Genomic DNA, 144,179 nt, shown 5'->3' on the forward strand with positions numbered 1-144,179 from the left:
TAGACTTCTTACTCAGTATAGTATTCAAGTTCCTAAAACTTAGAAATACTTTTGGAGTCTCCTTTCAGTGACATTTTACTCCAAAATAAAATATTTTACCATTGAACAAATGGAAACATATATTTACTTCTAGTCCCTGAGGAAAACCAGCTTATATTGTGTGGTACTTGAACTTGTTAAATGTGCACAGGATGCTTCATGTGACACTTGTACTAGGATCACTTGATTTGCTCCCACAGCTGCCCCATGTGGTCTTATGTGACATAACCAGGGTCAGGTTGACCTGCTAGATGACTAACATTGCCGAGTGCCAGCCAGAAAGGGCAAACTGAATTATTTGGTACTGCCATCCCTCATTGCAACATTGCAAGGGCCACCACCTTAATGTTTATTAATCCAATGAGATGCTCACTTTATAATTAGCCTGGGAGCTACATCAAAGGTCTAATTGTATCTCTGACAGCAAGAGAGTAAGCCTTGCTGAGCCTTGAAACTCTCTTAACACATCCTTAGGAGCTACAGCTTTGTAGCTATCGGTTGGTGGCTGTGAGAGTTAAAAAAAAAAAAAAAAAAAAAAAAAAAAAAAGCAGTCATGCTATTGCAACAGTGATTGCCTCAGCCTCTCCTTTCAGTTAATGAAGTGTTGAAAGTTCAAGACCTAAGTTATTTGCGGAACTAACAAGACCCAACAGAATACTTGCTAGAATGAAGGCTTTAGGATTTAAAGCTTATGCACAATATGCCATCAGGACTGCTTTTTGGATGCATTTACTAGTTCACTATAATTTATTTATTCTTGCATATTTTTGGATCACATAAAGTGCAGGCTACTTGCAAGCAAAGATAGTGCCTCCTGTTTCTCCACTGTGCTGATATACAGCCTTGTTCGTTATAAGTGACCAGAACTGCTTGGTGAGTAATAGCAGGATGCAATCTGCATACTTATCTTCTTCTATTATTTATGTATTTTATTAGCATCAAAATTTCTGCTCTTCCAAAGAGAAATTCTTGGCCCCCTTCTCGCCTTCTTAATGGCTGGAGTAGACAATTAAAGCAGTCCCTCAAAGAAGTTTGGATGAATTCCCATGATTCCATAATTGACTTTTCTAGAAAAACAAAGGGGTGAAGATTATCTAAAATGTTCCATTCTCTTCCAGGATATTTCAGTGCTGGATGTGGGTACTGTGACAATAGAAAGAGGCACTAAGGGACTGAACTCTTTTCAGCACTGGTTTCAGGAGAAAAGTTTACTCTTCATTTTCCCCTGAATCATACATATTCTATGGGACTCAAGAAGTAATATATCTGGGAGTTCCCATTATGGCACAGTGGAAACGAATCTGACTAGGAACCATGAGGTTTCAGGTTCGATCCCTGGCCCCCCTCAGTGGGTAAAGGGTCCGGCGTTGCCGTGAGCTGTGGTATAGTTTACAGTCGTGGCTTGAATCTGCCGTTGCTGTCACTGTGGTGTAGGCGGGCAGCTGTAGGTCCGATTAGACCCCTAGCCTGGGAATCTCCTTATGCCGTGGGTGTGGCCTTAAAAAAGACAAAAGACAAAAATAAATAAATAAATAATATATCTGGATATAACTTTGTAAAGTTTTTCCTGTAAAAACTCCATCATTTCATGTACCTTATACGATGATAGAACTAGGATGGTAAAGCAGTCTTTAAGGAATATTACCCATTGACTATCCTGGCTATAGTGTAAATGAGTGTGAATATAGAACCAAGCCTACAGTATTACAAGATGTGTTTTATTCTGACCACCCCTGGACACGACTGCTTGTTGTATAAACATGGCAGGTTAAAAAGAGCAAGAGCAATCCCCGGTGTTCACAGAGCATCACTGGAGGCCAGCTACTGTGCCAACAGCTTTACATGCAGTGACTCATTTAATCTTCAAGATAATGCTATAAAGTTGGTATCATTTTTTACCCACTTTACAGATGGGGAAACAAAGATGCAGAAAGGTGTTAACACATATTACCAAAGATTTTCAACTAGTACACATAAAAATGGACTCAAGCCCAGACTTACCTGACTCTAGAGCCCTTCTTCTAACCCCCCATATACTGCGTGACCCTTCTAAACTAAGCTTCCTCTAAGTGACAAATAGAAATAAAAGTGTTGCCTGTACCAGAATCACACTGTAAAGGTGAAAACCAAAAAATAAATGCTCTCATCAACTTGGCATATACAGTTTTTCTAATCTTGTAAATATTATTTTCACATCTTAAGGGGTTTTTTAATACCAGAATAGGCTGAGGAGTAACACGGATTTAACACAGTTTCATAGGGACAGTCTACAGCAGAGGTGAAGGGAGAATTTATATTTATTGTGACCCCCAAAGTTACATTCAATTTAGTAGACTTTGCTGCATGCATGCCTTAAATTATTTAGAGAGCAATTAAATACAAGTCTCTTCTCCCATCAATAGCCATGGGGATTTTGAAGGGATAAACCCTACTCCCATCCTGGTTATAATCCAACTTCTCCTTGTGCTTCATGACTTTACATAGTTGAATCAAAATGTAGATACAATTGTTAATTCTATATACTTGGCACTGTAAGCATCTCTCCTTCTTCCTGCAGAGGCTTATGATTTGCAGAGAATTTTATGTACTTAATGCTGATGTGCATCAGGCAAACGTGTCATCATTGTTGAACATTTTCTTTTCCCTCTCTCTCTCTGTTAGTGTATCTGAAATGACCATCTTGTTATATATAACTCATTTTTCTTCCTTCCTTTCTTCTTCCTTTCTTTCCCTCTTTCCCTTCCTCCCTCCTTCCCTTTTCCCCTTCTCCCTTATTTCTCTCTCTTTCATTAAGATAAATTTTGAAAAGTGATCAAAGGAAAAGAATATTTCTGCAGTTCTTGAAACCACTTGCCAAATTAGTTACCCAGAATGCTGTACCAATTTATGCTGAAATCAGCAACATATAGGAGCTCCATTTCATTTTATCCTTACCAGAACTGTTCATTGTAAATTTTTTTTTTTTTTTTTTTTTGTCTTTTGTCTTTTTAGGACTGCACCTGTGGCATATGGAGGCTCCCAGGCTATGGGTCAAATAGGAGCTGTAGCTGCCGGCCTATGCCACAATTACAGCATCTTGGGATCTGAGCTGCATCTGCGACTCATACCACAGCTCACAGCAATGCTGGAACCTCAACCCACCGAGCAAGGCCAGGGGTTGAACTTGTGTCCTCATGGTTACCAATCAGGTTTGCCAACCACTGAGCCACAATGGGAACTCCTGTTCATTACAATTTTAAACTTAAAGTAGTGATAGAGGGCTTCCTCATTAGGAAAGACAGTCCACCTTTTGGAGGGTTCCTTTTATACCATTAGAGCAGTTAATTTTTTTTTTTTTCTTTTTGCCTTTTCTAGGGCCTCTCCCTCGGCATATGGAGGTTTCCACACTAGGGGTCTAATCGGAGCTGTAGCCACCAGCAACAGCCACAGCAACGCAGGATCCGAGCTGCTTCTGCGACCTACACCACAGCTCATGGCAATGCCAGATCCTTAACCCACTGAGCAAGGCCAGGGTTCGAACCCTCAACCTCATGGTTCCTAATCAGATTCGTTAACCACTGCACCATGACAGGAACTCTGTTAATTTTTTGATAATTTAAAAAAATGCTCAATAGACCAGCAAAATCAGTTTATTCTCCACCAACCTTATCTGTCTAAGAGAGCTGAATCATACAGTTCTATATGTCAAATTATTCCTCCTTGTTTGTCCACTCAAGACTTTACACTGCTACCTCAGTGTAGGAGAAGAAATTCCCTTGATAGCTTTTTTAACACCACAGGCTGAACTTGCACTTAGAGGTTCCCATTTTCTTTCTCTCGATGTTACCCAATAGATACCACAAAATAACTGGCTGTAGAGAATTCTTGTGACTCTAATTACAAGAAGGGGACTAACCTCCAAAGAACCTGGTATTCTCGTGTATGAGTTAATTATCAACTAATACTGATTCAGTTTCACACGTTTCCCCTTTGATAAAGTTCTAGGCGAGGAGGAGGATGGATAAGAGTTAAACATGACTGAAAACTCATTTTTTGTAAACAGTGTTAAACAGCTATTTATTCAAAGGTTATATGGGAGTAAGGTTTTGTTTCAATTTTGAGAAACTTTTTTTCTTTGGCCACACTCATGGCATATGGAAGTTCCCGGGCCAGGGACCAAACCTGTGCCACAGTAGTGACCCGAGCCACAGCAGTGACAATGCTGGATCCTCAATGCCCTGCACCATAAAGGAGCTTTAGGAAATTTTTGTATTTTGAAAAAATGTTGAACCTACAGTCAGATGGCAAGAATAATACCACGAGCAACTGAAGATTCTGTATCTATGTTCACTGTCAGTATTTTGCCACATTTACTCTTTCTCCTTTTCTTTCTTTTTCTGCCGATCTGCCTGTCTGCCTGTCTGCCTTCCTTCCTTCCTCCCTTCCTCCCTCCCTCCCTCCCTCCCTTCCTTTTCTTTTTTTCCTTTTAGAGCTGCACCTACAGTGTATGGAAGTTCCGATCTGCATCTGTGACCCACACTGTGATTGTGGCAATGCCAGATCCTTAATCCACTGAGCAAGGCCAGGGATGGAACCCACATCCTCATGGATGCTATGTTGGGTTCTTAACCCACTGAGCCACACGGGAACTCTTGTCTCTTTTTCTTTATGTACCATTTTTTTTTTTTTCCCGTCTTGAACCAGGAGAGAATAAGTTGTGTCTTGTCACTTTACCAACCTCCAAATACTTTAGCATGTATCTCCTAATAATAGGACATTCTTCTACCAACCACAAAATTATCACCATTCAGAAAATTTATCATTGACATAATATTGTTGTCTAATATATAATTCATACCCAGGGGGCTCAGTCTTTAAGGCATTAGACTGCTGTGTACCCCTCTGCCTGGCAAAGTGATAAAGCTATCTTTTTCTCCTTTAAAAAATAATAATATATAACTCATACCCAAATTATTTCATTATTGTCCCAGTTGCTTTATACTTAAAAAAATTCTAGGATTTTCCCAAGAATCATATATTTTCTTTACTTTTAATCTAGAACATTTTCTCAGTCTTTTTTTTTTTTTAATTCTTTCATGACATAGAATTTTTAAAGTTTCCAGGTCGCTTTTCACTCTATCTTTTGGAATATAGAAGCAGTCTATTTGACTGTCATATCAATCTACTTTTTTAAAAAAAAATTGCTATATATTGGAGTAAAGTAGATTTTCAATGTGTTAGTTTCAGCTGTACAGCAATGTGGTTCAGTTATACATGTACATAATCCATTCTTTTTCAGATTCTTTTCCCATATAGGTTATTAGAGAATATTGAGTAGAGTTCCCTGTGCTATAAGCAGGTCCTGTTGATTATCTATTTGATACATAGTAGTGTGGATATGTTAATCCCAACCTCCCAATATATCCATCTACTTTTGACATCATTTCTGTGTACCTTTCTTTAGTGTCTTCCCCTGGACCCCTATGTCTCTGTATTGTCCACTCCTTTATCTCGAAAGTCCCTTTCTTGTCTTTCATCAATTTGGAGGCCTTTTTATTTGTTTGTTTTACACTTATTTTGCCCCATCCTTTTCTTTTTTTTTTATAATTTATTTTATTTTATTTTTTTTATTTTTGCTATTTCTTTGGGCCACTCCTGCGGCATATGGAGGTTCCCAGGCTAGGGGTTTAATTGGAGCTGTAGCTGCCGGCCTACACCAGAGCCACAGCAACGCGGGATCCGAGCCGAGTCTGCAACCTACACCACAGCTCATGGCGATGCTGGATCGTTAACCCACTGAGCAAGGGCAGGGACCGAACCCTCAATCTCATGGTTCCTAGTTGGATTCGTTAACCACTGCGCCACAACGGGAACTCCCCCATCCTTTTCTTAACCAACTTTTCCCCTTCTCTGTAGGCACTTGTCTGTTTCCTTGAGATAATACTATTTTTAAACCCTGTAATTGGTTTGGTATTATTTGTCTTCTGACTCTCTGGCATCTCCCTTTAAGACTATGTGCTCCTGGAAAAGACAACTCTTTGTTTTATAAATACTTTCTAAAAGATTTTAATTTAGATCCTCCTTTAAGAACTGCACTTGCTCTCTCTCTTCTCTGCGCTCTCTTTCCTTCATGTGGCTCTTAATCAAAGTCCTCAAAGAACTAGACGTTTACTTTCATTTAAATAGAGTATCATACACCATCCTTAACTCTTTGGTAGAAAAAAATCATTTTGTCATATTTCGGGTTCAAAATTCATGAGATTCTATTTTTGTTAACACGAACCTTGATTTAAAGTTTAAAAGAAGGAAAACCAGCTTAACATACCTAAGCACACATACCTTTTGAAAAATGGCTGTTAAAAAATTGCATCCTGGAGTCCCACTGTGGCACAATGGGATCAGGGGTGTCTTGGGAGCACTGGGATGTAGGTTCAATCTCTTGCCCAGCACAGTGGGTTAAGGATCCGGTGTCGCCAAAGCCACATCATACATCGCAAATGCGGCTCGGATCTCATTCTGGCCTGGGAATTCCATATGTCACGGAGCAGCCAAAAAGGGGGAAAAATTGCATTCTGATAAGTTCAAGGTAGTTAAATACAGTCTCATTTGTCAGACCTAGAGGGGCCTCAGAGATAATTAATCTACTCCCCTCAGTCTTCAGACAAGGAAATTGAGAGAGCCCAAATCATTTAAGGTCATGATCAGTCAGTAGCAGAGACAGCCACCATAACATGATTCTCAGTTCGAAATGATGCCTTTTGCTCTCATTGTGTTCAATTTAATGTTTTCCTAGAAACAGCATTCAGTTATATAACAGAAATCATTGCAGAACATTTGGAAATGTTTGACAATGAAAGGTTAAGAGGGCCAGTCACAACCTCATTAGCTGTATCCTTTGACTGCTTTAAAAATACAGTCTTGCTTTCATGGCTATAGCTACAGATTTAAACTTTATTGAATTGTTGCTTTGTACCAGGCACTGCTCTCTAAGTATTTACGTATATCCATTCACTTAATATTTAAAAGATCCCTTAAAATTGGCTTATTATTATCACCCCCAATTTACAAATGCAAAAACTGAGGCACAGAGAGTTTCACTAACTTGTCAAAGGTTATTTACTGATTGTGTCAAAGGTTACTTGGTGATTGTGATGGGTTGCGAACTCATTCAGTATGTTTCCAGGATTATGCATTTAACTGCTACGATATACTGCCTTTCTTTGTCTTAAGGCATACATGTGTTTGATGATTTATTACTGTCACCCAGTCAGTGAAGGAAATGGCAAGAGCTATCCCAAACTATCTTTGCCTCAAATTGGGATTTCCTCAATATCACAAATGTACAGTATTTGCCATTCTAAGAGGATTGCTGGTGAAATTCCTGGTGAGGTAAGACAGGGATTTGTCTATAGTCACACTGATTTGTCATACTGCTCTTCTTGCCCATGTGAATTAGCAGTATTGCTGTCTATATTTTGTGTTCTATCATCCCTGATTATGGAATTGCTTTATTCCTTACGCAGTACCAACTCACTTGACTGTGCTAGAGACCAGATATTTATAACTACTTAATACTCTCCTTTTATTTATTCATTTTTTGTCTTTTTGTCTTTTTAGGGGCTCACTTGTGGCATATGGAGATTCCCAAGTTAGGGGTCAAATCGAAGCTATAGCTGCTGGCCTATGCCACAGACATAGCAACACAGGGTCTGGGCCGCATATGCAATCTACACCACAGCTCAAGGCAACGCCAGACCCTTAACCCCCTGAGCAAGGCCAGGGATAGAACCCGAGTCCTCATGGATAGTAGTTGGGTTCGTTAACCACTGAGCCACAATAGGAATTCCAACACTTTCCTTTTAAAAATGGAAAATAACACTAAACTCTGCATGTATGGATAATTCAATCATTTTCATCAAAGTAGTAACAATGTCAGTATGGCTATTACCATAAAAATTTATTTTAAAGGTTATTAAGACTAGAAATAACTTAAAGCCAATGACTATGTAGACAACAGAAAATAGAGTTTTCGGTCAAGAGTATGATGTCTGAACTAAATTATCAGTTGGGCTTGACCTAACAACAGAATACATTTGGAGCTGATGGCTTAAGTCCTGAATGTTTCAGACATCTCTGGAAAGATGAACTCTAGTCTATTATACTTGTTGAATAATGTATTTCACCACAGTGATCCTTTGTTAAATTTAAGGCAAGCAGGAAATGATACTTAAAAAGTTGGAAGAACTGGGCTGAATTTCACAAGGTCGTGCTTCTGTCTGCCTCCTTAGCTACGTGCTAACTCACAGATGAAGGATACCTCAAGATGAGAAGAGACACGGGGCCTCCTGAGACTGGCTAGGAACCTGAAGCCTCACCTTGAGCTAGGTTTGACACTAACACATAATTTTTCCCAGCAATCTGGGGAATGAGAATGGTCACTAACAGCTTGGAATGACTACTAATACAAAAGCCACTGGCATCTCTAATAAAATTCCCCCTGCTGTTTTGGGGGATGGCCTACACAGCAGGTAATTACAGCTGCTAGGCCAGAATGTAAGTCAGCCAAGACTTTATCTCAATAGCATGTCTTGCGTGAAAAATGAAGTGTAAGAGTCAAGCTCAGGAAGAGTTCATGGCTGAGCAAGTTTCTGGAAAAAAAGACTTGAATAGAAAGAGGAAAAAAGAGTAATAGCAGAGGAGAATGCCAGATGTAACCTTCTGTTTTGGTCTGGACATGATTAAAATTCCAAAATCTTATACCCCATATCCATCATAAATTCAGGAGGGAATCTTATATACCATTCTAAACATGTAAGGTAGTGCCACATTTTGTCGAGAGGACTTACTGTCAAAGAGCATCAAAGTGCGTGTTTGTTATCTGTGGCAAAGCCCAGGGATAGAGTCTAATACAAATATTAAGCAGTTCACTAAATTCCAGTGAGCAGTGGTTTCAAGTCAGCAGGAACTGCTTTTCAAGGGACAGGTGATAAAGAAGATAGCAATATTGGGACCTAATAAAACTGACAAAATTTCACGCAGCAAAGGAAACCATTAAAAAAAACAAACACAAAAACAAAAACAAAAGACAACTTACAGAATGGGAGAAAACAGTTTCAAATGATGCAACTGACAAGGGCTTAATCTCTAAAATATACAAACAACTTATACAAATCAACAGTAAAAAAGCAAACAACCCAGTGGAAAAAATGGGCAAAAGACCTGAATAGGCATTTCTTCAAAGAAGATAAACAGATGGCCAACAAGCACATGAAAAAATGCTCAACATCACTGATTATTAGAGAAATGCAAATCAAAACTACTATGAGGTACTACCTCTCACCAGTCAAAATGGCCATCATTAATAAGTCCACAAATAACAAATGCTGGAGGGGGTGTGGGGAAAAGGGAACCTTCCTGCACTGTTGGGGGGGATGTAAGCTGGTATAGTCACTATGGAAAACAGTATGGAGGTACCTTAGAAAACTTTACATAGAACTACCATATGATCCAGCAATCCCATTCTTGGGCATACATCCAGACAAAACTTTCCTTGAAAAAGACACATGCACCCATATGTTCATTGCATCATTATTCACAATAGCCAAGCCATGGAAACAACCTAAATGTCCGTTGACAGATGAATGGATTGGGAAGATGTAGTATATATAGACAATGGAATACTACTCAGCCATAAAAAAGAACAAAATGATGCCGTTTGCGGCAATAGGGATGGAACTAGAGACTCTCATTCTGAGTGAAGTAAGTCAGAAAGAGAAGGACAAATACCATATGATATAACTTATATACGGCACAAATGAACCTTTCCACAGAAAAGAAAAGTATGGACATGGAGAACAGACTTGTTGCCAAGGATGAGGGGGAGGGAGTGGGATGGAGTGGGAATTTGGGGTTAGTATATGCAAACTATTGCCTTTGGAATGGATTAGCAATGAGATCCTGCTGTGTAGGACTGAGAACTATGTCTAGTCACTTATGATGGAGCATGATAATGTGAGAAAAATGCGAGAATGTGTCTATGTATGTGTAACTGGGTCACCTTGCTGTATGTAGAAAACTGACAGAACACTGTAAACCAGCTATAATGGAAAAAATAAAAGTCATTATAAATGAAAAAAAAAAAAAGAGGACAGCAATAAAATCCTTTCCGAGGAAGAGGTAGGCAAAGGCTAAAATTTAAAGGGTGATATGTGTTTAAAGGGTGATAAGTGTTATGTTAGGGGTCTGATCAGGGGGTCTTGGGAACATAGGGGGAAATTACCACCAGAATAAAAACTCTATATATTAGTTATAGAAAGGAAAATATAGATTGAGATAGAAAAAGTGAATATAAAGTATACGTGAAGCAGTTTTATTTAAAATGGGATGAAAGGAGTTCCCATCATTGCTCAGTAGTAACAAACCTGACTAATAATCATGAGAATGAAGGTTTGAGGATTAGTTGGCCTTCCTCAGTGGGTTAAGGATATGGCATTGCCATGAGCTGTGGTGTAGGTTGCAGACCCAGCTCAGATATGGTGTTGGCCTGCAGCTGCAGCTCTGATTTGACTCCAAGCCTGGGAATGTCCATATGCTGCACATGCAGCCCTAAAAAGCAAAATAAGATAAGATAAAATAAAATGAAATAAAATGAAATAAAATAAAACAAAGTGGCAGGAAAACCATTTTTTTAAATTTGTAAATTAAATTGCAAGAACTTAGGTTGATGTATGTCAACGTGGAATTTGGATAGTGTGAATACTAGGCTGTCCATTGTGATGCTTCTTGACTTATGAATGGCACATATATAAATATGTTTGTTGCTACTCTGGAAGCTGCTCTTCCTCTGGTGCCTACATTTGCTGTTCACTGTATCTCAGGACTCAAAGAACTTGGGGTGATAGTACTCAATATTGAGACAGTCCAGATTTTCAACTGCATGATTTTAAGTAGAATTTTTTGGATTTATCTGAGAACCTAAACTATGGGTTTAATGTAACAGAGATGTTTTTACTCCAATCAACTGATTTACAAATGCATTTCAGAACACATTTTGTTTCTGATCTGAGTGTTTGTAAAACTCTTCTATGTGTGCTTACGAGAGACAGGTGCTATGTTGTTCTTTATCAAGTGTGGATGTTTAGGGACTGCAGATGCTGTGTCCGTTTGAGCCTGTGGAGAGTGTTTATGTAAAAGCAGAAGGCTTCCTCCCCTTATTCTTGGCTCATGCCTAAGGAATTACATATCTCACTCTTGGCTTTTGACTTAATATCTCCCTTTGGATCAAGTGAGACAATTTTCATATTTATGGATTTGCATAGATTTTCCAACTACTTACAATTTAATGGAGAGATTTATGACTTTAATTTTTGAAAAATTCCCAGAGAAAGTTCCAAAACTCTCTTAGCCATCCAGACTTCCCTAGCCACTTCTTAACCTGTCACTACTGCCCAACCCTACTGGGGCCAGCATTGATTTCCCTGCTGTGCTTCCAGGGAAAAGAGTCTATATTCTGCCGGCATCCTGATAGTGAGATGGCATAGGATTTAGTCTCTGGCATTGGTGACTTCAATTAATTTCTTGGTGTACCTCGATTTTTTAAGATTTAGCAGGTTTCTGTCCTTGTCTCTTCCTTCATTTTATTCATTAGCTCATTAGCACCAGGTATCATATCAGTTTCCCAGGCGCCAGCCCATAAAGAGAAGGAGGTAGCCGTCAGCCTCTGGCTTGGTTTCACACAGCATTAAGACGTCTGTTTTCAACATCAATCATTCTTACCTTGTTTGGTGTCTCGAGTGGGAACAAAGCTTACGGAGCACAGATTACATATATTTCCTTATAGGACAGAGGCCTCAGGCAGAAAATAAGTCCTTATTCTTCATATTCTATAAGATACTTTTGTAACATTTCTACCATTTCATTGATTATATAAGCTCACCTACTAGGACAAGTGAAGGATAGATATGCCATTTTGAGTACTCTGAAAATAAGTTCCAGCTTATGCTCGAAACATGCTTCTTGGACAACTACATAAGGCACACAGAAGATTGTTGTCCTGAGAACTATCTTCCTGGACTTTGTTTTTTTTTTTTCATTTTTATTTTATTTTTTTGTCTTTTTGCCATTTTTGGGCCACTCCTGTGGCATATGTACATTCCCACGCTAGGGGTCGAATCAGAGCTGTAGCCACCAGCCCACTGGAGCCACAGCAACGCGGCATTCGAGCTGCGTCTGCAACCTACACCACAGCTCATGGCAATGCTGGATCCTTAAACCCACTGAGCAAGGCCAGGGATCGAACCTGCAACCTCATGGTTCCTAGTCAGATTCGTTAACCACTGAGTCACGATGGGAATTCCATATCTTCCTGGACTTTAAAAGCTGTTCTTCCTCTGGTTTCCCACCTTCAGAAGTCTCAGTAACTTAAGATTCAAATATACCTGGTATTTAAAAATCAGCTCTCAGAAGGTAGGTTTTTAGAATCCTGGGTTGATTAGAGTTCTTGTGAAGCACAGAACCTAACCATAGATATTGTGAAGACATATATGCCAAGCTCCAAAGAGTTGTTTCCACAGATTTGGCCATAGGAACTGGGCCTGGTTTGGTGGTTCCAGGGCTAGTGATGGTTCATAGAGATGCTCATGTTTCAAATTCAAGGATGTTAGAAATAGAATTGGGTTTGTAATTAGGACTTGGTTGATGAGGCACAACCAGGAGAAACAAAAGGAATAGAAGGACCAAAGTAGAAGCTGGTATGGGAAGAGACTGTGGCAAAAATGCAAGCGGGACAATTTATAAAGATATGCAGCAAAGAAGATGTGATGAGGTCCTGGAACACTCAAGTCAAAAGTGAAGTCAGATCAAATTCCAATAAATAAGGAAAGAAAGAGGGAATATGAGGAACTGTATTAAAAAGGACAAGCCATAGAGATGTGTCCTCAGGAAGTGACTAATTGAACCGAAAGCATCTGACTGCAGCCATCTGGTCTTAGAAGAAGCTCTTTGGATAGAAGGGACGTGTGAGAACTTCAGCAATGTTCACGTAGCCTCAAAAAATCAAGTGTTGTCACTGTGTCTCCTTTATTACAGTTCATGAAAAAATACAATGTCAATCTATGCTTAGTAGTGATTTCTGTACTCTTCACAGAGTTTTGTAGCATAGACTTGGATGCAGGGTAACAGACTCCTTTATCTTATTAAAGACTCAAGAATCTGGCTATAAGCCAAATTATCATCTTCTCACATTTATTAAATATCATTGTACTTACTGTTCATTATTCATAACGTGATGAAACTAGACAGGAACCTTTAAACTCTGGAACTTAAAGTTTGAGTCAGAATATTAAAGCATTCTAGGTCTGTTGAAGATACATAGTAAGCAAACACACACGCACACATGCAATGCAGTCCTGCAACATAGGCTTAAGATGTTTTTTTCATGAAGATAGTATTAGAGAAAATTCTTATAAACTAAAATATTTATTTTAATTTGTATTAAAGCTTTACTGAAGGACAGTTGATTTACAGTGTTGTGATAATTTCTGCTGTATAACAAAATGATTGAGTTATAATGTACATACATCCATTCTCTTTCAGATTCTTTTCCCACATAGATTATCACACAATACTCTTTAGAGTTCTCTGTGTTATACAACAGGTCCCTGTTGGTCAATCATTCCACACACCTCAGTGTGCATGTGCCAATCCCACACCCCCAGTCCATCCCTCCCCTCCCCCAACCTGTCCCCTTTGGTAACCATAAGTTTTTCAAAGTCTGTGAGTCTGTTTCTGTTCTGCAAATAAGTTCATTTGTATCCTTCTTTCAGATTACACATATAAATGATATCATATGATGCTTGTCTTTTCACTGTCTAACTTCCCTTAATATGATAATCTCTAGGTCCATCCATGCTGCTGCAAATGGCATTCTTTCATTCAACAGAAAATTTTAGAAGCTTATCAAAAGGTGAGTATTCCAAGAGGATAGTGACAGTATAAAACCCTAAATACAAAGGTAGTGGGATGAGATAAATGACAGGAATGAAAGGTGACAATACTTGATTCATTTTCTTATTCATACATTCAGAAATTATGAAGTGCTACAGTGGATTGTTTCGTTTTCAGAGATGGCTGTAACAGTGCTCCCTCCTTAACGTGCTCTTTTTTGGGGGGGGTGTCCTGCAGGTGAGGTGTATGGAAGTGAAAGTTCCCAGGCTAGGGGTCAAATCAGACCCCTACAGCAGCTAGCTTACATCACAGCCACAGCAATGCCAGATCTAAGCCAGATATATGATATCATTTATATAATGATGACGATGATTTTTGGCCAGGTTTGGGACATGTGGATGCTACTATTTAGAATAGAAGCCAAGACACAGAAGCAACCTAAATTCTACCAACAAATGAATGGACAAAGACGATGTGGGATGTATGTGTGTGTGTGTGTGTGTGTGTATGTGTATGTATATATATATATAAATAGCTATATAAATACATATGTATTTATATATGTGTATCTACAATAGAATATTTCTCAGCCATAAAAAGAATGAAATATTGCCATTTGCAGCAACATGGATGGACACAGAGATTAGCATACTAAATGAAGTAAACCAGGCAGAGAAAGACAAATATCATATGTTACCACTTATATGTGGAATCTAAAACAAATACAAATTGAGTTATTTATAAAACAGAAACAGACTCACAGACATAAAAAAAAAAAAACATATGGAGATGGGGAAGGGAAGGGAGAGGGATAACTTAGGTGTATGGAATTAATGGATACACACCACTATATATAAAATAGATAAACAACAAGGATTTACTGCATAGTACTTGGAAATATACCCAATATATTGTAATAACCTATAGTGGAAAAGAATCTGAAACTGTACACCCGAAACTAACACAACATTGTAAATCAACTATAGTTTCATAAATACAATTAAAATGTCTTTTGCTGCAGCTTTTGTTGCTTGGAACCCAGCCACCATGCTGTACGGAAGCCCAAGCAGCCCCATGGAGAGGCCCATGTGAAGGACAACGAAGTGCCCTGACTGACAACCCCAGCAGAGCTCCTGGTTGTAATCTGATGGTCATGTGAGTGAAGCCATTTGGTATCTTCTACTTGTCCTTATGCCCCAGATGATACTACATGAAGCAGAAGAACTATTCAGTAAGACCACAGAATAAAGAGAAATTATAAACCTTTGTTGCTTTGAGCCACTGGTTTGGGGAAGATTTGCTATCTGTATAATCTATATAATTCCAAGTGTTTGCTATGTGCCTGTCATTGGGCTAGTTGAAAAAAAAAAAAAAAAAGACAAAACATTCTCTTTCAAGAAACAAATAGAATTAATAGTTCAGCGGGAGAGACCTGCACATTAATTATGCATATGCTGCATATGGACACATTCAATAGCAGCATATTCATGTATGGAAAGATCACGGTGAATGAGATGACGAACACATCCTGGGTAGTTAGGAGAGGCTTCCAAAAGAAGGTAATAAGGTGTTTAAATAAGACATTATAGGTTAGGGAAGTTACATGCACAAGTATATAGACACACGAAAAAGTAAATAAGTACAATGAGGACACATTTGATGGCCAATAACAGAAAACTCTGAATCAAATAAAGCTAAAAATGGAAGGCCCTGGTTCCTCTCCATGAACAGCCTGGAGTAGATCTGGCTTCTGTTTTGGCTGTACACAAGCTTTCAGATGAGGTAATCAGTATCCAATTCTTTTTCTCTCCTTCATTCACTTTGCTTCCTCTGTGTTGGCTTTATTCTTAGGGCTATCCCCTGTAGTCTCCAGATGGCTGCTGGCTGCTGGCAGATCCAGAGGTTACATAATTGCTGGGTTTGTATCTAATAGGAAAGCTGGAGAGTTTCTCCCAGGATTTCTGAAAAAACAATCTCATCATGATTCACCAGCTCTGACTGGGTAGTGCCCATTCCTGGGACAAAAACTATGACTAATTGTAAGCACTTAGTCTAGGAAAGGGGGAGAGGGTGGTCCCCCAGAGGTAATAGAGAAGATGGTGTCTAGAACCTTCTTCGGGATATTTTGAACTTTAAGCTTCTTGATATTTCTGGAGAGTGAAGTGGCTTCGAGGTGAACAATGACGGGAAATAAGGCTAGAGAAATAGGCAGAGAAAGACCAACTGGAGTCTTATCTACCCACTAGGGAACTTAGTCCTTAACTTGCAGGTGATAGGAAGCTGTTAAAAGATTTAAAGAAGAGCAGGGACATAATTTGCTTTTTTTTCTTCTTTTCAGGGCCGCACCTATGGCATATGGATGTTCCCAGGCTAGGGATCAGAGCTGCAGCAGCCGGCCTACTCCACAGCCACGGCAACGAGGAATCCCAACTATGTCTGTGACTTATACCACAGTTCATGGTAATGCTGGATCCTTAGCCCACGGAGCAAGGCTAGGGATTGCCCGTTTCCTCATGGATACCAGTTGAATTCATTACTGCTAAGCCATGATGAGAACTCATATTTTGCTTTTGAAAAGCCTGTCCTGGAATTAAAGAAAGTTTGGAATTAGTAAGACTTCAGTTAGGGGAACCAAATGAGATTCAGTTCAAATGATAGATTCAACAGACTCGTGGCAAGTAGAGTCAACTGGATGTAGGAATTGCTGGGATACATGGAAATGAAGGAAACCTCCAGAAGCGTGAGCTGCTCTGCACTTCTGTCCATCCTGGGACTTCCTGCTGTGTTAGAGAAGGCGCTGGAATGGAAGGCAGGTAGACTGGCTCAGGTGAACTAGTACTACACTTGTAAGGCTGTGTTTGCTCCAGTCGCCAGTTAGCTGTTACCATCACCAAGCAGGAAAGCACTACACTATACTATGGGGAACACTCCAAGTTGCAGATACAGTCCTCTTTTATCTCTATTTTGTATCACCTTTAACTCCTCAAAGGAATCAGGTTCTTCTTAGAGTATCTTTTTTACCAGCTGGTTCATTGACATGAAAAACTATAGTTTCAGCTTTAGCAGAATATTTGTAACATTTTGTGTTAGTAGAATTCCCTGATATCAACACCCCTTTCAGAGTTAGGACCCCTAATCCAGCCAAGCCTAATACCACAGGGTCCGAGAGCACAACTTTTGCAAACGTATTAATACAGTGATGGTAAGGGGTCAATCTTACTATTACTTCTTGGTAATAGTAATCTACTGCCAATCCTACCATCACATCTAGGTAATAGCAATCCATTGCATGGAGGTCTCTCTATACCCCTTTAAAGGTCTCTTGTCCCTCTGTAAAAAGTGGGCAACTGAATACACTGGTCAGAGCTCTGCCAAACAGCATTTCCCTTCCTTATTGTCCTCTAGGACAACCTTGCCCATGAGTGGAGCTGGAGTGTAGTGCAGACCTTTTGTCTCACATCCACATATGAAGCTGACTGTGAACAGGGACAGTATTTCTCTTTGTCTATAATGAGGAGGACTCAGTCAGGACACCGTTGTGTGTTGAAGGGCTATCATTGATTCACTGGCCCAATCGGGTAACTGATAAGGGGTCATGGCTTCACATTTGTGTGATACTTGTATCCTCTAGACCTGTTGAGGCATGACTCTCAATGTACTCTATCCAACATGATTGATTAGAACTGTGCAGTAGACAGCCACCTTACAAAATTTGGTGTCTCTTGCAATATCCAAGACCAGGTAGGAAGATCTGGTTGCAGAGCAATTGATGTGCCATGGTGAGTGATTCAGTCTTTGTTATGGAAAGTGTGGCCACGAACCAAAGGGCTCTGTGCTGCAAGTCTTCTCTTGAGGCTTGTCAGAGACCCCACAAAACATCCTTTTCTTCCATAGTATGGAGCTTCCGCATTATTAAGTCTTCTGGGTCTTGTGGGCTGAGTGGTGGGGAGGCTTGCTTCATAGAACGGTTCTATCACTAAGTCCCCTCTTGGTCTGAACCCACTCAAGGCTTTCAGCCTTTTTTGGCACTCCTATATGGGTCAGAGTAGTATTCTCAAGTGTGGTATATATGTGGCCTCCAAATTTCAAGGAGGCCTACTATCACTGTAATTTTCCTAGAACATATACAGTGAAAAAAAAGATTCACAGACAAGTTGTTGGTTTTGGAGATGATCAGAGGAAATCATGGACAGAGAATGGAAGAATGAAATGAGAAAAGAAGGAAGATGGAGTTCCCATTGTGGTGCAGTAGAAACGAATCCAACTAGGAACCATAAGGTTACAGGTTCAATCCCTGGCCTCCCTCAGGGGGTTAAAGGACCCAGCTGTGGTGTAGGTCACAGACAGGGCTCGGATCTGGCATTACTGTGGCTGTGGTATAGGGGTGGTTCGACCCCTAGCCTGGGAACCTCCATATGCCACGAGTACAGCCCTAAAAAAAAGGCGGTGGGGGGTGGGGGTGGGAAGCAAAGAAAGAAGCCAATAAAGGATATATTCTCTTTTCTTTTTTTTTAAACAGCTTGATTGAGATCTAACTTACATACCACAGTTTTGACCCATTTAAGTGTATAAGTCAAAGTTATTTTTTAAAAAGTATATTTACAGAGTTGTGCTATCATCCCTACAAACTAATTTTAGAATGTTTTCATCACCACCCAAGAAACCTGATCCCCATCAGAAGTCATTCCCCATTCCTGGCATGCCTCTTACCACTGTTCAACAGTCTTGGACAACTACTCATTGACTCTCTGTCTTTACAGAATTGACGGTTTGGACATTTTACATAAATGGAATCATACAATATTTCGTCTGTTACTGGCTTTTTTTTTTTTTTTTTTTTTAATGGCTGCACCTGCAGCATATGGAGATTCCTGGGCTAGGGGTCAAATTGGAGCTGCACCTGAGACCTATGCCTCACTGTATCCTAGCCACATCTGAAGAATATGCCACAGCTTGTGGCAATGTTGGACGCTTAACCCACTGAGCAAGGCCAGGGATTGAACTTGTGTCCTCACAGAGACAACATCCCTTTTAGTAATTCCTTTGGAATCTAGCTAACATTTTGTTGATTTCATTAATCTTCCAAGAACCAATTTTTGGTTTTGTTGATTTTCTCTATTGTTTTGTATTCTTTATTTTTTGTTTTCTAATTTTTATTATTTCCTTCCTTTTGCTTGCTTTGGCTTTAGTTTGCTCTTCTTTTCCTAGTTTTTCTTTTTTTGACTGTGTCTGTGGCATGTGGAAGTTCCCTGGCTAGGAAATGAACCTACACCACAGGGGTGACTTGAGCTGCAGCAGTGACAACACCAGATCCTTACCCTGCTGTGCCACAAGGGAATTCCCTTTTCCTAGTTTCTTTTGGTGAAAGTTTAGGTTATTGATTTGAGGTCATGCTCCTTTTTAAAAATACAGGTGTTTACAGTTAAAAATATCTCTCCATGAACTGTTGGAATTGCATCTCATAAATATTTACTTCTCAAACAAGGTATCATTGAGGGCGACTGGAATTAATCCCACTGGGAAACTTTTGGAGACTTTGAAACGCAGTACTTAGAATTTGTGTCACTTAAGGGCTGAGGGGGTGCTCACCAACTCTCATTAGCCACTGGTTGAGGGTTGCTCTTGGGAGACACCTGGTACTTCTTGACCTTTCTCACACTCTGGTGTCCATAAGGAGAGTTCTCAAGGGTAAGTCTTCACTACTGACAATTAGAAGTCAGGACCATGAGCACAGAAATGGAAAAGAAGAAGGTTCACTGTGTTAGGCACCTAGAGCAGCTGATTACCTAACAAATGTTGTAACTCTTTGTTGATGGCAGGGTTGCAGTGTGCAATGGTTTATCCTTTATCATCGAGCACATAAGGACAGGACCCAATATATTCCATATCTTTGGCTCCCTAAATAAGTTCAAAATATGTGGTAGGCCCTGAATCTCTGTAGCTTTTATCTCTGACTCTCTGCAAGGAGGAACTTACTATGGAAATCCACTACTTACAACTTTCTGTTCATCATAACATCATCGCTATAGTAAAGCAGCAAAAAGTTCTGCAGACTGTCAATATGACCCACTTCCACTTTGACAGAGAACAGGAGAGGTAATATATACAGGCAGCGAATGTATACTCTTGCCCTTTCCAGATAAGTGAGAATTGCTTTGATCTTCATTATTGATGAGAATTGAAAAGAATATGCTCCCCAGATTAATAGCTATATACCAAACACCACCACTTAATCAACGTATGGTGGAGATAAGTTCAGTAAAGAGACTACATCTCATATAAACATGCATTCTACAGGTGGCTCTTGTTTGGTAGTTTCACAGTAATCACTCATAATCTACAATGATGTTAGCCAGATAGGATACAAGGACCATAATACCTGTGTCCTATACATTTGGATTGTACCATTAATCTTGCATTTTTGTATGGAATGTAGTATTACTTCTGATTTCTTACCTTAGCTGGGTGGGGATAGTGTCAAAGTCTTATTCTTGGCCTTTCATACAATAATGGCTCTTATTGCACAGTTCAGGGAACCATGTGAATGTTTGTTAGCTGTTGAGTATATCCATCCCAATCATACCCTCAAGGAAAGGGAAGTAACAACAGAATGAGTCTATGTACCAACTGTGAAGTAATGTTTGATCAGGATTCATCTGATTTTCAAAAGCCCCACTCTAACTGGGATAGCAGGGAATGAGGGCATTTCATGCCTCCTGGTATTTTTGTCAATCTAGAAGTGTATCTAATAGTCCTTGAAAGGATAGAATGCTCCTCTTTCTCTGGTGCACAGGTCCTTTCGGTAATGAACTGGGGAGAGGGGAGGTTATTGAAGATTCTTGTACTGATATTCTTCCCTTGAGATCTCTAAGGATCTTTCTTTAAGGAGGGCCATTCTTCCCTTCAACGACTGGCTCTTTGAGAACAGGCTCTGATGTTAAACCTGGTGGAATAATTGTAATTTTCTACTGTGGAGGCTGACATTGGTTTTCTGCCCACCAGCCTTGATTTTTGTCTGTAGTCAGATGGTGATCTGGGTCACTCCCAGGAACACCAAGGTCAAGGCACTCTGATTGCCATTCTGGATTTGATGCTCATTATGGTAATCACTTTGATCTTGTCTCTGCCTGTTAAATGCAAAAACCTGGTCTCTCACTGTGTTGGAATCCTACCTTCTTCACTGGTACAACAGAAATGAATTCCACTGTGACATCAATTCCTCATATCTACCTTGGCTTACAGAGAAGCGCTACCACTGAAATTCTCAAAGATATAACAGAATCTCACCCCAAAAGTTTATTCTTTGTTGGTTTAGGAAAGGGAGTGTCCTCTGGGCCTTCCTGCAGAAAATGGTTAGGGTGTATTCTTTCCCTTTTTCCTGAGCCTTCCAAATCCTTTTTCAATACTCTGCCAAGGCAGTTCCATTATCTCTACCTTTATAAGCCATAATTGTGACTAAGATTTAAGAAGGCATTCCGGCTCTGTGTTAGGACTGGGTTCTGTTATTCTTGCCAAGACATTAAATCCTGAGTTATGAAAGAGTATTTCAATGTCAATAAGTCTTCCCTGTTCAGTTCATAGACTGCCTCCCCATACTTTTTTTTTTTTTCCTTCTTCTTTCTTCTTCTTCTCAGAACTACACCTGCGGCCTGTAGAAATTCCCAGGCTAGGGGTCGAATTGGATCTGCAGCTGCTGGCCTGCAACACCACAGCAACACCAGATCCCAGCTGCATTTATGACCTATGCCACAGCTTGTGGCAACACTGGATCCTTAACCCAGTGAGCGAGGCCAGGGATTGAACCTTTATCCTCATGGAGACCACATCACGTCCTTAACATGATAAGCCATAATGGGAACTCCTCCCTCCCCATCTTAACCCTCAAAATCCACTCCTGCACATATTCTTCCCAGTCCTGCCAATGTATATAAGCTAGTACTAGATTTTTTTTTTTTTTTTGTAAAAAAGCTATTTTCTTCTGGAACAGGGACTGTATTTCTCTACTCAGTGAATAGTGGGTCATGGCCATAGTTACTGGTTTGTGCATTATAAGGGGAGACTTGGTGGGTTCTGAGGAGGCCGCATCATCTTTCTAGGCATCTGCCTCAGGTGAGATCTTTACAAGATTGTCAGGTAAGAGACATCCTTCTCCTCCAGCTGGAGGAGGGGCCTGCTTCAGGAGACAAATTAGCCATGGAATTTCATTTTGAGGGTCTGCTTTCCAGGACCATTCCTGGTACCAAATGCCTTTGGGTTTCCTTAAAAGCAATGCCTGAGATAAGAGCTTGGGTACAGGTGGTCTATTTGGGAAGTGACCCTACAAACCATGAGTGGCCAAGTAAGAAGAATGAGATGGTGACAATAGAGTGCCTTATTCAACCCAACCTTATATGGGCAACAAGGGACTTTTGAGAAGAACGAAGAATGCCTCCAAAAATTAGCCATCTGAGGGATGGAAGTCTGGAACGTTTATCTACTGACTCTCCCGCTGTGGCCTGACCTGGCTCATGTGGGCAAGCCAGCTCCTGTGGCTCCTAGGAGCAGAACCCAGGAAGACATGCAGTGGTGGGCACTTGAGGTAGGAGGTTGGCTGCAGGAGCAGAGAGAGAACTCTTGACAATAATCATAGCTACAGTCAAGATGGGGAGGTAAAGACATACAGACTTAGGAAGGAAGTCTAAGCTAGAGATACAGATGTGAAAATTGGGCAGAGGTGATATTGAAAATGTAAGAACAAATGAGATCATCAAAGAGGAGGAAGAGAACACAAAAGAACACCTATTTTTAAGAGGATGGGAAGAGGATTCAGGAATGAAGACTAAGACTTGATGGGAGTTACGAATGAAAAAAGTGTTTCCTTAACTCTTTCTCTCCTCTTGAAGAATATTACATGATTTTATAACTGCTGCCTTGAAAAAAAAAAGTGATCTGAGATGTGAGAGAATCAGGAGAGTGCAGTATCATGGAAAACAAAAGAAGAGAAATTTCTCAAAGGAGTAGGTGGTTGGCATCTTCAAATACCATAGAGAAATCTACCAAAATAAATACTTGAAAACATTCCCTGTATTTATCAATAAGCAGGTCATTTTCACCACTGTCTTTGTAAGTTCCAGTAAGGTAGTAAAGGCAGAAGCCAGCTTACAGTGGGTTTGTAAATCAGATGAGAGGGAGTAGAGACAATCAGTATGGCAACACTTTAAGGTGATTCACTAAGAGGTAAAGAAGAGATTCAGTATTCAGGATTTAACAGGAAAGGGAGAGGTTCTTTCTTAGCTGGGTATTCAGGTTTCAAAGTTGTAAATTAGTCACTTCAAAGATTTTTTTTTTTCTTCTTTTTTAAACTAGTTCAGTGGACTAATTTTTGTTGAGGAGTTAGTTCTTAAGCAGTTAATAGGCGATTCAGATGCTCTAGGAAATGCCATCCTTTTATTTATCTCACCACTTCCTCTTACAAAAGGAAAGACTTGGGTTACAACTTGGTTGTGTTCTGTTCTAAGCACCAGAATTCAAGTGGGGTTGCCCAGAGCCCGGAAACAGGAGGAAAAAGTCATTAAAATAAACACAAAGCTTGTTTACATATTCGCAGGAAACTTCCCACGACCTATTAAAATGGAAACAAAGAGCTCACATTCAAGAAAGGGATGCAAATGTTGAATTTCTCTTAACCCACGGAGGCCAATTTCTTTACAGCAAAAAGCCCACAAAAGAAAATTAGTCAAATGCACTACTGTTTTCTCTGGCTGCCAGCTTTTCTGCATCTGGTCACAACGTTGCACTGATTTCCCCCCTTCTTAGAGGCAGGCGGGAGCTTGAAATTCCCTGCTGAAGCAGAGGGCATCCGTGCAGGGGCACATCATGGGCAACTGCAGTGTGACTCACACTGTGACGCTGGGAATCTTGGGAGTTGAGCTGAGGACAAAATGGGAGGGATTTCTCTGCCCCCGGACTGGACTCTCAGTGTGTTCACACACCCCATTCTTCATGAGAGCTTACTGCTTGGCTAAAAGTGCCTCATGGAAAAAGATTATGAAGCCTATAGGCAAGTTAGTGCTTATTGTCTTCTTTCTATCCTAACTTCCTTTCTTGGCGTTGGGCTTTACTGTTTTTTTGGTTTGTTTTGTTTTTGTTTTTTCTGAAGTTCCCCAACTTTATATATGAGTTTATGAGAAATTTTCTAGCTAAGCTTGGCAATGATGATATTAGAATTTGTAGAGCAATCACAATTGGGCAGTCCAAAGAACTATGTGGAACTTAATCTCCGGAACACTTGTTAGGAGATATTATTAGGTTTAAGACTGATATTCAATTGCGGGAAGATCTGAAAGGCAGTTTCCCCCCTCTTCCTTTCCCTTCCTTCTTTCTCCCCTTCTTTTCTGTTCTATTTTTCCTCTTCTTAACATTACCATGTCTGCCCTGATGGTCTGCTTTTCTCACAGGGCTATTATGGGATTAAATAACACATAGGAGGCTATTTTAATTTTGTTTGTTTGTTTGTTTTTGGCCATGCCCACAGCATGTGGAAGTTCCCAGACCAGGGAATGAACAGGAGTGACAACGCTGGATCCTTAACCCGAAGTGCCACCAGGGAATTCTGGAAGCTGTGTTATTTTGCTTTTTAGGGCTGCACCCTATGGCATGTGGAAGTTCCCAGGCTAGGGGTCAAATTGGAGCTGCAACTCCCAGCCTGCACCACAGCCACAGCAAAGTGGGATTCCAGCCTCATCTGCAAAGTACACCACAGCTCATGGCAATGCTGGATCCCCAACCCACTGAACGAGGCCAGGAATTGAATCCACATCCTCATGGATACTAGTTGTATTTGTTTCTGCTATATCACAGAGGGAAATCCCAGGAAGCTATTTTAAATTCTGTGAAGCCCTATGGTATTTTTTTGTGATTATGATGATCACTCCTGTGCTATTTTGGAAGGAAGATCAAAGACGATACCACCGATAGAAACACAACAAATGACACAGATATTTCTTTTACCCTGCATATGAGCTGAGATAGTACTGGTAGTGGAAGTGTCATGTTGTTTTAAAACAATAGTTTTTTTCTTTTTTAGGGCCACACCTGTGGCATATGTCAGTTCCCATGCTAGGGGTCAAATTGGAGCTGCAGCTGCGGCCTATGCCACAGCCACAGCAATACAGGATCTGAGCTGCCTCTACAACCCATACCACAGCTCGCAGCAATGCTGGATCCTTAACCCACTGAGCAAGGCCAGGGATTCAACCCGTATCCTTGTGGATACTAGTTGGATTTGTTACTGCTAAGCCACGATGGGAACTCCAAAACTAATTATTGATAACAGTAGTCATATTTTTGTCTCAGTTCTACCTGCATCAGGCCTTGTGGTGTGTGCATATATCTACCCATACCTATGTTTATAGCAATTACAGATTTGTAGGATTATGAGTCATAAACTACAGTGGGTTCCTCAAACTGTTTACTGATCTGTGGATACTGTTAGGTGGGATAAGATAGGGAATCAGACGCAGGTGATTCAGAATAGGCCGTTTCTCGTTACCCAAAACAGGAGGCCTGTGATCACACAATAAGGACACAGGCAGATACCAGAGGCATCCTCTTTGGAGCACTTCCCTATACAAATGAGACATGCTCTTGGGTGAGCCTTCCTATAACCTATACCCCACAGAGATAAGGCATCCTGCCCAAAACCAATCAGAGGATCAAAAACATGCCCCCATACAGAGATCAATCAACACCCAACCCTTATACATGGTGCAGGGGGGCTGGAACAGGAAAAATTAGTGTGCCTGGGGCAGGAGAATTTGGATCCCCAACACATGTCCAATGTACGGGGATATAAGGAAAGACCCAGTTGTAAGAGGGCAGTCTCTATGCCAGGTGGCCTGCTCTCTGAGGGCTTAAATAAAATTTGCTGTACACTGCTACAAACTTGACGCAAGCCTGATTGGATCTCTGATGCAACCTGTGGCAGGAATGTTTTTCCCTCTGGGAGCTGGACTGGGAACAGTTCACTACAAGTGCCCCAGAAAGACCTGTAACTTTCTACCTGAGGCATTGTCGGTTTAGGGGAAATGACTTGGACTCAGCGCTGCTCCCACCCTGAACTGAACGATCCTGCCTAGAGAGCCTGCTGCTGCACCCTGTGCTGCAAGACCACTGGCTCTATCCAAGACCGCTGCAGCACTAAGCAGACAGAAAGTCCTCGGCCAGCCTGCCCACACCTCTAAATCCTTACTGCATGTGGGCAAGAATTGAGAGAAATAATTCAGAGACGTGACAATACCACAACAATTTGTAGAGTGGTTGTGACTTCTTCTTGGTCTCATCTTCCTTCCTTAACAACTTTCAGACTACTTACAAAAAAAAAAAAAAAAAAAAATTTCCCGTTCAGTTTCTGATGGAATGAATGGGCTGGTTTATTTCTCTCACCTCAGAACTCTGAGGGCATCCCAGAAGCTTTCCCCAGTTTCTGAGATCGTAGTAGCCACTTCTCATCTATTTCTGAGCATTCAGTGAGGAAAGCATTAGTGCTTCCGTATATGATAATAACATACTTTCAGGATATTAGGTGCCACCAGATATTAGACACAAAGCAGATCTAGTTAATAGTCAGTAGGGCTTCTGGAAGTTGCTGGAATTGCTCATGGGGGCATCTGGGTCACCTAGAGTAGCTCACCTCTCAGGATCATGTAAAAGACTGGCACACATTAGTCAGATGAACCTTGATTGTCAGCCTATTGTTCTTGGCTCCAGGTCTACCCTGAGCTGAGATGCTTGCTTCTTGCTTCCAGGATATTAGTGAGTTGGCTAAATCTTTCTATGTGGGAAGGAAAAATAAAAATGAAGGTGAACCTTCTTCTGATGAGGCATTTTTAACTCCTCTAGGTATTTCTGTCTTCCCTAGGCTACAGGATGGGATTTTTCTCCCACAATATCCCCTTTTAGTCTCTCCCACCCCTCAAGAGCATAATGACACACCAAATCATCATACTCTAGGTGCTCAATCTTAGCTAATCTCAATTGCAGGATGTTCGGTCTTCTTCGGGGAGCCCTGTTGGCTTTCCAATGGGAACAATGCCTGTAAACTGATATGGAAAATAAAGTCTGTATGATTTCTGGGGCTTAGCAGATTTGTGATTGTCTAATAACAAGATTACTCCTCTCAACCATACCCTTCCATTGCATGGCCAACTGTAGCTGCAAGTACTGTTAGATGTCACAGGTGTAACAAAGTTAATTTGTTAACCTCAGACATCACTATGGATTGCTCCCTAGCATATATGCTTCTGGCTCTGTGATCTCACTGGCTACTGAACTTTTTGTCAGTGGAATCTGTTTTCTTTGGGATAGAGAGTTAAGAACTATTTGGGGACAGAAGAGTTACTTCCTGTTTGATGTTAGAGAAGAAAAGAAAAAAGAGATCTCTCTCTCCCCCAACTGGAGCAAGACCATGACACGTCCCATGGGACTCTGTTGCTTACCCTTCCCCTACAAATCAGCTCAAGATTTTATTGTTAATCACTTTATGCTCAGTGTCACATAGACCTATACAATAACATCACCTGAAAAAAAGGCCTAAAGGCATTTAAAGTTACAAATGCTAGATATAATTTTATTAAGCTGGAACCTAACCATGGTACTCTTGGCTATACAGCAGAATTTTGTTCAGGGGGTTTCAGTTTCACTGCTGAAGTGATGTTAAGTGATGATTATCAACCTTTAAATACTCCATTCATGATTTAAATTTAGTTCGTGACCAGTGGGTGTTCAAAATGGGGCATAGAGCTAAAGTCTTTATTTCTAGGAGAGTGGCTGCAGATGCTAATTTAAATTTATGGAGAAAGACAATGGCCCATGGCAAACTAAGCAGAGCATTTGGGAGACCATTGGTATTCTGGGAGGACTCTTCCTAATTAAGCTGTATGCCTCCCTCTCCAATTCTCAAGAGCCAGTGTTGTTTATGACAGAAAACTTACCATTTGTTATTGTGTTCATTTTCCTCCAAGTTTCCAGATTTTCATTTCTGCTAGCATATTTTGAAAATTATCTAATTCACTGGACAGCTTTTCCCCTAAGGGGAGCATAAACTTGAATTAAAAATTAACTTTTGCTTCTGAGCCCTGGAAGTGTAGAAGTTTTTTCCTTTTGTGGAATATGACACAAGAAGCTTGCTGTAATTTTCTTTTTGTGCACTTGCCCAGATTACTCTCAGGGATACACCAAGAACTGTTCGGGAGGGAGGACAGAGCAGCAAACACAGGCACTGTGTTTTCATTTCAAAGCACCAAGAGAACCCTATTAATATAGTAGAAACTTAGCTCTTAGAGAACTCACAACCTCAAAAGTGATTAATAGATTAAGAGACCAGTACTGAGTATTTTGCCTTACAAAATTCTGGCTTAAGACCAGTAATGTGCAAGAGAGAAGGAGGTCAAGATGCCAGAGTAAGAGGATGTGGAGCTCACCTCCTCCCACTATCACATCAAAAATATATCTACACATGGAACAATTCTCAGAGAAAACCAGCTGGAAACGGGGAAAAGGACTTCTGTGCAACCAAAGCTGTATGAAAGATATGCACATAATCAGATAGGATGGGAAGAAAAACAATGGGTTGAGACCTATGCTCTTGGGAGGGACTGAGAGGAAAAGGGAGATCCCATATGTGGACACCTGCCCTGGGGAATGAGTGGGTCAAGTCACAAACTGGTTGTCCCAGTTTTGAGGTCCTTTGGGTAGGAGACAAGTTCCCTTGGCTGCTTGGAGAACCATTTAGAGAAATAGAAAGGCTGGAGAAGCCTAGGCTCTATTTGTGAGGAGTACCTGGGGGCTGATATGACCCCAGGCAGGGCATCGAGAGGTCTGGCCTAGCTATTGCCACCTTGCTACTTCACTGCATTTCCCAGTTCAAGCTGAGTGAACACCCTGGTGATGCTCTTTCTGCACCGCAGTGAGGCACTGGATTTAGAGATCCTTGATCTGGAAAAGACATGATGCAGAGGTAACCCAAAGTGCCAGGGTATAGCTTAGGTGAAGCAGCAGTGGCCACTGTTGGTCCTTACTCAAGTGGCACTCCAGAAGCAGTTCTGATGGCAGTGCAGCTGCCAGAATTCCCATAACAGCCTCACTGTGGGTCCTAGCCTAAGCTGAGTGAACACTTAGGCCCTGCTCACTCCACACCACAGCCTAGTACTAGACTTGAGGCAGCCATACTAGAGGAAAGACGCAACCATGGGCTGTATCTGAATGCAGCCACAGATGCCTACACAGGCAGGGCATTGGACCTTTGTAAGTATATGAGCCCCATTTGCTTCCATGCTCCCCTCCTTTGGGGCAACCGAGCTATCTTGAGCCCGACCCTCAGGACTTCTGATCCAGCAACTTGGGAGCAGACCTCATCCCTGCTCACCAAAGGCATTGGGCACATGCAGTCTACATAAGGACATTCCCACATAAGAATACCTCTTTAAGATGACAATAGGAAAGTGTTTCACCTAAATTCAGAGAAAGTTGAGTAAAATGAAAAGGCAGACAAGCTACTTTCCACTGAAAGAGCAAAACTCCTGAAAAGGCAAATAATGAAACAAAAATAAACAATTTACCAAAGAATTCAAAATATTGGCAATAAAAATGCCACTTGAATTAGGGAAGAGCATTGCTCTAAACATAATTCATTTAAAAAAGGAACTAGAGGAGTTCCCATCATGGCTCAGTGGTTAACGAATCCGACTAGGAACCATGAGGTTGCGGGTTCAATCCTTGGCCTTGCTCAGTGGGTTAAGGATCCAGCATTGCCGTGAGCTGTGGTGTAGGTTACAGACACAGCTCAGATCCCATGTTGCTGTCGCCCTGGTGTAGGCTGGCCGCTACAGCTCCGTTTTGACCCCTAGCCTGGGAACCTCCATATGCTGCAGGTATAGCCCTAGAAAAGGCAAAAAGACACACACACACAAAAAGGAACTAGAAAATATAAGGAAGATTCAATCCAAACAAAGTAATTTAATGTCTAAAATAAAAAATACTCTAGAAACAGTGGATAGCAAAATAAATGACACAGGAAAACACATAAGTGACCTGGAAGATAGAATAATGGAAATCACCCAATCAAAACAATAGACAAAAATGAAAAAACAAAAAGCCCAAAAAACCTTAAGTACAACATATGAGGTCTCTGGGATAACATCAAAAATGCTAACATTAGTATTATAGGGTTTCTAGAAAGAGAAGAGAGAGACAAAGTGGTCAAAAATTTATTTGAATAAATTATGCCTAAAAATTTCCCAAACCTAAAGAAGGAATCAGCTATCCAGGTACAGGAAGCACAGAGTCTCAAACAAGATGAACCAAAACAGACTCACACCAAGACATATCATACATAATTAAAATGGCAAAAGTTAAAGAGAAAACTCTAGGGAGTTCTTCCTGTGGTTCAGCAGGTTATGAACCCTACTAGCACCCATGAGGATAAGGGTTCAATCCCTGGCCTTGCTCAGTGGGTTAAGGATCCAGAGTTGCTCTGAGCTGTTTTGTAGGTTGCTACAGCTCCAGTTCGACCCCCAAGCTGGGCACTTCCATATCCCGCAGGTGAGGCTCTAGAGGAAAAAAAAAAAAAAAAAAGAAAGAAAGAAAGAAAAAAAAGAGAGAGACAATTTTAAAGTCAGCAAGAGAAAAACAGAGTCATATACAAGGGAATGCCCAGAATCCTGTCAGCTAAATACTCTGCAGAAATTTTGCTGGGCAGAAGGGAGTGGCATGATATATTCAAAGTACTGAATGGAAACAGTGCTGCAACCCAGGATGTTCTACCCTGTAAGACTTTCATTAGGAATAAAAGGATAAAGAACTCAGACAAGCAAAAACTAAGAGTTCATCAATACTAAATCTACTCTTAAATAAATGTTAAAGCATACTTTCCAAGTGGAAAACAAGTAAGAATCTATAGGAGAGGGAAATGCCAAATAGGAAAGGCATATATATAGTAAGGATTGAAGATTATTCAAGTAAGCCAGTAGGAAGATTAAAAGACAAAAAAATTTTAAAGCAATTATAAATACAATAAAGAGTAAAGAGATAAGATTGAGGATGTAATCAAAACATCAAAAACACAAACTATGGGAAAGGAGATCAAAAAATGTAAATGTTTCAGAATGTATTTTAATTTTAATGACTATCAGTTTAAATCAAGTAAATACAATTATGGGTCAACATATATGAACCCAAGGTAGCAGCAAATCAAAAACCCACAATAGATACACAAAAACAAAAAAGAAAGGAGCTCAAGAATACTGTTAAAGGAAATCATTAAACCACAAAGGGAGAAACAAAAAGAAAAAGAAATGAACAGACAAAACTTCAAACACAACCTGCAAACAAGTAATAAATTGACAATAAGTACATACCTATCAATAATTACTTTAAATATCAATGAACTAAATGCTCAGATGAAAAGACATATGGTGGTTGATTAGATTTAAAAAACAAGACCTTCAATATACTGTTTGTGAGAAACTCACTTCTGGGCTAAAGACACATACAGATTGAAAGTAATACGGTGGAAGAAGATACTTCATACAAATGGAAATGACAAGAGAGTAGGAGTAGCAATAGTCATTTCAACAAAATATAATTTTTAAAGAAGGCTATAACACATGACCAAGGAGGGTATTATATAATGATAAAGCAACCAATATAAGAAGAGGATATTACATTCATTCCCACTGACATCAATGGACAGATCATCCAGACAGAAAATCAATAAGGCAAGAGTGGTCTTAAATAGCACAATAGGCCAGTTGGATTTAATAGGTATCTCCTTAAAAGCAGAAGAATACACATGCTTTTCAAACATACATGGAAGGTTCTTTAGGATAGAACACATACTAGGCTACCAAAAAAACCTCAGCAAGGAGGGTGAACATTATGTCAAGAACTTTTTTCTGACCTTAGCTGTAGGAAACTAGAAATTGACTACAGAAAGAAAAAGGCAAAGGAACAAACATGCAGAGACTAGAAAACATGGTACTAAAAAACAGATGAATCAATGATGAAATCAAAGAGGAAATCAGAAACTTCAAGACAAAGGAAAATGGAAATACAACTTTCCAAAATCTATGGGATGTAGCAAAAGTAGTTCTATGGGGAAGTTCATAGTGATACAGGCTTTCCTCAAGACACAAGAACAATTTCAAATGAACAACCTATCCTACCACCTAAAAGAATCAGAGAAAGAAGAACAAAGCTCAGAGTCAGTAAAAGGAAGGAAGTAAGAAAGATCAGAGAGGAAATAAATAAAACAGAGATAAAAAAAAACAATAGAAAAGATCAATGAAACCAAGTGTTGGTCTTTTTGAAAAGATAAACAAAACTGATAAACCTTTAGCCAGGCTCATCAGGAAGAAAAGAGAGAGGACCCAAATAAACAAAATAGGAAGTTAAAAAGGGGTATAACAATTGATACCACAGACATACAAAAAAAAAATCATAAGAGAATACTGTAAAGAGTTCTATGACAACAAATTAGGCAACCTAGAAGAAATGGATAAATTTCTAGAAACATACAGCATGCCAAGGCTGAGTCAAGAAGAAACAGACAATTTGAACAGACTGATCATTAGAAGTTAAGCTGAATTTGTAATTAAAAAAAATCCCAGGAAATAAAAGTTCAAGACTAGATGGCTTCACGCAAGAAGTCTACAAAATATACATACAAAGAAGAATTTAAAACTACCCTTCTCAAATTATTTCAAAAAATTGAAGGGAAGGGAGCACTCTCAAATTCATTCTATAAGGTCACCATTACCCTGATAACAAAACCAGACAAAAAACCACACACACAAAAATTACAGCCAACATATTTAATGAATGTTGACACAAAAATTCTAAACAAAATATTAGCCAAACCAAATTCAACATGTATAAAAAGGATCATATACCATGAACAATTTGGATTTATTCCAGGGTCACAAGGATGGTTTAACATTCACAAATCAATCAATGTGATGTACCACACTAAGAAAAGGAAGGATAAAAATCACATGAGCACCTTAACAGACTCAGAAAAAGCATTTCAATTCATGATACTCATAAAGGTGGGTATAGAGGGAATATATCCCAACATAATATAGGCCATTTATGGCAAACTCATAGTCAACATAATACTCAACCTGTAAAAAGCTGAAAGCCTTTCTGCTAAATTCAGGAACAAGCCAAGGATGCCCACTCTTGCTGCTTCTATTTAAGATAGTATTGGGAGTCCTAGTCACAGCAAAAAAAGAATTTGGTGTCCAAATTGGAAGGGAAGAGGTAAAATGTCACTGTTTGCAGATGACATGATACTTTACATGGGGTACCCTAAGGTCTCCTCCCTAAAACTGTTAGAACAAAAAACCTCAGCAAGGTTTCAGGATATACGATTAATATAGAGAAATACATTGTATCTCTATATGTTAACAATGAAATAGCAGAAAGAGAAAGTAAAAAAAAAAAAAAAAACAAAACTATTTAAAATCACATCAAAAGAACAAAATACCCAAGAATAAACCTAACCAAGGATGTGAAGGACCTATATTCAGAAAATTATGAAACACAAATGAAGGAAATTGAAAATGACACAAACAAATGGAAATATATCCCATGCTCTTGGATTGGAAAGATTTATATTGTTTAAAATAGTGATATTACTCAAAGCAATCTACAAAATTGAATGCACTCCCTATCAAAATACCATGACATTTTTCACGTAATTAGAAAAGATTAGCCTAAAATTTATATGGGGCCACGAAAGACCCAGAATTGCCAAAGTAATCTTGAGACAAAAGATCAAAACTGGAGGTATCACATTCTCAGACTTCAGACTATATTAGAAAGCTATAGTCATCAAAGTAGTGTGGTATTGGCACAAAAAAGAGACACATAGATCAGTGGAACAGAATAGAGAGTCCAGAAATACACCTACACACCTATGGTCAGTTAAATTATAACAAAGAAGTAAGAATATAAAATGGAGAAAGACTTTTCAATAAGTGGTGCTGGAAAAACTGGACAGTCACATGTAAAACAATGAGGTAGAACATTCCCTTACACCATATAAAAAGATAAACTCAAAATGGTTTAAAGAATTAAATGTAAGAATGGACACCATAAAACTCCTAGAGGAGAACATAGGCAGAACAGTCTTTGACATAAATCATAGCAACATTTTTAAAAAATCTTTCTCCTGATGCAAAAGAAATAAAAGCAAAAATAAATCAGATGGGGAGTTCCCGTCGTGGCGCAGTGGTTAACGAATCCGACTAGGAACCATGAGGTTGAGGGTTCGGTCCCTGCCCTTGCTCAGTGGGTTAACGATCCGGCGTTGCCGTGAGCTGTGGTGTAGGTTGCAGACGCGGCTCGGATCCCGAGTTGCTGTGGCTCTGGTGTAGGCCCGTGGCTACAGCTCCGATTGGACCCCTAGCCTGGGAACCTCCATATGCCGCGGGAGCGGCCCAAGAAATAGCAAAAAGACAATAAATAAATAAATAAATAAATAAACAGATGGAACATAATTAAATCTTAGACATTTTACACAACAAAAGACAAAAGAACAACAAAAATACAACCTATGGAATGGGAGAAAATCTTTGCAAATGGTGCTACCAACAAGGGATTAATATTCAAAATATATAAATAGTTCAAACAACTCAGTATCAAAAACAGGAACAACTTAATCAAAACATGGGCAGAAGACCTGAATAAACATTTTCTCCCCAAAGGAGACATTCAGATGGCTAACAGGCCCATGAAAATATACTTACCATGACTATTTACTAGAGGAATGTAAATCAAATCTACAACGAGATATCATCTCATAACCTGTCAGAATGGCTATTATTAAAAAGTTTACGAATAATAAATGGTGGAGAGGATGCAGAGAAAAGAGAACCCTTGTACACTGTTGTTACCAATGTAAATTGGTGCAGCCACTATGGAAACAGAATGGAGGTTCTCAATAACTAAAAACAGGAGTTCATGTTACGGCTCAGCAGTAATGAACCCGACCATTATTCATGAGGATGTGGGTTCGATCTCCGCCCTTGCTTGGTGGGTTAAGGACGTTACTGTGAGCTGTGATATATATGGGTCACAGATGCAGCTTGGATCCCGCACTGTTGTGGCTGTGGCTGTGGCATAGACTGGTAGCTGCAGCTCCAATTTGACCACTAGCCGGGGAAATTCCATCACTGCAGATGGCCATTAAAAGTAAAAAAAAAATGGAAAAATTAAAAAAAAAATTAAAAAATTAAAATAGAGCTACCATATGATTCAGCAATTCCACTCTTGGAAAAACCAAAAGCACTAATTCGAAAAGATGCATGCACTCCAGTGTTCATAACAGCACCACTTATAATAGCCAAGACATGGACGTAACCCAAATGCTGTACACCCGAAATTAATATACAATATAACATTGTATTGTCTCTCTTTCCCTTTTTTCATGAATGTATGCAATCCACGCATCTAGTAGTATGCTGGAAAACTCTTTTAAAAAGTCTTGATTCATATCATTTGCCGATTTCCATGTAAGTATTTACACAATGACTGATTTCAAGCTACCAAGGAGCTAACACTTGGACTGTGAAATTCCTAACCATATAATCATCTGCCCTCTCAAGCTTTTAAGAAATTGACCCAGCACACCAATATTTTAAAGAATTAATTTCCAAGGATGTCTGTTATAGCCTCAGAATTTTGTTCACAAACATTGAAAGGAGAAATTTGTCATTTCCAGATTCTGTATAAGTGAACTATTTTGAGTAATACTCTATGAATCAATGTTTTCTATTTTTCCCAACTCCTTTTTTTTTTTTTTTTTGTCTCTTGTCCTTTTAGGGCCGCACCCACGGCATATGGAGGTTCCCAGGCTAGGGGTCTAACGGGAGCTACAGCTGCCGGCCTATGCCACAGCCACAGCAACGTCAGATCCAAGCCACGTCTGCGACCTACACCATAGTTCATGGCAACACCGGATCCCCAATCCACTGAGTGAGGCCAGGGATCAAACCCGCAACCTCATGGTTCCTAGTTGGATTTGTTTCTGCTGCACCATGACGGGAACTCCCCAACTCTTTCTGCTATTTGAATAATTCTACCTTCCAGTTTACAAAAAAATGAAGAATGCATTTTTATGTTACCCAATTCATCTATTTCCTAGAAAGCCTTATTAGAGTCTTGGACTTATAACTTAATGTTTAGAAACTGTTGTTCTGGCTCTTAATAGTTACTAGCTTGGTAGTTGTGGGCAAGTCACTAATCAAGGAAAATCAATATCTCAAAGGACAACTAACTGTAAGGTATGTCAAAGGATGTTACAAATTGTGCATAGTTAAACACATGGCATGTTCTTACTGTCTCAAGAATCAATATTGTGACTAATTCCATATCCTCTTGTATATGGGGTGGTGGTAGATGGATGGTAATGGATTTTTACTGTCATAGCATTTAAATGAAGGAAGAGATCATTAAGTTTAGGACAGTTTGGAGAGAAGCTGAGGCTTAAGACAACAGTTTGGATAGAAAGAAAAGAGTGGAGAGGGCATCCTAGGAGAAGAGGTATATAAATAAAGTAATACAAAATGAAATAAAATCAGTAATTTTCAGGGGGAGCATTTATTCAGTACACATTCCTGGTCACCATATGCCAGTCAGTGTGCTTGGTGCTAACGCTATAAAGCAATGAAACAAAATTCTTGTATTCATAGGCTCTGAAATCAAGTAAGAGAAAAAGCACTAGATTGGAGAAGATGGTTTGGGAAAAGTACAAATTAAATTTTGTTGGGTCAGTTGAGGTAATTTGGTAGAAGAAGTTTATAATTATCAGATACATAAAAAAGTCACTGTAGAATTGTACGTGAAAATTAAAATGGCATTTTGCAACAATCAATTTAGTTGAGATATGTAGAACAGATCAGGAGATTGGAAACAGGGAGAGATAATAGTGAAATAACTTAGAAATAAAGAGAGCCTGAACTGCAATTGGTAATACTTGCTCCATGATTGTACGTGAAAAAGAAAAAGAAGGATAGGAGTTATTTATTTTTTATTTTTACTTTATTTGCTTTTTAGGGCCTCAAATGCGGCATATGGAAGTTCCCAGGCTGGGGTTGAATCAGAGGTACAGCTGCCAGCCTATACCACAGCCACAGCAATGGGGGATCCGAGCTGCATCTGCGACCTATACCACAGCTCACGACAATGCCGGATTCCCAACCCACTGGGAGGCCAGGGATGGAACCCACATCCTCATGGATTCTAGTCAGTTTCATTACCACTAAGCCACAACAGGAATTCCAGAATAGGAATTTTGGAATAGAAGCTGGCAAACTGTTCCAGGAAAAAGTCAGATAGTAAATACCTTTAACTTTGCAGGGGATACAGTTGCTGTTGCAACTGCTCAGTCTTGTCCTTGTCCTGTGAAAGCAGCCATAGACAGTACAAAAATGCTTTAGGGTATAGAGAAAATGACAATGGTCATTGCTTAGGGGAGAGGATTATAACTTAAATTTTGGATATGCCAGATCTAGGTGATGAAGAGGAAATACAGGCAGAAGTATGGAAATTTAGGACTGGATTTTGAATGAGAGAGCAATCTTGGATTCAGATTTGAGTTCACTGTTAAAATAAGAAAGATGATGTATCTTTAGGATCAAACCAGGACCATGGAAAGCGAAGCAATTGGGTGCAAAGAACTGATTAAATAAGTAATAAAGGAACTAAGGAGATAAATTGGGGGCAATCTAGAGATTAGAAAGTGTGTGTGGCAAGGATGGGGATGGTGTTTCTGGAGGGATGGAGTGAAGAATATTGTTATAATAATGGCCCCCAGTGACCATTCCCTTGTGTCCAGGACCTTTGCAGATATATATATATTTGCTTTTTAGGGCTTCACTATGGCATCTGGAAGTTCCCAGGTTAGGGGTCGAATTGGAGCTACATCTGCAAACTACACCACAGCTCACAGCAATGCTGGATTCTTAGCCCACTGAGCAAGGCCAGGGATTGAACCCACATGCTCATGGATACTAGTTGGGTTCTTAACACACTCACCCACAAGGGGAACTCCCTTTTGCAATATATTATCGCTGTTCTTCTCATCAAGAATTAAAGTCTGTTTTTCTATCCCTTTGAGGGATAGACTTTTAAGGGATGACCTTGTAAATTGATTTGACCGGTAGAATGTGGTGAAGGTGACATTGTGTGAATTCTGGAACCCACAGGCCTTAAGACATCTTGCAGTTACAGTCTTGCCCTCTTGAAACCTTCAGACTGAAAAAGCCCAGGCTAGTCTGCTGAGAGATGAGAGGGTGCATGGAGGAGAACCCAGCAACAATCAAAACAAACTACCAGAAGTGTGAGTGAAGCCATCCTGAGTTATCCAGCTCTGGTTAAGACATCACAGACAGCATCCAAGGCAGAGAGAAGGAGGCAGAGAAATACTGTGGTTTCTCTCATCCTTTATCCTCTTCTTCCTCAGGGGCTCTCCTCATCCCCTGCTCCCTCAAGTGCCCCATTTTGGCTAACCAAATGAAGCCAGCTGACAGCCACCTCCTGGAAAGACAGAAAGACGGTCTGCACAGGGAGCAGAACTGGGGAAACAAGCCCAGGATCAGCACAGCAGATAAACAAAGGACAGCAAGCGTGAAGTGGGGAAGAAAGCAGAGGGTTTAGCCCTGCTGTGGCCATGGAGACAGAAGAGGAATTGATAAAGAAGCAGAAATGGTCCAGCCAGGTAAGTTGGAGAAACAATAATGCTGGTCTTAAAAAATGAGACGATTATAAGGAAGAAAGAGAGGTCTGATAAATGGTGTAAAATAATGCAGAGACTTCAAAGAGCGTGACTGGTTAAAGAGACAATTTTACTTGGTGACATGTAATAATTTGTGACCCATGAATGACTTACAAGCGCTGATTAATTTTTCCATCCCCAATTGTGGCTTGAAAATCCTCAAAGTGTAAAAATGTCATAGGGGAATCATCATTAAAAATGAGAATGGCATCTATTTTGGCTTCTAGTATGTTTAAAAATTTCTTTATTTGGTAAGTTTATAAAAGATTTTTGAATGTAATATATCTCCATTACATAAACCATATAGAGATGCATAAAGATTAAGTTAATGATCTCTAATTTCATTTTTTGCTTTTTATTTTATTTATTTTTTGCTTTATTTATTTATTTATTTATTTTAAGGGCCACCCCTATGGCATATGGAAGTTCCCAGGCTAGGTAGGGGTTGAATTGGAACTGCAGCTGCTAGCCTACCCCATAGCCACAGAAACGCAGGATCTGAGCTCCACCTGCAAACCTACATCACAGCCCAGAGCAACGCCAGATCCTTAACACACTGAGGCCAGGTATCGAATCCTCATCCTCATGGATACTAGTCAGGTTTGTTACTGCTGAGCCACAAGAGGAGCTCCAATGATCTCTAATTTCTGCTTTAAAAATACCTAAATGATGATATGATTATTTTTATCTTCCAAAACTGAACATGTTGAGAGTCTTATAAGGTGTATTGAGTGGCCAGGCACACCAATATTGGATATAAGATAATGCTATTTATGATTTGGTCACCCAGTTGAATGCTTCTAGCCGTTATGCTGATTTTGAATACTGTAGAGCTAAAACTTCTTTTTTATTATTCTTAGGTACCTTTTAAATTTAATTTATACCCATGATAGGACTTTTGATAAAGACAAAAAAAATGAATACTGAAGTTAATATGAGTTAATTAAGAGTGTAAAAATGATAACTCTCTAATTTGCTTTAAGACAGGCTGCACAAAATTTGTTTCATTAATTTAACACAGTGCACCAAAATCTCTGTAGAACTTCCAAAACCAGTATAAAAGGAAAAAAGCTAATTTAGCTTTTTTAGTTACTGCAAATAAAGATAACCCATATCAGTACTGTGACATTTTGAAAGAAGTGCTGCCTTAGGTAATTTTGTCTGGTTATTTATTTATTTTATTTTTGGAATGATTTTTTTTTTGTCTTTTTAGGGCCACATCCATGGCATATAGAGGTTCCCAGGCTAGGGGTCGAATCAGAGCTATAGCTGCTGGCAGCCACAGCAACTCCAGGTCCTAGCTGCATTTGCAACCTACACCACAACTCATGGCGATGCTGGATCCTTAACCCACTGAGTGAGGCTAGGGATTGAAACTGTTTCCTCATGAATACTAGTCAGATTCATTTCCGCTAAGCCACGATGGGAACACCAAAATTTTTTTATTATAGTGGATTTACAATGTTCTGTCAATTTCTCCTGTATAGCAAAGTAACCCAGTCATACATACACACACACACACACACACACACACACACACACACACAATGTATATATACATATACATAGTTTTTTTCTCATATTATCTTCCATCATGTTCCATCACAAATGATTGGATATACCTCCCATGCTACATAGCAGCATCTCATTGCTTAGCCACTCTAAATGCAATATTTTGCATATAGTAACCCCAAACTCCCTGTCCATCCCACTCCCTCCATCTGCCTCTTGGCAGCCACATATCTGTTCTCTATGTCCAAGAGTTTGTTTCTGTTCTGTACATAGGTTCATTTGTGCCCTATTTTAGATTCCAGATATGTGATATCGTATGATATTTGTTCTTCTCTTTTTGACTTATTTCACTTAGTATGAGAATCTCTAGTTGCATCCATGTTGCTGCAAATGGCATTATTTTGTTATTTTTTATGACTGAGTAGTATTCAATTTTGTATATGTACCACATCTTCTTAATCCATTCATCTCTTGATGGACATTTAGGTTGTTTCATTTCCATGTCTTGGCTATTATGAATACTGCTGCAAAGAACATAGGGGTGCATTCCCTATTCAAACATTCCCTACAAACAAAAGTCCAGGGCTGGCTTCATGGGCAAATTCTACCACACATACAAAGAAGAACTTATACCCATCTCTATTAAATTTTCCAAAAGGTTGAAGAAGAAGGAACAATCCCAAATTCATTCTATGAGGCCGTCATTACCCTAATACCAAAACCAGACAAAGATACCACCAAAAAAGAAAATTATAGATTAATATCTTTGATGAGTATAGACACAAAAATTCTCAACAAAATTATTTATTTATTTATTTTCAATGGAAGTTCCCAGGGTAGGGGTTGAATTGGAGCTGCAAGTGTCAGCCTACACCATAGCCTCTCAACAAAATTTTAGCCAACTGAATCAACAACATATAAAAAAAATCCAACAACATATAATCCAACAAACAAACAAACAAAAATCCAACAACAACAAAAAGATAATACACCATGACCAAGTGGGATTCATCCCAAGTTCACAAGGATGGTTCAACATATGCAAATCAATCATGACAAAAGAAAAGCCAAAAATCACATGATTATCTCAGTGGATACAGAAAAAAGGATTTAACAAAATCCAACATCCATTCATGATAAAAAATTCTTACCGAAGTGGGTGTAAAGGGAACATACCTTAACATAATCAAAGCCATTTATGACAAACCCACAGCAAATGTAATACTCAATGGAGAAAAGCTGAAAGTCTTCCTGCTAAAATCTGGAGCAAGACAAGGATGCCCACTCTCACCACTTTTATTCAAAATAGTATTGGAAGTCCTAGCCACAGCAATCAGACAAACCAAAGAAATAAAAAGGTGGAGTTCCCATCGTGGCTCAGTGGAAACGAATCTGACTAGTATCCATGAGGACAAAAATTCGATCCATGGCCTCAATGAGTAGGTTAAGGATCCGGTGTTGCTGTGAGCTGTGGTGTAGGTCACAGGCAGGTTCAGATCTGGCATTGCTGTGACTGTGGTGTAGGCCGGTGGCTATAGATCTGATTGGAACTCTAGCCTGGGAACCTCCATATGCTGCTGATGCAGCCCTAACAAGACCAAAAAAAAAAAAAAAATTAAATTAAGAAAGTAAAAGTATCCAAATTGAAAGAGAAGAGGTAAAATTGTCACTCTATGGTGATGACATGATACTATATATAGAAAACCCTAAGGACTCCACAGGAAAATTACTTGTGTGGAGTATTTGATCAACGAATTTAGCAAAGTAGCAGGATACAAGATTAATATTCAGAAATCAGTTACATTTGTGTATATTAACAATGAAATTATATAGAAAAGGAATATATAAATATCTGCTTTTTTAAAAACATGCAAATCCTATATGATACCATTTGTTTAAAATTATAAAAATTCGAATTTAAACTATAATGACAAAAAGAAAATCTGGTTTCCTAGGGCCAGATGTGGGGACAGATAACAGTGCAGAAGCATGAGGAAATTTGGGGGGATGATGGAAATATCTGTATCTTGATTTTGGAGGTAGTTACATTGTTAATAAACTGTATGTTTACAAAGGGGCATTGATTTGAATATAAATTAGATCACAACAGAGTAAAGCAAAAAGTATATATGGAAACATTATAAAAATAACTCAGTTTTTTTTTTTTTAATGTTCAGTTAGATAATGCCAATATTAGGTCACAAAAGCAGAGTTTTGTCTATAAGGGCCAGGACTGGGGTGAGACAGGTGAGGCAAACGGGGCACAAAGCTGAAAGAGGTGCTCACTGCCAGATGTGTGAAAGGGTCAGCCTGCCCTTGTATGTCTCTATTTTTTATTCCTCCTTAAATTTGGTGCCCTGAGTGCCTCACTTGACTTGCCCTTCTTGACAACTTAATAGAAATTAAATTTTTAGTTCCATCTTTTTCTGTTTGTTTTGGCCACACCTGCAGCATGCAGAAGTCCCAAGGCCGGGGCTCGAACCCATGCCACAGCAGCGACCTGAGCCACAGGAGTGACAGTACCAGATCCTTAACCCGCTGAGCCAGCAGGGAACTCTTATTCCATCTTTTAATATACATTTGGTACCTAAACCAAATGTTATAAAAATATTGCCATTTAATTTTATTTTTGCTAAGTAAATTTAAAAAAATACTGGTGTGATTTGTTGGTTTGTGTGAGGACTGCTGCCTTTCACTTGTGGAAAACTTTCAGAAATTATCTTTTAGATTACTGCCCCTCTCTGTCTCATTTTCTCCTTCTGAAACACTGAAGGAATAGCTGTTGGAACTTGATCTATTATTCACATTCTGTTGTCTCCTGTGCATATTCTCTGTCCCTTTGTCTCTTTGTCCTACATTCTGGATAAAACTTGCATTCTCTCTTCAGTTGTTTTTAACTTGTGTCCTATCATCTCCTTGAATGTCTAATTTGCACGATTAGTATTATTTTTTCAAATTCTATTTGTTTATCAAATGTGCTATAATTTTGACATCCTCTAGTATTTCTTTAAACAATTTAAAGAGACATTCTTTATATTTTAAACATTGATAATAAATATCACCAAAATGGCAAAGATTCAGTTTTTGCTCATTGACGTGTTTGATCCCAGGTCTAAGGATAGTCTGGCACAAAGCATGAATTAGTATTTGCTTATATATTTATTACATATAATCTTTTCAGGTCAGATTCTGTTTTTTTTTTTTTTTTTTAATTGTTTCTGCTGATTCTTGCTAAAGATAGCTTGTTTCCTAGGGTGCTTTGTGATTCCCTCCTTCCCCCCTCTTACTGTGAGATTATGTTTCTTGAAACTTTATTTGGAAAAACTTTGTGTCCTGGGTCTAAGGTATGTTCCTTGCCAGGTGCTTCAGTGACCTTAACAACCATGTGCCACTTTATTTATTTATTTTTTTTGTCTTTGTCTTTTTCTGGGGCCACTCCCATGGCATATGGAGGTTCCCAGGCTAGGGGTGGAATCAGAGCTGTAGCCTCTGGCCTACACCACAGCCACAGCAACGCGGGATCCAAGCTGCGTCTGCAACCTACACCACAGCTCACTGTGATGCCGGATTCTTAACCCACTGAGCAAGGCCAGGGATCGAACCCGCAACCTCATGGTTCCTAGTTGGATTCGTTAACCACTGCACCACGGCAGGAACTCCCATGTGCCACTTTAAATTCTCAACTTGGGATTTTTATGGCTTACATAGGAAGAGTGTGTGAGTCCCATATCTACATGAAGACTAGCTTATGATTAAGAATTCTCATGAGAGAACTTTTTGTTTTCCCATAGGACGAAGGCAGGATTTCTTACTATTCCCCCTGAAGACAGAAATGGAGGCTTAAGAAAATTAAGATCACATGGCTAGAAAAGGAGAGTTTGGAGTTCCCGTTGTGGCTCAGTGGTTAATGAACCCAACTAGGAACCTTGAGGTTTCAGGCTCAATCCCTGGCCTTGCTCAGTGGGTTAAGGATCCGGTGTTCGGTGTTGCCATGAGATGTGGTGTAGATCGCAGACGCAGCTAGAACCTGGTGTTGCTGTGGCTCTGGTGTAGGCTGGTGGCTACAGCTCTGATTAGACCCCTAGCCTGGGAATCTCCATATGCTGTGGGTTCGGCCCTAGAAAAGATAAAAGACAAAAAAGAAAAAAAAAAAAGAAAGAAAAGGAAAGAGTTTGAAAGAGTACATAGATTTGTAGGACTTGAAGCCTGTGCTTTTCCCTTATACCAAATGCCTTCAAATGACCTGCGTGGATATATGAACCTGACTTAAATTAGCTCTCAAGTAGGGAAACACATGTGAGCTTGCCGGAAGCCGGTCATGTCCAGCTACAAGAGTGGTGTCAGAAACGGCCCTGAGAATAGACATCTGCAGAAGGTTTCTGGTTCTTTGTGGCTAACACCTCTGTGAGGTCACCACGATGGGTCTGGGGCTAGCCTGGAACTGTGATTGGTCAGCAGAGGAGACAGTTAGGTAGGGAGCTGGGTATAGTTCATGGAGAACAGGACAAGCTGGAACCTCTTTGTCTGTCCCTCTCTGACGCAAGCAACCATCATCTGTGGAGCATAGTGGCTGCAGCTTTACTTGGTCTCTCAAATCTCATGCAAACATCTCAGTGGCTGGCACTCACCCAGGACAACACGGGGAAGAAGTTTCTGGGAAATGTGGTTCCAGCTTATCTAAACAGACACAGTATACAACCACTAAAGGAGGGCAGAAACTTGGCAACCTACTTGAGCTAGTCGCATCTTTCTCTACGTAAGAAATAGGAACCATAGTACTTAAACTCTTTGTTGGTGACCACCTTACGTTCTCATCATAAAACTTACCATCCTGAGAGTGAGTGTGGGAAGCTGTATTTAGAGTGCGTCTAGTATTAAACATGTATTTATTTTCCTGGAGTATTAGTTTCAGAACCAAAACTATGCAGCAGCTTTTGATCCATAATTCCTACAACTTCTTTTTTTTTTTTTTTAAACGATTTCTATTTTTTCTGTCATAGCTGGTTTACAGTTTTCTGTCAATATTCTACGGTACAGCAAGGGGTTCCTACAACTTTTTTAGGATCGTATTTAAAAATATTTAGTTTCTGGAGTTCCTGTTGGGGCTCAGTGGAAACAATCCCAACTAGGAACCACAAGGATGCGGGTTTGATCTCTGGCCTCGCTCAGTGGGCTAAGGATCCAGCGTTGCCATGAGCTTTGGTGTAGGCTGCAGATGCGGCTTGGATCCTGCATTGCTGTGGCTATGGTGTAGTCCGGCAGCTGTAGCTCTGATTTGACCCCTAGCCTGGGAACTTCCATATGCTGCAGGTGTGGCCCTAAAAAAGGCAAATGAATAAAAAAAATATTTAGTTCCTATGGTAATGGAAATCTGTGAATTTTGGAAATGCACGCTTGCCATTGACTAGTACCTTCATATAAGGCTACACAAACATGGGGGCAACTGATTTATTGACAGAGAAACATGTCCTTAACAAGTTAACATGATGCCCTTTGTTCGGTGGGCCAAGGTCATTTGAAACTCTTCAAGCTCTCTGAAGAATAGGATCCTCAATCAGCCACCCTTTTCTTTTGAAAAAGTCTCTCGGAAAGATGTGCCTTTCATCCAAAGTCTACAGAGCTTCTTTTGAAGAACATGTGTTAATTCATTAAGAGTCTACTCCGGTCAGGACAGACTCACTTTTTTCTATGGGATTCTGAGGCTTGTGTGTCTCCTTTTCCTCCAGTCCAGAGCATAAGAATAACACAGTCTGAACTGTATCATCTACCAATTTTCAGCACTTCTAGGCAAGATTTACTATCTTTAATAATAATAATAAAATAATTGTTATTATTTAATATTATAATCATTTTTATAACTGTTCTTGTTAAAATTATCATTCCTCTAGCTCTTTTTCTTCCTGACACTCTTAAGTTATTTTACCATTTGCAAATCTCTACACAAACATTTTCCCATTCCCTGCTCACAATTAAGGGAACTTTTGACCATTTCCACCTTATAGGTAGGAAAAAGGAAGCTCAGAGACATTAACTGATCTGCCTGGGTCTCACCATCAAGGTCAGAGCTGGGCTTCCCTCAAAGTATTGTTCTACTCCTTTATATTTTTATCACTCTTTCACTTTTTAATAAGGTTGATTATTCCTATTTCTGCTATTGGGTCACTTTGACAATGTGTGCCTCTTTCCAGTAGGAATTATGCAAATGCCAGCAATTTTTCAACATTAGCTATTTGAACATGGAACACATGACAATGACTTCCTGGACGAATTGATGAATTTGTACCATTTGTTCATCCTGCCTCGAAAGTGATGTTTCGGGATCAATCTTCTAGGTAAATTGCATATTCGCAAGAAACTGATTAAATATGGGAACATTTTGACTTCTTAAAATGTCCAGCACACAGAGATGGGTAGGGGATATTTCCTTTTGCTCACAAGGAACAGAATAAAAAATGATTCGTCATGCACTGATAATTGCAGTACAAAAGAAATGTGGCTATTTTTAAAGCACTATTTTCTCTCTAAGACCCAAAGCTTCCCAACCTCTTATAAAAATCCATTCACCTGATATTAAAAGCTCCATTCCCTGCACCAAACCTCAGTCTCTGACCTGAAACATAATGGCAAGTTCCCAGCAAATGATGCAGCCGCTGCCACAGTCGAAGCCTTTGTTGTTCGCACTTATCCTTGTACGCAGACATCTCTGAATAGAGAGGCAGGTGCTGTTTGATAAAAAACTGGTCCCCACAGTAAATGTGAAGAGCAGTCAGAACACATTTACATTTTTTTATTTTCTGAGGGAAATGTTAGATGAGTTTGGAATCTTGCAATATCCTTCTGCAGTTTAATACCCACCTCCCTCCATCATCGACCAATTTCAATATTTTCAAGCTGCGTTTAGTTAGAAATTCACACAAGGAGCACAGGGGCAGGCGTCCCAGTAGATGACAAAACAATGACAAAGAGAAAAATCATTGTCTATTTCAACGAGTGCCCTGGATTTAGAATTAAAGACTCTGCTTGCCTAGTCCCGTTTCTTATTATCTAGCAAGGTTCTTTGGAGTTGCTCTTTGCAGACACAGCATATTCATTGACAGGATTAAAAAAAAAATTTGGAGCTGGATTTTAGATGAAAAGTGTCGCTGTCTGCATATCAATGCCAGCTACAAATCAGCACAAACAATTGTTCCGTCATTAGCAAAAGCCTGTGAACAGGAGCAGTCCTAATATTAAGCCTTCTGGCGCTCTCACTGGATTTGTTTGACTTGATTGCATCCCGTTACATCTACAATCTGTTTTGTGTTATCGGCACGTAGACTGACAGACTTTTAAATTCACATTTAGAAAATTTGAGAGCAGTTTTCCAAAAACAAACACTCCCTGAAAGAGTAATATATCAGCAGCGTTGACTTACACTGCCAATAACTAATATTTAGCCACTAGAAACAGTCTAATCCAATTAAAGAGGAATCCTGGAAGGTGAGAGACCTAGATTCTGCTAAGGGTTGACTTGGTTTTACTTTGTGTGTGTGGAGTTCTCTAGCCTACAGTTCTTTTGAATAACTAGGATGCTGTATGGGCTCCCACCTTTACTAGGATAAATAAAGTAGACAAGAATTAATATTTCTCAGGGCTTTGGTTCTTTGAGATGAAAAATGCTGTGGAACTGCAAAGACCCACTAAAACTGAGAGCTCCAAGCGTCACCATTTTGCTCAGACTCCTGAGCAGCTTAGTTGCATGCACAAGAAAAATAAAAATGAGTAGAAATGACTATTTAATGCGTATTTCACATATGCGGGGGAATGTGCTAAATGCTTTCCTTTTCATTCTCACAACTACACTACTAGCATCTCTGTTTTACACTCAAGGAACTGTGGTGAGACAGGTTCAGCAAGGATCCAGAGTCCCACAGCTCAGTGCCACATGGGGCTGGTCCATTCTCATAATGATGTCAACTCAGAAAGCCACTGCCAAGGTCCTATTTTCTAAAGTCACCTTTCATGATCAGTTCCCCAAATCACGTCACTCTCTTTACTTCCATGTTTCCCATTGGTTCTCTCTCTGAGAATTTTGGCTCTGTAGGCCTCCTTGAATATTCAAAATTTATAGAGATCATCTACTCCTCTACAGTAAGAGTTGGTAATTCCTGTGTGTAGGAGATGAAGTTTCAGGGACCCATACTTCAGTGAGATTTATGGGTACCCAGTGATCAGAAACACGGTGGAAGATGCTCTCCCACATAAAAGTCAAATAGCTGCCTCTGGCATCTCTGTCACAAGGAAGGAAGCACGGCTCCCAATTGGTCTCCTCATGTTCTAGAGGCAATGCCTTCTGCAATTAGAAATGCTACTCCAGCCCATACACCTGGTTACACAGAAAGCTGTCAGCTTTGAGGGCACCAGAGCCAGAAAGGGCTCTGCATCAGGGCTAGACTGCAGAGGGGTCTAGGTCCTTGGGCTCTGTGTTCCATCAGCCCCTACAGTGCTGGAGGTGTCAGTGGTGGGAAAAGTTGTGGTTTGGAGCTTATGGTAACTTCTAGTGGCAAACACTCAAGGCAGGCCTTTGGGAGTTTGGAGTAGGGCCATGCCATCTGCGGTGGAGGATTATATACTTTTGGAAACTAGCTCCTGGAGTGGGTAGTGGGTCCTGGGAGAGATGGAATGATTGTCCACTGGATTCCAACTGAATTGCCCATTATGTGCTAAATTCTGTTGGACTGGCCAAGTCATGAATATGGATGGACCTGGTGGCAGTCTATCATTAGATAGAAAGGTAGATCCAGAAATGTCACAGGCAATGGCCGAGGACACAAGTAAGCTGCATGGGCAGGTAGCCTGCATGCTCATGTCACTCACCACAGTCTCACTAGTGAGTTTTCCCTTGGCACCTATGCCCATGGAGGGGGTGATACTATAAACTCAGCTAAAGGAGAGTGAAAACACTTGTGCTTGGTTTATAGACAAAATTGGCTCAGTATGTGAAAATGGAAGACTGTATTACAAGTATATTTAGCATAGATACAACTCATGGATAAAAATTTGTAAAAGTAGATACTTTTTTAACTTAAATATTTGTTAAAACTTCTAAACAGATACCTTTTTTCTCTTTTAAAGTTTTTTTTTTTTTTTGTTTCTCCTGAAAGATTTTTTTAAAATTTAGGAACCTTACAAATTACTTAGGATACAGTTCTCATACTCTCTCTCTCTGACCACTTAATTTAGGATAATAAAGTTTTAGTCTTTTACTTACACATTTCCATCTGCCCAGCAACTGGAGTCCATCTGGGAATAATGTGTTTTCATCAAATTGTATGGGTATCTCAAACCAGGATCACTCATCTGAAGAGAAAATGGTTGTTATTTCATAGGTTTCACACATGAGCAAATGGATCTATAGCTGTGAAATGAATAATAGCATTATTTGACTGTACAGTTAAATGAAAGTCTTGGAAATTATATAGTTGAATATTTTGCATTATTATTGCTATTTTCTCTGGATTTCTCTTTAGGAGGGCCTTTATACTTAAACATTTTCTTCGCTTTTCCTCTTTCTATTGAACAATAAAAAGGACTGTTTTGTTAGTCCAGGGTTGATGAGCAGCTCTGAATGCCCCATGGATGGGGCTAGAACTAGGACAAGGGTGTTACCTCTCAAAGCAGTTTGGTGAATTTAAGTAAGTAAGCAGCACGCTTCCAATTAGGATAGATTCTATCCCCAAAGGGAATCATTTCACAATATGGGATTGAGGATAACTAGATAATTCTAGGATGCATTTTTATTTCCTCTTCATGTCAGCACAGAGACATGAAACAAGCCCTGGTGTCTAGGTGACTTGGGTTTGGCTTGGCTTCTTCCTTGTATCAATGCTATGACCTCTGGAAGTCACTAAATTTGTTTGAGCCTCACTTTCCTTACCTGTAAGATGAGAGGATTAGAGTAGATTTATTCCCTTGCTGGTTTGATTTTTAAAATTCTAGAAACCAGGTTTTTAAATATAATTAAGCCTAACTGAAATGAATATCCAAATTTCCCCCAAAGCACTTCCTCCCTAAACAGTCCCTTAAAATAGTGTTTGAAGGTTAAATGGATTAACATATGCCTTACGATTTAACCTAACTAATCAGCAATTGTGTGCTGTCATCATTATTAATTCTTTATTCTCCCTCCAAAAAGATGACATTAAAATGTCCCATTGTAATATTTTAAACTCTTTTCAGGCTGAGGTAGACCTTGAGAGATATTGATCGTACTTTAAAAAAGAGACAATTATCTGAATAGATGGCACATGGTATTGTTTATATAGCATATTTTGTAGAGAAATGCTCAAAAAACGGATGAACAAGATTTCTGCTCAAGTGGTCCATTCTCCCTCCTTCCCCTATTCTATTGCCAAGAGCAGTCCTAGCTCAAAATGTACTCAAACGTGTAAAAAATCTATTTACGTTTCTGAAATTATACAATAATAAATTTCATAGGCTCATTACATACTAGTGAAGTAGTAGGTCTGGTATTTGTCTAAAAATTGCCTCATTCCTTTCACTCTAATATTTGCCTGAGTTCCTCAAACACTGATTTGAGGATATCTTTTTTTTTTTTTTTTTGCTTTTTAGGGAGGCACTCACGGCATATGGAGATTCCCAGGCTAGGGGTCGAATCAGAGCTACAGCTGCCATCCACAGCCACAGGCATGGCCACAGCCACAGCCACTACCATGCCAGATCTGAGCCGCGTCTGTGAGCTACACCACAGCTCATGGCAATGCTGGATCCTTAACCCATTGAGAGAGGCCAGGGATCGAACCTGCAACGTCATGGTTTCTAGTTGGATTTGTTTCCAATGCACCATGATGGGAACTCCTGAGGATATCTTTTAGTCTTTACACTAGTGATTAAAAAAAAACAAACAAAAACCCTTCATTTTGAGAATGCACCATAGAAGAATAATATTACAGGAGGACTGATGCTTGGCAACTTTGAAGAACTACAAGAAAATTCTGTGCAAAAACTTATACGCAAAAAGAGAAAGTTCTATGACCTCCCCCCAAATCCTGTCCTAGAGTAAGAACTCAATAGATATTTGCCAAATAAATGAAAGGATTAAATTAGAAAATAAATTTTTTTTCTTTTAAGCTCAACAGAGATAGTGATTTTCAGACAAAAAATATTATCGCAAATATTTCCCAGCCAGCAAATGTCATTATCACACCCCTTGCCTAATTTTGGAGATATTATCATGTCTAGCAACAATAGTGTGGATTAAGATTTGTAACGGTTTCGTTGGTTCTAAGGCCCTGAAAATATGATAATTAGAGCATTCTGGATGCTCATTCTTCCTGTTAGAATTATACTGATATTATCATTTCATTTTTGTTTGTTTGTTTCTCCTAACAGCATTCCCATCTTGGCACTTAAGTAGAAAACTTCACTTTTTATGCTTGTTTCACAGTTGATTCCATCCTTTGACTTCCTGTTTTCACAATTTGCCAGCCAATCAAAGATATGTGTGGTCTGAAAGCATGTGTCAACTGAACAGATATCAAAAATAAAACACACATATACATCCCAAAAGACGTGTGTCAAAATCAGTAAGATTGCACAAGGCAGAAACCTCGGATGGTGCATTCACAGAAGAAAATTGTCAGAAATTAGTTCATTCAGTCTAGTATCTGAGCTTTAATAAACCGTGTCTTATCTCCTTTGGCCAGTGGACAGTTTCTAATTGGTAAGGGTCCAAGGTAAGGCAAACAAATGCAGGGAAATCTGTCTGCCTGGCTTTCTACATCAGCAAGATAGCCCTATCGTACATCAACGGACAGGCTTCAAGTTGACAACAGGAAAAATGTGACTCAGCTTCTACAAAAGGGGAAGTCCCGGCACTGGGCTCAAACAATGGGCCTGTCACTTTACTGCTCTGCTGGTCTTACTTTTTTTTGAAGATATGCAGGGGCAGAGGACTCAGTATCCTTCTCTGGGTCCTAGACACTGCATTTAGTATTGAGGAAGAGGTATTGTTAAGGGTGAGAGTGGAGCAGAGGAAACAATGCAGAGCTTGTGGTTAGGCTGGTAAAATGACACCTTAAATTCCAGGAATACTTCATCTGGGTATGGAAACAGGATAGGCCCCGGAACAGAACAGAAGCAAGGCAAATGCTCCCTAGAACATGAAACTCCTGAATGAATAAAACAAAGAAAAGAGTCTGTGAGGGATATGCTTATTTTCTCCTTCTATTGTCATGTGTCTGCTGTTCCCAGTGCGGAAGAGAAATCCCATTTCAAGTCAGCAACTACCTGTTCAGTGATGCAAAAATCTTTCTGTGACATGATGCCAAATGCCATGTACATGTGTTTAAGTTTCGTTATTTGATTTTTCTTTTTTTGGGAGGGGGGGATTGTTGAGACCTATAAGGCTGAAAAAAACTTTATTTCTTTGACAACTATGCTCCATATAACACAAATCACACCACCACCACCCCATGGGTAGACCTCACTCTAGAGTCAGCACAGAAAGAGCATGTCCTTCAAGTGAGCTGCTCTAAAGGGTCTCTGGTCTCCAGCAACTGGACCACCATTACCCACTGTGCTCATAGGTCATCCTTAGTCCCTCTCTTAGGGCTTTGTCTAACTTCACAGTTTCCATTTCTTCTGTATTGACTTCTGAAAGTTCCATCCTCTTTCTTTCTTGTGGTGAAGTGATAAAATGGTTAAGTTTGGGTGATTAAGACCTTTTGGTGAAACAGAGACTTACAAGAACCAGGAGGAGTGGCTATATGTTGCTGGGTCTCAGACTTTTATGGGAAAGACAATGGCAGTAGTGAAAGAATCATTGGTGAGAACATGAGTTTTCTTTTCTTTCTTTTCCTTTTTTTTTTTTTTTGTGTGTGTGGCATATGTAAGTTTCCAGGCTAGGGGTGGAATTGGAGCTGCAGCTTCCCCCCACAGCCCCAGCAATGCAGGATTTGAGTTGTTTCTTTGACCTACACCACAGCTTATGGCAATGCTGGATACTTAACCCACTGAGTTAGGCCAGGATAGAACCCGCATCCTTGTGGATAGTAGTGGGCTTCCTTACCACTGAGCCACAATGGGAACTCCTTTTTTTTTTTTTTTTTTTTTTCTTTTGGCCACCCCCAGGGCATGTGGAAGTTCTGGGGGCAGGGATTGAACCCACATCACAGCGGTGGCTCAAGTAGTGGCAATAACAACACCTGATCTTTAACCCATTGCCCAGACACGTGTTTTCTTAAGTTTCAGTTTTTTAGACTCCATTGGAAAATATTTATTATGTTTGACTGAATTCTTTTTAGAATATGACAAATATATTTTACATTTTTTTTTTTTTTTTTTTGGTGCCATGGTCATTATGTTCTGACCTGTGGTGTAGTAACACCCCAACAGATTAAGGATGGCTTATCACTACTGATAGCATCACATTTTCTTCACCTTTGTGTTCTGGGTATGTAGGTCAATCATTTGCTAAACACATTTAGCTGAAGTAATACATTTTCAACTATGTTTTGATTAACCACATTGAAAAAGCCCCAAGGAACAGAAAGATATAATATAATAAGACTGGTAGAGAGCAAGGATTAAAACGGTAAAACTGGATTCCCTCTCCTGGGCAGGAAATTATAGTTTTGACTTCTCTCTTTTGGTTGCCACAGAAATAGGGAATGAAGGAAAAAGCTAGTTGAAGTATTTAGCAGCAGCAGAAAGACCCCTTGAGTTTTAAATGTCAGATTTAAACTCATTTCAAGGAAGAACAGTGAGGAAATAGGAAGGTTTTGATTTCATAACACCCACAAGATTTCCAGAACCTTCCTTGATATTAGCTTAGTATGGAGCACCCTCTCCTCCCCACCCCGTTATTGAGTCCTGTGCTTCTTCTCCTTTCTCTGTTCCTGTTCTCAGTCTCCCATGTCACACAACAGTAACAAAATGACTAAAATCTTACTCACTGAATTTACTGTATGAGCCAAAAGCAAGTGCTCTGGCAGCTCAGCAAACTAACCACATCTGAGTCTCCAAGACAGCACCGGCTGAAAGTTCTCCATGGAGTTGAGAGAAGAATGCATAGTACATCTTTTCTCAAATATCCACTTGGCTAATCCCATCACCTCCTTCAAGTCTGGTCAAAGCTTACATTCTCAATGAGGCACACACTGACTCTTGTATTTAGTGCTGCAATCCGCCCACCCTTCAACCCAGATCCTGGCACTCCCAGTCTTTCTATCTTTAGTTTTTTCTATGTTATTTATCATCTTCTATGATATTAGCATGTCTACTGATTATATTTATTTTCTGTTGCCACATTCCCCTTGAATGTAAGCTCCATGAGGGCAAGGATCTCAGTGTGTTTACCAGAGTGTCTCAAGCCCCAAGTACTGTGTGTAGCACATTGCAGATGCTCAATAAATATTCGTAGACTGAATGAATATTATTCTATCACCCCTCTTTTAGTTAACTTTTGGAGTAGGGTGGCTAGAATCTCAGTGGAGTTTTGCAGGCATCTGGAGAAGAATTATAAACAAAGACCTCTTATGTACACTCAAATAGGGTGGCAGTCCGCAAATGAAATATCAATCTTAAAATGCCTATTGTGGTCCAGGAATTTTGCTGGGTTCTAGAGAAACAGAGATGAATAAGCCATTGCTTCTGCTCTCAGTTTACCATCTATTAGAGGGACAGCTGGATGAAGAATGCCTCATAATACAGTGTGATTGTTGCTAAAATAGGGATATCAACCTAGAGCAGTGAGATGGGAAGTTCCATTGAACACAGCACAATTCTCCTGAATAGTTCTCTATCCTGAGGTAGCCAAAGTGGATCCTAGGAGAAGGCTGACATGTATTGAGGCACCAAGAAGAGACCTTACATTTGCTATTAACTCCTCTCCTTTCACTGAATGGAGTCTTCTCATTAGGGCCTTTTCTTGCCTCTGGTATTGCAATTTGAGCCAGCAAGCAGAGTTGGAGGAATGCATCAGTAAAGTGAAACTCACCTATTGAGTCTTTCGGCCTCCAGTTCTCTGGTCAGAGTATAGGCCTCCTTCCCTTTTCTGCATCAGTTACTGAAGGTTTTAGGTCTCATCATACCTATATCTGCCCAGCCTGCTTAATGAGGTTCTGAATAAATCAGTCTCCTTCATCTTTCCTTCTATGATTCTAGAAAAATGGTCCGTTTTGCATTTTCTTGGTATTGCTTTACTGTTAGTTATTTGTATCTTGACTTATCTTTGCTGAATGAGAAGCAGATGGCAGATGACTCATCAGTACAATCATTATGACTTTCTTTGCTGCTCATAATGTCAGATTCCTGGCCTAAATGTTTCTTACCACTTCTGCTTCAGATGAGTCATATGACTTCAGGTGGTGGATTAGAATCACGGCTTTCTCTCCGCTCACCAGCTCCAAGTATCTGCTTTTAGGTGGTTTGATGACTGTTTAGAAGTTATGCCCCGGCCTAACTGGGACAAGTTTTGCTTTTGGATATCTAATTTCTATTATTAGCAAATACTGTCATATTGATCGTTACCCTAAACATGTACAAACCATCCAAAGACTTTATGAGTGAAGATGTGTCTCAGGCATCTACCCCTATATCCTGTGTTCTCTGTGACTTTGGAAAGTGAAAAACCAATGAGTTACTTTGCTTCATTGTGACACTTTTACTGATTTCTTAAGACAGAGGCTGGGAAACACAAGGGAAAGTACCTAAACATTTCCCTACAAGCTTACAAAGAAGGAAGGTTCTTTGGTCAAATTTGTTTTTGTATACCCAGCTCCTAACAGAGCTGCACATACAGTAGGTATCTAATAGAGGTTATGAATTAATGAACAAGAGAAGGCATGGGTTTAAGAATAAAAGAGTTCTCTGGTGGACTAGTGGGTTAAGGACTTGGCATTTTCATTGCTGTAGCTTGGGTCACTGCTGTGGTTTGGATTTGATCCATAGCCCAGGAAATTTTTCATGCCGTGGGTGTGGCCAAGAAAAAAAAGACATGGGTTGGCCTGCTTAATGACATGACAGTCAACGTGAGACCTGGCAATGCAATTTTTATGTCTACAGGACAGAAGAATTATGCGAGCCAATTATCTGTTAATGAGAGGTCTTATAGGGCAAATTGAACGGCTGAGCATTTTAAGGTTTAACAAAATGTGTAAACAATAACTTTTCCCAAGATTACAGGGAGAGAAAATTGCCTTAGGAGTATATTGAGTAAGTACCATCTACAAAGTTCAAGCTGAGGGGCTGTAAATCAGAATTTCCTGGATGCCTCCCATGACACTGCCTTCCTTATTCACCTGGTCAGTAATCCCCATCAATAGGGCTTGTCTTCAAAGTCAAGGGGCATGTCTCTTTATAGACAGCACTCATCCATGGGGGTAAAGAAAGAGCAGTAAGAATTTTCTCAAGGCTTCTCCTTTTGTAGGTCTTTTTCACCTTGGTGAGCACATGGGTATCAGTCTGAGGCAGAATTTCCCAACTTATGTCTGTGGATTTCTATACCACTTAAAGTCCAAGCTCAGCTGTCATTGTTTATTTCCAAACTGCTTAGTTTTTCTTCTTGGTATTTATTACTACCTTAAGTGATGTATTACCTTAGTTGTCACTATCTGCTTCTGTCACTAATAGTATAGGTTCCGAGCGAACAGGGACATATTCATGACTTTTTAGACATGAAAATAGTGTTGGGCATATACTAGACACTTCATAAATATTTGAATAAATGAAGGAGTGTCAGGAGGTGAGAAGAGATTTCTGTGGACAAATTCATTTTGAAAATGCTGGATTAAAAAAAGAAAGAAGGAGTTCCCTTGTGGTGCAGCAGCTTAAGGATCCAGTATCATCACTGCAGTGGCTTGGGTTGCTGCTGTGGTGTGGGTTTGATCCCTGGTTTGAGAACTTCCACATGCTCATAAAAGAGAGAGAGAGAAAGAGAGAGAGAATGCCAGATAAACAAAGCTAAATAGTTTTCTCTACAGCAGGACTCATTGGTGCTTTAATAAATTAATTGTATTACAAATATCAAGAAGGGGAAAAACCGGCTATGTGTCATTAACTTCTTTTATCACAGAACTTTTTTTTCCTAGCACTATTGATCTAAAGGTATGAGTTAAGTGCATTTCAGTGCAGAGAACAAATAGGGGAGATCTTAGAGAGACTTATTTCTGCAGGAGAAAGGCATACTGGATCTCTGGAGGGAGTCCCTAGAAGACAGGTTGAAGAAGGCTGGCCTTGAGTAAGGAGAATCTGGGGAGGAGGGAGGCCTGGAGGAAGAATGGTACAGGAGAGGATTTGCAAAGGTAGATTTTGCTTACCTCGTTATGCTCACCTAGATGTGAACAGACCATCAATGTAAGGCATGATTGCTTTTTACAAAGTATTGTGTAACCAATATTCAGGAAAAAAAAACCCAGTATTACCAGAGGCCACCTTTTTTTCAGTTTTTATCATTTGGCTTTGTTGATTTTCCATATCTTACACTTAAATTTTTTTTAAATTAATTAAATTTCAAGTTGAAATATAGTTTATTTACAATGTTTTAGTTTCAAATATACAGCAAAGTGATTCAGTTACACACACACACACACACACACATGCATATATATATATATTCTTTTTCAGATTCTTTTCCATTATTGGTTATTATAAGATACTGCACATATTTCCCTGTGCTATACAGGACATTGTTGGTTATCTATTTTCTATATAGCAGTGTGTATATGTTAATCCCAAACTCCTAATTTATTTCCCCCCCACACCCTTTCCCCCTTGCTAACCATAGGTTTGTTTTCTATTTCTGCAGTCTGTTTCTGTTTTGTAAATAAATTCATTAGTATCACTTTTTTTTTTAGATTCCACAATAAGTGATACCATATGGCATTTATCTCTCTGACTTACTTAATACGATAATCTCTAGGTCTATTCATGTTGCTGCAGATGGCATTATTTTATTCCTTTTTATGGCTGAGTAATATTTCAGTGTGTGTATGTGACACATCTTTATGCATTCATCCGTGGATGGCCATTTAGGTTGCCTCCATGTGTCAGCCATTGTAAATAGCATTGCAATGAACACTGGTGTGCATGTATCTTTTCAAATTATGGTTTTCACTGGGTATATGCCGAGGAGTGGAATTGCAGGAGCATATGGTAACTCTATTTTTACTTTTTAAAGAAATTACATACTGATGTGCATAGTATCTGCACCAATATACATGCCCACCAACAATGGAGGAGAGTTCCCTTTGCTCCATACCTTCTCTAGCATTTATTATTTGTAGATTTTTTAATGACAGCCATCTGAATGGTGCAATGTGCTACCTCATTGTAGTTTTGATTTGAACTTTTCTAATAATCAGTGATGTTTAGCATCTTCATGTGCCTGGGCCACCTGCAGGTCTTCTTTGGATGAATGTCTGTTTAGGTCTTCTGCCCATTTTTTGATTGGGTTTGTTTTTTACTTTTTTTTACATTATCTGCATCATTCCATTTTCTTTCTTTATATTAACTATTTTTTCTATTTTTTTTTTTTTTTTTTTTGTCTTTTGTCTTTAGGGCCACACCTGCAGCATATGGAAGTTCCCAGTCTAGGGATCTAATCAGAGCTGTAGCCGCCGGCCTACACCACAGCCACAGCAGTGCAGAATCTGAGCGTGTCTGCAACCTACACCACAGCTCATGGCAATGCCAGATCCTTAACCCACTGAGCAAGGCCAGGTATTGAACCCTCAACCTCATGGTTCCTAGTTGGAATCATTAACCACTAAGCCATGATAGGAAGGCCTATTTCTTCTATTTTTTGAGACAAATACTTACAATCATCATGTTAAAAACAAACAGGTATATTTTAAGAGATTGAGAAAAAGTTGGAATTTAACAGTGCCAAACTAGAAGTGGTTAGTAGTGCTCCACCAACAGGAGCTCAGGGAGGCTTTTATAGAGAAAAGGCAGAAGCAAAGCAAGGAAATTATTTGACAGGCAATAGCTTAAATATTCGCTTTGTTTGTGATTAGCTATACTTAGGTTTTGGCTTCCTTTCCTCGACACATTTATAGGCTTAGGTTTTGGTTTGCTTGTATAGGCGTCTAGGTATTAAAATCACTTCGGTCTAACAGCTCTCTGTTTAATTAATTTAAAGATTGCTTTTGGTCCATTTTTCCTAATAGGAAATATATGATTTCTAGCAATTGTATAGGCTATACATTTCTAAGTACTTCTTAATTATCATTCCTCATGTTTTAATGCATCACATTTTTATTATCATAAAATATGTTTGTTTTTAATTGTGATTTTTTAAGCATATTAAAATATGTTTAAAATTTTAATTGTGATTTTTTTTTTTCTTTGACCAATAGGTTCTTCCTTTCTTTTTTTTTCTGGCTGTGCCCACGGCATACAAAAGTTCCCATGCCAAGGATCAAACCCATGTCACAGCAGTGACCTGAGCCACAGCAGTGACAACACCAGATACTTAACCCAGTGAGCCACCAGGGAACTCAGGTACCTATAGGTTCTTTAAGGATATTGTCTAATTTCCAAAATTATGGGGATTTTTCAATTATCTTTCTTTGTTTTTAGCTTAATTCAAGTTGGCAGATAATATACTCTGAATTATGTATCCTTTGAAATTTCTGACACTTGATTTATTGGGTTAATTTTGCTAAAGGTTACATGTACATATGTAAAGATTGTGTATCCTGTAGTTTTTAGGTCCAGTGTTGTATAAATGTCAATTAGGTTAAGCTTGTCTTTTTTTTTTTTCTGTAAGCTTTTGAGATAATTTTTTGAAATCTCCAACAATTGATATGAATATGTTTACTCCTCTATTGAGTTTTGCAACCTTTGCATTATGTATTTTGATGTTATTAGGTACATACAAATTTAGAATATTTATGTTTATTTCATGAAATACACTGTTATTTTAAAAGGCTCCTCGGTATATCTAATAATATGTTTTACATTGTTTACTTTAAATCATTATAGACCTCAACTTCTTGTTAATGTTAATATGATATACACTTTTTTCTATCCTTTTAAACTTTCTATATCCCTAAGATTAAGGTGTTTCTGTTTTAAAAACAATGTCTTTGCTTTCAATTTTTTCTTCAGTCCTGTCAATCTTTACCTTTTCAATTAGAGATTTTAGTCTATTTGTGTTTTATGTAAGTACAGATAGTTTACATTATTATCTATCATCTTGCTATTTGTTTTCCCTTTCTTTCTTTCTTTCTTTCTTTCTTTCTTTCTTTCTTTCTTTCTTTCTTTCTTTCTTTCTTTCTTTCTTTCTTTCTTCTTTCTTTCTTTCTTTCTTTCTTTCTTTCTGTCATTCTTTCTGTCTTTCCTTCCTTCCTTCCCTCCCTCCTTCCCTCTTTCTTTTTCTTTCTTTCTTTCTTTCTTTCTTTCTTTCTTTCTTTCTTTCTTTCTTTCTTTCTTTCTTTCTTTCTTCTTCCTTTCTTTCTTTCTTTCTTTCTTCTTTCTTTCTTTCTTTTCTTTCTTTTTCTTTCTTTCTTTCTTTCTTTCTTTCTTTCTTTCTTTCTCTTTCTTTCTTTCTTTTTCTTTCTTTCTTTCCTTCCTTCCTTCCTTCCTTCTTTCTTTCTCTTCCTTCCTTCCTTCCTTCTTTCCTTTCTCTTTCTCTCTCTCTCCTCTCCCTTCCTTCCTTCCTTCCTTCCTTAAATGTCTACGCCTGTGGCATATGGAAATTCCTGGGTTAGAGGTTGAATCTGAGCTGCAACTGCTGGCCCATACCACAGCCACAGCAATGCCAGACCCTTAACGCACTGAGCCAGTCCAGGGATTCAACCTGCATCCTCATGGAGACAATATCAGGTCATTAATCCTTTGAGCCACAGTGGGAACACCACTATTTGTTTTCTATTCCACAAGTTTTATGTTTCTTTTCCTCTCCTTTATTGCATGCTTTTTGATTGTTACAATTGCTTTATACACATTATTCTGGTAACATGTATTTTGTATACCTTACATATATTATCTCTATATTTATAATCTATATCAACTATTGTAATAGTTACTCTAGAGATCATATGCATGGTATTTTGTTACTTCCCAAGGAGCCCAAACAATGTTAGGACAATAGAAAATGTTAACTGCACTTATCCTCTTATCTGCTTTTTGTGCAATTGTTAGTATTTTAATTTTACATGTATTTAAAACTCCATAAGATGTTATTCTTGTTTTGTATCAATATACATTTAGGTTTATCCATTTTTTTCTTTTTTCTGTCACTCGTCACTCCTCCCTGCGTTTTTCTCTTCATGGGGATTTTTTTTCTTTCTTCCAGAAAAATTGCCTTTAGTACTTATTATAGTGTGGGTCTGCTGGTTTAAAAAAAAATATTTCTCAGTAATTTTTTAACTGGACTGTATTTATTTCACTTTCACTTTTGAAGTCTCTTTTCACTGTATGTAGAAATTTAGTTTGGCAGTTATTTATTTTAGTAATTTGACAATATCATTGCATTGTTTCCTGCCTTCCATAGTTTCTGCTGAGAATTTAATTATCATTCTTATTATTTTTCTTTAAAGAAAATTCATTTTTATTCCTTCTGTCTCCTCTAAGATTTTCTACTTAGCGTTGGCTTTTAGTACTGTTTAAAAACTCTGAAATGCTCAGGATAAATATTTGCATTTATCCTGCTTACTTCATAGAACTTTTTGAATGTGTGTATTGATATCTTTCATTAGTTTTGGAAAATAATTGGCCATTATCTCTTAAATATTGCTTCTATCATATCACATCTCCTTCTCTCCTTATGAGACTTTACTTATATGTCATTTAAAACTTTCAGTGTGTTCCATTTGTCATTATGTCCTTTTCCCCACCTTTGTTTTCTATACCTAGCATAATTTTTTTCTAACTTATTTTCTGTTTTACTATCTTCTGTTGACACTAACTGTTTTGTTTTCACTTTCAGTTGTTGAAATTTTTTTAGTTCTAGGATATCCATTTGATTCTTTTACTGGGTTTCAGTTCTCTGATGAAATTTTCCAACTTATAATCTATTTTTTATATATATTAATAACAATTATTTTAAAAGCCATGCCTTATCAATCCAACATTTGTGTTATTTGTGGTTGTTTTGTTTCCATTATCTAATTTTCCTCTTGATCCTGCTCCTTGGAATTCCTGGTGATTTTATAATTAATGAATGGGCAATATGAGTCTATATGAGGAATTATAGACTTCTGATCACATCCTTGTAGAAAGGATTATTCTATTCTCTTATAGGCAGCTAGTGTAATGGCCAGCACCTTAATAAAAACAGGATATAGGCAGATGTGAGGCTGAATTGAAGTTTGGGTACAGGTTCCTATATCTCTGGTTGGCCACTACCACAAAGGTATAACCCTTTAGCATTCTCATCTTAAAGTCATGGGTGTTTACCAGGAACCCTCCTTCTTGGTTAGTCGTAAATTACAGTATTTGTGTCCTTAGCACCATGATAATTACCAATGTGTCTTCTTTTCATTTCAGTGATTTTCTGTTTGGTTTCTTGGGAAATCCTTTGAACCTTAGGCTTACTTATCTATCTCCTGCCCACATCTGGGATTTTGACCTCTTAGATCCTGGATACCTTGGGCACCTCAAACATCAATTTTTGTTTCTTCAGTGCTTTGAGATTTCTATAAGGTCTGCAAGGTTCTTTACCCGTTAGCAGGGATCCTTTACCATCCCTGGCCCCCAAATTTCTTGCCCAATACTAGGCTCTGATATGGTAGAAGTAGACTCAAAGTCAGATCGTTTCCCTGTAGTTCTCTTTTCTGATCTGGTTTCCTCAAGTTCTGGTTGTTTTGGTAGCTCTTTAAATGTCATCAGATATTATCTGAGGTCTTTAGTGTTTTTAAGCTGAAGGGTGAGTTTGCTATAGATACTACATTACACTTGGAGGTGAGATGATACCAAATTAAATATTATCATTTATTTATTGAAAATTAAGTGCCAGGAAGTGTAAAGAATTTGTTGTATATCCATTCATGTATTAGACAAATATTTATTGAGCATCTACTAAGTGTCCAATACTGTTTAAGCACATGGACTACATTAGTGAAAAACATCATCAAAATGGCTGCCCTGGTACATCTTCAATTCTGGTTAAGTGAGAATAGAGATGGATAGTCAACGTTATCAATCTTCATCAAAGATAGACAATAAATATTACCCATCTTCATCTTGGTTTTGTCAGATGATAAAATCAAGGCAGAGATCTTTTAACTCACCCAGGGCCAAATGCTTAATGAGTAATAAAACTAGAGTTTGCACACACACAGCTCTCTTTGAAGCCTTATACTATTCTGTACAAAGAATAGTCATACTTATTCGATCTTTCTCAAGAGTGAGAACTTGGCTATTTATATATTTTGAAAATCTTGGAAGAATTGTCTGTATGGACTTAAGGTATTATTCATGAAATAGGAACACTCTTTTATGAATTTTTATAGATGTGTCTGTTCTGTAATGATCACTTTACATAAACCTTTTCTTTCAAAACCAAAAATTGAGACAGGCACAAGTTTCTGTGGAGGGGTTGGCCTTGCTTTGCAGTACTCATCCTCATACTTGAGCCAACTCATTATTTCTGGCTCTTGTTTTCCCTAATTCTCAAGCAGCACCATGGTTTCTAGTAATCACTGATAAATGGTGTGATTGTACTTCTCTGCTTGATTCTTATTATACCCCTCATGACATGATTTTGGCTTTTGCCTTTTAGTTCTACATACCACAAGTGAAGGTAGGAAGCCCACCTCCATGCAGTCTTCCCACCATTATGACTGAATAGCCTTAGGCTGATATTTAAATATTCCAGTTGCCCACATAAGTCAAATTCTTTGCACTTGAGTTCCCTATGACTCTCCAGATACACAGAGTAAATTGCTTTTTAATCTGGTATTTATTTTCACTTGACTCATTTTTAAAGTCTTCTTCATTTTTTTTCCTGTTCATTTATAACTCTATTAGCTTAGAAACACCATTCATTTTGTAAGCAGCACTTTAAACACATTTCATCTATCAGGATTAATTTTTCTGAATGCACCACCAAATAAATACATTAAAAACAACTGTAACACTTCATTAATCAAATTGTCAACTTCTGCAGATGTGAAATGTCCCCCCACCTTTAAAATTCTCTTCCTTTGCTTGTGAGTGCTTGTCTGTTTGTCTAAAATATTAAAAGTGGTATAAAACACTATCATTCTATTAGAATATGCATGCAGGATTTGAAGGTGCAATCCATTATAATTAAGGTTAATTAATTATTACATGGTCAAATGAGCAACAAATGTACATGCAAAATCTAAAAAGTTAATTATTTGAAAATTGGTTAATCAATTGTGCATTCAAATGCACATTTGTTTTAGCATGCAGACACTTTGCACTTTTATAAGGGATTACTCTAGATAAAAAACCATTAAAATACTTTTGAAATATCTCTGTTCTAAGGGGAAAGAAAATACATTAAGATCAAATGGGTTGGATTCTTAAAAATTATAACTGTATCTCTAATAAACAATCTTCAAAAGAAAGAAAAAAATATTCGTATGAACACTCATTTAGAATGACAGGAAAAAAAATCAGCCCAGATTCCCTACTTTGTAGGAGACATTCAACATGAACATAATTAAAAGAAAATCTCCACCATGTTAAGTGGCCTGCCACCTGCATAAAGTCCCCCAAAGGCCAATATCCAGATGGAATTGCTCTCTTTTAAAAACAAACTAGAACCAGGTAGGGATGTACAAATCCCCAGTCAGCTAAGCAGTTTCAAGCAAGCCCTTTTCATCTTTGAATTTCACAAAGTGCAAAAAACTTTTTTGGGGGGGAGTACAAGAGGCTGTTGCAGTGGCATTAATAAGAAAAAAAAATCCTAGCAAATTACAGGAAAGACATGAAAAGAATGGTTGCTAAAAAAGAGCCCATGCTGCAAGTTTTCTTTTTCTTTTTTCTTTTCTTTTTTTTGTACATTCATAAGGGAGTCACATCTATTGGAAGCACAGTAACTGTTTTATTGACAGAAACAATAGTTTTTTTTCACTCAGGATGATTTCCAGAAGTCCTCTGGGGGAGAAGCTGGAGTAAAATGGTTTAATTTGGAAGAGGGAGGGCAGTGTCATGGTAGAGTAAAAGCACAGAGGTGAAAATGAACTTGTTCCACTGTGACAAACATTCATTTTTGGGAAATAGACATTTAATTTGGACACATGAAGGGTATCAGATAGTCTCACAAATATGGACCTTATGTGATAGGTAGGGAGAATCCTTGAAGGTTTCTGGTTCAGAATCATGACTTTATTTAAGCTAAATTTACAAAAGATTAGTCTGTTTATTTTTTATTTTTTTTGTCTTTTTGCTATTTCTTGGGCCGCTCCTGCGGCATATGGAGGTTCCCAGGCTAGGGGTCGAGTCGGAGCTGTAGACACTGGCCTACACCACAGCCACAGCAACACGGCATCCGAGCCGCGTCTGCAACCTACACCACAGCTCACGGCAACGCCAGATTGTTAACCCACTGAGCAAGGGCAGGGACCGAACCCGCAACCTCATGGTTCCTAGTCGAATTCGTTAACCACTGCGCCACGACGGGAACTCCAGATTAGTCTGTTTAAAAGAGATTGGAGAAAAGCATTTGGGACAAGGAGACTTGTTAGAGGTTATTTAGTTAATTGAGATAAATATGGCTAAACTTTGAAGGAGGAGGAAAACTGAAGCAATAGATACTAGAAACATTTCAGTGATTTAATTCACATGACAGGAACAGTTAGAAATGCCTCCAATATTTAATGCCCTAAGACTGGAAACATGATGGTACCACTGGAAGAGAGAGGGAAACTGAAATACATAGTATATTCGGACTTAAGGTGATATTTAGTTTGGAAACTTTGAGCTTGAAATGGTAGCAAGGTAACAAGCAAAGGTATAGGAATTAATGAGACTCTTCTCATTGCTTTGGGGGAGTCATCTAAATTAGACTGTATCTGCTCAAAAGCAAAAAGGTTAAGAAGGGATAAAAGGTCTAAATATGAACTCTCAGGAGTCAGAGATTGAAAGTATAAGAGCACTAAGATAATAAGAGGAATCAGCAAAAGAGGCAGGAAAAAGAAAAAATTGGAAGATAACAAGAATAGCGTAGAATCACATAATCCAGCAGTGCAAATAGTAACTAAGAACAAATCTTCACAATAATAAGGGGTGAAGAAGAACAGAGTTTTGATGTGAAAGCAGTTAGAGTTTTAAAAAAGAGAGTTCAATAGGATTATAGTATAAACGAGGGTCATGGGATTAAAGTTCAAGAGCCAAAGATGTGATGTCATTAAGCAGAAATATGGAGAGCATGAGTAATGGGACAATCAATTAGTTCTTTACTAAACAACTACCACTGACTGAGCAGAAGGCATATTCAAGGTACTAGGCTACGTGACATGAGACACAATTGTTCACACTCTGGATTGGGAGGTGGAAAGAATAACATAATGTAGAAAGTTGACAGTTGGAAAGAGACCAAGCCCTATGGACAGAGGATGATGCCAAAGGCCTTAACAAAATGTAGCCATAAGCTTGGACTTAAAGGACATGAGGATATATAAACAGATGAAGTGAGAAGGGAGGGCATTCTATGTAGGAGGGGCTAGATGCTTGGAAGGTCTTTGGTGTTCTAGCAGATATGACCTAATGCCCACCCAATCTTAATCCTTCAACTCCCATTTTCTGCTATGGAATCCACATTAATTCATGCAGCAATGAAAAACTCCCGATCTCAAGTGGAGAAGGGCCCTATCTTAGTTTCAAGAAATGGATTATGATTGGCCTAAATTAGAAGTCTATTCTCATGTACCTGTGTCATTGGTTGGCCTGAGGGGCCATCTAATTTAATTCTGCCAATGAGAAATAAGAGAAAGTTTACATTATTTTTTAATTAAAAAAGATAAAACTTAGTTGGCAACACCTTTGGTCCTTTTGGATTTTCCTCCTTGTTCTGCTTTGAAAATGGACTAATTCCTCAAGAAACAGTAGCTAGCTTATATTGACAAGCAATGAAGTTAAATGTCAAGACACTAGATTTCACTGAGTAAAGAAGTAAAGCCTGAGCCTTGGTCATTTTCATGGTCCTTGAGCAGCTGCACCAGACTGGAATACCTACCCCCAGACTCCTTGTCTTGTTTTTTTAAAAAAGCACTTATTTGTAGCAACTATTTAATATTTTTTGTTGTTACCTGTTGCCAAATAATTCATAACAGACATAGATTTTGAGCAGTTATGATAATGGGACAAAGACAAGTTGAGTGGAAAAATAAATTTCTGGAGAATAGGCAGATTAGATATCTAGACTGACTGTCCTAAGAATAAAATACTGGGTAAAATTTAGAAAAAATTCCTTAATTATATTCATTAGGCAAGAAATAAGGAATACGCAAGTCAGAGACTGGGGTGTACTTGGGTGCCTAGATAACTACATTAACCACACTGAGAACCTGAGTATTGGTGTTCCTGATACTGTAAAATTCAAGGAAAGGAAAAACATTCCGGATGTCACCTAAAGTGAGAGTCTAGTAAGAAACGCCTTACATAAAACTTGGGTCACAAAGGACTCTATAACCAGAGTATGGATTGACTATAAATAAATAATCTTTTTCTTGGGGAAACTGTAAGAAAAATTGCCAGTCTCAAAACCTGTATTTTGTAGAAATATTTTAAAAAATATCCTTTGATATTTGTAACCACAATTCAGTTTTGTGCCCAAATTCATGCTGCGTGCCAAGCCAAAAATCCAAGTTGAGGATTTGGCTCAGTTGAGCCACCTGAATGGAACAGACAAATTCTTTCAGGAATAACCTACCTTTATACCATGGATTAACACATTTCCACAGATAAAATTACAGGGCATATGAGCAGTGTGCAATAATAATAATAAAAAAACCCACTAAATATAAGGATACAAGCTATTCTATGTGAGAAAGGAAGCAGAAACAGTTATTCATACTTCATATGCTGGGATAATAGGACACAGAGTATAAAATTATGTGAATATATTTTAATAAATAAAATCTAAGAAAATTTGAAAAAGCACAAAACAGAACTTCTATCAGTGAAAACTATAATTACTAAAAACTCAATAGACTAGTTAAATAACAGATTATACATATCTAAGAAAAGAATTAGCAAGTCAGAAAAAAAAACAACTGAAGAGATGATTTTAGTAGCTCAGAGAAGTAGAGAAATGAAAAAATTTCAAAGACAAGTCAAGATATATCAAGAAAAAACAGAAAGACTCAAACACATAGGGGTGTGTGTGTATGTGTACCTGTGTATACATATAGCTCAAATTTCAATTTGGGAAAAGAAGGAGAATGAAGTAGAGGAAATATTTGATGATATCATGGCTGAGAACTTTCCACAAGTGACAAACAATACCGGTATCAATCAACAAATGCAACAAATTCCAAGCAAGAAAAGTTTAAAAATTCACCTCTAAGTATATTAGAGTAAAACCGAAGAACATCAAAATCGTCCAGAGAATTATATGCCTTTTGAAAACAACTCTTGGCATGCTACTGGGCAATGGTATAAAGAGAGTGTATAACTGCATGTCTGGAACTGCCCAGCATGAGCTAGGATCTGTTAGACTCTTTGAGATGTACAATTGGGTGAGTCAAGCAACAATCCATTATAAAATGGAACTAGTTCATCTAGAATCAAGGAGCAGCAGAGGGCAAAAGCAAGCTGATTCCCATTTCATCTGCCATTATTACACCAGCAACTGCTTAGCTCACAATTTTAGTCATAATTTGGGGTTATAATAAGATGACTGAGAAAAACAAAGCCCAAACTTAGTTTATGAATGAGTCAGCTTAGTATGTTGGTGCCCACCCCAAATGGACAGCAACTTTATTCAGCCATATTTAGTGGCTTTGGAAGACTGTGTGAGAGAAAATCCCCAACATAGGCAGAACTTTGACTGACTTGTCTAGTCATTCTTTGGATAAAGGAGTATTTGGACCTATGGACATTCAGCTTGTAAGGGGAAAGACTGGATGGTTAGAGACCAAAAGATATGGGGTAGAGGCATATGGATGAATATATACAAATAGGTACAATGGTTAGAGACCTTAATATTATGTATTAACCTCTGCCAGAGAGTAGTTATCACAGAAAAGACACCAAAAAAAAAAAAAAAAAAAAAAAAGAACAAAGGAGATCAAATAACTTGGCTGAATGATGTCAATAGTGTCATCAGCTACTCTAGTGCTAGAACAACAGGCTTATTAGTGGAGTGGCCACTGGTGATAGGGATGGGGTTTTGCATGAGGGATTCCCAGTTAGTAAGACTAATATCACTGTCTTTCCAATCTGTCAGCAATGTATACCAACACTGAACTTCCAATATTGTGCCATTCCTTGAAGAGACAAACTGGCCCCATGGTGGCTTGAGGGAGCCATGTGGATACCCTGTAGCAGGTTAAGGTTTTGGTCATTTTCCCCTTAGGCTGGCTGCACCACAGCATTTTCAGTGGGCAACTCTATTGGAGCCTCCTGCCTACCCATTATCAGGGTACTGAGAGTTTCTTTTGGGGTTGTCCATCTGCCGTGGGCTGGGTGGTAGCCTCGTAGAAAGGGGAGACTGACTTCCCTACCCTGAATAGGCTCTCATTTTTAATTTTTTATTTGTTGGTAAGCCTTGCAAATTACAAAGCTGGTCTTGCCTATAAGAACTGATAGGAGCAGGCTGATGATGGTTAAGTCATTGCGGATTCATAAGTAAAGCCCTGACCTCAGTGCTCGACAGAGACTAAGTAACCCAAAATGTTAGCTGTTATTATTTTTGTCTGGACTATTAAAGAAGGAAAAATAATGCTAACTGCTTTGGAGTAACAGGCAGATTAAGTACACTATGTATGTAGGTTAAAAATGTAACTGATTTTTATCTAGGCATAGTGTAATCAAATCAAGGGCAGCAGCCAATTTCTTTCTGTGTAAATCAGGGTATACGAGTCTTATTTATTATTATATATTTTTAAATTATTTGATTTACTTAAAGTTTTACATGCTCTAGAAACCCTGTAACACAAGAAAATTAAATCTGTCAAAATTCTCCATAAAATGAAAACAGCAGCCTGGGAAGAGAAAATTAGATCTGAAATCATCAGGTCAAGGGTTCAGAAGTTTAACCTTGTTAAACCAGAAGGGGGAAAGGAATTCTAGAAACTACTTTCTTTTGAGGAAAATTATATAGCTATTATATAAGGCTGGTTCAAGTAAAGTTATAATTGGATAATGTTTATTCAAGTGGACACAAAGATTGCTTACTTCTTTCCTCTTTAACAGTCATTCAGCAAATATTTATTGAAGGCCTACTGTGTGCCAGGGACTGGAGACAAAAGAGTCTATAGATCAAAGAGTCAAAATTTCTACTCTCAAGGAGCTTACTTTTTTTTTTTTTTTTTTTTTTTTTTTTTTTTTTTTTTTTTTTTTTTTTTTTTTTTTTTTTTTTTTTTTTTGGTCTTTTTGTCTTTTTTGTTGTTGTTGTTGTTGTTGCTATCTCTTGGGCCGCTTCCGCGGCATATGGAGGTTCCCAGGCTAGGGGTTGAATCGGAGCTGTAGCCACCGGCCTACGCCAGAGCCACAGCAACGCTGGATCCGAGCCGCGTCTGCAACCTACACCACAGCTCACGGCAACGCCGGATCGTTAACCCACTGAGCAAGGGCAGGGACCGAACCCGCGACCTCATGGTTCCTAGTCGGATTCGTTAACCACTGCGCCACGACGGGAACTCCAAGGAGCTTACTTTAAAATAAGATCAAGAGAATTATAATATATTTGGAAAAATTTGTTAAATAATAGATGTTATTTCACTTTTTTATTAAAAACATTGATCATGTGTCCAATTCCATAAATTTTTACATGTGTCTGTTACTATGTAAAACCATCTAGATCATTTTAAAATATTTCAGTTTTTTTGAGAAAATTCTCTCATGCTCTTTTCAGTGAAGAGCCACATCTGTCCTCAATAGAAACTGCTATTCTGACTTATAAATTATTTTTGCCCATTAATGAATTCTTTATAAATGAAATTATATAGTATATAGTCTTATGTGTCTGGGTTCTTTTGCTAAACAAAATGTCAGTGAGAGTCACCCATTGTGTTGCATGGGTGTTTGCTCTATTTTTATTTATTTACTTATTTATTGATGAGTAGTAGTCCCTTTTCTGAATTTACCTCAATTGCTTTATCTATTGTCATGTTGATAGATATTTGGATTGTTTCTTCTTTTTTAGATTTAAAAAAATTGAAGTATGGTTGATTTACAATATTATATTAGTTTCAGGTTTACAACACAGTGATTCAATATTTTTGTAGATCATACTTCATTTGAAATTATTGCAAAATAATGGCTATTATTTCCCTGTGCTGTACAATATATCCTTGTTGCTGTTTCCTGTTTCTTGTTTCTTGATGAGTTCTGCTAGGCTTTTATCAACTTTGTTAATTTTTTTCAAAGATCTGCTGTGGCTTTTTAAATTTTCTCAATTGTTCCTATCTTTTCTTTTTCATTTATCTCTACTCAAAAAACTATGTTCTTCCTTTTACTTTCTTTGGATTGGGTGTTTTTCTAGCTTTTTGATGTAGAAACTTAGATTTTTAAAAATTTTAAACCTTCTAAATTAAATTTTATAAATTTCCTATTAGGTATTACTTTAGTTGCATTCCCTACATTTTACTGTTTTATTTTATTCAATTCAATTATTTCCTAATTTCCCTATGATTGCCTCTTCAAGTTATAAATTCTCTAAAATGTGATGCTTAATTTCCAAACAATTAGGGATTTTCTAGTTTCCTTTTTGTTATTTATTAATATAATTGCACTATGGTAAGAAGTATATTTTGCATAATTTCAATGTATTGAAAAATCTGACTTGCTTTTTTTGCCAGGATATGATCTATTTTAATAAATGTTCCTTGTGTACTTAAACACTATATATTTTGTAGGTCTTTATATATTATTATTATTATTAAAGTATAGTTGATTTACAATGTTTTGTCAAGTTCTTTTGTATAAAAAAGTGACCTGATCATACACATTTCCCTGTGCTGTACAATAGTATAGTAGTTTTTCACCAATAATGTAAGAACCCATTGCCCATCCAATACAAATATAACAGTTCGTATCCCAAAACCCCCAAAATGCCCATCTATCCCACTTCTTCCCCATCCCTCACCCCAACTCAGTAATCACAGGTCTGCTCTTTTTGGCCATGATCTGCTTCTGTTTTTTATTTGTTTGTTATTTTTAAATAGGGCCATCTATTCCATATTTTAGATTCCACAAATAAATGATATCATATGGTATCTGCCTTTTCCTTTCTGACTTACTTCACTTAGTATGAGAGTCTCTAGATCCATCCATGTTGCTGCAACGGTCTTAGTCTGTCTTTTTCATGGATGAGTAATATTCCATAATATATATGCACCACATCTTCTTAATCCATTTATCTGTTGATGGACATTTAGATTGTTTCCATGTCTTGGCTATTGCGAATAGTGCTACTGTGAACACAGGGGTGCATGTATCTTTTTCAATGAAAGTTTTGTCTGGATATATGCCCAGCAGTGGAATTGCTGGATCACATGGGAGCTCTATATTTACTTTCCTGAGGTACCTCCATACTGTTTTCTATAGTGGTTGTACCAGTTTACATTGCCAACAAGAGTGGAGGAGGATACGTTTTTCTCTACACCCTCTCCAGCATTTGCTATTTGTATCCTTAAGGATACCTTTTTGATGATTTTTTCTTGGTTATGTGTCACATTTCTGCTGTGTCCAATGTCTTGTAATATACAGCAGACATTTTGTATAAAAATTAGTAGACATTTAAGGAGATAATATATATCCCTAGGAAGTACATTATCATTTCCCTTACAGACAATCATGATCTCATTGACGTAATCAGTTGTTGAATTGGGTTAATAGTCTTCATACATTTATTAGATTTCTATTTGCTTTCTCATTTCTTGGAAAGTGTTTTGATAGTTTAGGTTATTTTAAAAAGCTGCCTAAAATTTGCCTAATGAAATTTTATTTTTCTCTTTCATGCTTCTGTAATAAGCAAAAGTAATACAAAATCGTTGCATTTTCCTTAAAGCTGGACTCAGAATCATTAAATAGACCTCAAATGTATTCCGTTCATTGCTGAAGTTCATAGTGACAACATGATAATTTTTGGTAATGCTCGTGAGCATTTGCAATGTGTTTTGGATACAGTTTTCCTTTCTCTGTGGGGGAATTGTCTATTGTGTAGATTGTGGGGATACAAAGTCTACTTCTCTTTACAATCCCTCTCTCCATCACCTATAAGTCGAGGTTTGTAAATTAGGTTCAGCCATCTGGATGCTTGAACCCAGAATTTGGAATGTAGAGGCTGTGAAACACAAGCTAGAGATCTTTAGAAGTATTGAGAGCCCAGTGGTGGCAGCATGGACTGTTCACATGTTCACAGCAGTGTATCCAGTAGGGATGGAGGCACATACCAGTGGTAGTGGGGTAACTAGACTATTCTTAGAGCATGACTTTAGTCTTGGTTCTGTTGCCCTGAATCCATTGGTTTCTGTCCATTTTTTTTTCTGAGCCTATTTCTCATCCAGCTTTCTCCTTAACTCTATAGTCCACCCAATATGTTTCTTAGAGCATTTATTTCTCAACTAACTTAGCCATAGTTGGTTTTATTTGCCGACCGGCAAGAAAATTCACTGATATAGGCACTTTTTAAATGCCAGTGACCCATTCTAGATGCTAAGATCATAGAGATAAAATATATGGTTTCTGACTTCAGAAAAGTACAATATAATGAGGAGCTGGAGGAGTTCCCACTGTGGTGGGTTAAGAATCCGATTGCAGGAGTTCCCATCATGCACTTGATTGTGCATGCTGCTATTGCAGCCGAAATGAATCTGACTGGGAATCATGAGGTTGCGGGTTTGATCCCTGGCCTCACTCAGTGGGTTAAGGATCCAGCATTGGCATGAGCTGTGGTGTAGGTCACAGATGCGGCTCGGATCTGGTGTTGCTGTGGCTCTGGCATAGGCCTGAGGCAACAACTCCAATTAGACCCCTAGCCTGGGAACATCCACATGCCATGAGTGTGGCCCTCAAAAGACCAAAAAAAAAAAGGAATCCAATTGCAGTGGCTTGGGTGACTGCTGAGGTTTGGATTCAATCTCTGGTACAGCACAACGGGTTAAAGGATTCAATATTGCCACAGCTGTGGCTTGGATTCAATCCTTGGCCCATGAACTTCCACTTGCCATGGGTATGGCCATAAAAAAATTTAAAAAAAGAGGAGCTAGATATACTAAACATAAAATTTAGTATAAATGTTTAATATATAAATATATAATGATATATACAGAGAAAATCTAATAGAGATATCTGTGAGGACAAGAGGAGTAGGAAAGGGATTCCAAATAGAGGAGATGACATGGGCTATGATAGAGAATTATATCAGGGATTACCGAGATGTCACTCAGTAATAAATAGGATGGATAGACACCTGGTGGGAGAATGGCAGGTGGTAGGGTAGAGTAAATGTGTAGATGGGTGTTGCACTAAGGGATTTAGAATTTAGAGGAGAGATTGGAATAATATTAAAAAGATTTTTTTTTTTGCCTAAAATGAAGAGGGTGGTTGAGAATGATCTAAGAAGTAAGGAAATCCAATAAGACATGGATTTTAGTAAATTTATAGCTGACATAACATCTCTCTCCACAATACCTCCTATGTTCCTTTTGTCAAATCACAAGTATAATGAAAAGCTGATTTGACTTTTTTGAGTTCCAGTTATTAAGAACCAACAAGTAAATCTCTGTATATATTTCATAATCTTAAATTGATTTGTCATGGTATTTCCCTTATATCTCACCCCTTCATGTGTCATTGGAAAGCAATATAAAAAATGACCTCAGTAGGGATGTTAGAACTTTGTAGGATCTTTCAACAAAGTGAAGAATCAGTCACTTGATTGTGCGTGCTGCTATTGCATTGCCAGAGGAATGAGTGAAAGCAGAAGTGAGGTAAGGGTAAGCATTAGATGAAAATAACCAAAGAGGTGAAATGTGCTTAGGGACAAGGAGTTATAGATAATGAGATAGTGATTGTAGAACTGTAAGTAACAGGATGTCTCAAAAAAATTAATAGAAGATAATGATCAAAGTGAAGAGGTTCCTGTGCACAGAAGGCAACATACACACACCTAAGTTCTGCAAGTGAAAGATTTTTACCACCTCCAGTTACTGTGCTCCCTTGTTGTGGGCTAGGATACAGGCAAGAGGATGGGAGACAATTGTGCTCATGGTGTTTTCTTGCTAAAGCCTACAGAGAAGTCATGGTACACATCCATTTTAGTTCCGCTTCCCCAGTACTGAAGTTCTGCTTTAACACACATTGTAGCTGAAATGTTACAGAATGAGAAAGTAGGGTGGGTGGTGATAGGAGGGGCAGGAATGGTAGGAAGGGAGAGAAGAGGAGAGGAGGGAAGTGAGAGGGGAGGAGGAAGCAGTGAACCAAGATGAGGAAGAGGGAAGTAAGGAGAGCCCCAAAAGGCAGGGAAAGAAAACAGATGAACTCAAAAAAAATAATAATAAATTGAACTAATTCCAGATACTGACTGGTTTCAACGGAAAACTGTGGGTCAGCCAGGCGCCTAAAGACTCTTTACAAAAATTTTCCAACATTGTTAAATATTTGTTGAATCAAAACAATATAAATAAACTTTTGGATTTTGAAGAGAAAGGAAGGGGAAGACTGCTGAGAATGAAAAAGAGCTGCTGCAAGAAAAGGTGATGGAAATTATAAAACATTATTGGTCTAAAATAGGAAGCAAATCATTTATAATACATGAGGTGAAAGCCAGGAAGTTTGGGGGAAAAAAGGTTAAGATTCAGAGAAGCTGCATTGCCTGTGTTGTCTGTGACATTTAATATGTTGCAAAAGAAATGTAGAAATTAAACTTTTCTGTAGAAAGAATAGCTGTGCAATGCCTCTGGGGATTTCAATTTTTTTTGGAAACTGTAGACTTGGGAAGTGTAATTCTTTTGGTGCTCTTTACTTTGCATCTTATTATGAGATTTAACTACAGTATTTAACTGCATCTTGGTTTAGCCTAAAAGCAGAGCTGGCCATGGCTTGAAAATATACACAGATACTTTTCTGAAAGGATACATACATACCAAACTGTGGCAACCATGGCAACTTTTGGGAGTGGGAATGGGGTTGGGGATGGGCAATGCTTTCACCTTTTACTTCATGCATTTTTGTGATTTATGGTAAAGGTAATTTTTAAAATTAACATTTTAAACAATTTTTACCTTCCTTCCCTCTCCCTCTTAAATCATACTTGAAATTTTTCTTAAGATTACAAAATGGATACATACTTGTTGAAAAAAATCTATGGTAATTTATTTAATTGGCTTCTAGGCACAAATATTTAGGTTGTCTCTCTCTCTCTCTCTCTTTTTTTTTGCCATTTCCAGGGCCGCTCCTGTGGCATATGGAAGTTCCCAGGCTAGGGGTCCAATCGGAGCTGCAGCCGCTGGCTTACACCAGAGCCAGAGCAATGCGGGATCTGAGTAGCGTCTGCAACCTACACCACAGCTCACGGCAACGCCAGATCCTTAACCCACTGAGCAAGGCCAGGGATCGAACCCGCAACCTCATGGTTCCTAGTTGGATTCATTAACCACTGCCACCACGACAGGAACTCCCCCCACTTTTTTTTTTTTTTTCTGTGACAACTACTGTTAAAGTGATCATGCTTGTATGTATCATTTGTTTCTGTGGTACTGTAGGATAAATTCATAGAAGCAGAATCCCTGGATCAAAGCAATTGTGCACTTTACTTTTGAGAAACACTGCTAAATAGCTTGTTGAGATATTGTAGCAATTTATACTCCCACAAAAGTGCATGTGTATGCTAATTTCACCAGAACCTGGATATTAGCATTCCTTTTAATCTTGGTGTATTTTATAAGTAAAATTGATTTATTCTTTTTTATAAAATTTATTCTTGTTTAAATTGCATTAAGTGTTAGTGATGTTGGAAATAGTTTCACATGCTTAATGGCAGTTATGTTATTTTAAAAGAAACTGATTTGTATTTCTATATAAAGCAGTATTTACCCTTTACCAAACATGTTGAAAATATTTTCTCCGGTTTGCAGTGTCTGTTAGCTTTTTTAAAGATTATTTATTTATTTGTCTTTATTTATTTTTTCAGTTTTAGGGCAACACCTACAGCATATGGAGGTTCCCAGGCTAGGCGTCAAATTGGAGGTACAGCTGCTGGCCTATACCGCAGCCACAGCAATGCAGGATTTGAGCCACGTCTGCAACCTACACCATAGCCCACGGCAATGCCAGATCCTTAATCCACTGAGTGAGGCCAGGGATCGGACCTGTGACCTCATGGTTCCTAGTTGGATTTGTCTCCACTGTGCCATGAAGGGAACTCCAGTTTTGTTTATAGTATCTCTTCATATAGAAGTATTGTAGTTTTATGAAGTCAAATGTGCCTATTTCTTCTTTAGGTTTTCATATGATCACTAGAAGACTTATAGATGTATTCTCACCTACATCACTGCCATCTTATTGGTGAGTAATGTGGGCTCACAAACTGGTCTAAAATCCACAGGACTAAATACAAAGCATTAGACAGATCACTAGCAATGAAATTGAATATGTCATAAAAACACTCCCTACAAATAAAAGTCCAGGACCAGATGGCTTCATAGGTGAATTCTACCAAACTTACAAAGAGGAACTTATGCCCATCCTCCTTAAATTTTTCAAAAGGTTGAAGAAGAAGGAACATTCCTAAAGACATTCTCTGATGCCACCATCACCCTAATGCCAAAACCAAAGATACTACCAAAAAAGAAAACTATATGCCAATATCTTTGATGAATATAGACTCAAAAGTTCTCAACAAAATTTTAGCCATCCAAATCCAACAACATATAAAAAAGATTGTACACCATGACCAGGTGGGATTCATCCCAGTTTCATAAGGATGGTTCAACACATGCAGATCAATCAACATCATACACCACATTAATAAAAGTCAAAAACCACACAATCATCTCAATAGTTGTAGAGAAAGCATTTGACAAAGTCCAACATCCATTCATGATCAAAACTCTTCCCAAAGTGGGTATAGAGGAAACATTCCTGAACATAGTTAAAGCCATTTATGACAAACCCACAGCGAAAAGAATACTCAGTGGAGAAAAGCTGAAAGCCTTCCCACTAAAATCTGGAACAAGACAAGGATGCCCACTCTCACCACTGTTATTCAATATAGTACTGGAAGTCATAGCCACAGCAATCCGACAAACAAAAGAAATAAAAGGCATCCAAATAGAAAGAGAAGGGGAAAAACTGTCACTGTATGCAGATGACATGATACTATACATAGAAAACCCTAAGGGCTCAACCCCAAAACTACTTGAACTGGTCAACGAATTCAGCAAAGTAGCAGGATATAAGATTAACATTCATTTTGTAAACTAACAATGAAATATTAGAAAAGGAATACAAAAATACAATACCTTTCAAAATTGCACCCCCAAAATAAAATACCTGTGAATATACCTGACCACAGAGGTGAAAGACTTGTATGCTGAGAACTATAAAATATTAATCAAGGAAATTAAAGAAGATGTAAAAAAATGGAAATATATTCCATGCTCCTGAGTTGGGAAGATTAATATTGGAAAAATGGCCATACTACCCAAAGCAATCCACAGATTCAATGCAATCCCTATCCAATTACCCATGACATTTTTCACAGAACTAGAACAAACAATCCAAAAATTTATATGGAACCACAAAAGACCCAGAATTGCCAAAGCAATCCTGAGGAACAAAAACCAAGCTGGAGGCATAACTCTCCCAGACTTCAGACAATATTACAAAGCCACAGTCACCAAGACAGTGTGGTACTAGTACCAAAACAGACACACAGACCAATGGAACAGAATAGAGAAATGAGAACTAAACCCAGACACCTTTTTCAATTAATCTTTGACAAAGGAGGCAAGAACATACAATGGAAAAAAGACAGTCTTGCTGGGAAACCTGGACAGCTGTATGCAAATCAATGAAACTGGAACACACCCTCACACCGTACATGAAAATAAACTAAAATGGCTGAAAGACTTGAATATAAGACAAGACACCATCAAACTCCTGGAGGAGAACGTAGGCAAAACATTCTCTGACATCAGCATTACAAATGTTTTCTCAGGTCAGTCTCCCAAAGCAACAGAAATAAAAGCAAAAATAAACCAACGGGACCTAATCAAACGGACAAGATTTTTCACAGCAAAGGAAACCAAAAAGAAAACAAAAAGACTACAGAATGGGAGAAAGTAGTTTCAAATGACGCAACTGACAAGGGTTTAATCTCTAAAACTTACAAATAACTTGTACAAATCAACAGCAAAAAAGCCAACAACCCAGTGGAAAAATGGGCAAAAGATCTGAATAGACATTTCTCCAAAGAGGATAAACAGATGGCCAACAAGCACATGAAAAAATGCTCAACATCCCTGATTATTAGCGAAATGCAAAACAAAACTACCACACGATACCACCTCACACCAGTTAGAATGGCCTTCATTAATAAGTCCACAAGCAATGAATGCTGGAGGGGTTGTGGAGAAAAGGGAACCCTCCTGCACTGTTGGTGGGAATGTAAGCTGGTACAGGCACTATGGAGAACAGTATGGAGGTACCTCAGTTAACTATATATAGAACTACCATATGACCCAGCAGTCCCACTCTTGGGCATATATCCGGACAAAACTTTCTTTTCAAAAACACATGTACCCACATGTTCATTGCAGCTCTATTCACAATAGCCAAGACATGGAAACAACCCAAATGTCCATTAACAGATGATTGGATTAGAAAGATGTGGTATCTATATAAAATGGAATACTATTCAGCCATAAAAAAGAACAAAATAATGCCATCTGCAGCAACATGGATGGAACTAGAGCCTCTGATACTGAGTGAAGTAAGTCAGAAAGACAAAGACAAATACCATTTGATATCACTTATATCTGGAATCTAATATACGGCACAAATGAAACTTTCCACAGAAAAGAAATTCATGGACTTGGAGAATAGACTTGTGGTTGCCAAGGTGGTGGGGGGGGGTGGGATGGATTGGGAGCTTGGGGTTAATAGATGCAAACTATTGCTTTTGGAATGGATTAGCAATGAGATCCTGCTGTGTAGCACTGAGAACTATGTCTAGTCACTTATGATGGAGCATGATAATGTGAGAGAAAAGAATGTATACATGTATGTGTAACTGGGTCACCATGGTGTACAGTAGAAAAAAATTGTATTGGGGAAATAACAATAAAAAAATAAAGAAATACAAAGCATTAGATAAGCAAGTTGACATAAACTATTAGCCACCCTTAAAATGATTAAAAACACATCTCTTTTGTGTGCATTATTTTGTCCTTATTTTTCTAACACTAAAGTCTTTAGCAACTATTACATGCTAGCTAGAAGGCTAAGTGTAAAAATTCAAAATACTTCTATGATTAAAAATGAAGAGAATAAATTCTTATTTTGCCACCCCTATTGCGAATTAAATATGAGGTGCAGTCTCTTTTTGGAAAAGAGGTCATGTTGTGCAGGCCATTTATTGTCACATCAGTTTATTCCCATCAAATGAGTTAGTCAAGATAGAGGTGTGTATTTGTATCAATACGAAAATAGAAAGTAATAGTTCCTGTCCTGGGAACTTCCACGTGCTGTGGGTATGGCCAAAAAAAATCATCTCGAACAATTATGATTTACAGTGGCTTGTTTTGCTCTTTGAGACACTATTCAATAACAAATTCCCCCCCCAAACCATTTTATTTTATAAATTTAGATTGTTTTGCAAGTAATAGCAAAGGAGTCCACACAAACTAGTTCAATGCACTAGGAAGAAGAGAAAAATAACCAACAATTGATTTGTATTTTAAAATGTATAATTATTCTTTCCATCTGGATGATATTTATTGTTTTCATACTGGTATGATTCAGGGAAGTCCATACTTCCTGTAAATATAATTAATCTTTATTTTTTAATGTGAATTTTTCAGACTACTATAGTAATCATAGAGCAAAAAAAGATGTTTTGCATTAAAACAGAATTTAACCTTCTCAAATAATAGCTGAAATTATGTTTTATATTGTCATTTTATTTGAATTACAGGGGACTGGCTTTGGGATTCTTTGAAATCTACAGAGTTGTAGATTTGTAGCCACAGACTTCCTGCATAGCTTGTATGGGTGTGATTAAATCAAAACAATGTGATTTTCTTCAAGGGAAAATAGCTAATTAGGGTGCTATCATTCCTCAGTCGTCAACAGAGAATAGCCAATAATTGACTTGGGAAAGGAGTGAGAACCTTACATAAGCTGCCACTGATTTTTTATTTTTTATTTTATTGAATCTGTCTTCTGATGATTAACACAGGAATTCCTCTAGCAATTATGGAGTCTCTTAAAAATGACTGTCTCATAATTTACAGCTTACTTCACAGGAGCAGCTTCACCTCAAACATGTGTGTAATTCACTCTCCCAGCTCATTTCTGTCACATTTGCCCTGCCCCCCCAGTCCTGATCTTCTCCCACATGTGAAATGTTTCACCCTGAGAGTATATGGTCTCCCTTTGCCAGAAAAACTGACCTACCATATAGAGGCTATTATAGCTGGTTTCCCAGGGTACATTCTGATGGAAAATACGGGTATTCTTAATTCCTTAATAAAGGAGTTCCACAGTCAGTTCTCAGACTTTATTTTTAATCACTGATTTCAGCCTCCTACTCTTGCTGCCAATTTTTATACCTTCCTCATCTTTTTTTTCTTTTTAAATTATCAGAGCTTTGGACATATAACTCAGTTACTACATCTTAATTTTAGTTCATTTTCTATGTATATTTCTTCTCTTCTAGTAGGTATGCTAATGATCTGTGAAATGCCCAAAATATGGGCATTCATAGCTAAAAGGAAGGATGATTTGGAGGTGATATAATTCCCAAATCCTTTCCTGAACAGTAAGTACCTGAAGGTAGAACCACATTAAAATTTCCCAGTCCTATAAAAGATATATAACATGGCTCTCATCTAGCTCTTATCTTTGTTAGTAGTAACATACATTATTATTAAATGGTCTTAGTGTTTTTCCTATTGTGTATGGTCATGGTGGGCTGAGGAAAAGCAGGTAGCTATGTTAATAGCACTGGCCAGTAATGTGGTAGGTTACATTCCTAGGAAGATAATTTGTTTGCTACAAAAGGATTACATGTCTACCTTTTCCAATGGGTTGCACCTTGCCAGGCTTCCTGACATGGACTTGGGGAGAGGGTGTGGAGTGAGCGTGGGGGAAAAATATAATGAGCAGACAAAGATATTGAAGAATACATATCACAGGGAGCTAGCCAGAAAGCCATAAAATGGAGCCAAAAGGACTGATCCAAGACAAATGTTCAGTTGCCACTTATTCAGTTAACATTTGCTAATCAGCTATGGTGGATTAGGCTATGGAGCAAAGTTCTGGGGATAGAACCGTACATACAAGGGAGTCACTGTATCTCCCACGCAGAGCTTACAGTCTAGCATAGAGCTACAGAGTAGCAGCGCAGAAGAGGAGACAGTCATAAGGACAGAATGAAGCCTGGTAAGAATTGCGGAAATATGCTTCATGTTCAAAACCATAAATGTAAACATTCCTTTTACCCTAATGTGGCTTTATCAAGCTAAGGACACAGAGTCAACTTGTTGAAAGATATGGAGATAACTAAGACATAGTCCTCCAGTGCAGGCATTTAAATCTAGAGGATGCTACATGTCATGTACAAGGGTTACTATATTATAAAGGCAGTATTGATCTATGCCATTAGGGAGGGAGAAAATGATTCAAAATTTACTGAATGCCACTACAGTTGCTGCCTCACACTGTCTTCAATGCCCAGTGTTTCTTCTTTAACAGAGCTACCTTTCCCTCAGCTGTCAACTCAGAGAAGCACTAATGGGCTATTTTTTGCATAGATGTAGCCAGTGTTTAGACTGGCAGTATATACCTGAACCCAATCAGCCAGTCTATAACCTAGTAGGTAATATATGATATGGCGTGGACCAAAAATATGAATTGGCCAATTGGATTATTTTTCATATGAATTGAGCTTAGCGCCACTAAGAGAACTGAACAGTTAGCATGGAGGGCTAAATGTGAAGTTGTGACTCAGAGCATTTAGAGAGGGTCTATGCTGTCTGTTAAAGTGGAATCTGGTTCTCAGAGAACCTGGGGCTTCAGCATAGTCCTGGATGTGGGGGAGGGCCCTGGGCTCCCTTCCTCCCTCTGACTTACGAGAAGATGACTTATCATTGCAGGATGGATGACAAGAGCAGACTGGAAAGAGTGGTGCCCAAGGAAACCTGAATTGGTTCAGAAAAGAATAGGAGGAAAACTCAAAGCAACCAATACATACAATTATTCTGAGGAGTTCTTCTGTGAAGGAAAGAAGAAAAACGGGGCAATGATGGAGAAAAAATTAGGGTCAGGAGAGAAAGTTTCTTTTTTTTTTTAACACACCCATGGCATGCAGAAGTTCCTGGTCCAGCGATCAAACCTGAGCCACAGCAGTGACAACACCAAAATCCTTAACCACTAGGGCACCAGGGAACTCCACAGGAGGTTTCTGAAAATGGGGGAAATAGCAGCATATTTTTATATTAGCAGGAAAGATTCAGCAGAAAGGGGAAGAAGGATGATGCAGGAGAAAAGGGATGGAGTTGCCAGAGTGATATCACTGACGAAATGAGAGGGGTTGAAACCAGTGGACACCTGGAATTCATCCTTCATAATGGCAAGAAGACAGAGTACTTGGGGCCAGGTGCCTGTACAGATAGCTTTGGCAGTGAGAGCTTAAGAGTTCTGACCGTTTCTATTTTCTCAGTGACATTGGAAATAGCCAGAGCAACCTGAAAGCAAAGAAGGGGTGGGAGGTACAAGAAATGAGAGGACAGAGGATGAGCTATGAAATTGTTGATTGATGGAATGAAGGAACTGCAAGTATGGTGGTAGCACTCAGGCACATTTGATGGCTAGTGATCAGGAATTTATTTATTTATTTATTCTTTTTTTTTTTTCTTTTAGGCTGTGTATGCAGCATGCAGAAGTTCCCAGACCAGGGATCAAACCTGTATTACATCAGTGACCTGAACCCCTGCAGTTAACAACATAGGATCCATAAATGAAGTTCCCACCAGGGAACTTCTAGCCATCAGGAATTGAAAGTGAAACCATCAAAGCCAGCTCCATCATGGGTCTGGAGCACAGGTTTGGATTTAACAGTGTAGCGATTGGCAGAGGGGGACCTGCACAGGGAGATGAAGGGAGTGTGGTGGGTATGAGCTGGAATGACTATAGACATTGACTAAAGAATTTAACTGCATCAGGGGAAAGGTGAGGTAGCAGGAGGTGAAAGTGAAAAGGTGGTAGGTGGGGGCCCTAGTCATGGGAGCGAATGGCTAAAGGAGGACAGAGGACATGATCCCTGTGAGTCAGGAAGTCAATTGTTTTCGCATTCTATTAAAATTACCTCTTTAGGGAGTTACTTTTGTGGCTCAGCAGGTTAAGAACCCTATATTTTCCATGAGGATGCGGCTTCGATCCCCTGGCCTCACTCGGTGGGTTGAGGATCTGGTGTTGCTGCAAGCTGTGGTGTAGCTCACCAATGTGGCTGGGATCCCGTGCTGCTGTGACTGTGGTGTAGGCCAGCAGCTGTAGCCCCGATTTGACCCCTGGCCTGGGAACTTCCATATGCTTCAGGTACAGCCCTAGAAAGAAGAAAATTATCTGTTTATGTGTCTGTTTCTCCCACGACGTCAGGGCTTCTCAGCCTTGGCACGATTGACATTTTGTACTGGATGATTCTTTATTGAGGTGGAGAGAGCTGTTCCATTTACCCTGTAAGATGTTTAGCAATGTCTCACTGGATGCCAGTAGCTCTGTACCAGTGTCAAAAAATGCCCCCATGCATGCCAAATGTGTCCTGGAGACACAATCAACCTTGGGTAAGAACCGTGCACGACCACAGGCATCGTAATAGGGGATGGCCCTCCTTCGTTATTAAATTCCCAATGTTTTCAAAATACTTGAGTACCTAGTGAAAACTCAATAGATGCATGATACACTGAGGATTTTTAGTAACTGAGTAAGATGCGATGTTTGCAATCTCCAAGATCACCCCCAGGTTTTGGTGATTTGATAGGAGAAATGAAAAGCTTCAATATATAGCCATAGAGCTAAGATCTTTTACAGCAAAAGGCTGCAAAGGACAATCAGCAAAGGGAAAAGCCATGTGGATAAAGTCTGGGGAAAATCAGGTAGAAGTTTCAAAGTGTCCTCTTCCAGGGAAGTAACATAGGATGCATGTAATTTCCCATCCTCACCCCTGACATGAGTTGTGACGACCCCTTTCTGTCTGTTGCCAACCAGGAAAGCTTGCTAAACATTCAGTGCCTGGGTTTTTTATTGGAGGCTGGTCACCCTCTTCCGGGCACCCACATTCCAAACTCCCAGAAGGAAAGCAGATGTTCAGGAAAAACCATATTGTCTGCACAGTTAACCATAATGAGCCACTCTCATCAGTTTTGGGAATAGTTCTTCCGGCCTCCCTGAAATTCAACTTCCCAGATACCAGCCAAGGGTCAGCTTTGCAAGGAGGACTTTCAAAAGATGGAAATCAGGTCTGCTGTGTTAACTCTTTTCTGCAAAGGGGATTTATATTACAAATCACATGGAGAAACAATGCAATTTCCACTTAATTCCTGTTTTCAAAATTCTTAATCCCCTGACCAAATGTCTCATTTTCCTCCCTTTTCTCTATACCAATTAAAAAAAACAAACAAACAAACAAAAAAAACCCTCTAGTCCAGCATCACACAGCTCTGCCTACTCCATTTCTCTAAACAGCAGTTCAGGGACCATTTATTGTTTATAAGCAATACTGCCAAGAGATTCAAAACACTACCTCTCACTCCAAACTTCCAAGAACCCATTCTCCAGCCTAGTTCATATAGGAAACAAAAGAGGGGCTTATGATTGTATAATATCTAAGAACATTTTCTGTCATAGCTGCTTCAACCTTAGAGCAAATATACTTACTAGAATAATCTGTATATAATACATATATTAGAATGAAAAGATATATAATACAATGAAAATAGAATTCACTGCAACAAATGTAATAACACTAGTAGCTTAAGCTGTTGACCAGATTAAAAAATTGTCCAATTACTTAGAACTCTGTCTCAAAAAGAAATGATTCATATAAATTAAAATCCTAACTACAAAGAAATATTCAGTAATGGTTCCTCCCTGTTGGCCACAGCAGTGAACGGAGAGGCTACAGGAATGACAAATGCTGAGTTGCTGACTCTGACTCCACTCCTTCTGTCATCAATTAAAATGCCCTAGTAAAGAAGCTCTAATAAAATGCAAGAGAGGGACAATGTATATTTTAGGAAAATTGTGAAATATATTCTAACTTTTAAAAAGATAGTTTATTTGTTAGCTCCACAGTGATTAAGAACACTGAATCAGACCATGATTAAAATCCTGAATCTTTAACGAGGAGCCATGACTTCTTGGTAAGCGACAGTTTGACTGAGTTTCAATTCTCTCAACTATAACATGAACTAGTATAGCACTGACGTCTTAGGTTTTGAGTAGGGAAAGAGATAATGCATATAAGCACATTGTCTATCCTCAAAGCACTGGCCCATAGTACATCCTCAATAAATTTCAGTCAGCTCTTGTTTTAGTGACACATTATTTGCTATTACTATTTATCTATGCATTCATTCAAAAAAAATTTTTTTTATTTCTGTCTTTTCAGGGCTGCACCTGTGGCATATGGAAGTTCCCAGGCTAGAGGTCGATTGGAGCTGTAGCTGCTGGCCTACGCCACAGCCACAGCAATGCCAGATTTGAGCTGCATCTGTGACCTGCACCACAGCTCATGGCGACAATGGATCCTTAACCCACTGAGCGAGGCCAGGGATCAAAACTATACCTTCATGGGTGCTCGTCAGCTTCATTTCCACTGAGCCACAACAGGAATTCCCCTCAAAACACTTTTGACACTAGCACTTGCTCTAGGTTGTAGGAGCCTACCAGGGAACATGATAGTCACGGCCTCTGTCCTCATAGTGCTAAGAATCCAACAGGCAATTAAATGTGTGGTTATAAAAGTGGTAACTACTCTGATAAGCAAAAGTAACACAATAAAATGGAGTTCCTGCTGTGTGGCAGTGGGTAAAGAATCTGATCGCAGTGGCTCCGGTGGCTGTGGAGGTGCCAGTTTGACCTCTGGCTCAGTGCAGTGGGTTAAAGGATCCAGCTTTGCTGCAGCTGCAGTGTAGGTCATAGCTGTGGATTCATTCCCTGGCCCAGGAACTACCATTTGCCATGGGTCCAGCAATTAAAAAAAAGTCACAAAATAATTGAATCATAACCCATAAATTGCCCAGATACATCAGTGTGTTGGATATGGGTTTTAGGAACCTCTAAATTACAAGGCATATGGATCTAGTTCACTTTGTAAAAACAGTGGTAAAACTAATTGTATAAATGGCTAATTCTGTATGTTGTTGACCATGTGAAAAATGGGTACCAGTTTATTCAGTGTGTTGGTATGAAAAAGAAGTGGTATTTTGTACCACGTTCCCCAGATTCATGGATTGGGGTTAACATGTTACTTTTGAGATGTGAAAAAAATTTAATTTAAAAAAGTTTTAAGAAAAGTGTTTCTATATAGGGAGATGATTCCAAAGACTACTACAAAAGTCCTTGTAAGGAATGATGGGCATCCAACCAAGATGCTGGAGGAAGAGAAGAAACCAAAAGACAATGCCAAATGTGCACTGTTAAATCTTGTAACTGGCAAGGTATGGATGGCGAGAAGAGGAGGAGTCAAGGACCTCTCCCAAATTTCCCGCCATGACAAATGGATATATTTAGCTAACAGAAGAGCATATGAGAAGGAAGGAGTATTGGAAATTGAGGGATTATGATTTGACACTGATCGTGCTGACATTAGGCACCTACAGGACATCAGAGAGGAGAAAGCTGTTTGACAAGAAGGTCTCCATCTCAGAAGAGGCATCAAAACTACAGATATATATCGACTTAGAAGTCTGCCTCTTTATTGTTCATTCACCCAGTGTCTGCTCTCTGCAGGTCCTTGCTTGGCCTATAAAAACTGTTAAGTCAGAGGTATCTCCTGGTTTGTTTCCTCCCTTTTATTCACTCTTAAACTCAGCTCTTGATTCATATGTCTCCATCTTATACCTTATTACAAATAATTCCAACTGGCCCCACAATCTCAAGTTCAAGCTTTCTAATTCCCTGCCCCCCATCCCCAGTCATTCTAGTTTCCTCCTCTGGTATCGACTTACTGGGTACCTACAACTCCTTTGCCTCATTGGAACCTTCAATTCTACCACCTTTTTTCATTGCCGGTTGACAACCCTCTAGTGGTCTCACTTTGCCTCTCCTCTAGCTTAAATTTGAACCCCTTCTCCCTGGATGACTCCTTCAGAGCCTTACTTTCTCTGGCTTCTCCCCTGCAGCTAGGGGTTTTCATGCGACTCATTTCTGGCCCACAAACTGTCAGTAAAAACTGGCCCTGGTGTGAGGGGGATGGGGGATGGTTTGGCAGGGGGATGGTTTGGAGGAAAGCTTTGGTGTGTCTCCACCCTCCCTTCTCTGTCCTGCCTTCATTGAGGTCATGATAGCTAAAACCTTGGCAGCCGTATTGCAACCACGAGTGAAAAGCTAAAAGGACTGTCCAGATGTCAACTGGCCCTGACACATTGGATCAGCTGAACCCAAGGCAGCAACTGCATTCCTCTGGATATCTTTTTACGCAAAATGCAGTCCCCCATTTAAGGCATAAAGCATTCCTGAGTAACATGGCCCACAAAAATGAGGGGTTTGTTTTCTTGAATCTGTGTCCTTTAGAGAGTTTTGTGTTATTGTCAGTGTTTCCCACCAATATTCCACTATAGGCTTTGGGGAAAGTTGATGATGGTTAGATACAGGAAAAACATATTTAGAACTGTATTTTAGAAAGAGCCCTCATTCAAAGGTATGGAAGGTTATAAAGGACAACCTTTTCCTTCCTTTAGATAACTCTTCCTTCCTCATGTCATGTGGTCTTGGTGGGGGTCACACAGCCCCTGCTTCCACAACCCTGGTAATTACCCCAGGGAATGAAATGTGAACCAAATAGGGCCAACCAGAATCCATCCTTAGGACTGTTCTAATCAGAGCTGGAGGGGGATTGCTGAGCCCTGATCCTGGCATCATGGAGCTGGGATTCTGGAAGTCCCAGTCACGAAATCCACTCAAGGACATCTCTCAAATTTCCAACCATTATAAATGGATATACTTAGCTGAGAAGAGAGCATAAGAAAAAGATGGGCACTGTTAGAGGCTGGGTGCCTTGGAGACAGGGAGAGATGGAGTTTGAGGTGCCCGGGCTTTACTAGGGGCCAACCCTGTAGAGCAAATGGAAGAGGTACATTGTTGGGCAGAGGGAGATGTGGAATTGTGATAGAGGTTTGACAAAGTCCCAGCCCAACCAGCGGGGAGCTCTGGAGTAAGGAAAGCCCATTGGCATCCTACCTGGATCTCAAAGGGCTGGCCAGCCTGGCTTTGTCACCAGCTGCATGCAGCCGTGGGAGAGGTATGACCTAAAGTGAGGTGGCTCTCCACAGCTGAGGCAGACTTGAAAGGAGCTGACTTCTGGGGGCTGTTGACTGACTGAATTCCCCAGACGAGGCAGAAAGTCCCTTCTGGAAGGGCGATCTTGCTAGTGCATCTCCATGCCCATCTCATCCACCATGTGGAGAAGGTCTGTCTGCAAAAGGAGAGAATGGGGCCAATACATTGACAAAACCAGAGCTGAGGGACAGAAAGAGAAACCTAGTAAAAGAGGCTTGAGTCTATAGACCCAGTTGCAACAGAGGCCAGAACTTGAGCCAATAATTTCCTTTTTTTTTTTGGCTTGGTCCCTTTAGCCATGCCACTCAGGGCTCGAACAGTCCTGCTGAAGTCAACTGTTGTTCAGAAGAAATAATAATTGGTAGAGAGACCTTTATGGAAGATGGGGAGAATTGATGAGGGACTAAGATAGCAACACTGGTGATGTACACGTGTTACACGGAACAGGCCACGATGACTCATCTCAAAGCAAGAACCAAGGAGAGCAAGACTTCTCAGAAAAGTTCCCAGCCTGTAGCTTAGCTGATAGCCTCACTCTCCTCCCTTATTCACGCAGAAAGGGAATAAAGAAGCAGGTGGAAATGGGAGGAATTTATGGGTTTAGATTTATATAGCATATATTTTGAGTACCTCTGATGGACTTAACTAAAATCTAAAATGCTAGCTAATAAATTTTCAGTGAAAAAAAAAAAAATCTCTACCGACCAATGGTAAAACCTAAAAGTGATGATTGGCTGAGGAATCTTTCTGGTCAGGAGGGCCTATTTGTGAACTGAAATTCATGAATCAGAAATTGGCTTCAGTCAGGATAAAATGAGTTTTATTTTTAATTTTTTAATTTTTAAAAGTTTTATTCAAGTGTAGTTGATTTACAACGTTGTGATCATTTCTGCTGTGTAACAGTGATTCTGTTAAGTCAGTACTGTTTTTACTCTCCCACCCCTGCCCTGTCCGTGTGATCTTCTGTAGCGTCTGGTCAATGTTGTTTAGTAGAAATAAAATGTGAGTCTCATATATAATTTTATTTTATTTTTAAGTAAAAAAGTTTTTTTTTTGGAGTTCCCGTCATGTCTCAGTGGTTAACGAATCCGACTAGGAACCATGAGGTTGTGGGTTCGATCCCTGGCCTTGCTCAGTGGGTTAAGGATCCGGCGTTGCCCTGAGCTGTGGTGTAAGTCGCAGACACAGCTTGAATCCTGCATTGCTGTGGCTGTGGCGTAGGCTGGCAGCTACACCTCCGATTAGACCCCAAGCCTGGGAACCTCCATATGCTGCAGGTTCAGCCTTAAAAGAATAAAAAAGAAAAAAGACAAAAAAATTTTTTTTGTCTTTTTGAATTTTCTGGGGCCTCTCCTGCGGCATATGGAGGCTAGGGGTCAAATCAGAGCTGTAGTTGTCAGCCTACACCACAGCCATAGCAATGTGGAATCCGAGCCTCGTCTGCAACCTATGCCACAGTTCAGGGCAACACTGGATCGTTCAACCCACTGAGTGATGCCAGGGATCAAACCTGCATCCTTATGGATACTAGTCAGGTTCATTTCCACTGAGGCACAACAGGAACTCCTTTTTTACTTTTAATACGTCATTTTATTATTTATTTATTTATTTATTTTATTTGTTTTTTATTTTTACTTTTTTTTTTGTCTTTTGTCTTTTCTATGGCCACACCCATGGCATATGGAGGTTTCCAGGCTAGGGGTCTAATCCGAGCGGTAACCGCCGGCCTAGGCCAGAGCCTTAGCAATGTGGGATCCGAGCCGCATCTGTAACTTAACACCACAGCTCACGGCAATGCCGGATCCTTAACCTACTGAGTGAGGAAAAGGATCAAACCTGAAATCTCATGGTTCCTAGTCAGATTCGTTAACCACTGAGCCACGACGGGCGCTCCCATACATAATTTAAAATTTTATACTTAACTGCACTAAAAAATGAAAGGAACAGGCAACACTGATTTGAATAGTACATTTGACTTACCCCAATATATCCGAAACATTCAATATACAACCAATATAATAATTATTGGATGTCTTACTTTTTTGTAGGCTAAATCTTTAAAATCAAGGGTATATTTTATACTTTATGGCACATTTGAATTTGAATGTTAATTTTCTTTGAAATTACTTGATCTGTTTTTAGGTTTCATTACATTTATGGCTAAAAATTAGAATCCCATACCCAGGCTATTCTAAATATATCTAAACACTTTCAATAACCAAATACAGTATCTAGTCCTTTGTTTTATTTTGCTTTTCTTTTTCAGCTGCACTTGTAGCATATAGAAGTTCCCAGCCCAGGGATCCAACCCATGCTGCCTCAGAGACAACCCCGGATCCTTAACCTCTTGCATCACATTGGGTACTCCCTAGGATATCTAGTATTTTAATTTAAATTACTCAAGATAAAGTGAAATAAAAATTTCAGCTCCTCAGTCACACTAGCCAGATTTTAAGTGCTCGAAGGCCATGTATAGCTCTGAGCTACCATATTAGAAGATGCTGGTTTGGTCTATGATTCCCTCACTGTTCTCTTTCACTCTTTCTTTTCTGGATTGCTGGATGCAAATGTGGTAAAAATGTAGAATTGTAAGATGCTAGCTCAGGACAGATATATGACATCAAAATTCACTTAAGTCCTCACTGTTATTAGGGAATTGTATATGGCTGACGTCCTGTGGACTTCCTTGCACACAGATAGCTACTAACACAGTTCAGTATCACGGCTTCTCTATTATTTTTTTTATTTTTTTAAGCCACACACCTGAAGCACATAGAAGTTCCCAGGCTGTGTGTCAAATGGGAGCTATAGCTGCTGGCTAAAGCCACAGCCACAGCAATGTGGGATCCAAGCCATGTATTCGAACTACACCACAGCTCATGGCACACAGGATCCTTGACCCACTGAGTGAGGCATGGATTACTAGTCATGGATACTAGTGGGGCTCATTACTGCTGAGCCACAATGGGAACTTCCGTGATATCTCTATTTTGACTTCAGGGAATAAATTAAAGATGGATTTTTTTTTCCCCACTGAACTTAAATGCAGCCTCAAAGTACTTTTTATAGGTTATTTCAACTAATCTCACTTCTTAAGACAGTGTTTCAATCAGCTACAATAAATTAAATTGGATCACCATAAAAGTTGAATGCGTTCTGCCATTCTTGTCTTTGTTCATGCCACCATATTCCTTCCCAGAACATGTTTTAAGTGAATATAATGGGTTTTAGACTAGGATATAAAATGATTCATGGGCATTAGAAGGCAGGCAACCAAAGCATGTGATTAAAAAGCAAATTCCTTGCTGTAAAACAGATTTGGGATTGAATCCACTTTTACTGCTTATTTTCTGTACAATTTTGGACAAGTCACCTAACTTCTCTGCATCTTATTTTCTTATTTTAAAAATTTGAATAATAACACCTGCTTTGCAGGATTTTTCTAATAAAAACTTGTTCGCCACCAACGCAGCATGACATGGCCTGCCACGCACCTGGGGTTCCTTCTGTGCCCCGGACATGTCATGCATTTGACACAGAGCCTGGCACATAGGAAGCATTCAAATTAAATTGCTATATATCACCTTGAGATGATTATATATCTTAAATCATTAGCCAAATGTTCAGTGTTTATGTCCTTTGGTTTCCCAGCTGGCTTATTAACTTCTTTAAAGGAAGAATTATGTGCCACTCAACATTTTTTTAATCCTTTTTTAGACATTAGCAAAACTATGATCTTCAATGACTGTTGAATAAATGAATTAATGATCCTGTTAATTTATAATTGCTCTCATAATATTTAAAAGATGAATTTGCTTATTCAGGTCAAAATAGCTATTATATTCAGGTTGAGTAGAAGAGGGATAAATTAGGAGTTTGAGATTAAAAAAATACACATTGCTGTATATAAAACGGCTAACCAGGAAGGACTTACTGTATAGAACAGGTAGCTCTAGCCAATATTCTGTAATAAGCTATATGAGAAAATAATCTGAAAAAGAATGGAGATATATATAATCGAATCACTTTGTTGTATGCTTGAAACTAAAACAACATTGTAAATCAACCAAACTCCAATAAAATATTTTAAAAATAAATAAATTCAGGCTGAGAAAATTTCTGTGATACCAGACCTCAGACTCAGGACTGTAGGTTGGGGCACGTTCAAAATTCTAAGATCTTGGAGTTCCTGTCGTGGCGCAGTGGTTAACGAATCCGACTAGGAACCATGAGGTTGCGGGTTCGGTCCCTGCCCTTGCTCAGTGGGTTAACGATCCGGCGTTGCCATGAGCTGTGGTGTAGGTTGCGGACGCGGCTTGGATCCCGATCCCGCGTTGCTGTGGCTCTGGTGTAGGCCAGTGGCTACAGCTCCGATTCAACCCCTAGCCTGGGAACCTCCATGTGCCTCAGGAGCGGCCCAAGAAATAGCAAAAAGACAAAAAAAAAAAAAAAAAAAAAAAAAAAAAAAAACCCACAAAATTCTAAGATCTCTATTAATGCATCTTTGAGTCCATACTTTTGGTATTGTTTTAATGGAAGCTTAGGTCCTAGGGAGAATAAAGAAACCTGGTTGGGACTGGAGGAGCAGATGGTTTCACAGAGGAAAGAGAAAACTGAAAGGTCTTAGCACCGGAAAATAGGACATTGTTAGGAAAAGGTTTTCAGGAGGCAAAAAGTACCGGCCCAGTACTTCTTGGGACCCTAGCATGGCCGGGTTCGAGAACACGTGGTTCAACGATCATCAGAGGAACCGCATAACAATCAATTACTTTCAAGTATATTTGATATCATGTAGTAGAGATTCAGCTATTGAGACAAATTTGCAGCAGAACTTTAACATTCAGAAAGGACTGTGAAGGGTAAGTCAGGAAACCAAATCTGAATGAAACACAGTGGTGGTCAGTAAATGCAGAGAAAAAGTCACTGCCATAGGTTAAACTACCATGTTTTTTTACTTGACAATGTGGCAATGATCCATATGGCTCCTCCTCCCCACTTTCTTCCCTTCCTTTTCCTTTCTCCACTTGGTGGCCAGAATGAAATTTCCAAAACGCAAAATCGATCATACTCTTTCCCTAGTTTATACCCTTAGAGGCTCCAAATTGCTCTTAAAAGTCCAAGCTCTTTGAGTTGGCTTGCCATTGCCTGTAAAATTGATTCCTTCTTCATAAAATGAATAAGCATGTTAGCTATTGATTGACAAATGAATTAATATGTGGGAAGACTATAAATACAATCTTTTTGACCACAATTGTCTACTCTGCTTTACTTGATCCTCCTCTAGTTCCAAGTTACATATATTAAAGATGCATTTATAGCCAATTTTTACTTTTTACTATTTTTAAAAATTTTAATGATTTTTATTTTTTCCATTATAGTTGGTCTACTATACAGCAAAGTGACCCAGTCTCTCACACACACACACACACACACACATATATACATTATTTTTCTGGCATTATCCTCCATCATGCTCCATCACAAGTGACTAGATATAGTTCTATAGCCAATTTTTAAAACTTTATTGATATCCCAAATCCTTGAGTGATGTGGTAATATGAAACATTTTGTTCCACTACATAAAATCAAAGTAGGACTTTGAAAAACTTTTGGTTTCCAAAGGAGACAGTTTGGGGGGTGGGAGGATGCACTGGGGGTGTGAGATGGAAATACTATAAAATTGGATTGTGATGATCATTGTACAACTATAAATGTAATAAATTCATTGAATAATTAAAAAAATAAAGAATGAGTTTATGTTAATCAATAGTATCCTATGTCTAAATGTACTAAGTAGTGTTCAATTAATGGAAATGCCTAAACAATGTAACAAAAAGGAAGGGAAAAATATATCTAAGTCATTGAGTGAGAGTGAGAATGAGTTCTGTTTCTTGTCTGATTGATTCTGGAAGTTTCATATATATTGGAAAAAGTTCTAATAAATTACAATAATGTTATTTTGCATAACTATTAAAAACAAAGTAGGGTTCCTTGCCACTGGAAGATATGACCTTGACAAATTGCGACCCTGTTTGTGATATATCATATCATTATAACGCAGAGGCATTAAAGACATCTAATTAATTCTTCTCTTCCATGAATTTTGCCAAATTTCTTTTGACTAGTAATATAGCATTAAGTTATTCTTGATTTTCTAATTTGATGACTGTGATGGAGTCCACCCATCCCAGATTTTATTTTACCTCTCTTGAAAAAATTTCTTTCTCATAGGGAGTTTCTGCTGTGGTGCAGTGGGTCAAGGATCTGACATTGCCACAGTTGTGGACATAGGTCACAGCTTCAGCTCAGATTCTGTCCCTGGCCTGGGAACTTCCATATGCTGGGAATGTGGCTGGGGGAAAAAAAAAAGTCCTCTCTCATAGCATCTTATAGTTTTTATTATTATTTTTGTTTCACAATGTGTTCTTCACAGAGATTATTACAAATAAGCACAATGAAGGCAGAAGTTTATCTTTCAGTCCTGTCAAACTGTATTCTCTAGCATCTAGCATGGAACCTGGCAAATGTTAGGCACTGAAACTTTTTTTTTTTTTTTTTTTTTTTTTTTTTTTGCCATTTCTTGAGCCGCCTCTGCGGCATATGGAGGTTCCCAGGCTAGGGGTTGAATTGGAGCTGTAGCTGCCAGCCTACGCTAGAGCCAGAGCAACGCAGGATCCGAGCCACGTCTGCGACCTACACCACAGCTCACAGCAACACCAGAGCGTTAACCCACTGAGCGAGGGCAGGGATCGAACCCTCAACCTCATGGTTCCTAGTCGGATTTGTTAACCACTGCATCACGATGGGAACTCCTGAAAAATATTTTTTGAATTACTGAATAAATGTACTGCACTTTTAAATCCTCTGTGTGTTTGGGTTTGTTAGAAAACAGAAATCACTCTCATATTTTGTGTAGGAAAACATTATAATCCAGAGCATTGGAATTGTTGTGGGAGAGAAAGTCTGGAAGATTATTATTCAGCAAATTTGAAAATGCAGGATTGCTGGAGAGCTGACATCAGTGAGCCTAGCTGCATGGAGTAGTGAAGCGGGTTATTCCCAGGAGGATGGCTGTTAGCCCCTGGAAGCTTCTGTAGATGATCTCAGCTCCTGCTTATAGCAGGTGATTCCTAGGAGAAGTGCTCAAAGCCAAAGAGTGCTGCCAACAATGATCTCATCTGCCTGCAGACAGCTGCTACTGAGAAAAATGGCTTCTTCTCTTTAAAATCTTCATGAATGTCTTACTTGTAGGATCTGACCTTGAATGCTACTGGAAAGGGATTCTGGGACATGTAGTTCCACAATGTAGACAGGATGAGAGTAAAGTTGACAAAAGGCAATTGAGCACAGTGAGCCATTAGATGGGCGCTCCTGATTAAAGAACTAGACTGTAAATTTCATGACAAGAAAGATTTAATTCAGTGAAAGACAAGCATCGTATGATATCACTTATATGTGGAATCTAAAAAAAAAGGATACAAATGAACTTATTTGCAAAGGGAAACAGATTCACAGAATTTCAAAGACTTGTGGTTACCAAAGGGGACAGATAAGTGGGGAGGGAAGCACTGGGGGGTTTGGGATTGGTATATGCACACTAAGGTGTATGGATTGATTGGCTAATAGGGACTTGCTGTATAGCACAGAGAACTCTATCCGATATTCTGTGATAATCTACATGGGAAAAGAATCTGAAAGAGAACGAATGTGTGCATATGTATAACTGAATCACTTTGTTGTCAGCAGAAATTATCATAATCTTGTCAATCAACTCGACCTCAATAACACACAAAAAAATCCATCTATCCCCAGCAGTTGGGTGCTTATGGCCGCGAGGACTAGCTGAGCAGCACAGAACCACACTCCCCTTCCATAGCGTAGACTTGTTTCTGGGACGTGGCTGCCCATCCATTTTCCCCAGCTTTCTGTGCCTCTAAGTGAGACTATGTAACTAGTTCTTGCCTATGCACTATGGACAGAAGCGATGGGTAACTAGTTTGAGTTGAAGGGGATGGGTGCCAGGGTCTCGACTTTCTGAGGTCTCTTTCTCTTTGCTTGTTGTCTGGCTGAGTGTAAAGCATTGAGCAGAGGACTCTGAAAAGACCCTAGGACATGGCAGAGTCACTCATGGAAATATCTGGGATTTTGTCATTGTTTGGATAAAAGCTGCTGAATAGGAATGTCTGATTTGACTTTGAATATTAAGATCTAAATCAAGTAGTATAAAACCAATGAAATTTGGAGATTACTGTTATAACAGCTGGTCACTCCCAAATGCTTAAGAAATACCATGCCCTTTGGAGTTCCCGTCGTGGCTCGGGGGTTAATGAATCTGACTAGGAACTATGAGGTTGCGGGTTCAATCCCTGGCCTTGCTCAGTGGGTTGAGGGTCCAGCATTGCCGTGAGCTGTGGTGTAGGCTGCAGACGCGGCTTGGATCCTGTGTTGCTGTGGCTCTGGCGTAGGCCGGTGGCTACAGCTCCGATTAGACCCGTAGCCTGAGAACCTCCATATGCCATGGGAGTGGCCCAAGAAATGACAAAAAAATAAAAAGAAAATAAATAAATAAATACCATGCCCTTTGCTTAAGGATGAGGGCCTGACAGGCAAGCTGCATTCTGGCACTCTTTGTGTGCTTGTTAAGTTCTCACATACTCCCCAAATGTTCAGAGATATGACAAGGCAAGATTGGTAACTAACTAGAAAGGATCATCGCATTGTTAGAAACTGAAAACTTTGTAGCAGTTTCCTGAACAAAACTTCAAACAATCACAAAATGTGATAAGTGGTGTCATCAATAACTAGCTCACATGATTAAAACTCAGAACTCCTGTTAAATTCTTGAGGCAGTTTTGAATTTCTACTCAATAAACTAAGTGAGGGCCCCAGGAGCCTGTAATATACCTGAAATTGCAAGCTAATCTTGTGACACCGTCAGGTGCTAAAAATTAGCCAGGATATTATTCTCTGATATGTTTCAGATCCTTCCACTAAATCATTTTAATCCTAGCAGGAGAGATTAAAATAATATACAACAACAACAAAGTGACAGGCATGATATTAAGTGCTGGTTTAAGCCAGGAACCACAGGCTGTTAATTCCATACACATAACAATAACTTCTCATTAATTATTATTATCCCAACTTTACTGATGACAAAACTGATGCTCAGAGAGATTAAGAAACATGCCTCAGGCCACACAGCTCTTTTAATATTTCTCTTTGATCTAAAAAAGTAATCTATGTATTTGTTGGTAATTTGTTTGATACACTCACAACCCACAGGAGGAAGTTTTCATACATCTTCTGTCTAGGTTGCATTTGGTCATTGTTTTCTTACTAAATAGCCTGCTAAAGAATGAATTATTTTTTCGTATGTTTGACAGAAGATTTCTCTTGATTTCATACTTTTTTCTTATACTCATTTCTCCACTTCTGTAAGCTGTACTCATTATAAAATTAATTTTTTTTCTTATCACTTTAAAATGAGAGGCCATTTGGTTAATGTGGTCTCACTGATTTAGGGACTGAAATGCTGCCTTAAGCCTTCTCATATCATTCCACTGCCTTATAACTAGAAATTAAAAGGAGTTGCTTAAAGAAATTTTGTTTATAACCATAAGCTTCAATTCCACACATATGAATATTACTTATCAAGCTTTCACAAAATAAACACCTAAAAACTGAATAAAATAAAGTGAGAGCTTTCAGTTTGGTAGCTAAGCTATTTCTCTGTCAATACGCTCCAATAACAACTGCTGCTGTGAATACGATTGCTATGGTTATTCTTCTTGTTGCCACAATTATTTATTGAACGCCCATTCTTTTCACTCACCATACTTATATACAAAAACACTAATCTTGAAAACAACCCTGTAAGGTAGATATTATTCCCGTTTCATGCTAAGGGAAGTTAAACGTAGATACATTCTATCTATCAAGGACAGATAGGATGAGTTAGTGACACACCAGGTTTGAATCTGACTTCAAGCCCTGCTATTTTTCATTACATCATGCGACCTCTTTGAACTCATTTATAGAGAAGCGTCTGAAACCCAGTCCATTTGCTTACCTGGCATCAAAGAAAATCCTCAGCCATGTAGTTGAGTTGTTCCGTCTAATATCCCAGGCTTCCAAAGCTCTGTGTTTCCTCCTTCCTCTGAGCTGCCTTTCTAACTCTTTTCTGCTACCCAGGTCCTAGCCAGCTGATAACATCCAAGCAATTTTTATATTGAGGAGTAATAGATAAATGCTAGCCAGGCAAATGCTTCTCTTATAAAGCCTTCCAAGATTTCTTCAATGCAGGTGATCTTTTAGGCGAGCCTTGAAAAGGTGTGCTGGTCTGGGGAGTGAAAAGGACCAGTGGATCAGGACCAGGTTGGCAGGCAGGCAGACAAAGGGGCCAACATAGTTTTGTCATTTGTTTGTTTTTCAGCTCCACATGTTCACCAAATCACTGTTAAGAAGAATGACATCTGCCTCTAATGATGATCGGCATGAATTCTATAAGCGTTATTGCTTTAGTGCTATACTCTTATGGAACAGAAAAGGAGAAAAATCTGGAAGAGGAGAAAGGTGGACTCAGCAAAATTAAAGGCTCTATTTTAAAATTAAATTGTGACTTTATTCCATATTGAATGGCTGCTTAAACTTAAGTTTTTCATTGCTGCCAAAGAACTGCCCTCACTAATACTCAACTAGTTCCACCCAGAAAGCTTATCTCCCAGCTGATCAGCCTTAGAATCTGGGAGAGGGAGTAACACACGGCTTGTTAGAGCAGTGGTTTTACCCGTGGAATCCCCTGGGAAACCTCAATGATCTTGTGGTCTGGGTTTCCTATTCAGATATTCTGATTTAATTGGTCTGGGAATGGGGAATTTTAAAGCCTTCCCAAGCAGTTCTAGTGTAGAGTTAAGACTGGGAACCAGTGAACAACTGGGTTGGCTCTAGAGCCTGGGTTTCCACATTGAAGATCCTTAGAATTCATAAGGAAGGGTGACATTAACCAGCCACTCCTGTAATTGTCCTCATATAATTTCTTCATGATTCTATATCTTTTTTTCTTTCTTTCTCTCTCTTTGAAAACCCATGACCATTGGATGAGAAAGCAAGAAGGTTTAAAAGAGTTCTGGGAAATCAGGCTGAGACTGGCTAAATTAGGTAAGAATTCACTCTTTGGCTTGGCTAGGTTGGCTGGGAAATGAATAGATTAGAGATGGTGGAAATTAATTAGTGAGGAAATATGAAACAGTGGAAAAAATTAACTTGGAATTAAAACACTTGGGTTTACTCCTGGCTTTGCCACTTATTGTATGTGAATGATTCATTTTCCTTTTTAGTAGAATACGAAAATCTGATTTTTTGATTTCTGAAGGCTTTTCTGATTTAACAAGTATCACTAAGGGAAAAGAGGGGGATGTCATTAAAGTTAAGGAAGCAATGCTTGGGTAGGCTTCAGCCCATTTGTGTTACCTTGGTTTCCAGGGAGCTGGAGGAAATCCTACTTCCATTAACACCTTCCTGGTTTTGGAAGGTATCATGGAACCTCAAGAGGAAGGGCTCTGATTCCAGGTTGTGGCTGGGGGGTTTTCTCACGACTTAGTTTCTGCCTCCCTGCCTCTGACTTTGTCCTGACTCACATGGCATTTTCTCTGTGTTCACTTGGTGTTTCTCTATTTCCTTTCCTACTTCCTGATACCCATACTTGTCTACTCAACCATGGCAGGTGTTCAGCTAGGTGCAATTTACCCCAATAATGGGATGCTTCACCCCGAATCGAGAGAATGGCAAATTCTGCTGCTTTGTCTGAGTAGAAGGGGATGGAGAAGTGGAGAGTGTTAGGTTCACCAAGGGAGGAATACTCAAGGCCTAGTTGGTAAAGCAAAAGAGATTTATTAAGGAATTAGAGGGGGATGGGCTGAGCTCGAGATAGTGCCAGCTGTGACTGTGAGGAGGTGCTAGGCTTATAAAGGATCTGTGGCTGGATGGCGTACATAGAGGGAACTTGGGTCAGAACGACTAAAGAGGAGGAGGGGAAGGTCAAGTGAAGAAAGGTAGGTGGTCGAGTCCTGTGACAGAGGGCAGTTAATCCTTGTAGATGGTTAATCTATGGTTCACATTTCGGGAAAGGGTGTAGATCTTGTGCTGGGCAGTACCCATGTCCACAGCAGATCTCCAAGGTGAACAGTCACATTCGGGGGGCGGGGGACTTTCTCCCTCCTGGGAACCAATCAGAGGGCAGTGGTGCTGCCTTGTGAGACTTAGTGACCTTAGCCAGCTCCTCCATCCCCCTCTCTCATGGGTATAAGGTGGGCGTGGGTCAGTGAAGGGATAAACCTTTCTTCTTCCTAAACTTGATTGGAAGGGTTGCTCTGGGGGGACTGATAGACCCGTGATCTTTGAAACCCCAGGATCTCAGTGCAGAATGAGGGCAGCAGAGCATTTCAGAGATTGAGACTCCTTTGAGGCTGATAGGGTATGCTCCAGGTGAGAGAGGTCTGGAGACATATAATGGTCCCTCTAGGCTCCCAGTCTCTGATGTTTTGTATCATGGGGGTGTTGCCAAAATTCAGCCTCCATCATTGGTGCTGAATACAAATGCAGAGACAGAATTTTGGGTGAAGGAGAAAAAGATAGCTTTATTGCTTTCCCAGGCAAAGGGAGGCTACAGCAAGCTAATGCCTTAAAGACTGTGCCCCCTCTTGGGAGAGATTCCAAGGTGTTTTATAATTGGGGAGTGGGAAATAGGGCCACTGATAAAGATTAGGGCAGATGAGAGCTAGCATTGTTTCTCTCAGCTAGTGTTTAGGTGGTCCCAGGATTGGTTCTGATGATCCTTCTTTTGGAATGAAGAATGCTTCATCAACATCTTCCATTTGTTGGTGGTTTCTGTTCTGTGGAAGAACTCAAAGATAATATTAGGTATATTCCTTGAGGAGGAACCATGACTCTGGCCCAAAGCTGCACTATTGTCTCTTGACTGTTCCTCCCTAGACGCTACATCCTTCCTTCCCTGATTAGCAACTGTTTGAACCTGATTTTTGGAACTCAGGGAATGTCATGGAGGCTGAAGACCATTCCCCCAAAACAAGAAATGGGGGACCCAGGAAAGCTTGTGTGCCTAGGAGCCCCACAGAGCCCTACTTGGTTTCAGGGGGGGCTCAAGGGGAGGTGATAGTAGGGGGCTTCTTCACCCATGCAGATGAGAAATGGCCACCATCTACCGAGTAGTTCTGAAACTTTATACAGTGGAATCAACTGGGAGTCTTCAAAAGGTATTTAATTGCCTGACTCCAACAGGACTGATCGAGAACACAGTGAAGAGAGGGATGCAGATCTTGTCGAAAAGGTTTTTCAACCAGTAATGCTAATAACAAACAAAGATAAGGCCCACGCCGTACGTGGGGCGCTGTGTAAAACACCTGGAGATCAAGGTCGGATTGGACACTGCAGAAGCAGGCCTTGGATCCAACTCTTCCTTCAGACCTTGGGCATTCTTTTTTTTTTTTGTCTTTTCTAAGGCTGCACTCACAGCATATGGAGGTTCCCAGACTAGGGGTCTAATTGGAGCTGCTGCTGCCGGCCTACACCACAGCCACAGCAACTCAGGATCTGAGCCATGTCTGCGACCTATACCACAGCTCAAGGCAATGCCAGATCCTTAACCCACTGAGCAAGGCCAGGGATCGAACCCTCAACCTCATGGTTCCTAGTTGGATTCATTAACCACTGAGCCACGACAGGAACTCCCCAGACCTTGCGCGTTCTTAAGCTACTCAAAAAACTGCCTCTTAAAAAACAAAACAACAACAACAAAAACAAACTGCCTCTTAGAGAACTGCCTCTGAGAATGGTGAGCAACTATCTTACCACTTCCCGAAGGTTTGGAATAAGATAGAACGGGCGCAGAGAGGAGTTACAGGGCTGAGCATCACTTCCCATCAAGGAAGGCTGTTGAGAATCTGGAAGGAGGAAGATAGGCAGGCAAAAGAAGTCAAGGCAGAGTTTAGAACAGTAGTTCTCATTGTGATCCCTGAACCATCATGGCATCACCTGAGAGCTTGTTAGAGATGCAAATTCTGGGGCCTCACCCTATACCTACTTTATTAGAAACTCCAGGGGTGGGCTCTGCAATTAGGCTCGACATGACCCCCAGGTGATTCTGAGACCTGATGATTGTCTGAGAACCACTTAGAAGAACACAATTTCTTTTTTAAAAAAAGTTTGTAGCATGGATGATTGACAATGTTCTGTCAATTTCTGCTGTACAGCAAAGTGACTCCGTTATATATATATATATATATATATATATATCTTCTTTTTCTTACATTATCCTCCATCATGTTTCATCACCAGTGATTGGATATAGTTCCCTGTGCTATGTACATCAAGGTCGCATTGCTTATCCACTCCAAATGGCAATACTTTGCATCTACTAACCCCAGACTCCTAGTCCATTCCACTCCCTCTCCCTCCGCCTGGGAAATCACAAGTCTAAGAATGGCATTTCTTTCCTGTCCTGTTCCAGGCCTGGGTGCAGATACCTGAGGAGTGAGAAGATTGCTGCTGTGCTGTAAAGGGGCCTGCAGAACAGAACAAGTTGCTGTGTGCCTGGGCAAGGCGTGGCAGAAGGTAGAGGACCAGGCCTTGGCTTCAGGGGGTGGGGGAGAATGGAAGGCCCCCCCCATGACTTAGCCTCCACTCTCGTATGGAGAAGGCCTATTCTTTTTCTCCATTTGTGTAGGGTTTGACTTATTTTCCCTGACCCGTGGCTCTGGGGGTCTTGCATGTGCCTTTCCTATTTAATGGGTCCCCTTCATTAAAGCAACTGCATTGCTGCTGCTGGTTTGCAACTTGGCCCCACTACATGGAGAACAAGGAAAGAGGGAAGAAAGAGGCAGCCACTCCAGGTTGGCAGGTGGCAGTTCTAATAAGCAAGGAAAATTACTTGGGAGGCTTGTCGCCAGAGGCTGTGGAGATTTCTGGGCCTGAGCACCAGAATCGTAAGAATTGAGTAGAAGCCTTAATGGGGTTCAGTTCCACATTCCATCCAATGGTTTCAACCACACTTTGCTCTCAAGGTTGCACCATTGAAATGGCTCCAGGCTGTGGGAACTGTGGGAGGGTGTGCATTTCAGGATGCTGAGGGGTCGAGGAGCCTTCAATTCTCCGGTTTTGGCTCGCAGGTCAACCGGGGATCACATCCTCTCCATAACCTCCTCCAACAGTTGCTAGTTAGCCAGAAGGTACAGTATGACTATCAGCTGAAGAGGAGGGAGAAAGAGCAGGGCAGCTTGGGGAGCAGATGTGGCACATGCCGGGAAGGATGGAATCACCAGGAGAAGTTAGTATTTGGAGGTGGAGGGAAGCCTTCCCCAGAGAAGGCCCCTTACCTTGCATGGCACCCACTGCATCCTCCTTCTCTTTTCCCACCCAGAGATGGACCTTCCTGACAACCTGAACCAGTTAGATGGGAAGCAGACCACTGCAGAGAAAACTGGTGAAGTCAACATCAGGTAAGGCTGGAGGAGGGCGTTTGCAGGGAGACCAGAGTGTAAAGACTTGGAAGAAGTGTGCTCGGATACTTTGGTGAGTTTTGAGTTTTTTTCTTGGACTTGCCCTGTTCCCTCTTATAGAAAAGAGATCCCTTTTGTTCCAAAACAGTGGAGAGAAACCTCCAGAAGCAGGAGGCAGCAGTTCCCAGAGAAAAAGAGGAACTTGGCGAGTTTCTGACATTCTAGACAGGGATGTGGCTGAACTCCTGGGATGTTCTTGGGGCAGTCCCACAAGTGAGTTTTCATGTGGTGGAAAGAGAGGAATAAACCTTGAGTCAGGATCCTGATGGATAAAGATGCTTTTCAGGTGCTTTATGAGGTGAGAGAGACTACTGGTGTTTACTCCAGAAACTTTGACAGGAGCTAGCTCTGAAAGCAGAGGCTTCTGCTTGGGTCCTCCAAAACTGCAAGACTGATGGATCAAGTTCCTTGGAGACCTAATTTTTCCTTTTCTTTCCCATTCTGTACCACCTTCCCCTCCCTGGTAAGCTCAGGTGACCATAGCTCCGGATTGTGGTGGCTTGTGGAAACCCTGGAGGTGGAAAAGGCTTAGCTTTGATTTATCTTTCAATATTGGGGAAAGCCCTATTCTTTTCATTGTTCTGGGCTCAGTAAAAAATAAACCTTTTACTGACATAGCTATGGTAATAATGAGTAGGTGTATTGGTTTTCAGGGAATGATGAGTCATTTGAAGAAAATCTGTTGGTAGTAGAGAGACAATTGAAAGGAATATGAAGGAATCCTCTTCCCCTCAAAAAATAGGATGAAATAGTTGACACTGGGCAGAGATTGAGAAATAAGAGATAAGGTTCTTAAGCTCTCTCCACGATTTTTCTCTTTACTCCTCTTCCCTGCCTTTGTTAATGCCTGATATTGATTGAAGTTGAGAGGAGATAGTTGATGTTCCACACTAGAAAGGGGACCCTTGGTGGGGATGGGAGGTGGAGGGGGGGACAGATGCAGGTCCTAGACAGTTGAATTAGGAACATGGGTTTAAGATCTCCAGTATCATCTACCAGTTATTACACTGGGGAATGATTAGCAGAGAAGGACTTTTCAGTAGATGAGAATGGGCCAGTTGGGTAAGCTCAATATCCAAATTTCTTAAAGAACTGGTAATTTAATTTTGTTGCAGCCTGAGAAAGGGGTGCCAGTGGCGAGTTGGGGCAATGCTGAACTCACAGGATAGTGCTGGTTATACTGTCTAGGTAACTATCCCTATCTCTGGACCATTTCTTAGAGCAAGGATATAGGTTTTGTGCAGAGGTCCCCCTATCAACAAGGAGACTCGGAGAAGGGAGGGGCCCTTTTACTCACGACAGTTTTAACACATATTATGACTTTCCTACTCTTCTTCCTGTTCCACCAAGCCCCTTTGGATTTTGGTTGGTATATTTTGAATTTTGTCTGGATGTGATACATCAAAAAATATTCTTTTCTTTCTGGAAATAACATACACATGTCTCACAAAACTTTGCAATAACTGTCATTATGTATATATGCTGGTGGACCCTACGCTCTTGGTTGACATTCATTCTTTTCCTGTCTTTCCAACTCTCGGAGACCATCTGTCTGACAGAGCCTGACTTTGACATACTTGCCTAGCTCTCCCTGCAGTTAGAGGTAGCCATGTGTCCTAGTTTGGGCCAGTTACATAGAAGGAGATATTGTTGGGAAACTGCTGGGGGAAACAACTTTGGATTAAAAAGAGATGTGGGATAGAAATCCTGTGAAATCAGATTGTTATGATCATTATACAACTACAGATGTGATAAATTCATTTGAGTAATAAAAAAATGGAAAAAAAATAAGAGTATCCACTAAAAAAAATTAAAAAAAAAATAAAAAGAGATGTGTGTCTTTTTCAACTTCCGTCCCTCATGGATGTGTGAAGAGCAATGTCTGCCCTGGTAGCTTTCATGAGGATGAAAGGTAACTTGCTTAAGACAAGGAGAGGAAGGTGGAAAATACCTTGGCCTTTAAGGAAATTGTTGGATCAGTCCACTGAAAAGAAACACCTAATAATTGCATACCCCCATACTGATTATATGAGGCTACAAATGCTCCATTTTTAGAGCTAGTCCTGGATAGTGTGCTGTGACTTGCCACTTAACACTCTTTTATGTTATAGCTTGCCTATTTTGAAATCTATATCCTATAGTGTTGGTTGGTTGGCTGAAATATTCAAGTATTTTTTTCCCCCCGCACCTCCCCCCGAAGTTTGCAAGAATAGTTTGCAAAAATTTAAGAAAATATATCTGAGAATGTTTTTGCTTTTAAATGTGAACTCATTTCATTATAGAATTCTGGCTCACATTTTTTTCCCCCTGAGATTTCCATACAAATTGCCCCCATAGTTTCCTGTCATTAAAGAACTCATCAAAGAGCTCAACCCTATTTCTTCTCTTCCCTCCCCTCTTCCCCCCTCCAGTATTTCACCAAAATATAAAAAAATGGTTTGGCTACTTTTCATTTTTTAAAAATATATCATGAGCCTTTTTATCTGATGGAACTTTTTCACAGTTGAGGAAATTTTTCTTCTAACATCTTTATACATTCTGTATTTTGTTTTAAGCCAAGCACAAAATGTCCAAAACCATTTACTAAATGAATGCCCATTGTTCATATTAGCTATCTGATCTCTATTTCATGTATTTTATCTACTTCATCTCCTAAAGTTACTTTTTCTGAAAAGTTCTTCACAGTCTGTCTTCTCTAATTGAATCTAATCTTTGCTGCTTCTAGTGCCATTTAAAATGCCACTATTCCATTATTTTCTCCCCCCCTTTCAGGTTAGTGTTCTCTTCCTCTGTGGTCTTATATATTCTATCCCCATCTCTTGTCTCATTAATTTTCTTTAATTTCCCTGTGGGTGATATAAATGGAAGCTGGCTATTACTTCTTCTTTTTGCCTTCTATTTCCCCTAAGTAGTGAATATTTACATGGCTATTGTTGGCCTTTTCCTCTTAGAACTTAAGGTGTCCATTTGAATGAACTCAGTTATTTATCATCTGAGCTGACTGGGGAGGAAGATAAATATACCCATCAAAAAACCTGGTCTCTACAGTTGGACTGTTTGAAACTACTATGCTAGGGCCATGTTTTTTTTTTTTTTTTTTTTTACTCTAGGCATGTAATGCTACTAGATCTAGCCTTGTCAGTCGAAATATGGAATGCGCAGATACTTTAGGAGAATACATTTCTAGTTGGGGAAAATCTGCTGCATTAGTGAGAAGTCAGTTCAGAAAACATCGCCTTGCATGTTATTATTTAGTGTGGCCGGGATTCCTCTCTCAAGGAGGTAGCATGGCCCTTATATGTGGTCGTGACATGACACCAAGCTGAGTGATGCAGCTTTGCCTTTAGCTTTATCCCCTCTAATTTAAAGGTACTTAAGGTTTTTTTCTCTAGGATTCCTTAATTCTTTCCTGTGTCTCATTACTCCTCCTGGGGGAAGGGGTATCATAGGTATGTTCCTAATGAGCCCTCAAGGTAATCTCATCTTTGTTATATTTAATAAAAAAATCCATTGTGCTTTTTTCATGAGAAAAGGCTGTAAAGCTAAACAGTACATTTTCTAGAAACTCTTAGCTAGGATTCTAAACATGATTTAAGTTTAATAATTTGGATGCACTTGCATGAGATTTGAAAGAGAGCAAGGTGTAAGCTAATCTTCCAGCTTCTGATAGCAAATACCATCCTGGGGTATATATTTTTGTTATGGCTTTCTAATTACCAGGTGGCAACTTCCTAGTTTAATAGGCAGTTGCTTGATTATAGGGCTGCCATTTTCTTCATAGTTTGATTCTGTATTGTGGTTCTCAGTCATTTCTGAAAAGTTAACTTGGATTTTTTAAAGTTTCCTTTATTTTTTAAAGTATTTATTTATTTTATTTTTTAATTACAATTTTTTTTTTTTTTTTTTTTGCTTTTTAGGGCTGAACTTGAGGCATATGGAGGTTCCCAGGCCAGGGGTCTAATCAGAGCTACAGCTGCTGGCCTACACCACAGCTCATGGCAATGCTGCATCCTTAACCCACTGAGCGGGGCCAGGGATCAAACTTGCAACCTCATCATTCCTGGTCAGATTTGTTTCCACTGAGCCATGACGGGAACTCCCTGTTATGTTTTCCGATGATTTGGATAGCCATCTAAACTCATGTAAAACTTTCTGCTTAAGTTAACTAGAATAGATTCCTTATCTGCCACTGGAATTTGACTAGTGTGAATTCTGATGCAAATTTTCCCCTATTCTTGTTTTCCCTTTGTAATTTTTAGGGAGGATTTTGGATATCTTCTACCATACCACTATCCTTTCTGCAAGTCTGATGTAGTTCAGATCAGTAATAACATTTCAGATGTTTATGTAATCAAAGCTGTCTCTGCTTTTCCTCTCATTTCTATCTTTGGGAATTTGCTTAGGAAGGAAGATCATAGTTTGATGGAGATTTCAAATATACACTTTACATCTTCAAAGCCTCGTTGGAGTATAAATCCCAGTCATTTCACTATAAACCAGATAACATCTTCTTCATGAATCATTTCCTGCTGGTGTATTTAGTGAAAGGAAGTTTAATTTTATAACCATTCTAAGTTCTTGATGCTGTGTGTTTCTTTTCTCCTTGTTTCACTTTGGTTATTCTTCATTTTACTGCTGTTCCATATCCTGCCCTCATGGAACTTAGTATAATGGGAGAGACTGAAGTAAAAAGACTGATAAAGCAACTAATTCTTATTCTGTGTTATCCATGTATACCCATGTCTTTGCTGACACTGGAGAAGGGCTGGGGATGAAGTTTTTCTGTAGGATTAGTACTAAGCTGATTTTGAAAAAAACAAGTTTTTTGCCTAGTGTGAAAGAGGGGGCCATGAGGGCTCTAGACAGTGCAGTATTTGGCAAGTGCAAAGACTCAGATGGGAGAGAGAAAAACAAAAAAAAAACCACATGGGCTCTTTGAACTGTAGGCCACTCTTGGAGTCAGAGTGAGTGTGTTGAGGTTAAGGAGAAGACATAGTGGCAGGAAAAAAAAATGATTGAAGATCAAACCATAAAATATAATTTCCATGTCAGAAGCTCTAAGGACTGAATATACTGTTTTCTAGGGTGTAAGATTCAGGGACATGTATTAATTCCTGGGGCATGGGTGGTTCACTTGTCCATTAGCTGTCCTGTATTTGCTAATTCTCTCAGAGTTTTAATTGGTGCTGCTATGGAGTAGGGCAGATATTACTTCAGTCTCAAAGGATTTGAAAGCTGATTTAAAAAAATTGGCTTTTGACATGGAAAAACAAATCTTGATGGGATCACTGGGGAAGCCTGATTTTAAGTATCATGCTGTTAAGGTATGCTTATATTATAATATGCATTTTTAGGTAACCGGTTTGATACTTGGTCTGGTTTACAGTGAGCAGTTGAGTTTTGAGAGGTTGCCAGTGGCAATGATTGAGGATATATTGACCCTTTTCTTTGCAGCTGGCCAAGGCCCCTTCCTGGTTTGTAAGGGAATGCTCAGTAAGTTATAATGTAAAGACATCCTTTAAGAGGTGGTATCTAGTGGACAGGTGTACGGATTAAATAAGACATGTGGGAAGGACCTATACGTGGTCAACTCATAGTAAATATTAATTCCCTTTCCCTTCTCAAAGAGATGCTAGCTACCAGATGACATGCTGTCATGACATCGGATTGCCGTGGTGAACACGAAAGGACAAATACCTCTAGCACACCAGGGGAGCCTCTGTGCCACTTTTCCTTGCTCACTGTCTGTGGTTTTGTGATTCGACTAAGACTGAAACAGGAGAAAAGTGAGCTTGACGGTTGCAAAGGGCTTATGGAAGATGTGATTCTTAAGAAAGGGCAGATGTAGGGAAGCAACGGCGTAACCAGATCAAATAGAGAAACAGGAACAAAAGCTGAGAGATGCGTCATGATAGAGTTTTTGTGAGAAGACGGAGCTCATTCTTGGTGGGTAAAAGAACTCCACTAAATTAATCAGACCCGCCCTTTTCTGAAAGATCACTGGGGATCCACAAGCTACCAGTCCATGTAGTGTAAAGTGAAAGGTGGACAGCTGGATGACAAAACTTAGTGATTCGGAAAACAATTACCTCTTTCACATTTATTCATTAGGCTGAATATTTTGGCTATTTTTATACCTCAATTCTACACCAGTTCCCCTTTTCACTATAGACAATGTTGAAATGTACTTATTTTTAACCTCTAGGTTAACATTCAGTATCAACTAATCAGAAATTCCTTCAGTTTTACACATGGAGGGGAATGTTCAAAAGTATATAGAGGAGACATTTTAAAAAATACGTATTTTTGATAAAGGAAAATAGAATTGTCTTGGTTCCTCTTGAAACTAGGAATATTCTAAATGCAGTTTTATTTGTATCTCAGTACTGGAAGTACAAAAACTTGATATTTAAATTTAAGTGGTTTAGGAAGAAACATTTAATATAAATTTGAGATCACCAGCCACATGGCAACAAAGGTATAATTTCGTGAAAAATTATATTTTTAGTGGGAATATATTTTCATGCAAAGCATCTTATTTTTCTCTGAAAGTCATGCTTTTCCCAGAAACCAGTAGTTTCATTTCTGTATTTTAATTAGTATTTTTATTTTCCACAGTCTGTTGAAAGTGGTGGGAAACTTGAACTTGAGACTTTGTTTAGCTGTATAGATCTTGAAATTAGTGTGTCTTTCTCAATGGGAACATCATTTGAATAGGGAATCAGTGTTGATTCAGTATAGAAATACTGAAGAAGCATTTCACTGTGACTCCATAAAAAATTCAAAATGAAAATTATAAGGAAGTTGCAAGGGAAGGAAGCTGTCTTAAGGTTCAAACACTCCAGGAAAATTCAATAAAATGAGAGAGGTAATTTTCCGCAGGTCTAGTAATGACTTTGTTGAGCATAGCTTTAAATGGAAAAGAAAGCATTACTGTTTTTTTTTTTTTTTTAATTCCACCCTTACAAAGTTAAATCAATTAGAAAAGAAATCAAATGAAGGAAAAAAAATCAGTTTTTAAAGTTCTCCAGATGATGCTAATGTGCTGCCAAGGCTGAGGAATCATGCTTTCTTCTTGATAGATAACCTTTTCTTCAGCTCACTTAGCCAGGACTCCTGAAAGAAAAACATTTCTTAATTTTATACTAAGCCAATATTAAATGTGAGAAAATATCTGTGTATTAAAAAGTCTTCTAAGAAACAGGAGTTCTTAGCTCCTGCACCCTTGATTGTTATATTCATGGCAATTTTCTGTGAATTATTCTCCTTCTTGTGTTAAATCATCCTTTATTCTTCCTACTTCTAACCCCTGGCTAACCCTTGACTCTGTAACTTTATCGTTTGGACAGTTATTACTTTTCTCACCTCAATTGGCTACTTCTCCTCCTTTTTACTCTATCTTTTCTTTACTTTTGGCCTCTAGTTCAACTTTGATCATCCTCATTCGCTTCCGTAAGCAACTCTGCACCATCACAATCTTACAGGCTTTGTTCGATCCACTCATTCCGATGGTGCGAGCTGCTGTTTGAGATCATGTAGGCTTGACTCCTGCTTGAAGAAACTTGTAAGTTTCTTCATCCTGCCAAACCCCTGTCTATGTGTAAAATGCGGTGTGAATTTTGCCTCCTGATGAGATGATAAAAATACCAGTTACCCTTCCTCTATAAATGGAAACTAGCCTTTATAAGAAAGGACACATTACTAGAGGAAATGGCTCGGTTTTGTAACTTTGCAAGGGCACCTTATCCCATGATGACTTTAGAAATCCTTTATGGAGACAAAAGGATCACTTGAAAGTATTTCTTTCGTATTACAATTATCATAAATTTTCTGAAATCTTCATATAGAGTCAACACTGAGGCTTAATGTTTGACAGTGGTATTCTATTTTCTTCAGTAAATTTCTTTTTCTTTTTCTTTTTATGGCTGCACCTGTGGCATATGGAGGTTCCCAGGCAAGGCATCAAATTGGAGTTGTAGCTGCTAGCCTACACCACAGCCACAGCAATGTCATATCTAAGCTGCATCTGTGATTTATACCGCAGCTTGTGGCAATGCAGATCCTTAACCCACTGGGCGAGGCCAGAGATCAAATTCGCATCCTCACAGATGCTATGTCAGGTTCTTAACCCACTGAGCCAAAGTGGGATCTCCTTCAGTGAATTTTGTGTGGAATTTGGTTCCATGCGCTTTTCTTTTACCATGTCTAGGCCTCTCTGTAGGCGAGTTAAAAGGGACTTTAAAGCTGTCTAATACCTTATAAAAAACAAATTTGGGATTAATAGATGCAAACTATTGCTTTTGGAATGGATAAGCAATGAGATCCTGCTGTATAGCACTGGGAACTATGTCTAGTCCCTTATTATGGAGCATGATAATGTGAGAAAAAAGAATGTATACATGTATGTGGGTCACCTTGCTGTGTAGTAGAAAATTGACAGAACACTGTACACCAGCTAATGGAAAAAATAAAAATCATTATACAGATAAAAAAAGAAAAAAAAAGGAACAAGCAATTAATGAGCATAAAGTGTGAGCCATATGGCTTGGCCTCAGGACCTGTGAGAAAGACTTGAGGTTGTTCATAGAACATCAGCAATAAATACAGAGTGGGACTTAGGAAAATTTCCAATAGGAAATAAACATCATGAGAGAGAGGCTAAGCAGGCACTATTTCATTTCTCCATAGTTTTGCTTGCACTTCATTTGAAATATGTTTACTTCTGCAGAGCACAGAGTTCAGGAAAAGATGAAGGCGTCCCTAAGAGTTCAGGGGAGAGTAACCAGGAGGAGGGCAAGGTCACTGTGAAGAGCAGATCAATAAAGGGGCTGCTTGGACTGAAAAATACACGAGGGAACCTAGTCACTGCTTCCAAATATTCAAAGGGCTCTTATGTGGAACACACACAACTTGTTATGCAGACATTAATAGGGGAGAGGTTAGGGATACAGGGTGTATTTAAAAGGGTGCAGAGAAGAAAACACACTTATGATATAAAAATCTTGATTCCCCCTCCCCCAAAATTTCTGATATTCAAGGATTTACAACATCTTTCTACATGTTGATTTCTTTTTTTTAGTAGATTATCTCTCAGGTTAATTTAGAATTTAATAACAGGCTATTTGTTCCTTCTTTAGAACAAGCTATATAATTTTAGGATACTTCACTTTTCCTGGACTCAGTCTCTTAATCTTACTACATAGTAAACTCGACATAAACATAAGACATTATTATTGTCGCCTGGCAAAGAACATAAACTCAGTAATTCATGCTCAGTATTTAACACTTTTAGTTAAAATCATTCTGGTTTGTATCTGGGATAAGTTGTTCTATAGGATGGGTGAATGACTGGGTTAATTGTGCAAAATCCTAGCCTTATCTATATATATGATGATTTCAGTAGGTTGCATCTACCCATCCAAATTCACATCTGAAAAAATATTTCAGATGAAAAGCCGATATCATTACTCAGAGCAACTGGGGAGACAGAGGCACCGTTACTCCCCTTGACGGGCACAAGTGAACTTAGGATGAACATCTCCTAGAAGCTTACTCCTTCCCTATCCAATGCGAAGTAAGCAGGAAAAAATGTAAAGAATCTGAAAAATTTGTTTAAGCTTTTGTATTGGTTTCTTTTACATTTAATTTTAAAGGCGTTGCAAATAATGAGTAAAACTGAGATTCCCTAAGTTAAGAACATCTCAAAGCATTAGGTGTGGACAACATCCAAATTGGTGTGAAGAAAACAAAGAAATGGAAAAAATAAATCTTTTACTAGGCCCTGAAATTTTAGAAGCATTCACAATTGAGAAAAAGAGCACTTATAGATAAATACATTTAATTCTTATTAAAAATAGCTGACCAAGTTCCTGCTGTGGCACAAGAGCATTGGCAGTATGTCTATAGTGCCAGGACACAGGTTTGATCCCCAGTCTGGCACAATGGGTTAAAGATCCAGTGTTGCCACAGCTGCCGTGTAGGTCACAACTGTGGCTTGGATCTGATCCCTGGCCTGGGAACTCCATATGCTGTGGGGTGGCCAAAAAAGAAAAAAAAAAAGACAAAAAGAAAAGGATTGACTTGACTAGATGACCTGAAAGAACCTCCCAACAAAAACAGCTAAAATGCTGAACAAAAGGAAAAAGATCATAAAAATGGAAATTTCAGGAAAAAAAAAAAACCCAGAAATCTTACATAGATAAAATCACTATTAGTTTATGCATGTACTTTATTTCATTTATCATTTCTATGTAGAAAAAGCTGGAAAATGGGGTTGCTTCTCAAAGTGCAGGGTAAAGAAGACTGGCTTAAAGTTATTTTTTTTAATTTTTTTATATATCTAGAATTGGCTATACTTCTCCAAATCTTAATTTGGTAAAAATATTAATGCTATGGCCCTAGAGAGCCACATTTGACTGGTCTGGGTGGGGCCCAGACCCTGGTAATCTTGAAAGTTCCCCAGTATTTCTAAAATCCTGCCAAGGTTGAGAAACCTGCCCTAGAGTAGATTTTTGTTGTTAATTAATGACCTCTTTCTCAGCATATTCAGCCTGGATTCCTGAATAGGACTGCACTTGGCTCTTACCTTTGATTTGGGGGGGGGGGGCTGCTATCCATCCTGTGAATGTCAAATCTCTACTGATGAGTCTCCAATCGTGGTAGTCCTGACGTCTTGTCCAACTCTTGAACCACAGCACTAAACGCATATGGGACATTCTCATTTGAATGTCTTCTCTCAAACTCCCCATGTCATCTGCCAAGGGCATTAGCAGTCACTCATGTGAAAACCAGCACTCACTTTTGTCTTTGTCTCCTCCTTCTGCTTTCCTTTCCTCTGTCTGCAGGTTCCTGTCTATTTTTTCTACTACGACAGAACTCTGCATTCTTTCCTCCTCTCTTAAGTCTATGGATTTAGTCCAGGCTCTTACTATCTGGCCTGGCTATTCTTTGTTTCAGACCTCTGGCCTTCTCCAACCTAGACCTTCTTACCTCCAATATATCCTATCTATGCCTAGCAGATGAATTTCTTTTAAGCATTGTTTTAATTTCATCCCCCACCATTCATGGCATTTATGTTATTATTATTATTATTTTTGCAATATCGAGTTCTGCACAATTTGGCTCAAGCCTTTCCACTGAACATTATTTAATACCATTTGTCCTTTTTTCCTGGTGAGTCTCTCATGTTTGCTCCACAGTGTGCTCTATTTTGATTAATTCAGTGTTTCCCAAAGTCATTGCTTCCCATTGATGACACTTGAGAAGATTTTTGGCAGTATATGAATAAACTTCAAAAATGAATAGTAATATAGGCCCTGCCATGATACAGCAGGTTAAGGATCTGGCATTGCTGTAGCTGTAGCATCGGTTGCACCTGAGTTTGGAATCAGTCCCTGATCCAGGACCTTCCATATGCCAAGGATGTGGCCAAAAAAAAGAAAAAAAAATAGTATATTTAAAGTTAATGTAAGCTAGAAAATATACATGTACTTCACATTCATGATTTGATAGCCTTTTTTATTGCTTCGACTGAGACTAAGATAAATATTAAAGTTTTTTAAGGTATTTGTTTAAATAAAATGCCACATATGTAATAGGGAAAAACTGTGAGGGTAATGTATATAAATAGCTGACATCTGTAAAAAAGAATGATTTACATTATTTTCCCCTCCTGGAATAACGTGGTGGCAGATTCTACTCATCCTTTCAGTCCTAATTTAAGCTGAGAATGCAGTCGACCATGCTGACTCTGCTGGAGACATGGAGGAGGATGAAGAGAGAAAACAAAATTCACTGGTTTTGACTAAAAACAGCGGTGACGTGTGAATGCAAGATTTTGTTGAATGGTGAGAGTGAGAGTGAGTGAGCTCTGGTCATGGGTTACTCTTTTGACTGTTAATGGGGGAAAGGAAGCTAGAATCAAAACTGAAGGGATTGACCTCGGTGAGCATGCAGTTCGCTCTCCGCTCCCATTCAGGCTGGCAGCTCCTTCCGAAGGCTGGACAAGTGCAGATGCTGTGTTCTCCTGCTCCCACTACTTCTTCCTCTTCTACAACATTCTACCCTGGGTCTGCACCCTCCAAATGTGGACCAGGGATCCTGGAACTAGTCAGGGGTGAGAAAGGAGCGAGGCATAGGTGTGGGAGGCTGTGAAGAGAACGTGCTGTGGGCTGTTGTGGCTTGTCTGGGCACTTTGTGCTTGAAAAACCGGTTCTAGAGTGCTTTGGGGAAGAAGCCCAAGGTGGCAATTAATATTATTCAGCTTCTTCCTACTCTGTAAACAGAGGTTTTTCCCATAGTTAAATCATAGGACATTTATTTATTTGTTTTTTTTTCTCTACACTTTCTCCCTCAGGGATCTCCTCCCTCCCACGTCTTGCATGAATGTGCCTGACTGGGTGTTAGTCCAGGAACCCTGTGCCTTGGAGGCATCTTTCCCTTCACCCTAGAATTGAATCAGTCAACTGTGAAACCAGTTTTTTTTTTTTTCACAAGTTTTGATGGTTTCACTCTTTATCAAACAAGATGAAGAAATTCAAGTGAATTCAAGGTGTGCGTGTGCATGTGTGTGTGTTAGTAAAAACTGAACTAAGGCTTCAGTGTCAGGTTTTATTTTCAGCTCTGCCTTTAACAGATTGGGTGGTGGGTACAGCTTGGTTCACCCATCAGCCTCGAGAAGGGTGGAACTAGAAAACCTTTCCTCCCCTCCCAGCTCAATGAAAGTGAAGAAGGCCCTTTCTCTTGAGTTTTATTAGAGTGTCTCCCCGTATTTCCTGCAACCTTTGATGGTCCCAGTGCCACGTACATGGCCAACAAATATAGCAGCTGATTCAAGCTTCATTTAAGAGGCAGATGGTTAGGTTTAAAACACTGCTTATAGCATCCTGGATATTGAGGGAAAAAAATGACTCGTCGTATCACCTCCTGGTTTGAATAGGAAGTGGTCTTTGGAGGAGTTGAGACTAGAAGAGGGTAAAATGGTATCTTGAAAAGTGAGAGCAGGGCTTGTTTTACGAAAGGACATCAAACTTACCTCATGAATAACAGTCACCCTCAGATTGGCTTTGAGAAAATCTAAACACAACCAACTGGACATTTCACGCCAAGATCTACAGAAATGTGGCAGTTTATTCTGCTGTCTCAGGCAAACTTTATATTTTAACACCCAAAACTCCACCTCTTCCTAATACTCCCAGTGTTAGCTCACATCATACTTTCGATTGTTCCATCTCCGGACAGTGCTATGTACAGTGTTTCAGGGAGTTGAAAAAACTGGTTATATACTATTGGAGTGTGTGTGGTGTGTGGTCTGTGTGTGTGTGTGAATGCACGCATGTGCGCTGGGAAAATTTGCATGTCTCCTTTTTCTTTTTTGTTTTTGTCTTTTTAGGGCCACACCGGAGGCATATGAAAGTTCCCAGGCTAGGGGTCAAATCAGAGCTGTAGTTGCCAGCCTACACCACAGCCACAGCAACGTGGGATCTGAGCCGGGTCTGTGGCCTACACCACAGCTCACGGCAATGCGGGATCCTTAACCCACTGTGCCAGGCCTGGGGTGGAACCTTTGTCCTCATGGTTTCTAGTCAGATTCGTTTCCACTGAGCCATGATGGGACCCCCCCCTTTTTTTTTTTTTGTCTTTTTAATCACATCTCCATTTTTTTAGGGAAAGCTTAGCATTCAACAGAAAAACACTCTGAGTGGTCATCCTGACTGCTTCTGACAGCTTAGAAATATGCTATGAAATTTTAATGTGTCATTATTAGCTTTTTCCTATACTTTTATTCTTGACATGAGTTCATTTATGATAAATCTTTGTTTCCAGGAACCTACATATTTCTAAGCTCTAAGAATGATCATTCCTAACAGACCTCTTTACCACAGCTATTCCTATGTCAGTGCTTAAACCACACATCATTTTCCTAGGAACATGACTCAAAAGGGTTCGTTTCAAGAATAAGGAACACTGTCTAGCTGATAAAAAGGGTTTTATCCTCCTGAATCATGTCTTCCATCTCCAAGGAAAGTTTTTTAATGAAAAATATTCCAGAAGAAAAATAAATCTTAAGGATTATAATTTTTCTCTTCAAGGTGTTCTGTGCTGCCTCAATATGAAAACAAATCAACATTACAAGAGCCTTTATTTTATCTCTAGTTATAAGAAGAGCAGCAGTAACAGTGGATACCACTTACTGGACAGCAGCCATTGAGCCCTAGGAGTTGAGCATATTAATCTATGTGCTCCTTCCAACAAATCCACAGGATTGTTGATCCTTTGTACCAGAAGAAGAAACTGAGGCTTGGAGAAGTTAAGCTTCCTGCCCTAAGTAGTAGTTAAGAAGTGCGGGCCTCCCTCATTGCACAGCTTATGCATTATTCCTTATACTACATGAATTTTTTTTAAAAGTGCTGTTTGTTCCATTTATAATTTTTTTTTACAGTTGTTTCAAAAACAAATATTTTAGGAGTTCCCATCATGGCTCAGTGGAAATGAATATGACCAGCATCCATGAGGACGCAGGTTCGATCCTTGGCCTTGCTCAGTGGGTTGGTGATCTGGCATTGCTGTGAACTGTGGGGCAGGTTGCAGATGCAGCTCGGATCTCACATTGCCGGCAGCTACAGCTCTGATTCAATCCCTAGCCTGGGAACCTCCATATGCCTTGGGTGAGGCCCTAAAAAGACAAAACAAAACAAACCTTTCAAGTTCTCATTAGAAATGACTTATTGGGATGGACTAGGAGTTTGGGGTTAATAGATGCAAACTATTGCATTTGGAGTAGGTATGCAATGAGATCCTGCTGTATAGCACAGGGAACATGCATCTAGTCACTTGTGATGGAACATAATGGACGATAATGTGAGAAAAAGAATATGCATATATTCTGGGTCACTTTGCTGTATAGTAGAAATTGACAGAACAGTGTAAATCAACTATAATGGAAAAAATAAAAATCATAAAAAAATTTTAAAAGACTTTGGAATCAATTTAGAATGTAATTAGAATAAGCCATACACAATTATCCATGATTTGAAGAAATGGTGAAAAGGTTTGGAGTAAAAATTTAGGTATGATCATTTTTTTTGGAGTTGGAAGGACGTTTTGAAATCTCATCAAAACATTCAGTATGGGGATTCCCTCTGCCACTACCCTCAGAAGAACTACTTGAGCTTATTTAGTGATAGGACATGCAGAACTTTTCAGGCAGAACTTTCCATTTTTGGCCAATTTTAATGATTAGTAATAATACTTGACATTTATCAACTCTCTGCAGTTGACATGTTACCTCTTTTACTCATTGTGTTTCATTTACCAGAGCTTGTTTTTCTGAGTCCATGTCTCTTCTCCCATTTACTTCAACTGGTAGGAGCAATGGAAACTTTTTTTGTTGTTGTTACAGAATATAAATGAGGATAGTATTGGGATAAATGATTTCTAATTTAATATTCATGATGTGGTATCTCTTTGCTATGGTGGTTTTGGTGAACCTATTCCTTGTAGATTTGACAGCAATGAGTATGTGCTTTCCCCTTCTATGAACCTCTTCTAAAGCCATAAGACCAAGAGCTTTGCTAATGTAGCTCTGTGTCCCTGTGCCCCCTTTCTTTCCCCCATGCATGAAAAGGGCGAAATAGAAGGCAAAAATATTTCTGATCAACAGCAATTAGCTTGCCACCTTAGGGGCAATAGGTCTGAGGCTAGAGAATTGCAAATTAAATCCTTGGGAGCTAAGACTCTTGCCTTGGTTTTAGAAATTGAAACTTTGAGTTTTGGTTTACTCGTTAATGTCAACTTGGGTAAAACCAAAGAACTTTCTATTTCATACTCTTAGACCTTGGAAAGATCTCATGCATTTTTAACTTAGGACTTCTGTATAGATAAGCTGTATGCTTGTGTTATCTCATTTCCTCATTCTTGTGTGCAAAAGGGAGTGTGCATTTGGGTATTGTTCAGAAAAATGCACATGCAAGATGCATATGGATGAATCATGCAATTTCACTAGGCCGCATTCGAATTCCTTCATGACTTGAGTCTATGGTGTGTGATGTGTGTCCTTCAGTATAGGAAGAGTCAACCACACTATTGGTGCAGCTTTTGAATCAGGCATACATCCCTACAATTATTGTTTAACCGGTAAATTTTACCATCTGATATGTGGATAAGTATGCTTCACGATCAGAATTTAAAGGCATGTTCATCGCTAATTTTACCCGATCTTTCACTTCATCAAAGAAGACTAAAATAGTCTTAATAGAGCTATATGCAACAATGATGATTTCTTCTAAGGTTGCAAGTTGATATTTTCCTCACTATTTTTTTCATTTAGAAATATCAGTTATTTAATGCCAATGAATATATGAATATTAAAGGAAAAGGAAGTTGTGGTGAGGGGGTTAGTTAGAAGTTAATGTCGGGGCGATGAGAAGAATTCCATATTCTGTCTGAACCATTTTGAGGTAGGAGACGTTCTTTGAAGACATGGCTAATTGTCATTCTTGAATAGTTCCAAAGGTAAGAAAAGTGATGAGGCATTTTTTTTGCTCAAATATAATGGTATGGAGAAAATAGACTTCTAGGAAGCAGAATTCTGCCTTCATCCCCACCCCACCCATAAAACACCCATACATTTGAGTTTCCTGTATGGGTTAATCAATTAGAGTTGTTATAAAATGGATGAATGAAACCATCTTAAATATGTCCTCCATAAAAGGGTTCAGATAGACCCAAAACCAATTGTTACTGATGTTAGAGGCTTTCTTAGTGTTGAACACTGTGGATACCACAAGGAACAAGACTGGCATAGTCCTTCCTTTTCCAGAGCTTGTACTGAGAGCAGCATTTAGAAGAGATAAAAGATAGAAAAGGTAGAAAAGGAAGGAGTATTAGGAAAGCTACTCAGAAGAAGGATGAGGTCAGAGGGAAAGAGATCAGATGCTTCAGAACTGTGGCTGGCAGGTGACAGCTTGGTCCAGGGTGTATTGGGTACAGAGTAATGAGCAATGTGCCATTCCAGCTCACAAGGAGCTTCCAATCCAGGTGGGTGACATGCACTTGAAAGGAAAAAGTTCCTTTCAAGATTGGTTCCACCCTGGATTCATCCTTGGGGCCAGCTTGTATTCCTTTGTGGTGGTCTCACTGCATGCAGACTGTGAGTTCTTTTGATTCACTCTAAGGATGGAGCCCTCAAGCTTGGGATGTAGGCACGGTGCACTGCATTAATCCCAGCATTTTCTGGGATGATGATAAACCACAGTCTTTGAGTAAATACTTAACCAAAGTGTAGCAGCTGTGTAAGAGTCTCAATAGTCACATTATTATTCTGCAGAGATAATAAATGCATGTATAATAAATATGACACTTATTCAATTCACATATTTGTATCAGAGATGAACCTGTTTTTAAAAATTATGACCAAAATGTAAATTGATCTCTCCTAAACATTTCCTACCTTTTTACTTATATACTAACTTAATTAAACATATCCAATTTTAATTTCCAATGCTCTAGAATGTGTGACAAATGTCTATTGCTGTACAGAAGCAGTAAATTTCCCTTTATTATTGTTGTTATTTATTGTGAAGACATGCTTCATTAAACAGTCCCTGTCTCATTACTGAAACAACTTAATATGGTTTTGCACAACTAATGGTTTTCATCAGCGTTCATCATTGAATTGTTTTGTACCTAAGAAGTAGTCTAAATATTGTCTATGCTAGGATGGGGAATATTATTACCAAACAAGTAGTAAGTTTTAGGAGAAAACTAATTTAAATCAATCAATAAAACCGTCTCCGTTGAGAGTTACGTGACACTTATAACAATGTACTGCCTATCCTTTTATTTAGGGGAGTAAATAGCTACTGTTTTTTTCTGCTCCTGGCAGAGCTGAAATAACAAAGCCTTGAGTTTTGGCTTGCAGTGGTTAGAATGGGCATTTCTGAGTAGGAAAGAGAACTGAGTTTAGATGCAGGAACAGTATATTCTGGTTGAGCTGTGTCATCTCTCTAGCCCTAAGTTGCCTCCTCAGTAAAATGAGAGCTGTTTGTTTTCTCTAATTTTGCGTCAAATTCTGATATTTTATAGTGATCTCATTATCTACTTAGAGCCATCATTTACAAATTAAGAAGGGAAGACACATACGGAATCAGTTCACCAAAGAAGCACTAGAAGGAAATCTAGTATGATGGAAAGAGAACCCCCCTGGGAGTTGGAAGACTTGGGTTCTGTCAACACACAGCTTGGACAAGATATGTACTCAGTGGTCCCTATAATGATATTCAGTTCTGAGATTCTCTGAGTTCAGCAATGAAGCAAGACAGAATGAAGGCCTAAAACTATTTCTGATACTGTAAGGAAGCAAACTTTGAACTTAGGGAGACCAAGGGAGACTTGGATGTTTGTTTGTTTGTTTGTTTTTAGTACAAGATAGGTGTTAAACATTTATAGCTTTTTATATTAACTTGGAGAGAACTTGTTGAAGTTTGAAGAAGTGGAAGATCATGACTTTTCGCCCATTAAGTCCTCCTCAATTGGAATTAATTGAGAAATGGGCAGAGCCAGAGAGATCAGGATCAAATGACTGTGAAGGCTGAATTTGGGTGTGGAGTTTCGATGTTCCCCGAGTAGTGCAAAGTTTGATGGTTTCTGACCATTTTCTCGTAAGGGTAAGCTTTGGGATGATTCACTAGAATTATGCAGAGAAAGTGTACTTAGAATTGTGGCCTCATTTCTGCTGAGTTCTAGTAGTTGACACAGAGGCAGATTGTGCTTAAAGGGAGAACTTGGAGCCCTAACTCACATGTAGGTACCCCATGAAGTCTAATGTATGGCCAGTGGCAATGGGGGGGGGGGTGGTGGTGGTGGAAGGAGCCAGTACAAATAACTTGGGCTGGTGGTCGGGAAGGGGTGTGGGTCCAAATCCAAAGACCTGAAAGGCGTTTAGACTAGTCTAGCCTTTTTGGAGGTCTTCCAAATATTTTTCACGAGGGCCTGAACTATCCTCTCTTGCCATGATGAAAGCTATTTAGACAGAAAAGAGTGAGAGTAGGAGGGCTGAGCATGCTTATGTAGTTCTTTGCTCTAATATTGCCAGTCATCTGTGTGTTTCCTCCTTGTTTGGGAAACACATAGGTGCGTGTGAGGAAACTGGAGGAAGTGTTATCCTAGAAGCCATTTCTTAAAAACACAAGACTTGGGAACTGGCAATTTTTCCTAACAGGCATTCTTATCTTTCTACTTGTGGTGGCAAATATTTATTAGAAAAATAACATTTCTTATTAACATCACAGCTGAATCTGGGAGTTCCCATCGTGGCTCAGTGGAAACGAATCTGACTAGCATCTGTGAGGATGCAGGTTCGATCCCTGGCCTCGCTCAGTGGGTTAAGGATCTGGCATTGCCATGATCTGTGGTGTAGTTCACAGATGCAGCTCAGATCCTGCATTGCTGTGGCTGTGGCATAGCCTGGCACAGCTACAGCTCGCATTCGATCCCTAGCCTGGGAACCTCCATGTGCCACAGGTGTGGCCCTAAAAAGGAAAAAAAAAATTATAGCTGAATCTATACAAAACTGGTGTTAGAAATAATTACATGTTAATTAGCCTATTTTTTTTTTTTCCTCTAAGCTTGGTCTAGATCCAGGGCATACACATGAATTTTTTTGTTTTTTCTTTTTAGGGCCCCACCTGTAGCACATGGAGCTTCTCAGGCTAGGGGTCCAATTGGAGCTATAGCTGCTGATCTACACCAGAGCCACAGCAACATGGAATCTGAGTGGCATCTGCAACCTACACCTCAGCTCATGGCAATTCTGAATCCTTAACCCACTGTGCGAGGCCAGGGATTGAACTCATATCTTCATGTATGCTAGTCGGGTTCCTTAACTGCTGAGCCACACTGGGAACTCCTTACATATGCATTCTTGTGTAAGATTTCCGTAGGAGTATTCAGTTCTTTTTCTCAAGGATCCTCAGGGAAAATGAGTTACAACAAAGTTGACTCATGGTGGTCAAGGGGTTGGTTACTTAGTGGTCTTGAGATTGTACTGAGATGTGCTTCTCTGCAGGAGCCAACCCAATACATTGCTAGTAACTTTTGCCTTGATTTCTTTATCAAAGGGTCCAACTATAATATCTGGTTTTATGTTAGACTGTGCGAGATCAGCTCACTTTGGGGGTAGCAGAAATTCTGGGAGCTTTGGTGGTGGTGTTGAAAATATAGATGTCTTGATGTAGAGCTGACTTAAATATGGTGTAGCTTAGAAAAAAGAGCAGCTTTCGTCCTATCAAATGTCACTTTACCTACCTTGGTGGATATGCCTCATGGACAGTCTTCTTTCCCCTACTTCTATCAGAAACAATGAGTCTAGTTTTATGTCAGGGCTGTGAAAGAATACTCAGTAAAAGAATATCTAGACATCTAAAGACTAAAAATGAATAAAACTGAGTAAAATTTAAAATAAAACTAGGATTTGTGATAGAGCAGACTGCCAATTCAAGTACTAAACCTGGGACAATTGCTTTTTGAGAGCACTGTAAAAATACACAAGAGGCTTTGTATCATATCAACTGAATGCAAGAAGAGCCACGAAGCCAGGCTCTGTTCCAGGGACAACGGACGGGTGGAGGGGAGCAAAGAAGATGACAAAGCCTTGGGTTTTTGCCATTTGGAGGCTGCCTTGCATGGCTTAGAATCTTGGCTCATCATGTGATCCTAGGAAATTGTTTAAACACTCTGTGCCTCAGTTTCATCACCTCTAAAGTGAGGTTAGAAATGGTATGTAGTGTTCCCAAGAATGTCCACATTGGATGTGGTATGCTAAAGTTGCTTCAGCTAAAGGAAGAAGGCTTGGAAGGAAGAAGTTACTATGTCCACAGATTTGGGGTTGGGGGGTGTCACTGGATACCAAGCAGGGCCATGGGGGAAGTGCCAGGTCTTGGTCAGGAGGCAGAAAATGAGAGGGAGGGGAAAGTCTGGGCTAGAATTTTATTGAGATTTCCTTGGGAAAGGTAAGGCAGAGTAGAGTGAACAGTTTAGGACTGGCAAGTTTGAATGATCTCTGTAGGTTTCAGGCTGGCAAGTTGGAATGATCCCCGTAGTTTCTTGTTGCCTGGTACCTGGTCCTGGGGTGATTTAGTGCAGGGGAAATGTTGGGTTGGTGTGTGAGAGTTAGATATAAAGAGGTGGTTGGGGCAGTGGACTTGGGATTGGCTGCTTTGTATATTAGAGATGAGCTCCTGACTGAGCCTTTTATTATCTTTGAGAATTAGCTAGTTCTGGGAGGGGAATTTCTCTCTGAGTCTGGGAGGCACCCATATGCCAGAGCATCAAAAATACAGAAAATAATGAGTTCTCTGGTGGTGCAGTGAGTTAAGGATCTGGCATTGTCACTGCCGTGACACGGGTTCGATTCCTGGCCTGGAAACTTCCGCAGGCCATGGGTGTGTCCAAAAAACAGAAAATAAAATATAGTTATTATAATTAGCTCTATGATTAGTGGATGTGAAGCAGACACACGCAATCTAAGAGAACATAGACTACCTACTTTATTGGGAGGTGATGATTTAAGATACATATGGTCCAACAGCCCAAGCTGGTTTCATGTCCCCAACCTAACTGCATGGGAGGCTGAGGCGTGGAGGGGAGCGAGGCTGTATCTGCCAGAGCAGTTCTCTCCCAGAGCAATAAGACCTTGCAGAGTAGGTAGGAGAGCTTTCAAACAATTGGAGAGTTTTAAAAATGGTCTGTTGTGAGTGGCAGGTTGGGATTGTACAGAATAACTAAGATGAAACAACTTACATATTCGTACATGATTTTTAGGCAGCTCATTAATTTTATAAAATGTAGGTCAAACTTATAACATCAAATTGAATAACAATTATTTATAGAATTTGAACTAGTTTGGCATTTTGTTGCTACCCAGGAAGAAGAAAAATAATATGTTCAAGGAAATTAATAAGAGATGGTTTCTTCTACATTAAGCGAGAGAACAACAGTTGCTTTGGTTGACTCATGTCTGGGACAGCCACACTGTCTACACTGAGAGTGACATGGACTTGAGGATGCCATGGTTGTGGCACTGTGAAGGACAGGTTTTGTCTATGAGCCTGAGTTAAATTGTGAGAGCATCAGACGCGGATCTCTAAGATCTGATTATGGATCTGTCTCTGCCATTTTGTAGCTATGGGACTCGTTGTCATTCCCATATGTAAATGGGAACAATAATCCAACAGGATGGTCATGAGGTTTCAGTGAGATAATGTTTTTTTGAATATTTTCAGTGAGAGCTCATTTTCAGTATCCATAGCTTCTGCATTAGAAGCTGTATCACAGACATCCCCTGATTTCTAATAGAGTTCGCCTGGTAGGTAGATAATTTACTCATGATGCTACTGGGTGCTCAATTCTTAGATTCTTCATTGTGTATGTAAATGGATGAGAGTTCAGGCTTTCTAGAATGCTTTTGCATTCTATCTGACTTTACTCCTCTAAGCCTTAGTTTGTTCATCATTAAAATGAGGATAATAATAGCCTCAACTTCATGGGTTTTCATGATAATTAAATGAAATTACACAGGTAGAACACTCTACTTACTACCTGACACATAATAATCACTCAATAAATGGCTGTTATTATTAATCTCGTTTCATGTACACAGAAAGGAGTTTGATCTACACTTCTGGGATTCAGATACAAATGAAGCTATGTCTTATTAGCAGAATCAGTGAGAAAAAATAGAGGTTAACAAATGTTATTAAATAATTGGTCAAAAGAGCTGTTGCAAAGGTCAAATGAATCTCTTGTATTTTTCAGCAAGGCTCTACTAAAACTCAGTGTATTTCTTTGAGAAAATATAACACTCTAATAAGAACCTATTGACTCTCTAACATATGAAAAATAAAATTTAGTTGTTGCTTTTTATTTAAAAAAAAAAACCTTTGCTGCAGTACTCTCACTTGAGTAGTACCTGCAGTGAGGGCTATAGAAATTCTGTTGGTTCATCTTCAAAGAAAGCATCTGGGGGAGGCGATTTTTAACGTTCATGTGTGCCACAGAAATTGTGAGATAATGCCTGGTAATTAGCATAAGCTTGAAGCCAAATAACTAGAAAAACATGTTCTAGGACATTGCAGATCAAATCATATTTCTATAAAAAGAAACTGCTGGATGTTCAGCTGACAGATCATCAACCATAAAAGGATAGTTTTAATGGATTTCAATCATTATCTAAACACAAAATCACAGAGCCAAGTTTATGTGCATTGTTAATCATATGTTGTGAACCTGGTAAAAGAAAATGTAACAGAAGCATCAGATGTGAGGTTTTTCCTTTTCTGATTTTTAAATTGCAATATCTGATTTTTGAGAATCCCTAAAAAAGAACAGTTTCTTGGAGCAGTTGCTTTTAGGGATGTGCATACTCTTGTTGGAGAAACAAAAGGGTGGGTTAGAGGAAGAGCTCTGAAAACAATGGGAGTGCTTTATAAAGCTACCCAGTTCCTTACTTTTGCTAATAATTAAATTCTGGAAGAAAGCCTGTCCCAATGCAGAGGATACATATGTATACAAATATATAAGGGTGTGAGTATCTGAGAATTGAAATTTTTTTTTTTTCTTTTTAGGGCTGCACCCAGGGAAGTTCCCAGGTCAGGGGTCGAATCAGAGCTGCAGCTGCTGGCCTACACCACAGCAACAGCAATGTAGGGTCTGAGCCACATCTGCAACCTCTACCACAGACCATGGCAACGCTGGATCCTTAACCCATAGAGGGAGGCCAGGGATTGAAACGTGTTCTCATAGATCCTAATTGTGTTCATTAACCCACGAGCCATGAAGGGAACTCCTATCTGCACATTTTAAACCAGCAGACACTTTTAAGATTTTAAATCATACTAGTCAACCAATTATTTCCTAAGCTATTTTAAATCAACTGATCTTTGAAAATATTAAAGAAATTATATATCTTATAGACTTATGAAAGGTTTAAGAAAATAAGGCTATTCATTATGGTAGATGATTACATAATAAAATCAGTAGCTTTCTGATATTTTATATCCTTATGAAGAAAACATAAATGGAAAATACTCCATTTGCATTTACAAATAAGTGCACCTAATATCTAGTCTGGTTTCTTGCTAAAACTTGTTAATACTTCTTGTTAAAGTATTCAGGAACTGGATGAATAAAATGATACATTCTACTAAGAGCATAACAAAAAAGATTTGAGAACATGACAAAAGATTTGAATAAATGGAGAGACATACCCTAGAAAAAGTAGGCTTAATTTTTGTAACGAGGTCAATTTGGTTTAAATTTACTCTGAATACATTGTATTATCAATTAAAATCCAGATTTACTGTGGAGAGGTTGATGAGGAACTTGACAAAATGATTCTAAATTCACTTTGAAGAATAAGCATGCAAGTGTAGATGAAAGAATTCTGAAAAACAAAAATACAGAGAGGGAACATTGCCTAAACAGGTATTAACATGTATCATAAAATTGAAATTAAGACAATGTGAGAAATAGATGCTTAAGAAACAAAATAAAATGCCCACCCTCAGACCCAAATATGGATAGGGACTTAGCATTTGAGAAAGTTAGAATTTTGAATCAGTAAGGAAAATATATATTTGTGAATAAAACATTGGTCCAATATGTAACCATTTGGGGAAAAATGTTATTTCTACAATGCTCCTCATATTATTTATACTTGTTTAAAAAACTATAAAAGTAACAGAAGAAAATATGGGCAGATTTTAAAGAAAATATTGGGGTGGAGAATGATTTTCTAAGCATGATATGAAAGCCAGAAACACTTTTTACAAAGCAGGTTGATTAATTGAACTATAAAAATTAAATGTTATGGGTGGTATAAATACTACATATGAGATTGAAAGACCAATGACCAGTAGGAAGAACTATTTTCCACAAACATGATAGATGGACATCTACTATCCTTGATAATACAAAAATCTCTTACAAATTAGTAAGAATGTTCACTCCCATAGGAAAATAGCCAAAATACAAAAATACAGCCTATACAAGAAACACTTAGGTTATGCAATAAAATTAGATTCAAAGAGGAGGATAACTTACGTTAAACTTGAGAGATAAAAGTTGAAAATTGGATCTTACTCGTGAAATAATAAAATGTTTTTATTCCATGGTTTTGGTGTAAGTATTTCAAACTTTACAACATTGTTTATACCACTTGTATAATGAATGATTCTTTTAAACATTTTTCTAAATTAAAAAAATTTTTTAGGCGTTCCCATTGTGGCTCAGCAGTAACAAACTCCATTAGCATCCATGAGGACTCAGGATGGATCCCTGGCCTCGCTCATTGGTTAAGGATCTGGCATTGCCATGAGCCATGGTGTAGTTTGCAGATATGGTTTACATCTGGCATTGTTGTGGCTGTGGTGCAGGCTGGCAACTGCAGCTTTGATTCGACCCATAGCCTGAGAACTTCCATATGCCACAGGTGTGGCCCTTAAAAAAAAAAAAAAAAAAAGACAAAACAAAATTTTTTTTTAGATATGAGTGTGATTCTAATCTTCACCAAAATTCTTTTAAAAATAGCTTTTCTTCTTCCATAGTTCAATTGAGTATCACTATACCAAGTTAAATCACACGACCATTCCCAAACTAATCACTAGGATTAAAGAGATGGACTAGGCTGATTGATCAGGTCTGAATTACCTGCCTACCCAGAAATTAGACCTTCTGAAATGCAGGGACTGAAAGTGGGGAGAGGTAGTTCCAAGAAATATCAAGGAGAATGGGATAGATCCTGGGCAAAAAATTAAGCTTACTTAGAGGTGATGTTAGATTCATTTGTAGTTGTAAGAAATAATGTTGAGAGATTCCTTTACCCAACTTGCCCCAGTTGGAAATCTTGGCAAAACTCTAGCATAATGCCACAACCCGGATACTACCTTTAATGCAGTCAAATACCAGAAGGTTTCTGTTACCGCAAGGCTTCCTCCTGTTGCCTTTTTATAGCCACACCCACTTCCCCTTTGCCCTTTCCCATCCTAACCATGGCGACCACTAATCTGTTCTCCATTTCTATAATTTTGTTGTTGCAAGAATGTTGTATAAATGAAATCATATAGCTTGTAATTTTGGGGGATTGGCTTTTTTTTTTTTTCACTCAACATAATTCTCTGGAGATTTCATTTAGGTTGTTGAATATGTCAATATTGTTCTTTATGTTTGGGGGTAATATTTAATGCTATGGATATGTTTAAGTTTGTTTACCCATTTACCTGTTGAAAGATGGCTCAATTGTTGCCAGTTTTATCTGTTAGATATAAAGCTGTTAGGACCATTAGTATACAGGTTTGTGTGTACTACAACTTGGGATTTCATTTCTCTGGTGTAAATTCCCAGGAGTAAAATAGAGGTGCTTTTAAATGAGAGCGATTTCATCCTAAAGAACATCCCCACACTTTTTTAGAAAGAGTTTTTCGAGGGTGTTCTCTTGCCCTCAGCTGAAGTGCTGATTATGAGAACAGAGTTAAGCAAGCAAAGAGAACGTGTTTAGTGTAGTTTTAGAAATAGAATGGATGAACAAACAAGGAAAAAGACAATGGGGAATCATTGTGTTTCATGATTCCTTAGGTCAGTTAGCTAAGGCAAGTTCAAGCAGAAGTCCATGAAGCCACAAGACTTATTTGGTTTCAAGATATGACAAATGCCATCTGGACCATCTAGGGCTTTTGACTGTACCCTTTAAAGTGACAGTAATGGGAATGACTTGGAACTTCCTTTTTCTCTTATAAGTATGTACTCCTTCTAAATGCAATAGTTTCAAGAATGATTAAGACAACATCTCTCAGGGATGCTTAAGTAGAGGTAGGACTTAAGCTTGCTTTTTAATTCGAAAAATCTTTTTTTGACCTTTTTTGGTTTCCCTGTAGGGAAGTGTTTTTTTTTTTTTTTTTTTTTTTTTTTTTTTTTTTTTTTTGCTTTCTAGAATTGAGTATCATTGCAGTATGACAATGTTTTTAAGGAGTAATTTATTACAATAAATTAGGAGCCCTACGCACTTGCAGGTGAATTACACCAACATATACTTTGAAAACACATCTTTGAGCCCAATACATTGCTAATGTGACCTGGCTAACCTGTCTGACAAACTGTATGTAACGTGCACTCACTTCCATAAAACATTTTTATTATAGGATCTCACACACTTCAAAAAACAGAGTAGAAAGTTATAACAGTGTCAGAAAACCTGAATGATATCCATAGCAATATTATTATAATTTAATATTCATTGAGTGCCAGCAGCGAAGTAGACTTTCTATAAAACACAGCAGGAGAGCTGGTGGTTCCTGTCCTCGAGAAAACCACCCTGTCTATTCAATTAGTATTGAGGCCTTTTGTTTCTTTTTTTTTAATAGTGGTTTTTATTCTTTCCATCATAGCTGATTTACAGTGTTCTGTCAATTTTCTACTGCACAGCAAGGTGACCAGTCACACATACATATATACATTCTTTCTTCTCACATTATCATGCTCCATGACAAGTGACCAGAGATAGTTCCCAGTGCTATATAGCAGGATCCCATTGCTTATCCATTTCAAAGGCAATAGGTTTTGTTTCTTTGTAAAAGTGAAGCACAAGAAGTTGTCATTGGGAGTGGATAGACTAATTCTGATTAAATAAAAACTCAAAATTTAAATAAACTGTAGTACCATGCCTTATGTATCATAGTCAATGAAAACTTTTTGATTGATTGATCTAGTCATGGGCCATTTATTTAAACTTAAAATTTCATCAACCAGTTTACATCATTCATTTTATGATATTTATTAAATACTCGCCATGTGTAAAGCTAAGTGGAGAAAAGATACTCCTGGTACATAAGAAATGTGTGATGTTTGGGAAAATGATAAATTATCCAGTGGGACTGCACTGCAGACATGAAGCGGAAGTGACCAGATAGGCTGCTTTTGGCTGCAAGTAACAGTGGCTTAAACATAAACAGGGTTTCATTTTTTCTCATACAGCAAGAAGCAAGATGATAGGTGATTACTGGCCTTGATTAACATTGCTCACAATGCTATCAAGAATACAGGCTCCTTCTAGCTTTCCACTCTGTCTTTCTTCATTTATTGGATTTATCCTCTTCTGCTTGAGGCCTCACGGTTTTTTATATCACTGCCATAACATTAAGTATCATATCCATGCAGGAAGAAGAGGGAAAAGGAGGTTCTAGCCACAGGTATCCCTCTTATCAGGAAATATGGTCACTCCTAGTTGCAAAGGAGGTTAGAAACAGCATTATGAATATGTCTTGGAATGTTCATAATTCACCCGTTGGAGATGAGCATGTACAGACTGGAGTTCTGAGAGCAGAAATGGGACAGACTGGCTGCTCCTGGGTAACTTACAATATTCCACAGAGGTGGAAGGAAATTAAGTTGGTGGCAAAATCTTGGCTGGGAGTTCCCATCGTGGTGCAGCAGAAACGAATCTGACAAGGAACCATGAGGTTGCAGGTTCAATCCCTGGCCTCACTCAGTGGGTTAGGGATCTGGCATTGCTGTGAGCTGTGGTATAGGTCATAGACATGGCTCGGATCCTACGTTGCTGTGGCTGTGGTGTAGGCTGGCAGCTACAGCTCCGATTAGACCCCTGGCCTGGGAACCTCCATATGCCATGGGTGCAGCCCTAAAAAGACAAAAAAACCCCAAAAACAAAAAAAAAATATCGGGGACCTTTTAGACAGGTTTAAGAGTTTAGGCTTTATCAGTAAAGATAAAATATTTTAATTTGAGCTCCCAGTTAATAGGTTGGGTAATTGATTTGTCATAAGCCATTGGAATACTTCTAGGGTTTTAGGTCATATTGTGATTATGAAAATTTCTTGGTATTCCTGTTTTATGACCTAGGAAAAATACTTGCCAAATAAGTCTTACTGAGGGAGAATTTTGGAACTGATTTAGTCAAATAACCAGGAAAATGTAAGAAAACATAGACCTATTACTCATCCACCAGAAGCCAGGGTTATGCTGAAGCAGCCTATATGGTTTCAGAATTCCATGAAGAGCTGAGTGAGATGCAAGAGTTCCCTACAACCTGGCAGTTCCAAGTGACTGGCAGGCTGTTTTCTCTCCTACCCATGCACTGACTGTCTTTAAGAGAATTTGAGACTACTCAGTCAACACATACATACTCAGTTCCTCATGTCTAAATGTAACATGAAAATAACAATGGGGTGTTTTTGGAATGCCATCTGTATATACAGAATTTGCCTGACTATGTGTCACCATGTTATGCTTAAAGTGTTCATTTAATTAACTCTCTCTTAAAATGGAGTTAACTTACTATTAAAATACGAATACTCTTTGAACTAATATGGTATGTACTAGGTGGTCTAAAATACCCTGATCTATAATATTTTGGAAAAATGTTATATTCATATTATATAAACATTATACTTATCATATTTTGGAAAAAATGTTATATAATATTTTGGAAAAAGATTCTTTTGAGAAAAATGTTACAAGGAAAATCTCTTTGAGTTTAACTAGCTATTTAACTACCTAGTAAACATGCATGTGTTTGGTATATTTTGGTAATATGCATATATTTTATATATATATATATTATAATATGCATATGTTTGTTACTTGGGACATATAAATTTGCTGGTAAAGTGGCATCTATCTTTTTCAGTATCACTTGGTCCTAATTTTTAGTGACTATATAAATTAGCTACATCTTTGAACTTTTAGAGGTTTACTTCCTTTCTTGATTTTAATGAGTTTGTAATAAGTTCTAGCTCTTTGTAAGAAACGGGATCAGTATCGGCATAATATTTAAAAGCTAAAATCCATATTTACAAATGAAAGAAAGGGATATACAAAGAGAAGATTTCCGAGACTTGTTCAGGAACGAGGGGGAGATATTATGCCTTAACTTGCTTCTATCAGACCCTGCTCCTTTCTTTGGGAAAATGGGAAAATGTAGCGATTCATTAAGGCATGTTAACCAGGAAATAGAGTACCTATGGCCATCTCCTATCTAGAAGCCAAATTGTATAACTTCTGTTAAGACAGATAGATTTAATCAACCAGAACCAAGGCTTGGGGCAATGACAGATAAGCAGAGATATATAAGTACTGGTGACATTGTAATAAAAAAATATCTGATGATTTTTAACTGATCTAAAGGGTTATCTAAAAGCATTTTCACTGGAAATTGGGACTTTAGCCAGTGGGGGTTAGCTGATGCAGCACAGGTCCAGAATGTACATTTTTGGAGCAACCTACTAGGGTCTACCTATAAGGACTGTGGCTCCAGATGAATTCTCTAGTTTACCTCAAAACCTCTGCAGAGCTAAGGTGCCTGTATGATACCTTTATTTCTTACATTAGGATTTTTCTTTAAAGCTTTTTTTTTTTAACCTTTCATTTCTGTGGTGTGCATATTACTTTGCTTTTCAGTGGATTGTTGAAAATTTTAAACACAGATTTGTTTCTGTAAATACAGTTGACCCTTGAACAATACAGGGGGTTAATCCACATATAACTTCCAGTTGGCTTTCCAAATCCATGGCTGTTCATCCTCAGATTCAACCAAACCACTAGGCAGTACTATTGTATTTTTGAAATGTAGCGCCATGTATGTGGACCTGCACAGTTCAAACCCTCATTGTTCAGTGCTCAACTGTAATGATGGCTGTAGCTGGATGGTTAGAGGGCCACAAGGCTGATGAGATCTCAGGGTGTTCCTTTGGTATCGTGGAGCAGGAAGCAGGAGGATGGTTCCTTCCTTCCCTCTCAGATTACCTGCATTTGTTCTTTGGGTGGGCATTTTTAGGAACCATTTCAACCCCTAGAATTATAAAATATTTGACAAAAAAGACAACTGAATGTTGAGTGGCTCATAGCTGTGGAGTCAGAAAGAGTGGTCAGGGAGGGAGCATTATGGACTGGGAATTTGGGGTTAGTAGATGCAAACCATTGTTTTTGGAATGGATAAACAATGAGATCCTGTTGTATAGCACCGGAAACTATATCTAGTCACATATGATGGAGCATGAAAATGTGAAAAGAAAGAATGTATGCATGTATGTGTGACTGGATCACCTTGCTGTACAGTAGAAAATTGACAGACTACTGTAAACCAGCTATAATGGAAAAAAATAAAATTCATTAAATTAAAAAAAAAGAAATGGCAGTCAGATCTTCCCTGTTTTGACTCAGTGTCTCTTCTAATGCCGCATTCTATTAAATACAGCATTGCTTTCCTCATATGTAATTTCAGAAAGTATTTGACTGAATTATAGGATGGAATCTAGGCAGTTAAGAATACTGCCTATGAGAGAACCGTTACTTTATGTGTGTTCTTTATCTTGGAACTGGTTTTAATGGGTCTACACAGATAATAGCTCCTTTTTTTTTTGCTTGCTTTTTACAGCTACACTTGAAGCTTATGAAAGTTCCCAGGCTAGGGGTCAAATCGGAGCTGCAGCTGCCGGCCTATACCACAACCACAGCAATGCCAGATCGAAGCCACACCTATGACCTGTACCTCAGCTTATGGCAACGTGGGATCTTTAACCCACTGAGCAAGGCCAGGGATTGAACTCCCATCCTCATGGATACCATTCAGGTTCTTAATCTGCTGAGCCACAACAGGAACTCTGAGAATAGCTCCATTTGATGAGATTTCCCACTAAAATGATAGCATGGTACTTCTTGGAAAAGCTAAACAAGCTGCTTCTGTTCTGAAGAGTACTGGATTGTTTACGAAGGGTGTTGGCCCATTAGAACTATATAACAAACAGAATGAGAATTTTCAAATCATCTTTGTATTCAAGTAGGTAAATGGCCAAAGAATCAATGCTTACCTTATGGGAACAGTGGTTGGGAAAAGCCTTGATGGGAATGATATCCTATAGAGAAACTGCTCTCTGCAGTCCATGTGTGGTATAAGGCAAAAAAGGAGAAATACCTTCTTACGCTTATAATCTCATGTTAGGATTTCATAATGTTCTAGGGAGACACTGCTGAACCTTCCACCTGGAACAATGAATGTGAACTGTGCATTCAGGGTGAAAATAACATCAGTCATGGGATTCTCTAGGTTGCTTGATATGACACATCCTGCCTTAGACTTTAAGCTTGTCTGCCTTCAAATAGTTTAATAGCAACACTGTTTATAAATGAGCCTGCTTATTTTAGGTGATTGGTTATAGGAATAATGCATACCATCTCCATCATCTAGGTTTCATTTAGCAGGACTGAATTGTGTGTGTGTGTGTGTGTGTGTGTGTGTGTGTGTGTGATGGGATTAACATTTGGAGGCTCTGCTAGTTACCTAAAGGCAAGCCTTCCGTGGCTTCCAGAGCCCATAGAACTCTCTGCTGTCTGAGGGGAGTCAGGCTTGATTTACAGCAGCAGCCAGATTCAAAAAGAAAAACAAACCCCAGATCTAGATTAGTATCTACTAATGTTGTGTTTGAGGAGCTAGTTGAAAAGGATGTGTGTGTGTGTGTGTGTGTGTGTGTGTGTGTGTGTGTGTGTGTTGGCAGTGGGGTTAGCTTTGGCAGTCACAAGTGGTTTCATGTTTTGTTGGGCTTGTTGAATCTCCTCATAGAAAACAACTGTGTCCTGTTTATCATGTTTCTTTAAAAATCTTTTTTTCTCAGTACTACCCAAAATGTATTAACTGTTATTCTTCTATGTGTCAACATGCCTTCTTTCTTTAGTCTAGAAAACAAAGCAGCTTCCTTTCGAATGTAATCCAACTGCTTAAGGGCAATTTTTTTTTTTTTTTTTGGTCATCATTTACCTGGGTAATTACAGATATTTCTGCTGTAATTTATGAAATTATAGGAGGTTTAATTTTTCTTCGTTGTGGGTTTCCATCACAGAAAGTTGTCTGACTAGTTTCAATGCTTTGGTCTCAAATCTCTTGTAACGCATTAATTTTTGACTTTAAATTACAGCCTTGTTGTTTTCCAGCATCGTGAGGAGAGTGGATGGTAAAAGAGTTTAAACTCAAAAAAAGAATGAGAGTCCTTCAGGCTATTCTGATTTTAGTCTAGCTTTCTAGAAGGGTTTTGTTTTTGTTGTGTTTATTTATATATTTATTTAGCCACTGGGATTCAGCCACTTACTAGCAGCTTACCACAGGCCTTAACAAATATGCATTGTGAGAATAAAGGTTAGTCTGTTTCTCCGTGTCCTCCCAATGTGTTAGTTTATAAACAGAAGGTTTAAGCCAAACCCAATGAAAGACATAGTGGTAAATCTTAATCATGCTTCATTTCAGAAATGAGAAAATCTTCAATTATAGTAACCTTGTGTTTTCCTTCTCTGGAGTCATTTAAATGTTTTGTTGCCAGAGCGTCTTTGGCATAAAAGAGGTTAAGAGAAATCATTAGATGGCTTTAAGGAAGTCAGAGTAAAACCGAACATACTATTTTGTTTGTTTGTTTTTCCAGTTTGTTTTATTGTCGGCTGGATGCTTGAACATACTATTTGAAACATAGTCTAAGTGCAAACTGTGCATGCATATGCGTTTAAATTTCCCATTGATTATTTCATGTAAGAGTAATCAGTGTCTTTGGAAATAAGTTTTTTTGAGTGAAATATAGCTTCTTAAGTTCCCATTGTGGTTGAGTGGGTTAAGAACCCCACTAGTATACAATCTTTATTTATTTAATTTGTCTTTTTTTTTAGGGCCGCACCCATGGCATATGGAAGTTCCCTGGCTAGGCATCAAATCGGAGCTGCAGCTGCCCACTTTTGCCACAGCAATGCAGGATCCCAGCTGCATCTGTGACCTACACCACAGCTCACAGCATCGCCAGATCCTTAACCCACTGAGTGAGGCCAGGGATAGAACCTGTGTCCTCATGGGTGCTAGGCCGGTTGGTTAACCACTGAGACACAACGGGAATTCCTTTATCTTCAAAACTGATTCGAAGAATTGCAAGAAGAGGAAGTAAGGAGTTCACATTGTGGCTCAGAAAGTTATGAACTCAACTAGTATCCATGAGGATGCGGGTTTCATCCTTGGCCTCACTCAGTGGGTTAAGGATCCAGCATTGCCATGAACTGAAGTGTGGGTCACAGATATGGTTCAGATCTGGTATTGCTATGGCTGTGGTATAAGCTGGCAGCTGCAGCTCTTATTCAACCCCTAGCCTGGAACTTCCATATGCCATGGGTGTGGCCCCAAAATTAGGAAAAAAAAAGGAAAGAAATACGACTTTCCTGTGGGAAACAAAAGTGAAAAGATTTAAAATCCATACAGGTTTCACCTGGATTCTAACATGACCAGCTAAGATAAAAGGATATAAAATAAAGTTGAAGAACATTTTTTCTTAATTAAAAACAGAGTCTCTCTTTGACACCAACATAAGTGGGGTGTATCTCCAAAGCGACCCTGGGAAAGAGGAGGGCAGTGGTGCTGGTGGTTATTATTATAAATGTTCTCAAGAAGAAATCTTCAGACATACTTGAAATGGGACCAGTCATTTAATAAACAGAAACTGGGAGTTCGCTTTGTGGCTCAGTGGTTAATGAACCTGACTAGGATCCATGAGGATGAGGTTCTATCCCTGGCCTCACTCAGTGGGTTAAGGATCTGGCATTGCCTTGAGCTGTGGTGTAGGTAACAGATGTGGCGAGGATCCTGCGTTGCTGTGGCTGTGGTGTAGGCCATCAGCTATAGCTCCGATTTGACCCCTAGCCTGGGTACTTCCATATGCTGCGAGTGCAGTCCTAAAAAGCAAAAGAAGAAACTATTTACATCCTCCCTGCCTAAACCTTTCCTGCAGGAGATGAGGGGATGTGTAACATTATCAGGATCAACATGTCTTCAAGCAATCTTTGCTCTTAGGGGGTTTTGCCTCTCTCTCTCCTCTGCACATTCTAGTAGCATCTCATCTCTTCCAGTACATTGAAGTAAAATTTTCCATATGACCTCTCTGTGGCCTGAATTTATTAGTATGTTTTCCTTTCTTTAAACCAATAGTATGTTCTTTAATGACTGAACTGACATATGTAAGTGAATATCTAGTTAAGGCAATTCATTATTTTAATAGTTTTAACCTAGTAACATTAATTTAAAAAACCATAATACATGCCCATTTCAGATAACTTGTGAGATAAAAGCATGAAGACATGATGACTGTGCATGGCTACATACGTCTCATTTTTCCAGATTAAACGAAAGGTGGGTCAAGTGTTCATATGCTGATCTAGTTCTCTCTCCCTTAGGGTTCTCTTTCTCCTCATTGTCCTTTAGCTTTTCAGACTCAAGAAGGAAGAGCCCTGGTATTGATTCTATCTTAGTTGTTCTCGCTGCCATTATTTCTGGCTGTACCCTTGTGGCTCCGAAATCTGATTGTCTCTCTCAGGACAACTACCATCTTTTGACACTTGAGGAGAGCTTTGCTCTTATTGCCCTTGCTTCTGGTTTGGGCCCATGAGGCATCTGAGTGTTGATTTCAATCCAGGTTGCCTCTAATCGGAGTCTAAAGCTTACAGTTCTTAGTGGCCATTGCCTTGACTCCCCCAACCCCAGATCAATTTTTTTGAAAGGACTAAAGCCCCCCAAAATTTTGGAATAAGATTGATGTCTGCCTAGTATGATCTACAACTGTGTCCATCTTTCTAACCCTGGGAAATCCATTAACCATTATTAGCCTTCAAAGTATCCATGATTTTCTCAGGTGACCTCATCCTCCATAGGGTACGTGCTGGTATTTGCTTCCAAGAGTTAGCAGGGTGAAAACATTCTGGTATTTGAATAGAAAAGCAAAATATGGAATCATTAAGGTAGCATCTCACGTATCTAAGCAAATAAAATCACCTAATTTCATTCAACCCACTGAGGGATAATAGCCGTCAGAATCACAGAATGAGGCAACAAAAGGGGTATTTTTCTCAGTGAAATCCATGTAACTGGCTCTTCTTGGAGGTGTGCTCTGTGTTGCCCTCATGGAATTATTTAGTTTTAGTCCATTTTCTGTGCACATTAGTGAACCTACCTATCCATCCATCCATCTATCCATCCATAACTTTGTGTCAGGACTGTTTTATCCAAGTGCCCTGGGTTCAGGCATGCAAGACAGTGGGGATAGTCAAATGACCCTCCCTGGCATATCTCTTGGCACACAGAGCATAGATTCTGCCAGAAGAAAGTTGGGCAGCTTTTTTACATAGATGTTACATAGGAACAGAGGGACTTCCTTAGAGCAAACATCAGCCTCAAGATAGTTTATCTTTTAGTTTAAAAGCTATTAAAACCTGCAGGATGGACCAGCATGATGCTGACCAAGTCCAGATGTCAATGAAGTGCAAAGAAATGTTGATGTGCAGTGAGGATACATCAAGAGGATGTGGCTAAGGTACACTAGTGGATGGGAAAACATATCAAGGGAAGGTTGATTCTGGGTCTACAAGTAGCTTGACACTGAACCTTTGGAACTCTATCTACTTTGAAATGGAATTGGGTCTGTGCATGAACCCCAAGAGCTGCAACTTGGGGAGTTCAAGCTGGGTTTGATACAGGGTATCCTCCCTCATACTTAAAAACTCCTTTTCCTGGGCCAAAGTCTGAGCTGGAAGTTCTGGCCAAGAAAAGGTGTAGGTGTCTTGGTGCACACCCATCTCTGTGGGTGACCTTTGCTCCACCAATGGCCATGGTGGTGAGCAGGACCACGGGCCACTCTGGAGGCATCAGGCACAGCTACCAGGTCTCTAGCATTGAATGGCAATATAGAAGTGGGTTCTGGAACAATCAGCATCGAGAGAGGTCATTAGGGGGACCTCCAACCTAAGAAAAAACATTTTGTTTTGGATCTAGGGGCAAGACTAGAACCAACAAGTTTGATCTTTTGGGCAGAATAAGCACTGTGGGAATACTTGGACATACTGGGGGGAAGAATTAAAAAATAGACTGGGAAACTTGAAGTTGTACTTTGAAGTTTTTGTTTTGGTTTTTGGTTTTGTTTTTGGTTTTTATTTTTTGTTTTTGTTTTTGCTTTTTAGGGCCACACTTGTGGCATATGGAAGTTCCCAGGCTAGGAGTCAAATCAGAGCTGCAGCTGCTGGCCTACACCACAGCCACAGTAATGTGGGATCCGAGTCACATCTGCTACCTACTCTATAGCTCATGGCAATGCTAGCTCCTTAACCCAGTGAGCAAGGCCAGGGATCAAACCTGCATCCTCATGGATACTAGTCGGGTTCATAACCTGCTGAGCCACAACAAGAACTTCTGTACTTTCAAATTTTAGTGCAAAGTCACTTTGTATCTCAAGCTGAGGAAGAGGATACCAATTAACATATTCAGATTCATCGGTCATATGCAAAATTTTATATTGTGGGTATTTCCCAAGTCTTTAAAGGTTTTTCAGAATCATGAATTTGGATGACTAAATTGTTCAGTTTCTTCATCTGTAACATGGGGATAAGATATCTGCTTGAAAAGGTGGCTGTGAGGATAAAATAAGATAGTATTTATTAAAGAACCTAAGTAACAATTGGTAGCCAATATGAGGTAGCTATTGTAATGGGCAAGTTAGTACTTCAACTTCTCATTTCAGTAGGATTTAAATTTATACCATTAACACAGTAGTTAAATAAGGCACACACTTTTTGACGGTATTTACTAGTCCTTCCTGTTTTAAAAAAAATGCTCAAGGGAAAAAGAAGAACCGAAAACAAACTCCTCCTATGATACCATCTCGCTCTCTTTCTCTAAATATCATTGCACAATTGTTCGTTTGCAACATGGAACTGGTTTAAAAATAAAATAGAAATGCAACATGTTAAAGCAAATATTCTAAGTAAACACGTCGCTTTTATAATTCTCAGAAGTTCATATAGCTCACACTGCAAAATGGAAAGTTTTACAAGATAAATAATTTTGCTTTTTAAAAATTTAAGTTTGTTTAGTCATACAGTATTACTTTTAAGCTAGATTCCTAAATGTGAAGGCAGAGAATTAAAACAATTATTTGAAAAACAAATCCCTTATGAAAAGGCTATTTGTGGTTCTCAGGACAGAAATGGCCCTTTAGCTTGGCATCTGTGAGCTACCTCATGACATGGAGAGGACTTGTCTTTTATCTTGGGTTTTTTAGTTTTTTAAAAGGACAGTTGAGCTTTTTTTTTTATTTCAGTATTTGAAATACTGAATGGGTCATTGTTGCTGGTTTAGATCTATTAGCATTTGTTTCAAAACTTCAGTTAATATATTTAAAATTCTTATAGAAGTTCTTGGTCAAAAGTCTGGAAAAATGTTAAACAAAAAGAAAAAAAGAAAACCACCCATAATTCCATAGTCTGAGATAACTACTGGATATTTGAGTCTCTAAAATTGTATTTATACCTGTCTTAGTTTGGGCTGCTCTGACAAATTATCATTGACCAGATGGCTTATAAACAACAGAAGTTTATTC

General features: G+C 39.1%; 2 long non-coding RNA genes across 2 annotated transcripts; both read left to right on the top strand.

Moving 5' to 3' along the window:
- On the top strand, window positions 640-78,086 carry LOC110262179. The gene is made up of 5 exons (XR_002346847.1): window positions 640-912; window positions 13,916-13,981; window positions 14,984-15,117; window positions 38,465-38,719; window positions 77,878-78,086. It is a non-coding gene; the product is annotated as an uncharacterized LOC110262179 (long non-coding RNA).
- On the top strand, window positions 100,403-100,767 carry LOC110262180. Its single transcript, XR_002346848.1, has 2 exons — window positions 100,403-100,489; window positions 100,593-100,767. It is a non-coding gene; the product is annotated as an uncharacterized LOC110262180 (long non-coding RNA).

Source organism: Sus scrofa, chromosome 8 (assembly GCF_000003025.6).
Source record: "Sus scrofa isolate TJ Tabasco breed Duroc chromosome 8, Sscrofa11.1, whole genome shotgun sequence".
Lineage (NCBI taxonomy): Eukaryota > Metazoa > Chordata > Mammalia > Artiodactyla > Suidae > Sus > Sus scrofa.